The 121,814-nt window shown below is 45.9% G+C and overlaps 9 protein-coding genes, 1 long non-coding RNA gene and 3 pseudogenes across 12 annotated transcripts; 7 read left to right on the top strand and 6 right to left on the bottom strand.

Moving 5' to 3' along the window:
* Positions 1-6,992: 6,992 nt before the first annotated feature.
* LOC136469928 (BTB/POZ and MATH domain-containing protein 2-like) lies at positions 6,993-7,836 on the bottom strand (annotated as a pseudogene).
* A 5,680-nt stretch (positions 7,837-13,516) lies between these two features.
* LOC136469919 (uncharacterized) lies at positions 13,517-18,873 on the top strand. The gene is made up of 9 exons (XM_066467938.1): positions 13,517-13,535; positions 13,695-14,144; positions 15,602-15,799; positions 16,146-16,243; positions 16,315-16,356; positions 17,172-17,339; positions 17,419-17,595; positions 18,006-18,209; positions 18,295-18,873. The coding sequence occupies exons 1-6, from the start codon at positions 13,517-13,519 to the stop codon at positions 17,244-17,246; spliced, it is 882 nt and encodes a 293-aa protein (XP_066324035.1). The 3' UTR covers positions 17,247-17,339; positions 17,419-17,595; positions 18,006-18,209; positions 18,295-18,873.
* A 14,295-nt stretch (positions 18,874-33,168) lies between these two features.
* LOC136449947 (calcium-dependent protein kinase 7-like) lies at positions 33,169-38,512 on the top strand (annotated as a pseudogene).
* Positions 38,513-39,159: 647 nt separating this feature from the next.
* LOC136449956 (uncharacterized) lies at positions 39,160-41,919 on the bottom strand. Of its 2 annotated transcripts, none has more exons than XM_066450189.1 (4): positions 41,262-41,919; positions 39,914-40,587; positions 39,617-39,817; positions 39,160-39,514 (listed from the first exon to the last, which is right to left on the bottom strand). In XM_066450189.1, the coding sequence occupies exons 1-4, from the start codon at positions 41,473-41,475 to the stop codon at positions 39,470-39,472; spliced, it is 1,134 nt and encodes a 377-aa protein (XP_066306286.1). In that variant the 5' UTR covers positions 41,476-41,919; the 3' UTR covers positions 39,160-39,469. The 2 variants fall into 2 exon arrangements, with proteins under 2 accessions (XP_066306286.1, XP_066306295.1); XM_066450198.1 differs by having other exon boundaries at positions 39,914-40,563.
* Positions 41,920-42,107: 188 nt separating this feature from the next.
* On the bottom strand, positions 42,108-43,284 carry LOC136449967 (RING-H2 finger protein ATL80-like). Its single transcript, XM_066450209.1, has one exon. The coding sequence runs from the start codon at positions 43,119-43,121 to the stop codon at positions 42,534-42,536; it is 588 nt and encodes a 195-aa protein (XP_066306306.1). The 5' UTR covers positions 43,122-43,284; the 3' UTR covers positions 42,108-42,533.
* A 3,980-nt stretch (positions 43,285-47,264) lies between these two features.
* LOC136508859 (dolichyl-diphosphooligosaccharide--protein glycosyltransferase subunit 1A) lies at positions 47,265-51,933 on the bottom strand. The gene is made up of 10 exons (XM_066503639.1): positions 51,649-51,933; positions 51,491-51,535; positions 50,115-50,743; positions 49,862-50,009; positions 49,603-49,779; positions 49,307-49,375; positions 49,138-49,227; positions 48,729-48,887; positions 47,843-48,067; positions 47,265-47,699 (listed from the first exon to the last, which is right to left on the bottom strand). The coding sequence occupies exons 1-10, from the start codon at positions 51,763-51,765 to the stop codon at positions 47,508-47,510; spliced, it is 1,851 nt and encodes a 616-aa protein (XP_066359736.1). The 5' UTR covers positions 51,766-51,933; the 3' UTR covers positions 47,265-47,507.
* A 12,859-nt stretch (positions 51,934-64,792) lies between these two features.
* LOC136449937 (uncharacterized) lies at positions 64,793-67,334 on the top strand (annotated as a pseudogene).
* A 65-nt stretch (positions 67,335-67,399) lies between these two features.
* Positions 67,400-71,595, bottom strand: LOC136449923 (protein MLO-like). Of its 2 annotated transcripts, none has more exons than XM_066450155.1 (13): positions 71,322-71,595; positions 71,119-71,176; positions 70,327-70,589; positions 70,098-70,214; positions 69,699-69,759; positions 69,518-69,603; positions 69,357-69,431; positions 69,158-69,246; positions 68,868-68,917; positions 68,718-68,758; positions 68,339-68,548; positions 68,079-68,207; positions 67,400-67,948 (listed from the first exon to the last, which is right to left on the bottom strand). In XM_066450155.1, exons 1-13 carry the CDS (start codon positions 71,442-71,444, stop codon positions 67,547-67,549), a joined length of 1,704 nt encoding a protein of 567 aa, XP_066306252.1. In that variant the 5' UTR covers positions 71,445-71,595; the 3' UTR covers positions 67,400-67,546. The 2 variants fall into 2 exon arrangements, with proteins under 2 accessions (XP_066306252.1, XP_066306256.1); XM_066450159.1 differs by having other exon boundaries at positions 70,327-70,562.
* Positions 71,596-74,869: 3,274 nt separating this feature from the next.
* Positions 74,870-75,865, top strand: LOC136508851 (uncharacterized). The gene is made up of 3 exons (XR_010772131.1): positions 74,870-75,182; positions 75,503-75,594; positions 75,729-75,865. It is a non-coding gene; the product is annotated as an uncharacterized lncRNA (long non-coding RNA).
* Positions 75,866-78,729: 2,864 nt separating this feature from the next.
* On the top strand, positions 78,730-87,714 carry LOC136508841 (protein PIN-LIKES 7-like). The gene is made up of 11 exons (XM_066503625.1): positions 78,730-78,921; positions 79,011-79,090; positions 79,190-79,314; positions 79,430-79,505; positions 86,338-86,383; positions 86,474-86,671; positions 86,716-86,875; positions 86,963-87,050; positions 87,182-87,234; positions 87,323-87,508; positions 87,590-87,714. Exons 1-11 carry the CDS (start codon positions 78,787-78,789, stop codon positions 87,712-87,714), a joined length of 1,272 nt encoding a protein of 423 aa, XP_066359722.1. The 5' UTR covers positions 78,730-78,786.
* Positions 87,715-87,981: 267 nt separating this feature from the next.
* On the bottom strand, positions 87,982-97,218 carry LOC136449914 (exosome complex exonuclease RRP44 homolog A-like). The gene is made up of 24 exons (XM_066450144.1): positions 96,546-97,218; positions 96,326-96,466; positions 96,088-96,245; positions 95,242-95,297; positions 95,021-95,143; positions 94,785-94,915; positions 94,452-94,692; positions 94,216-94,369; positions 93,889-94,129; positions 93,626-93,782; positions 93,478-93,546; positions 92,645-92,770; positions 92,448-92,500; positions 91,713-91,819; positions 91,540-91,594; positions 91,344-91,443; positions 91,150-91,261; positions 90,279-90,399; positions 90,116-90,175; positions 89,930-90,035; positions 88,810-88,905; positions 88,646-88,727; positions 88,419-88,484; positions 87,982-88,339 (listed from the first exon to the last, which is right to left on the bottom strand). Exons 1-24 carry the CDS (start codon positions 96,597-96,599, stop codon positions 88,144-88,146), a joined length of 2,805 nt encoding a protein of 934 aa, XP_066306241.1. The 5' UTR covers positions 96,600-97,218; the 3' UTR covers positions 87,982-88,143.
* A 1,244-nt stretch (positions 97,219-98,462) lies between these two features.
* Positions 98,463-99,100, top strand: LOC136469911 (serine/threonine-protein kinase AGC1-7-like). The gene is made up of 2 exons (XM_066467929.1): positions 98,463-98,561; positions 98,654-99,100. The coding sequence occupies exons 1-2, from the start codon at positions 98,463-98,465 to the stop codon at positions 99,098-99,100; spliced, it is 546 nt and encodes a 181-aa protein (XP_066324026.1).
* A 4,407-nt stretch (positions 99,101-103,507) lies between these two features.
* On the top strand, positions 103,508-106,973 carry LOC136449908 (glyceraldehyde-3-phosphate dehydrogenase B, chloroplastic-like). The gene is made up of 7 exons (XM_066450139.1): positions 103,508-103,784; positions 103,899-104,009; positions 105,099-105,260; positions 105,380-105,547; positions 105,658-105,880; positions 105,987-106,443; positions 106,555-106,973. Exons 1-7 carry the CDS (start codon positions 103,707-103,709, stop codon positions 106,685-106,687), a joined length of 1,332 nt encoding a protein of 443 aa, XP_066306236.1. The 5' UTR covers positions 103,508-103,706; the 3' UTR covers positions 106,688-106,973.
* The last annotated feature ends 14,841 nt before the right edge of the window (positions 106,974-121,814 follow it).

The following is a 121,814-nucleotide window of genomic DNA, read 5'->3' as shown; positions in this document are numbered from 1 at the left end:
ATTTAGATTGGGAGATGGTTGTAGATCAAAAATTTGGCTTCCATTAAGTACCTGAAGAATATAGAGTTAGACTTGCTACTAGTGAGTTTACTAGTTTTGCTCTTTTCTGGTGGAATGATATTTGCAATAATGCTAATGCTAATGCTAATGCTAAAATACCTCAAACCTGGACTGTACTTAAACGATGAATGAAATCGAGATTTATTCCTCCATACTATCAGCGTGATCTGTGATTAAAACTGCAATGTTTAAATCAAGGTTGTAAAACTGTTGATGAATATTATCAAAAGCTTTTAATTGGTCTAGCACGTAGTAACATACAAGAGGATGATATGGATAAGTGTTCTAGATTTTTTGAAGGTTTGCGTCATGAAATACAGGACGTTCTTGACTATAAAGAATAGACTAGATTTTTCTAATTATATCATTATGCTATTAAAGCTAAAAGGGAAGTACAGGGATGACAACCTAGGCGATCCACGACTCCATCCATTCCTTCACGTCCAACCGAGGTGAGTAAATTTTCTAATGTGTAGACACCACCAGCACCTGTAAAGAAGAGTTCTCCTATCACACCTCCTTCCAGTGGATCTGCTACACCTTCCTCTAGCAGCTCTTCTAAAGTTGTGTGCCACCACTACAAGGGCATGGGACATATTGCTAAAGAATGCCCCAGCAAACGCGCATATATTGCTACTGATGATGGTGGGTATGCTAGTGCTAGTGATGAAGAGAATGAATTTGCACTTGTAACTGATCTTTATGCAGATAAATTTGCGGATAGTGCTGAAGATCCTGATGAGGTAATTAATAGTGTGGCATGCACTATAGACTACAAATCAATCCTTGTTCAGCGTATTTTGAGTACACAAGTTGAGTCAGTAGACAAGCTACAACACCATAATTTATTTCAAATATTCCTCATTGTCAATAATTTCCGTGTTCATGCTATAATTGATGGAGGGAGCAGCAATAACTTAGTAAGTTCTGAGTTTGTCAAAACTCTTAGTTTATCTACACGTGCTCTTCCACATTCATACCATGTTCAGTGGTTCAACAATAGTGATAAGGCAAAGGTAACACAGTCTGCTCGTGTGTATTTTTCTATCGGGCCATACCATGATTATACTGATTTTGATGTCATACCTATGCAAGATTGTTCACTTTTGTTAGGCCACCCCTGGCAATATGATAATAATGTTGTACATCATGGTAGGCAAAATAGATATACTTTTATGTTTAAAGGAAAGATCATTATTTTACTTCCTTTAACACCTGCTGAAATTGTGCAATATAAAAAGGAACTTGCTGAAAAGAAAAAGAAAGGCCTTGATAAAGACTCTAGCAAACCATTAAATGAACCTTCAAGTAACATAAAAGAAGTTTTATTTGCTCTTAAATCTGTTCTTGTTGTTCATGATGAACCATGTTATGCTCTAACTTGTACATCGCCTATATGTCCACTTGGTCCTACTCCTAGTGCTATGCCTCTTGTTGGTACTAACCTTTTGCAGGAGAAGGAGGATAAATTCCCAGTAGGGAAGCCACCATGGCAGCTGCCTTTGCGAAGGATTGGGCGCCAAGATGAACGTCTTCTTCTGGAGCCATCGTTGCTGTCATCCAATGGAGGAGACAATCTACTTTAGTCGAGGACGACTTCAATTCAAGAAAGGAAGGATGATGAGGACATTACTTCTTCATCACATACAAGCCAAGGAGAGGAGGAGGACCAGCATGGGCGTCCAATTTATCTTTCTCATGTTGGAGGCCCAGTCCAACTGAAGTTGGAGCCCATCTTGGGTTCTAGGACCAATTTGTCTTAAACTAGTCACCCAGGATGTATCTAGACTTTATTTTTGACGATCCACATATGGTTGGAAAGCTAATTTGATAAGGAAGCCAATCCAAGTGGTTTCACATCAAAAAGACTTTCGAAATCAACGGGAATCGTCGAAACAAGTCAGCGTCCAGAATCTACCAGGGTGCTGCGACACTGTCTTTTGGTTCGTTGGACCGTGTATCGTGTTTGGGCCCATTAGGGGGCGCATCCAAGGGGGTGACACCCAAGACTCTATAAATACCAGCCGTTGCTCTCCTTAGGGTTTGAGTTTTGTTTAGTTCTTGATTTCCTCATGAAACAAACGTCGTTTTGCTGCAACTGTCATCGCCAAGGCCGCTTGCTGTGAACCAGGGCCCTAGTTCTTGATCTTGTCTGCCTATGGCGATTAGTCCTTTTGAATAAAGACTTAAACTCTTTCTCATTATCATAAGCCTCATATTTATTTGCAATTTCATATTGCGTTTATCTTGTTCTTGCTTGTGTTCTTGATTCGCTTGCAGGAAAGCCTTCTCGGCGAGGTCAATCGCGTTTGCGTGGTTGATAACCAATGGAGCAGTGGTGTAACGGTTGCGGGGGTCTAAATTAGTCTTGGTTTGAAGCCTAGATCATGAACGTCGAGTCTCCACCAATCGATGCTATCATACCTTTCGGAAGATAGGGCCTAGTCTACATCAGAATTTGTCTCGAGTCAAGTGTGGGTTGCAATGCCAGGCATATGGCCCAAACAGTGTGCTACTTCTACAGGAGATGGAATTCCACTGGAGATTGATTAGGCCCTGACTGTTTTTATTTAGAACAGGTCCAGCCTGGTAAGCGTTGGAGTTGCACAACAGCCTGTTAGGACGTCGCGCTATGGTGACAGGAGAGCGACTGCTCGCCACTCGCACACACGCGCTACTCGTGCTCTGTTTTTAAAAATAGCATGAATGAAATGATTGTAGTGAAAAGTGCCAATGTCACGTACAAGTTCTTCCCATCCTTACCAGACCAGCAAACATATACATACACATACATCATAATGAAACCTATAATTTGTAACGGGACGTATAATTTATGATGCCCAATAGTAATGAGCTAGCTATAGTATTTTAAAGTCAGGTTTAGGCCAAGTCCAACCTTAAATCAAATGAATTTCAAAGTCTATAATAAACATTAGTGCAATAAAAGGTTTAGTCTTGTATGGAATAGGGGCGGAGCCAGCTATGTGGCAAGGCTTGGCAGCCGCCATACCTAGATTTTACATGGAAGACTAAGGACCCGTTCGGTTTTGTTGGATTGCACCAGGAATTATTTCAATTGATCAATGCTTATATAATTTTGCAAAGCAATCCAGGTAGGATTCATTCTAGGCAATGATTCCCTGCCCAACGAATGAGTCCTAAGTATATACGGTATATATATATACTCCATATATGTTAAATATGAGCTAGCCTGTTGGGTCTACTGGACGGGGCTGGTGGGCCTATGGTGATCGGCCTTCAAAGCAAAACCCACGAGAGGAAACTACATGTCAATTAGAATACTTGTGTCTCGTTCACTTGCGTCTCGTTCTATCGATCCGCTACTCCGCGCCTCCACCTGTTCGCATCCTAGTCAAGAACAACAGAAACCCTAACGGCCTTACGTCGTACGTCGGCCGACGGCCGTAGCGTGGCTGCACGAGAAGAGGTGGTGTCGTGACAATCGGCAACTTGGTGCGGTGGTCGGCGACAGCATGTCCCAGGCTCGCAACGATCCGCGGCTAGGCACAGTGGCTGGCAGATAGTCGCGGCTATCGGCGACTCGGTGCAATGGCCGTCGGACGGCGGCTGCAAGTTTGCACGTGGCCGAGTATAATTGCACAACGATCACGATGGCACCATCAAAGAACAAGAGCAAACATGTAATGAAAGGGTATTTTACAATTTAGAATTGTAAGTAGATTGCCTTTTATCCAGTTTGCATCTTCATCTAGTGAGGTATTTTAAGTGCTAATGTTTTACTTTTGTATTTCTCTTATGTTCATTAATCACAAGTAATATATATTTATATAGTGTAGCAGTGAGCTCTTGCATAGTTGTATTATACATATTTGATCTTTGATCTTTATAAACCGCGCCACACCTAAAATTTATTCTTGCCTCCGCCACTGGTATGGAAAGTCGATAGATGACACGAGATTAAGTCAGCTTCAACTTAAATTGGTGGTATTGTGTACATTTATTGTGAGTTTAAGAAAGATAAAAGACGAGCACCATGATGCAAATGGGTTTGGATGGCCAACCATGACATGAGTGATAATTGCGCAAACAACGGTTTTGTAACTCCAAACTTAAAGCAAGAAGAGCAAGGGATGATGGACCAAGGGATGAACAGGGGAGAGAGTGAGTGACAGAAACAAAATCATTGTTTTTAATATTAGGTATAGATATAGATTGTGGCTTACCCTTAGATATAGATTACGTGTTATCCTCATAAAATTTGTTCCGGAGATCTCATAATCTTATTACCCAAAGAAAAAGGTATAAAAGACACTTATTTGTCAGGGCACCTCCAATGGTTACTTGCGTTGTGAGGTAGCTCTAAGCATATTTTTATATTTTAATAGGAGAGAGAAGTTATCTCTTATCAAGAGTTGGTCTCGTACACATACTTTAAGACTATGTGAGATTATCATATATTTTTATTCATAGTATAAGTTATGTGCTAAATGTTAATATTATTGGGAAGGTTATTTTAGAGATAATAATTGTCTCGTGTGTCCTTGTTTACTTACTCCATCCAACCGTCCCACCATAACTGATGCTTGAAATTTAAAATTTGTTCAACATAGCCAATGTTTTAGGGTAGTTCAACACATGCATCTTTCATATTTTTATTCATAGTTTGAGTTTGCTCCCTAACTTTTGCACATGAGTACATATTTATATGCACTATGGACATCACTAAATTTTTATTTTTTTAAATGACTAAAATATGTTTTTTTTTGAATTAGTTTTAATTTCCACCTAGTTCGTGGTTTTCACTTGATGTTTCCCAGATCAAATGATCCTATGGTTATGATCAATTTTTAGAGGACTGTACAAGTATATATTTCTTATAGTAGAAGCATCCTCTGTCAAGAAAGACAATAGCTTCCATTTGCAACCTCACCAGGTCTCTCCTGCTACATCTTATTGTAGTGATAATATAAAGAAAGTATATGTAACGACCCAGCCCGGGAAGATGGCTAAGATCCACTCTACATGTTGAATGTACCACTCCCGCTAATTAACTCTCTTGCGCTTTAGCATGTGTGGTCCATTCAACGTGTAGAGTGGATCTTAGTCGTCTTTCCGGGCTGGGTCATTACAGTATAACACAGTGGTAGTAAATAAAAGTATAACACAGTTGAATCAGAGACAATCTTTGTCTAAGCTACAATCAAAATGATACAAAGTAATTGGATAAAACTAATTGCTAGAGATGTGCTCTTACTGCTACTGTTGCTACATGTAAGGAAACATGCAGTTGTGTCCTATTTGATTGTTTTCTGTTTCAGTCCGCAAAGAGTCAGCAAGCTGCTCATGTTCACCATTGTGGAATCTTTGTGGAATCATGCATACTATTCTAGCAATATTAAATTTGAGAACTGTAGGTACTTGACAAATTCACGGGATATCTGAACTCAAAGTAAAGATGAATTATTTGCATAAAAAGATGCCAACAAAATGTAAATTTGGGAGCCTATACAAGAGTCTAAGCAACCAAAAGATTGAATATTTGCATAGTAATCCAAAGAACATTGTTTATATCTCTCAAAAAGGTTAAACAAAAATATGCAAAATTGTCACACTACTTTTAGTATTTGTCTGTAAAGGAAACAATAGAACCTAGAACGCGCTGACTTAATACAAAAAGAATGCATCGGATCAGATATATTGAACCACCCCGCACATAGCTGCTAAGCAAACGGATCGACTCACCGATGAAATCATCCACAACATTCCACATGTATACCTTCCATGATTGATATTTTCATGTAGGAAGTAAGTATCGATTGTTATTAGTAATTAAGGATGTTTATTGACATTGTGGATTAATTAAACCACATATAAACTTCACTCGCTCCTCAACTAAAACTTTGGTCTGCCACACACATATAGAGCTCGATGTAAACAAGTAAAATACTTGCACCTACATTTAAAGAGAGAATGTTGTCTCCAACACTGTGTTAGATTGTGATAATGTACCAAATCTTTTCTTCTTAAAATAACTAAGTATTTTTCTATTGCAAGATAAGAGATACGTGTGTTATTTTACACTGAACACTGAATCATGGTAACATGTAATTTGAAGCCCACATATATACCAATGAGATATCACTGAATGTTTCTAACAAAAAAGAACAGAACCAGTGCAGCTCTGCATTTCACATTAAATATAGATCGTAGTGGACAGCAAAAGAGTACAGGTAAAGCATAAGCCTAAAACATTAAGTGGAATCAATATCATATATATCGAAAGGTAGAACAGTCAAACAAATAACATAATACAATAATAAAATAAAAGTGAAACAATTAGATTGACCGTACAAAATGGCATGTAAATTGCACAGGTTTCATTCTAAAGCTCAGTGTTTTATCAAAAAATGAGGCCCAAAGGTACAAAGGTTTTACTTACCTCCAAAACGTCAACAATAACATATGATACTAAAACTGTGAAATTTATGTATTCATATTCCAATAAAAGTGCAACAAGATCTTGTTACAGTAACATATGTTGTTCTCATTTGAAATATAATATATTTACAGCCTAAAAATAAACACGGATATGGTTGTTGAAGCGCATATAAAATGGTCACATTTATCCACAAATCACAGTGATGTGAATATGTGATATTTGCTAGTGTTTCATCACAACTTTAAATGGACTTGGTCAATAATCATGAAGGTACTGTTCATAGAAGCTAGACTAGGTAAGCACTTGCTTTCAAGAAATGGAAAAGGTACAAAAGGACAAAAAAGAATAACTGTAAACGGTGTTTTGCTTGCTTAGCTAGAATATACATGTAGTGAATGTTACTTCTAGCATAGATAATACATAGCATACCAGACGCATACTTTGCAAAATCCACACCCTCTTGCAAAAGATCTATGTTAAGGACTATCCACAAAGTTATACAACGATTAGACTAATGGATGCCAACCCAAGGTAGACACACTATTTTTTTAGATTTAGATGATTTCTCCCATATATCAATCAAGACACCTGGGCAAGCTCTTTGAGGTGCTCGTACACTCGGCTGGCCACCACGTCATCCATTCTTTCCGAAGAGCTCATAAATCCAATGCACACATCTTTGAGGTTGCTACAATAATACTTGTCAGCTAGAGCTAATGTCGATGCCACATTGGCAACATCAAGTTTCTAGCAAAGTATGCTCTCGCACACCAATTTCATCCTTTCCAAAGCATACTTATCTGCTGCCACAAGTAAATGCTTAACCATTTCATTGTTCTCCTCGCCAGCTACATCATCTATGGTAGGCAAATCTGTGTAGATGAAGTGAAGCAAGGCCTTGAAAACACCAGGCTGCATACCTCTACTATTATATTTCGCCTTCTGTTGTCCCTCATTGGCCCATAGAGCTCCACCTCGAAGACCAGCAACCGCATTGTGAGAACAAACTTATGGGCATGGAAAACCTCCCCTTCAAGCTTGAATGTCACATCGGCCCTCTTCTTAGACTCTAGCAACTTTCCAAGATCATCCGGCAAGTCTGAGGATGGGACCTCGATCTCACACATTGTATCGGATGCGGACACTAGCAACCCCAACACAATAGTGATGTCGCTCTCAATCACCAGACGGACATCCTTCAGGTATGGTGACATCTCCAGCTCATTGCTCTTCTTAAACTTTTGATTACCCCATGTCGAATTTGCATATTTGTACACCATCGGCTCCTTCACATTTATGAAAACCTTGGAAAGCCTGGTGGTTTGGTCGAGCACCCTCAAGTCAAAGCGTGCCATCACATCTATGGTCTTACTCATCATCTCAAGATAGATGGCGCAGTATCCTTTGCCTTCTTAAGTGGCTTCTCTGTTAGGGAAGAACTGGATGCACCAGTCATGGCTGCCGATAGAGAAGGTGGAGGACCAGATGAACTTGCCAACGTCTAGCCCCTTGAGTAGGCTATAGCCTGAGATGTCGAACATGAGTGTGCATCACAGCATCTGTGGGTCACACCACGACACCATCTTCTTCCCTCTCTGGGATGCCGCCACTGTCGGCGTTGAGGTGGAGAGACTAAGGACGGCGTTGGTGAGACTGGAGGTGGCGAAGAGAGGGGGTCGGGGGGTGTCTATACTTTTTGCTATACGAGGCTTGCACTGGGGAGAGCTTTGCTGGGGTGAGGAGAGACGCACGATTGTAGGGTCGAGATGGCGACTAGAGGGGGGTGAATAGTCGTTACTAAAATTAATCATGCCGACTAACCAAAACAAATGCGGAATTAAAATAATCGGTCTAGCCAAGACTACACCCCTCTATTGAAGTTCACAAACACCTTATAAAGATACTAATTAGTCAACAAAGGTGCCGGACTAGCTAGAGCTCACCTATTCAATTCTAGGAGCAAGGTCATACAAACCTATGCCACTAATATTTTACACACCGGAAAGCTCCTACACAATTCTAGTAAGTAAAAGCACAAAGCTCCTAAGCTCACTAGCAATGCTCAATAACAAGGCAACCAATGCCAAATTAGAGAGCGCAAATACTTAGCTACACAAACTAAGCAATGTGACTAACAAGGTTACACAAACTAAATTAGCCATGCAAGGGAGCTACTTCTATGCTACACAAGCAAGAAGGTAACTAGTGAGCTATACAAGCTAACTAATTACAAGAGCAACTACACAAGTACAATGTATATGAAAGTAATTACAAGCTTGTGTAAGGGGATTGCAAACCAACGGGAAGAACAATGTTGACATGGTGATTTTCTTTCGAACTTTACGTGCTTGCCAACATGCTACGTCCCCGTTGAGACAAGCTCCAAGGTTGCCGCCAGTCCTCTTGCTAGTGGTGACTCGTAAGTCATACTCTTCCACGTGGAGTGCCTACCACAAGCTCTAGTACTTGACCTGGCCGGACCACTTGTCGCCCTTCGTATCTCGCTCTACTAGAATTGCTCTTCGTGGCTCCCAAGGGGTGAGCACAATGTCCCTCACAAAGCTCTTCTCTAGAGCACCGCACAAGCTTCTTGCGGGCTCCGACGGACACCACCACCAAGCCATCTAGGAGGTGGCAACCTCCAAGAGTAACAAGCACCACCGGCTTGTAACTTGATCACCTAGTGCCACTCGATGCAACCTCATGATGCAATCGCACTAGAACCACTCTCTCACACAATTCGATGATCACTATCAAGCATGGACACAAAGTCCCTCAAAGTGCTCAACACCAGCCATGGCCGAGACCACCTTCTATTTATAGCCCCACGAGCTAAACTAGCCGTTACTCCTTCACTGGGCAAAACTCGGGACGACCGAACGCGTCTGGTGTGGCGACCGAACATCTGGTCACTACGTCTAGAGTCGCTCTGGGCCGACCGGATACGTCCGGTCACACCGTACCGGACGTGGGAGACATAGAGTCCGGTCGAGTCCAGAGAGCTTTCAAGCGTTCTGGGCCGACCGAACACGTCCGGTCACACCGTATCGAACGTGGGAGACGTAGAGTCCGGTTGAGTCTAGAGAGCTCCTAGAGCCGTTCTAGGCTGATTGGACACGTCCGGTCACAACAGACCGGATGCTCCCTGTATCACCGGGTCATCGTCGAGCGCTTAGTCATCCACGATGGTGGAGGCGCCAGAGAGGACGTGCCGACCACTCCAGCAACAGTGCCGAGGACTCCTGGGGCGGTGCCGAGCACTCCGGGAAGGGTGTCGACCACTCTAGGAGGGGTGACGAGCGGTCCAGGAGTAGTGCCAAGCACTGCAGCCAGGGTGCCGAGCACTCTAGGTCCTGTGCCGACCACTCCGGTGGAACAGGGGGATTCCATCGACGCCGATCGAATTTATCAAATGTGCCAACCACCAAGTGTATCATCTTGTGCACACGCGTTAGCATATTTTCACAAATATTTTCAAGGGATTAGCCACTCAACTTGCCACGCCACTCGATCCTAGTGACGATGCAAAGTTAGATCACTCGAGTGGCACTAGATGACCAATATACAAACAAGTTTGCTCCTCTTGATAGTACGGCCATCTATTCTAAACCCGGTCATCAACTTCTCTACACACTTATGACCGGTGAAATAAAATGCCCTAGCTTATACCTTTGCCTTGCGCATTCTATCCATCTCCTTCAATGTCTATGCAACACATGCACCAACACGATCAACAATGATATGATACACTTCATATCATCACGTGATCATATTGGTTCATTGATCTTGACTTCACTTGCTTTTCATCGTTGCCTTCGTCCATCGACACCAAATCTTGCTCAAGCTTCACCGCCACGCGGTCCATCGCTCCGAAGCCTCCGACTTGCCCTTCACTCTTGCAACCGGTCCATCAAGCCAAGTCATATCTTGATCTTCTCTACCTTGATCACATGACTCGATATCATGTCTCATGTACAATGAACTCCATCATCACATATGTGAGCTTTGCAACATCTCCGAGCCATTTCTACATTCATGGCATATGTTGCTCATACATATGTACTTGTAGACTAATCACTCGTGTATCTCACATAAACACAATTAGTCCACATAGGTTATCACTCAATTATCAAAACCATACAGGGACCTTTCAGCGACAACAGGGAGTCAAAGCCGAAGGGGTGGATTGGGGACTGGTTTTTTCGAACAAAATTCAACCAAATTTCACCGATAAAACTAGATTTTTTATAGCAATGATAAAATTAGATATCAGTCAAACTTTTTGGGTTTTTCTGCTCCCATGCAGATGGCCCAAATTCACCAGCATGACGGCCCAATAGCACATATACCTCTTCCCAGCCTATTAATATCCTATAAATCCAACTCTTATCCCAAACGTTCTTATTGCACAAGCCACATCCATGTTCATGACGGCGCCTCCGCCATGGCCACAATCCCCCGCTCATAATGTTTTATTCTTATTTTTTATTTGTGAACAGGTGATGTTTAATAGTTTAAGAATAGTTTCAAGTCATATTCTATGAATTTTTCGAAATAAATTATTTTTTAAATTTGGTACGATATATCCTGTTTATCCACCTCCGATAAAATTTTATTTCCGATAATGGAAACACTGATTATAGGGACGGTACTTACAGCTGACTTTGGTCTGTGTACTTATATTCCCAAGGAACAGACGTTTTTTTACGGTTCACAACCGAATTTCTGCCTCCGACTCCGAGACCTCCCCAACCCGAGAAAATCAGGATTTTGCCCTTATGGGGAGTGGGCTTCGCCCAAATGCCATCAATTTTGTGGGCTTCGCTGAAATGCCTTTATGAAACGAGGCAAACACGCTATAATGCCATTTATAGGTTTAAGTCGACTTTAAAAATTTTTGAGCCAAAGTTTTAGCCTTCAGTGACCATTTTGCCCCTGAGGTTGCTGACCTATTCCCTGCGCTGTCATCTCTCCCCCTCTCGCTGTTCTCTCGCTGGAGTAAAAGGCAGAGCGCCGCCCCCACCCCCGCGCCGCGCCCTCGGGCCGAGCCTCGCCGCCACCATCCGCCCCCAAGACGCTCCCTGCCCCAGGCGAAGGCTAGCCCGCAGGCGCCGCCTAGAGCAGGTCCCCGCTCTCCCCGTCGCTGGATCTGCGGTCGCTGCTCCTAGCCGTCCGGGTGCTCTTCCCCAGGCGAAGGCGGCCCCAGCCAAGCCGCCCGTCCACGCTAGGCCGCCGTCGCCCGACCGCACGTCACCAGGCCCGCCGCGCCTCCCTGCGTCTCGCCAGGCTATGGGTGAGGGTTCGTCTAGTTCGTCGTTCATCCCAACAGGTGCCCTTTCTCTGATTTTGGTTAGTTGAGCTATCAAGTAATGTCTCGCATTCTGATAAAGTGTTAATGCATGATTAGTTGACAAAATGTGTATGAGTTGTATAGTAACTGTGTATGAGTAGTTGACAGAATGCATGTCTCCGTTGTATGAGTGTATGAGCAGTTGACAGAATGCTGGTACTTTTTCCATAAGCAGTCCAAACTCTACATATTCTTAAGTCCTTTAACAATGACACGTGATTTGACACAATATATAACACCTGGAGTTGTTCAGGTTGAACTGGTACTATCTCAGCACCCAGGAGTAGCAGGAGTTGTGGTAGTTGGTGTACCAGATAGTCGTCTCGGGGAGAAAGTTATTGCTTGTGTTAGCATCAAGGATGGCTGGAAGTGGGTTGATGCAAGAACTAAGCACCAAGGCAAAGGCAAGGAAGTGTCTCCTCAGACCCTTCATGAGCACTGCTGGACGAAAAAACTGAGCAGGTGGTCTTCTGATGAAAACATATTAGCACAGTTCTCAAAATTTTCTTTTTGTGTAACAGATTTAAGGTGCCAAGGTCTTATTATCAGTGGAGGCAGCCATTTCCAGTGACTACGACAGGGAAAATCAAAAGAGAGGAGCTGAAGAGGGAAATTTTAGCAGCAATTCAACTACCCAGCAACTTGTAGCTTTTTTAGGTAAAGATCCATGATAATTCATATTGCAAAGAAAAAATTATCGATCTGACATTTTATTACCACAGCCAGGGCTTGTTTTGACAACAGGTACGACTAACTGCAAAAGCTAACTAATCAGTACTGATACAACATAGTTCTACAACACAATCTTGATTCACTTGCTAATAAGCACTACCACACCTAAAAGAACTACGACAGTCATGACTAAACAGAGCACCACCAACAGCTGGACCAGATCGATAAGCTTGTTCATCCTGAGATAGATCCTATCTTCATAAAAAAATCCTGCTTTTAAGCTTCATTTTAGTTTCACCATGACCTTCTAATGGCACTGCAGCTTGCAAACCTTCTTTAAGCTTCTTTGCGACTACTTTCTTGTACTCTTCCAACCACTTAAAGAATGGATATTTCTTCACTGCTTGTGTAAATGACAATAAATAACACAGTTTATTTATCCAAACCTTGACACAGTACCTAGTTCATCCAGTTCTATATGACAATAAACAACAAAGCAATATATACTCACAAATTCATTGTAGTTTACGCATTTGAAGAAAATTCTGTCGTTGTTCTTGCAGGATTTGCATTCCACTACTTTGTCACCATATTCTGGGCATGGAATCAGGGGGATCCCACTAGGGCCAAGTGGATACAGAGAAAGGGCACCTGTTGGGATGAACGACGAACTAGACGAACCCTCACCCATAGCCTGACGAGACGCAGGGAGGCGTGGCGGGCCTGGTGACGCGCGGTCGGGCGACGGCGGCCTGGCGTGGACGGGCGGCTTGGCTGGGGCCACCTTCGCCTGGGGAAGAGCACCCGGACGGCCAGGAGCAGCGGCCGCAGATCCAGCGACGAGGAGAGCGGGGACTTGCTCTAGGCGGCGCCGGCGGGCTAGCCTTCGCCTAGGGTAGGGAGCGTCTTGGGGGCGGATGATGGCGGCGAGGCTCGGCCCAGGGGCGTGGCGCGGGGGTGGGGGGCGGCGCTCTACCTTTCACTCCAGCGAGAGAACAGCGAGAGGGGGAGAGATGACAGCGCAGGGAATAGGTCAGCGACCTCAGAGGTAAAATGGTCACTGAAGGCTAAAACTTTGGCTCAAATTTTTTTAAAGTCGACTTAAACCTAGAAATGACATTATAGCATGTTGACCTCGTTTCATAAAGACATTTTAACGAAGTCCACAAAATTGATAGCATTTGAGCGAAGCCCGATCCCGTAAGGGCAAAATCCCGATTTTCTCCCCCCAACCCACGCACCAGCCCGAGCCCGACTCCCTCTACCGTCCCCAGAAAAGAAAAAAAAAAACACGACTCCACGCTTCCTTCGACTCGCCCCTCCGCCGCGCGCTCCAGACCGTGCCGCCGCCGACGACGACGACGAGCGCCCCGACTAAGCCGCAGCCGCCGAGGGCACCGGACGAGACCCTCCTGCTCGCCACGCCGCGAGCGACGCCGGTGAAGCCCGGCGCCCGGCCCAGCCATCGCGCGGCGCTGGTGAAGCCCGCCGCGCGGACCTTGGGCCTCGGCTGGAACCCTACGCGCAGCCCGTGCCGCTCGGCGGGAGCTCCAGGGGCGGCCGGCGAGAAGCGGTCGCAGCATGTTGAGCAGCAGCAGCTTCTTCAAGTCCTCATACACCCTCACTCGCTGCTGCCACCAGGTGTGCCAACCCCTTCTCTTCCCTTCTTGCTGTGTAAAACCGAGCACCCAACCCTAACTTAAGCTAATTGGCTATTTCTATTCCGATCTGATCTAATTACATGTGTGTACATGTATTATGCCTGCTATGTGTCCACAATGTCCAGTACCAGTAGATTGATTGGCAAAATGAAAATTCTTCAGCTAGGGCATATATCAAAGGAAACTATTGCTAGACAAATTGGTTGATAGTGTGCTCCCAGGTATATAAAACTACAAATTGGTTGATAGTGTGCTCCCAGGTATCAGACGAAGCAAACTCTGCTTCTTCCCTGTGTAATCAGGGGTGCTCCCAAGTATATGTTCTTCAATTGATTCTTCATCAATAAAGGGTCCTGTGTTTTAAATTTGCTCAGTAGTTTCTAGAAAGGGGGCGCGCACTGGGTTGAGAGAAAGGTGCGCACATTGGGTCTCTACGCTCTCATGGTGTTTGTTGAAAAGGGATTTTGGTTGTAGCGATTGGTGCTATTTAATTTGATTCAGTGAGCAACATGGGATAGTCGGTGCCAGTCATTTGCTCTTGTTCAGTGTTCAGTCATTTACTCTTGATTTGTTTTTGTTTGGTGATCGATGCTCAGATACATTAGTCGGACAGTGATTAGAGTGGCCCGGCCAAGGACCATCCAACCATGCATCAATTAATTATGCCCTGCACAGTACCACTGCTTTAGGGACAAAGAATTTATCATTTTCGGGTCCTGAACTCTATCATTAGTATAAATCAAGGCAGGTCTGCTGGCCATTATGAAAAGTGTATTCTTACTATGCTGAATTCTTACTATACAAATATTAAAAAGGCAAGTTGTCACACCCTCAGTAGTAAATTAATGAGTCCTCGCAACAAATGAAATTATGTAAGTATATAATGGTCCTTGCATTGAAATTATGATGTGCTTTACACTAAATAGAAATTTTATATTAGGTTTTCTTGAGCTGTAATTTTCAACGAAAAACCAGTAGCTGTTGCCTGTTAGTATACCTCAGCATGCTTAGAAGTTGTAGCCACCTCTAAAAAAATATATATATGCAGCAATTATCTTCAAACTGGTAGTGAGTTGGTGGTAATTGGTCACAGTGAACAGTGCAAATCAAGACGTATTGTATGACAAAATTTATATGCTGTGTATGGGATACGGTAAAGTTTTATCTGAAGCCAAATCTTTTTATGATTCCTGTATCCCTACGAGACTATCTAAGCCGACTTATTGATCATGCACTTATTTTGACATTGTTACTAAATTTGACGCTTATTTATTTGAATGTGGCTCGAAACAGTATGTTGCTAGGCCAAGTTCAAATTTATTTGTCTTGATTTCGACCAACTATTTTTTTATACTCTTACTGCTTTGAAAATTTGAGGCTCCTAACCGATTTTTTTTTTCTTACTTTTAATGTGTTGAATTGATTGAAATTTTTAAGGTTCCGTAGCAACACACGGTCATCTGCTAGTGATTCAGAAATCTGAACCCTCCGGCCGCTATCGTTGGCCACCCTCGCCGACAGGAAGGAGAATGACTTCGACCTCCAGGAAGAGGAAACGTGCTTCTCCTCCGGCAGGAACGACCTCGACCTCTTCCTCTTGGAAGAGGAAGCGTGCTTCTCCGGTGGGGCCAATCGGTTAGTCACCTGCGGTGTCTCTCTATCCCAATTCCCACCCCCGTGCAAGGATTAGAAAGTAAACCCTATATCGGACCCTAGTAGAAATGCATACATGCCAAATGCCATGGAGGATTGATCTGGCAAGGCGATTTCCGGCATGGTGCTCGAAGCCCATCCGGATTAGACCCCGCCTCTGTCCCTCCACTCCATCGTGATTTAGCGTTGCCGTGGCGGATTGGGCAGAGGCGTCAGGCAATGGCCTTTAGCTCAACAGATGGCGCCACGCTTGATATCTGAATTAACGATTGATCTTAGCACATTATTTATTTTATTTAATCCTGCTAAGTTTGCTATGTGTTCACAGGGAACCATGAACTGGTCTCGTTGCTGCTTGAAACTCCCTCCGGCTTTGCCATTTTCTCTATGTATGGGCATCACTTCAATGACCCAGATGCTCTGGAGGTACTTGCTTTATTATTCCCTTTATGTTTGCTGTTTCTTTGCCTAATTTTTCTGTTTTCTGTGTCCTGCAGAATATCTGGGCACACTTCGGCGAGGAGTATAGGACAAAAGATGTTAGTGCCCCCCTCTTCTCCCGCTGCACCTACTCACTTCTTTCTTTTCCTTCCTATCTGCTTATGTTGTTGTCTGCAATTATTTACAGAGTATTGATCCTAGAATATCTGCTACATTTATTATCTGCACCATTCATGATCTGCGTATTCATTTACGGTTTTTTTGTTGTTGTTTATAGGGGAGGAATATGATCACAGGCATGCCATTTGTTATTTATTTATTTATTATAATCAAATATTCTACACGTTTTTTTTTCCCAGTAAACCTAGATATGGTTGTTCTGCAACATGGTAGTACAACCAAAGAACACCAGGGTTTGTCTGTTTAGAAGGTGGGTCGAGATACCTTTTTAGCACAAAAATTTACTCTGGGGTGCATTGCAAAATCTCAAGGATATCAAGAAATATCTTTTGAAATTATGATTAGTGTTTCAAAAAGTGGTGCTAGGCATTATGTTTTGATAAGCGAGCGATGTGACTTACGATCAAATTGAACTATTCACAGCTTTTTTCCTAGCACCTAGGCGTTGCATAGCTGTTCTCCTGAGCTTGGTCTTTGTTGGGATGTGGGGAAAATTGGATGTGAATATGGTACGTGGTTATCAAATCATGGATAGATGTGATGTCATTTTCTCTGATTTCATCTGTTTAACATGTCACAAGTCAATGCCTTGAAAATAGTATGATTGCCTTGGCTTGCTTGGCGGAGATGACTACTTGGCGCCTAGACTGAATTTGCTTGCTCCATGATTAGGACATTAAGTGATCTTTGACTAATTGTCTCTTATTTGCTCCCTTATTCATTTCTTTATCAGATCGTTTGGCTGAAAGAGTTCAAAACTTTCAAGGACAAGTCCAGTGCCATTAATCAGGATACTGGTGGTAATTGAGAACTTGCTGATGTGATCATGAGATGTTGCTATCCTTCATGGACATTGGCTGTTGGAAATATGGAATATAAAAGAATAATTGAAAAGAGCTTGGTTAGTTAGAGCTCCCTCAATTGTTTATTACATGTTTGTGAACAAATTTGAGCACCAATTTTGCTGTCATTCATTTCAGCCTGTACGTTGTCTGTTCAATGAAACTGTGATGGAAGCGATGTGCGGCCTGAAGAATCTCATGCACGTTTTAGTACCCGGAGAAAAACTCAAGCTGACAAAGAAAGATTGCCTACCAGTGAGCCAAGGACTAAAATGGCTGATGGATCGTCATGGCTTCGGTGTGAAACCAGAGATGGTGAGTTCAGCAGTTGACTTGATGTATCGACATTCTGCTTTGTGGTTTACGTCTTCATTTATTGTGACACTATTATGAGGGTGTTTGGTTCCCTGCCGTGGTTTGCCACGACTAACATTCGGCACGCCACACAATACAAGCCTGCTCCGTGGTTTATGCAAAAGCTGTGGTAGCTACACTGCTCTTTTCAGCACAAAACTCTGCCACAGTTGTGTCGATTTTTGGCGCTGCAGCTGGGCGTGGCAGTCCATGGTCAGCAGTCAAACACGTCCTATATCATAGTTTGTGCAGTGCACTGGTGCACCCATAGAAATTCATAATTATCCCTGCCCAAAGCTTTTGGTGCTATATTTTAACCTTTTCGTTGTCTTTTTCCTATTAGTGACTGCACAATGCTCACCTGTACCCAGGTCTCTGAAGCAATGATTATGGTGGCATGTGTCTTGCATGATTCTGATATCTGTGAGAAGAATCTTTCTACCCCGCTGCGCGTAGGTGGTGACCTCCTTCAGGTGGTGTCTGGCGTTAACTGTAAGGGTTGGGATTTGATGAAACTTGCGACGGCTCTGAAGATCATATGTGACCCTCCAGGAGCAACTTTGGCTGAAAAAGAGGTACACAATACACAATAAATTTTGTAAATCTTTATTTGTGGAAATTTATCATTCATGTGAGGGACCAAAGCATGTTTTCTTTCAGTTGTTTACAGGAGACGAGCTATCAATGCTGTTGATGGATGCATAAATATAAAAATAAGCTTGCTAAGGGCACTTGGTTGGGAGTCCACAAAAGAATGATAATGGTCCGTGATTTTAGGGCTCAGGCCCAGAAATTAATGGTGTTGTTCGTTATGGATGCCAAAAGAACATTGCAAGCTAAAAGAAGGGTTATAAAGAAGCAGCTATCTGTGAAGCTTGGACTGTGGCCAAAAAAATATTGGTGGTTTAGGCTCAGTCCAAATAAGTCTCATGTTGCTACTGTGAATGGGCAACTGGTTGGTTTGCATTTGATCTTGGGTGGTATGGTTGCGTGAAACCACCATGAACCCAACTGTTAGCCATCTTGTCTTGTGTTTTGCCCTGTTCGTTTGGCTGATAAGTCATGACTGAAAGTACTGTTGGCTGATTTGTTGTGAGAGAAAAATATTATTCGTTGGCTGAAAAAGTATAGCTTATAAGCCAAACGAACAGGGTGTTTCGGTTACTGCACTGGGAACTTCTATTATGTAATAATATTGACCAGTGTCTTATTTACTCTATCGTGTTTTGAAACTTAACTTTACTCCTACCTCACAGAAACAGTGTTTCTATACCTGGATTGCTTGGCGCCCTGTTTCGAAATGCTTAACTGGGAGCAGAGAGGATTTGGTCTTAGAAACCTCACCAACTCTTCTAAGTGTTTGCTACAAAAAAAAGTCTGTTGGCAGTTGATCGACCAAAAGCAAATTCCGTGTGACAAGACTTGCCTCATATGGATATCAAGAATATTATTGTATTATTCTTAAGGCCACACAGTTATTAATAACGCATACTTATTTCTGTAGTTCCTTATCACTAATGGCAATGCGAATTTCACATGATTTGGTGATTGCTCTCCTTTCATTTCATTGAACCGAAGTGATGATCCATAATCTCTGTTTGCTATATCGCTAGCCTTTACCTCCACTAGCGGATCCGTTAGCCCATAATCATAACATGTGTTGCTAACACCAATGTTGATTTTGGTGCCAAGTCTCATGAATCCAAAATTCGTATCTAATAATCTACATGACCTACAACCATCCAGCTGTAATATTACCATGGCAACGTGTAATTTGTCTACCCTCACAGACGCTGAGACCCAACGCAACATCGCCTTTTGATACATTGCCTTTTCCTTTTGCTTTTGCTTTAGCACAAAACATGGTGATCAAATTGATAACCAGTAGTTTTTTTTTCACAAGGGGATTTTCCCCAGAGACGCGCCTGTTAACGAACTACCGCCCGAACTGCCACCACGACACGCCTGTTCTCTCTACCAATACATGCTTCTTGATGAACCTACTGCATTTGAAGATTGTGGTAGAGTATCTCACGGCAAGGTGTTCGAAGGGTGTTTGATGTTTTTAGTATACATGTGAACCAATCAGACGATTCTACCATCCGTGTTTTTACTTTATTTACGTAATAATGTCTACCGCTGCCTCTCTCTGTTTCATCTGTGATCTTGGCTCACAACATGCGCTTTTACGAATTAAATCTACATGTACTCGTGCGTCCAACGTTGGTACAGAGTTTGATTCCACGCCCGGTTCGCTTGACTTATAAGCCGTATTTTTTTAGTCAACGAATAATATTTTTATCTTATAACAAATCAGTCAACCGTACTTTCAATCATGGCTTATCAACCAAGCGAACAGAACACTAGTACATATTGAAGCAGATGACTCGACCAATATATAAATCTTCGAGTTACGAGTTATTTAAGTGACCATAAACAAGGCTTATGTTATGTACGACGCATTGACGGGAATTGGCTCGCCGCTCACGGCTCACCGCTCACCGCAGGCATTTCGGCGGGCGAGCACGACGGGTGAACAAATCGGGCTGCGGCGGTTGCTGTCAGGTCGCGCACCTTACAGACCGCTATGCCCAATGTCCAATGGGCGCGCTTCGGGCTCCGGCACGACGAGAAAGAAGAGGCGTCTCAGGCGTGAGCCAGCAAAGAACGCAAGTGCGATTCGGTCCTCTCGGGCCTCGGCGATCGCCCGTCTCGCTCGCGTGCTGCCGGCTGCCGCAACGCAGCTCGCAGCAGTGGGAGGCAGTCATGTTCACGTCACCGTATCGTGCGTGGGCCATGACGTAACGCGCGCTGCTAAAATTACTCGTGCTCAACTGCTCAAGAGGCGCAAATACTAGGCAATTCTTGGTGGTTGGCCTGCCTGGGTGGCTTTCTTGTGCATGACAGCACGTGTACGAACAGAACGAACGCTATGGGCCTATGGGAAGAAGAGAAAAGGCATATGCTGCCTCTATGCCTTTCGCGGTGCTGGCGCTTACGGAGGGAGTACGTGGATGGATAAGGGCAACGCCAGGAGAAGGAGATGTCACGTGTCTGGTTGACAAATCGGAGGAAGTGGTCGTGGCGCTTTTTTCTTGTCAGCCGGTTATATATGCGTACTACTCGTATATGGCTTCTTCACAGGCAAAACAAGACCGCAAACCAGCAAACACGGCACGTACGTACGCTCGCGGGGGTCTTTTTGGCCCGCGGTTTTTACCCCTGCCCCGGCTGCAAGACCTGCTCTGTGTCGTGCCTTCTGTATAGATGGCCAACGGGGTGCCAGGCCCAGTCCGATAGAGTCGGTCCGGCACGGCACGCCGTGCCTCCCGGGCCATGTCGAGCTGGGCTGTTTTTCGTGTCAGGCCGACCCGGTAAACACGGCTTGTGAAGCCTCTCGGGGCGGCCCAAGGCCCACTTGGCAGGGGGAGGCAGCGTCGCGGCGGTAGCAGGAACCCTCGCGGCCGGCGGGCCGGCGTCCCGCGATCGTTGCTCTCAAGGCCGGCGAGCCTGTGGCCGTGGACGAGAGGGAGGAAGAGAGGAGAGAAGGGGAAGGAGACGACGAGCGGCGTGCTCCACGCGGCCGCAGCCAGGTGCGAACGCGCGACATCCACGCGCAGGGCACGGTCGTTGCTGGTCTACCCAGCCAAGCCGCCGCCGCAACCGGTCGCTGTCGTGGAGGAGGAGCGAGATCTGGTGGATTCGGAGAGAGAGCGGGGGCCGCCGGCAGCGTGGAGGACGAAACGGACGGGGCCGGCGATGGCGTGGAGGACGACATGGACGGGGCCGCGTGGACAAGGCCAGCAGGCTGAGCGCGACACCTGCGCGGGGTGGGTGGGGGAGGGGGTTGCGCGTTGGTGAGCGTGAGCACAGAGAGCGAAGGGAGTGCGACGGCTGGGGGCTGAGGGGAGGGGGAAATGAAGTTAGGGTTGCTGCTGTGCTGCGGGCCTGTTGGGTGTTGCTGTTGCCGTCGTCCACGTGAGCGGGCCGTGTCGTGCCGGCCCACATGCCTGGGGTAAGGCCTAGGCACGGCCTGCTCCTCCGGGCCGTGCCAGGCCGGGCCCGCTCGCCACCGGCCCGGGCCGTGCTTGGGCCGGGCCAAAAAAAAAAGGACCCCGTGCTGGGCCGACGGGCTCAGGCTGCATGGTCATATATGTTAGAATTGATCTCATCCGTCTTGACCCAACGGTCGAGACGGACCCCTTGACCGACGTCCTGATCGGGGACGTCTAGCCATCTAGTGGCTAGTGGGCCCCCGTCGCACAGTGCCTATAAAGAGGAGGTGGGGCAAACGGCTCGGTCAACGAGGTTCACCGCCGCCACAGCCCCACTGTCCTAACCCTAATCCGATCCAGAGGATGGCACTGCCAGCGGCGGGAAGCGCCACTGCCTTCACCACCACCGCCGGTCTCCACCGCTACTCCGACCGTCGCTGCCTAGTGCAGAGCTTCACCAACGAACCAGTGAAAGCAGGGAGCTCCTCCGACGGTCAGATGCTCCTACTTCTCTCTCTCTCTGTCTCCTACCCCGAAGCAAACTCATGATTCAACAGGAAAGAACTAACCTACTGGATCCACTACTAGATGATCTAAAGTAAATAACAATGGTATCAGAGCCGGTTCTCTAATATGTGGATCCGGATCGGGGCAAAGAAAAGAAGAAGGGAAAGAAAAAGAAACGAACTTCGGTTCGGAGAAAATGAAACCCTAAACAAATTGGACGGTCCGGAGAAGTTTTCCCCACCGCCGTCATTACCGCCTCACGCGGGATGGAGCACCCGCCGCCGTTTTGCTGACGCGCGGGAAGAGATGAGTTAGATCCGGTTCGGATCGAAAGAAAAGAAATATAGAGGGTTCATCGAACCCTAAACCCTAATCGGGTGATAGAAAGAAAAGAAAGAAGGGGATTCAAATTCGATTCGGATTACCCTAAAGAACCCTAACCCTAAAGAACAGTGAATCGAATCGGCCCTAACCCTAACTTGCCGAAACCCTAACCCTAGAATCCCCAAATCCCAGAAAAGGTGAGAACGAACAAGGGTCCTACCTGGGCCGACCGCGTCGTCGGCCCTCGCCGGCATGCGGGAAGACGGCCGTGCCACGCCACCGCGCGGGCTCGGTCTGCAAAGGGCACCACCGTGGCTCTCCTCGACGGTGCCGCGCGCGGCTCTAGCCGCACGCGCGCGCCGGCGAGAGGTGCCGCGGCGGCGCCGCCACCTCCACTTCCTCCTCTGGACGCCAGCGGCGGCTGCTGTCTGCACTCGGCGCGGATGAGAGAGAAGGGGAGGGAGAGAATGAAGCTAGGGTTACAGGAGGCGGCGTCGGGCGGTGGTTTTGTTCGCCCAAGATGCGCGCTCGGCCGTCGGATGCGCACGGACGGCCGAGATCTAGCGGGCTGCTTCGTGGCCCAGGCGGGGCGCGCGGCCGCGGCGCTTTGCCGGCCCAGGCCCACGTTGCGGCCTGGGTGGCAGAGCACGAGCGCGAGGGAGCAAGGCCGGGCTGGATGCCGTTTTGGGCCGAGCCAGCCTCTGCTGTCTTGGGCCGAGAAAAGAAAAGAATGAGGCCGGACCATTTTGTTGGTTGGGCCACAATGCAGTAAAGTTTAAGCCATTTTCATTTTTCATTTTCCAGTAAAATTTTATTTCCTAGAAAATGAATAATGGCTCAAAGAAAATTAGAAAAGAGAATTTTACTGTGGGTAAAATTCACTCAATTAAGTTGATGTTTCCGCTGCAAAGTTAAAGGTTTATTGTCTTCTAATTTGAAGAGCAGTTATAGTTATTCAATAAATGATGAAAAGTTTATCCTCCAGTTAAAATTAGAATCAAAGAGAAGATTTTTTTTTTAATTGGAGGAATAGTCGGTTTATAGATAAGATGAATTATAATATTGTTATTTTCTGACCAACGTTGATGATAACAATATTATAAGTTCATTTACGAGTTTAAGCTTAAAGTTAAATTATGGTATTGTTATTTTCTGACCAACGTTGATGATAACAATATTATAATTCTATGAGTTTTATGTTTAAAGTTTAAATCTCTGATGAATTTTGCATCAAAGTGACCAATTTTTCAGAGAAAAGATAAAGATCAAGGAATGCTCTTAAACTAGAGAAATGTAATTTTATGTTTCCGCTGCAATGAAGTTGATTGTCTTCTAATTAAATTCGAACCAACGGGAGAATTTAATTTTGAGGAGCAGTTCTATGTTTTATTCCATTTCTGCCCAACGGTGATGTGGAATTAATGTAGAAGAATGATGTTTTATTCTATTTCTGCCCAACGGTGATATAGAATAGAACATAAAGTTTTTCAAAGTTTAATGAGCATTATTGTTGAATATTTTTCAGACAAAAGACCTCCATGCTTTCATTCTTGAAGGCAGAAAGAGAAATGAGCTGGGTACTTGTAACTCAGATGATGAAATGCCTAAGGGCAAGTTATGTATGAAAGAATGCCATTGGTTAAGGGACTGTGTTCTCTTTAAAGAATGGCTTCAAAAGAAAAGAATTCTAGGATATTGATCCAAGAAAAAAAAAGGATAGATCAATGAGAGTCTTCATTGAGAAATGTCTTTTATGTACTCTCTGTGGAGAAGAATTTATTTTCAGTTTCACTTATGAGAGTTGTAAAAGTCATATACATGTTTAATTTGACTAACATTGTACTAAACATGTGTGTTAAAAGAATATTCGGGTTTATTTCTGAATTTGATGATTGAACACCAGCCAATCCTGGCAATTATGTCCGTTCAAAGGAATATCTCGCATGGAGGGAAAAAGTTTGTGATAGTACCCGCATGGCGGGAAAAGTTTGAGAAAATACCCGCATGACGGGGTAAAGTTGGCATAGTACATATGTTAAACAATCCTGCATGGCGGGAGAGTTTGGCATAGTACTTATCCCACATGGCGGGAGGAGGATGTGATGATTCATATGCTCTAAAGAAATATCCCGCACATGGAGAGAAGTTTGGGATAGCTCTTATGCTTTTCTAGTATTTATCGTACACTCTGATTGTGTCATGGTCATAAGTACTCAATGAGTTTGAGAACAAAAGAAAGTTGCATGTGAACCAAGAGATAAGAATGATATGCAAGTGTGACTTGCAGAAGTATTGATAATAATAGACTATGTTGAGTTTTGAAGTGTAATGAGGAAAATGTACTCCCATACGAATTTTGTTTGCATGATGTAATCATGTGGATGAAGTAAGTAATCAAAGTTTCCTCATTCACAAGAGTTTTGAATGTTTCGAAATTGTGGTAGAAAAGTTCATACCACATTTCGAGGGGGAGAAATGTAAGATTAAGAAAGAAACTTCCCCATACTTTAGATAATACAATGCATACTATGCATTGAAGGTAAAAGTGATCTATAAAAGATGAATGTGATCGTTGATGGAGTAAGACGGTCATAATAATGATACCCCTAAAGTAAAGAAATAGCTAAATTCCTGGACTTTTTATAGTTCCGATGGGAAGATAGCATAGTCGGCTAGTATTCATACTGGACGAGTTCAAAGTCATCAAGGCGGTGCTAAACGCGCCGTATGAGTTTTTTGACAGATTAAACCCAAAATAAGAAATTTGAAGATACACCATCTTTACAAAAGATGGAGTAATCTGGGGGAGCATGGTATGTAGATACCTAAAGCTTGAATAGAAGTGGGATTACATATCCACTACAGTGTTTAGAGCAATAAATTGCTTAATACATGTTGATGTTGTATGACATATACAACACCTGATGTTAGCTCTTAAAGAGGATGAATAAGTAAACAAGGATCTTGTGATACAGGTGGCTATAGAACAATTGCCTTTTGGCAATGAAGAGTAACAATAGCCCAATATGAAAGAAGTGCCACGAGGATCTAGAAGATCTCAAAGAATAAGAAAATCAGATATTTCTGGTGACTAAGAAGTAAAAGTTAAGAAAGAAATTCAAATAGAGAGTGATTCCACCTCATTTGAAGAAGCCATGAGAGACGTTCACTCGTCTAAATGGCAAGAAGCAAAGGAACATGAAATGAAATCAATAAATACCAACGATGTTTGGGACTAGGAAGAAATTCCTAATGGAGCCAAAATAGTAGGCTATAATGGATCTACAAGACAAAGATGACTCCAAAGGGAATATAGAAAGATATCAAAAGGGAATATTGAAAGCTATAAAGCGTCACTTGTGGTGAAATGATTTACATAAAGAGAAGGAATAGATTATAATGAGTATGCAATGATTCTTTTAGAATCATAATGGTATTAGTGGCACATTACGATTTACAGTTACATCAGAAGGATGTAAAGACACATTCCTCAACGAGAATTTGTATGGAAATGTTTACATGGCATAACTCAAAAGGTTTTGTCGTGGAAGGAAAAGAACGTAAAGGGATGTTGCCTAAAGAAATCCATTTATGGATTAAAGCAAGCTTCAAGACAGTGGTTCTTGAAGTTTGACAGTACAATAAGAAAGTTTGGGTTTTAAAGAGAATGTAGAGGACAATTGTATTTATGCAAAGTTTAAACATGGGAAATTTATTTTCCTAATCCTACATGTGGGTAGCACCTTACTCGCTAGTAGTGGTGTTAATCTACTGTTGGAGAAAAAGCAGTTCTTGTCCTCAAGTTTCAATAAGAATGGTCTTGGTAAAGCATCATTCGTTCCAGGAATTGGAACTTACCGAGATAAAAGGAAAAGGGGTATTAGAACTATCTCAAGTGTATACTTAGAGAAGATTCTAAAGAAATAAAGTATATATATGAGTAAACTTGCGCCTGTTTCTATAGTAAAGGGTAATAGTTTTCGGAACTTTCAGTGTTCCAAGAATGAATATGAGATCGATCAAAAGGACGTCCTATATGCTTCAGCTGTTGGAAGCTTAATGAATGCTTATAAGCAAGAACTTACCCTGACATTGTTCATGTATCCGGGATATTTTGGCAGAAGTCCAGTCCAGATATAGATCACTGGAATGGAGATGAGAATGTTTTGCAATTGTGCAAAGATTTATAGGCCTCATGGTGAGTAAGAAAGAATAAGTACTCTCAAATAGTTGTGGGTACAAATGTTAAATTTTGGCGAGATGTTTAGTGAAACCCACATAGTAGCTAACACTCGCAGTTGGAGTTTTATTGTGGAAAAGCTCCAAAGAAACAGTTGTGGTGTCATCAAAGATGCATACCCACAGTATAGCTTGATATGAGGCTTAAAGGACAGGCGAAGTGGTTAAAAGAACTTACACCCGGAATTGATAATGGTATACAACAGCAATAACCATTTAAGTAGTTCGCTCCTATAACAACGGGTCAAGTGTGCTGCCAAACACATTGACGTTAAAGTTATACGTTGTGAAGGAGAAAGTCTGGAATCATACTAAAAGTATTGAACATAAAAGCAACAAGCAAGTGTTGCGGATCCGCGTACAAAAGGCTTACCACCCAGTGTGTTTAGAGAACACACAGTCGACATGGGTTTATGGTATAGCCTATGATTTCCGGACAATAAAGGGCCCAAAGTTAAAGAATCTGTTTCAGAAGAGAGATGTGTATTGTAGCTGTTAAGTCTATCGGCGATTGACCGTGACGATGAAGCATGCTCTATGCACTAATCTGTGATGGAACAAATAAAAGTAAAAGTGATTAAAGTCAAAGTTTAAATTTAAAGTATGAGTTGAGATCAAGGGGGAGAATGTTAGAATTGATCTCATCCGTCTTGACCCAACGGTCGAGACGGACCCCTTGACCGACGTCCTGATCGGGGACGTCTAGCCATCTAGTGGCTAGTGGGCCCCCGTCGCACAGTGCCTATAAAGAGGAGGTGGGGCAAACGGCTCGGTCAACGAGGTTCACCGCCGCCACAGCCCCACTGTCCTAACCCTAATCCGATCCAGAGGATGGCACTGCCAGCGGCGGGAAGCGCCACTGCCTTCACCACCACCGCCGGTCTCCACCGCTACTCCGACCGTCGCTGCCTAGTGCAGAGCTTCACCAACGAACCAGTGAAAGCAGGGAGCTCCTCCGACGGTCAGATGCTCCTACTTCTCTCTCTCTCTGTCTCCTACCCCGAAGCAAACTCATGATTCAACAGGAAAGAACTAACCTACTGGATCCACTACTAGATGATCTAAAGTAAATAACAATATATAGCCTTGTGGGCTAGGCTGTGGCAATGACGGGGAAGCTGCATGTCGATGGGCGGTTCACACTTCACACCGACGTCATGTCCGTTCCACGGCGCAGAGCCCAGGCCACGGCATCAGCACACCGGATCACCACCTTACGCCCTCACCAGCACACGGGGAGGGAGAGCCGGAGAGGGACTGGACTGCTCGCACACGCTCGGATCCTCGGGATGGCATGGCATGGAAGTACCGTATGCAGGTCTCGTTCGCTTCACTAAAAAAAAAGCTGAAATATTGTTCCGACTAATTTATTTTAAAAGAAAAATATAATTTTGACTAAAAAATTGAAAAGTATAGATTATAACACAATCGAAAAGACCTTGGTATGGAACACAGACGCCGGACGCCCCTGAGTATTTATCCCGCGAGGCCGCGACAGGCCGCGGAAAGCGACCCGCGACGCCACGCGCGCCGCGCAATCGCGTGGTCCGGGGTCCAGGACCCCGCAAATATCTCCATCTCCCCGGGGCCGGGGTAGCCCGCGCCAGAGCCGTCAGCTGATTTCGGTTCGGTAGCTGCGGTCTGGTGTCCGTGTCCCCCACCCCAGTGGCGACAGGAAGGGAGGCTTGTACCATCTAGAACGTCAGACCACCTAACTTGCATTCAACATTTTTCTCTTACAATAAAACAACGTCAACCAATTTATAAGCCATAGATTTGATCCAGCAAACAAGCTCAACTCTGTCGTCGGGGGGAAAAAAAAGGAGAGCTTCGTTCCGGTGTTAACGGCACATATGGAGAGCTCCGGATTCTGTCATTTTTTGAGAGAGAAATGAGATGTTTTTTTTTAGAGTGTCTGATCCGGAACCAACGGTCGGTGGGGGACTTCTTCTTCGGATAAGTAATCGTGCTCCCGAATTTAAGGCGCGGATAAGCAACAATACCCAGACATCTGTTCCTTCCTTCGTCTGTTCCTTCCTTCGTCTCAGCGTATCGTGCACGGTTGATATCCGGATAAGCGTATCATTCTCATCAGAAGAAAAAGAAAATAAAATAAAAAGAAATGGGTAGGCGTGTCGTTCCTGCACATACTGCCGTGCAGTCAGTTACTCTAGAGCTAGAGCCTAGAGGTAAATAAAACGTGCAAACCCACACATGTACAGACAAGTAAGTTACTCGGTGGAGGGCGACCTCTCGATTGCCGCTACACCTTCCTTTTGCTTTCGAGACGTCGTGGTCGATGGCTCCGCAAAGCAACCGCCGCAACTGCTGATCTGATCGATCGCGCCGTGAAAGCGAGGGCGGCCCGGCTGGTCCGTATGATTCACGCGCCATAATTCTACTGCATGCTTGTCTACTTCACTTCTGCCATCAACGTATAGCGGTGCACGTACAGTTCAGAACTGGAGTGAGCTGAGCCTGCCAAGCGTGCAAGGGGATAGCTTTTGGCTCTCGGCGAACTGAACAATCTGAGGGCTTTATCTGATTATCTCGTTGTCGACTTCTGCTGGTCGCTTTTGGCTCTCGACGAACCAATGTGGTATACTAGCTACTAGCTTTCCTTTGAGCGAGTATGACAGAATTAACTTTCTCCAGTATTTACTCTGCTCTGCCCCAGCGATTTTAGCTGAACGAATTCACTCGCTAATCCCGCACTATATGTTGCGCCGTAGTGTGTCTGTCTGCTCAAACACCTGTTCGCTTGATCGTATCAGTCGTGATATTGTGTTTTTCTCTCACAACAAAACAATATTAGTCGACTTATAAGCCACAGAAACGATCAAACGAATAGAGTGCTAACTACTGCGTCTGTATATATGTGTATTACCTATTAATTACGGGTTGGATAGTAGCAACAGCGTCACAGTCGAGTTACGTTGCCGCCACCCGTCACTCCGTCAGCGTGCCATGGTTCAAACGCTGATGGATGCAGACAACCCAAGTTGGCCGTGAGCGGACAAAGGACGTCAGTGCTTTGGTGGCTTGTAGTGTCGGCCATGTTTATTGTTGTGATGGGTAGTTTATATTGTTGTTTCCGTTGAGGGTGGTCTTTTTCTTAGTGCGTGGAGGTATCGCAAGTTGTTTATTTTCTCTCTCCATTACTACATGCCCAACAAATTTTCTGTATGAGGCTTTTCGAAAAAAGAAGAAGCTAGACTCTGATGAACACGTGGTAATTCTAGGCCAGTAATTATCTACTCCATCCGTTCTAAATTATAAGTCGCTTTTATTTTGTTGGTACGTCCAATTTGCTATGTCTAGATATAACAATATGTCTAGTTATATAGTAAAATTGAAGTAAAAAAGTTAAAATAACTTATAATTTGAAACGGTGGTAGAACCACTCGTTCAACGCTGCATGATGAAACTGGAATACTACTTATTGACGTCGTCTTAGAGATGAACGCGTTATTTCTTTTTTCCCCCTCTTTCGGAACGTGATGCAAATACAAATGGTTAAAGCACACAACCCCACTCCTATGAACGTCAACACATTATTACATATAGCTAGTTAGCTACGAGCACTTCATCATACAAACGGAGCTGACAGGTTTTCGGAGCGACAAAGCCATGACACCTGCCCGACCGTCGACGGACATAGGCTGCTACTTCCTATAACAATTTCTAAAAACAAAAAAAATCTACGATCACGCCACGCGTGGGCGTGGCAAGTTTATGACTTCAATCTACAAAGATAGATTTCACCGCAAATTCACGGACCAGCAGACACCTAGGCAGCGTTGTGATTATTTCAAACAGGAATGCTAAACACCGCACGGGTGTTTTAGCACCCATAAACACACGATTTTTTCTGTATCTCTGACATGAGGCTCCGACCAACTCCTCCCCTCCGCGTGCCCTCTCTCTCACCGGCGACAGGACCGGCGAGCTCCTCCCGGTGCCCGCGCCCCCTCGCGCCCAGGCGACGGCGCCGCGCGCAGCCCCCGGCCGGACCGGACCTCCGTCGCAGCCACCAGGCCAGACCTCCGCTGCCGCCCTCAGGCTAGACCTCCGCCGTTGCCTCCGCCGCCCCCGCGGCACGGCCGTGCCCGCTCCGTCGCGATTTGTTGCTTGTGATATGTGCCGACACAGCCACGATTTGTCCTTATCCTTTCATAGAAAAAAATTATTTCTTGTGATCTGTGCCAACGAAGAAGATGAACAGTACCACAGGTGGCGGCGGCGGCCGGCTCGAGGTAGAAGATGAATAGTGCCAGAAATTCAGGTGTAGAGTTAGGGTAAAACACCCAAGTGTCAAACACACAGACTCTATTTCAAAATAGTAGAACACTCTCTTAAAAGCTTCGTTTGACCCCGAATTAACATTCTGCAGCATGTTCGTTTGATCGTATTTGACTTATAAGCTATGATTTATCAATCAATAAACCATATTTTTCTCTCTCACAAAACCAGCCAACAATACTCCCGGTCATGGAACTCTCCGGCTCACCCTCCATTCCTTCTCCCATCACGCTGTGCTTCTGCCACGTGGGCCTCGAGGACCGCCCTGTGTGAGTGAACCCATGTGCCTCTCTGGCTCCGTGGCTCACCACTTGTCCCCCGCTCGACACACTACGGTCACGGCGCCAGGCCGCCAGCCAAATACGTGCACTTGACTTGGACCCGTTTTTTCTTTTTTCTTTTTCTCAATCATGTGACCGATCATGTGGCTGAGAACGCGTCAGCTCAAATCTCCCTCTCTCCTAATGCGGTTTATCCGAACAACACACTCCACGTTTTCTGAACAAAAAAACACGCGAGTCTGAACGGCACCGACCGTGCGTATTGTTTCATTCAGCGAGACGCTGCAGCGTCTGACTCTGCTAACCGACGATGACACGCGGGCCCCAGAACGTGTGGGACACACCTGTTTGTGGCCTGGATTGGATCTCAGGTTGGGCTTGTTTCCTTTTTTGTTTGGTGGCGTCTGGCGTGGACGACGCTGGTACTGTGACAGCAGGAGCAACCGAGCACCGAGCAAGCAAAGTTCTGCAGTCTGCACTCTTCCTTTCTGCACCCTGGGTAAAGCCGTAAATACAACTTGGCCCTCGACGCAGTGGAGAGCTTGCTCGCTGCTCGCGGTCGACAACTGTAATTCCAATGCAACACGCTGAAGAGCCTGAAAGCAAACTTGCTTACTTAAGAAAGAAGGATGCTTTTTTGTGACTGCGGATAATAATAAAAAATCTTCAGTGTAAACCTTGCAACAGGATTCTTTAGGCACTCCAAATACAATAGGATTCTCAAAAAAGTTGCACAAGATATCCCATACATATATACGTAAATTCTCAAAGTTGCACGAGAGATGTACCAGTAGAGCTAGCACCCGGACGTTTGACAGATGCCCGTGCCCGCTCCAATTCGCAGCTCAGTTTCCTGCGGAACGCGCCAAATTACAGCACGAGAAGGTGGTGGGAAAGGAAACCATCTCCGAGCGCACCGCACTGCGGCTGCATGCACGCGCATTTTACTCAACCGTCCATTCCCAGTCCTAGCCTGCGTGTGCGTACCGACTGCCGACTGCGCTGCCGAGGAAGAAGGCCATGCGGGGACAACCTGTGCCGCCTGCCCGCATGCGGGACTGCTCGTGCGTGCTCTGTTTCACACGCGCACACAGGAATCCATGCGCCCCGCCGAACATACCTCTGAAACATGAAACATGAAACACTCAACATAAAACAAATGCAATATACGTCTAAAAAAATTGAAACATGCACTTACAACATATATGTGAAACATATGCACACATATAGATGAAACACTTGCAATATACATCTGAAACATATGAAATATTTTTATATACGCATTGCAACATCGAGATGTATTTTTGCAACGTCCAGGTAAACAACTTGCAACATTCATCTAAAACAGTCAAAACATCTGGAATATACACTTACAACATGGGGTTGCAACACAATGTTACCTTGCTGCTTGGGCGGGTGGATACCCGTCGTTGCCGAGCTTGACGTCGACGCGGAGCTCATCGGTGCGGCAACGGCGCAGGCAAGTCACCAATGGGGCAGCGTCACACGAAGCTCCTCTCGCCTGCTTGCTGGAGCATCCATGGCAGAGGTTCGCTGGCGCTGCGTGGAGCTCGACGCCGTGCGGTGGATGGTAGAGTGTGCAAAGCTCGTCGCATGGCCGCCGCAACCTCTGCCTCGTTGTTCCGCATCGAAGTCATCGGCGGCGGGGCCTGGCGTGTAGCGCCCACACGATCTTTATCTTGCTCCCGCCTGCCCTACAGCTGGCACGTTGCTGGTTGTCTACACCACCGCTCCCTCGATTCGGGGGTGGGAGGTAGTGAGGTGAGGGCGTATCGAAGGGAGGGGGAGGAGCTGGTGCTGGCCTCAGAACAAATGGATAAAAACGATTCGGTCGGGCTCAGAACAAATAGATAAAAACGATTCGGTGGGAAGTGACGTCGGTTTGCACGCTCAGGCTATCATTGTCGTATACATACATATACACAGGCAAATACAAATACACTCAGCTAAAGTTTTGGCCATGTGCAGTCGCTGAGACCGAATTTTTTTTCTAAAAGAAAAACTCAACCTGAAGTTTGACTTTCTAGATTAAAGGTTGTCAAAATCAATTCCAAGGTGAGACACTTTAACTTCGATTTGTTCTAGATAAACAAACCATGACCTTTTTACAAGACTAACTGTACCTGTCGCTGAACACGAAAACAATCAGCACCAGAGCAAATCGTTTTTGACTCGTCGCCGTCGTCGGAGCCAGTTCGTCGTCAGCCGAGTCCCCAGACCGCTGCCGGCTTCTGTCGGCGTGAAATACTCCGGGACTCCGGGGTCCTCGCCGCAAAAACATCCCCACGCAGCTGCGTCGCACCTAACCCCCTCCCCGTCCGCCTATAAAAGCCGGCTCGCCCCCTCCCGATCCTCTCTTCTCCCCGTTTCCATTTTTTTCCTCCCATTGATTTTGCATTTTAGCCCCTCAGGAAGCTCCGATTTCGCGCCCAGTCCGCCGGCCCGGTTCCGCGCGTGCTCTGCTCCGATCGAGCGCGCCGCCCCGTGGGGGACTGCTGCGTGGCTTCTCGTTCGGCGGGTGTGGTTCTCGGCTCGGCTCTGTTTCTTCCCGCACAAATCTCGTCTTTTTTGGTTCAGATTTGGCTTCTGGGCGCCTGTCTGGGTGTTTCTCGTGCGTTTCGGCTTCGGTTTCGCCGATTTGGTGCCGGATTCGGTGTGTTCGGGCCGCGTAGCCTGGATCTCCGGCGCGGGTCTAGTGGTAGGAGCCCTCAGATTGGGGATTTCCTGCCGGAGGAAGCTTTTCAAGGGAGTTAGTAGCTGCCTTTGGGTTGCAGCTCTTCAAGTCTCTGAAGGTTTCACCGTACGAGGTGGAGAGGGATTAACTTGAGAAGTAGTCTGGCAGGCTTGTTTATTGCTTGGGGTTTTGGGTAGATTTCGTGTAGTGGTGAGCAAAGTTTAGGTGTCAAGTCTGGTGGTGGAAGCCCGCAGGCTGGAGATTTCCTCCCTGAGGACGCCGAAGGAGCACACCGGCTTTGGAAGGAATTTCCTGCCATCCCAGAGGTTTGCACTTCCTCTTCCTTTGGCATAGCTAGATTTTCCTTGCTAATTGTCTTGTACAGTTGTACTGAATAATATTGGTTGCTGATTGAGTCTTTGTTGTGAAATGTCAGGCTGCCGATTTCTTCCCTCACGGGAAGCAAGTAAGGGCTTTCTTGTAAAGGAGCTCTTCCAATTCTTTAAGTTTGTGGGCCGTGGCTATTTAACCTCCATCTGCATCCTAAGATATTCACAATTCTTTGAGACTGGGAACTCCAGAATTGTTTTGGATAAGGTGTTCTGGGAATGGGGAACCAATGCCCAAACGGGACCCTTGGGAGTGACTACTACAACCGCCCCGCGTCTAGGTTCGCTGATGGATGCCTCGAGGACGATCGCTACTCTGACTTGAAGAAGTTTGACAAGCCATGGTCTGAGGTGAACTCATTTAAGCCCACTGCTGCTGGTATTTTGAAGAGGGGATTGGATCCGACGTCTATCACTGTCCTTGAAAGGAAGACGGCGGACCTAAGGGAACATTATATCATTGGTCGGAGGCTTGGTCAAGGCCAGTTTGGCACAACGTACGTCTGCACCGAGATCAGTACAGGGTGTGAGTATGCATGCAAGACCATCCCAAAGCGCAAGCTCATCACGAAGGAGGATGTTGAGGATGTGCACCGTGAGATCCAGATAATGCACCATTTGTCAGGCCACAAGAATGTTGTTGCCATCAAGGATGTATATGAGGACGGGCAGGCGGTGCATATTGTGATGGAGCTCTGCGCCGGTGGGGAGCTCTTTGACCGAATTCAGGAGAAGGGGCATTACAGCGAACAGAAGGCTGCAGAGCTTATAAGAATCATTATTAGCATCGTGGCTATGTGCCATTCACTTGGGGTTATGCACCGTGATCTAAAGCCAGAGAACTTCCTCCTTTTGGATAAAGAAGATGATCTGTCAATAAAAGCAATTGATTTTGGTCTATCCGTGTTCTTCGAACCAGGTAGGACATCAAATTTGATGTGTAGCAAGACATTCTTTATTTATTGCTATTTTAAAGCTACGAGCCTACGATTAATGCCATAGTGTTTACATGTCTACTTTGCTTACAAGATATTGTAGCTAGTAGTAGTGATGCCTAATATTATCGTCTGCAAGCATGCTTGAACCTGACCTTATGAGCAACAAACTAGCCTACAACACTAAGCCATGACCTATGCATTGTACTGTCTCACTGATCCGAAATTGATACAATTCTTTATTTTCTGCTTGTTATATGGAATATGATAGACCAATAAGTTACGGCGTGCTATGTGCCCATGCCCCTGTTCGTCAAGGCTTATTGTTGTTTATCAGGCTCAGTTCATATCAATCAGTTTTGTGTTCTATGTGTGATTTCTGATGGGTTTATGGATTAAACCTTAATTTATTTTTCATATTCAAAACTGCAGGTCAGGTTTTCACTGAGTTGGTTGGAAGTCCATACTATGTTGCTCCTGAGGTATTACACAAGCGGTACGGACCGGAAGCTGATGTGTGGTCAGCTGGAGTGATACTCTATGTTTTGCTTAGTGGGGTGCCACCTTTTTGGGCAGGTTACTTCTATTCTCAGGTGTTATATCCAGCCATTTAGGGCAACTACATTTCTGAATTGCTAATGAACATGATTTGTTTTACCAGAGACACAACAAGGTATATTTGATGCTGTCCTGAAGGGACACATTGATTTTGACTCGGACCCATGGCCTAAGATATCTGAAAGTGCAAAGAATCTCATAAGAAAGATGCTCTGCCCTTGTCCTTCAGAGCGTCTGAAAGCCTATGAAGTACTACGTAAGTATATCTTAAATCTCGCCTGCATCTTCAGTCAATTCAGTTGCTGCTGTCTAGCTGTTAGCTCTGTTTTGCAGCATAGGTTATTGCTCCTCGCATTGTTTTAGGAATTACCAAATTCATAGTTCTCTACTGGTGAAACTGAAATATATGCTTGCCAGATCATCCTTGGATCTGTGAAAATGGAGTGGCCACTGATCAGGCTCTTGATCCCAGTGTTCTCTCTCGGCTCAAACAATTCTCTGCAATGAACAAGTTAAAGAAGTTGGCTCTGAGAGTGAGTATTTTATTCACTTCACTACTTTCATCTTTATATTGCAATCATGACCATGCATGTTTGATTGAACTTTGTATGAGTTTTTTTTTGTGCCTTATCATTTGTCCCTTTTGGATCTGGAAATGTTTTAAACTTTTGGCTGCATATGTATTTGGCATCTTCTGGAAGACAATTGCCTTAATCTCATTTGGACTCTACCTTACAAATATTAGAGTCGAACCTACATACATATTCCAATTAACACAGTAACTCATACATGATAATAACTGGTCATGGATGCAGTTAGTTGCCTCCATATGAGCTACAGCATTTTCAGGCTGACCACCCTTATACTTTTCACTCTACGTGGGGATACAATGCACTAATTATTCTAGGGTTTGGGATTGAGTTCAAAATACTGGAATATGCATTATAACACGTTGGATTCAATTTTGTTTTGCCTTTGATTATGCATTCTGCAATTTTCAGTTATGTCAATATTAGATGTTAGTTTTTCTGACTCTTTATGTACCTCCAGGTGATAGCTGAGCGACTTTCTGAGGAAGAGATTGCTGGGTTAAGACAAATGTTCAAGGCAGTGGATGTTCAAAATAGAGGTGTAATTACTTTTGGTGAACTTAGACAAGGTTTAAGAAGATATGGTACTGAATTGGAGGATAGAGAAATTAGTGATATAATGGAAGCGGTAAGTGTAATTAGTTGCCTTTAATTTAAATTTCAGTAACCAAACCATGCATTTGTGTTACATAACCTGCTGTTAGCCCGTCACAATGCATTTTTTCAACACCTAAGGAAAAGTACCTAAACAATGCATTTTTTACATAATAGCAACTCTCCTCTATTCTTGTATGCCATGCATCTGTTTTTAGATAATATCTGCTCCACTGAAGATCAGCTAAAATTCTTGAATCTTTCGCAGGCTGATAATGACAATAATGTGACCATCAATTATGAAGAATTTATCGCTGCAACTTTGCCTCTTAACAAAATAGAACGTGAGGAGCACTTGATGGCAGCTTTTACTTACTTTGACAAAGATGGAAGTGGTTATATCACAGTTGACAAGCTTCAACGAGCTTGTGGAGAACATAACATGGAGGACACATTCCTTGAAGAGATAATTTTAGAAGTTGACCAAAACAATGTAAGTTGGTTGTCTTACTTTAACCACCATACTAATGCCAAAAGAATTTTAGCACTAATGTCCATCACTTGGGGGTACCTAAACATGTCGACCTCATTCTAGACCTTTGAGTCACAGTGGGTTCGCATTGTAGGAAAACATTGCAATGGTTCCTTAATCCTTATCCTGAATGATATTTTACTTATAGAATATATAAACACCTTTGGTGGCTGGCCATCAAACGTCACACCTAACTCACAGCTGTCGATTTCAGCTACCATAAAGGATAGAAAAAAAAGTAAATATACTTGGTGACAGCAGTCATTGCCAATCCAGTGACAGAGCATTCACCTTTTGATCTTGAATTTACTTGTGAGAATTCTCCTACCCGATAAGTTTCCTATGGTTGTCTGTTTTTTAGCAATTTACCTGAGAAATAGGCAGTATATTACAGAATTATAAGACATGGATAATATATGGTGAAAACCACGCTACAGTTGTTAGGACTACCACGTACCAACAATGCCTCTGCTGAGTTTTATTGTACTGTTTAACTGATGCATGTGCTAATGTTCCATGTATCTGCTTTTCAGGACGGTCAGATTGACTACGCCGAATTCGTAGCCATGATGCAAGGCAACAAAGTTGGACATTGGGTGGCAACCAATGGAAACCACTTTGAATGTAACCTTGAGAGATGCACCTCAAGTACAGTGTCACTGATGCACTCGCCATGTACAGATTTTGTTCTCTTCTCTTATTCATCGTTTCTCCATGACCCAAATTCGGGTTGTAGTGATATGTACGAGAAGGGAGCGAATCAATGAATTCATTTAGTAGTATTTATCCCAAATAAGTGTGGGCTGGCAAGAATATAGTTTGTCATGAGAGACACTAGTAGATATATAGACATATAGTAGTGGTATATATTGGTTTATGTAGCTGGTGATCCTGTCAAGCGATTCAATCAAAATACTAAAAGAAGTGCATTCAGTTTGTTCGTTTTGTTACAGGTTGCATGTAGATTAAGGAAATTATGTTTTCTGATGTTATGCCGCTTCGAAATGTGCTAACGCAACTCTGCGACAGATTTATCATTCTGTTTTACCGGTCAATGCCGTATAAGTGATCATTTTGTGCTTACGCGCTACGCCTGCAGGCGCATGTTCTGCCAGCTTGTGTCTTTGGGATCCATGAGCCAAACCAGTTGGCAGTTGCTAGGCACGCTGCGGGAAACCAGTTGCTAAGCAGCCAGAATAGCGAAAGGCAGTCGGCAGAGCCGGATGTACGAGATGCTTCGGCCTACCAGCGGATGAAGTCTGAACGAAACCGTGGGTGAGGTGGTAAACAGCGGACGCTGCTAGGCTGCGCAGGCGCCCCTGCTGCTCCAAAGGCACGTTTTGGTCTGAAGCCTGAACAATTTACTGTGCGGTTCTAGAAATTCAGAGTCAATGTTTTGCTAAACGCTAAACAATTTAGTGTTTAATCACTGTTTGAACTAAACCTCCATTTAAACGGGATAAACAGCCAAATAAATAGAAATGGTGTAAGCATTTAAACTATTGTTACAAGATAGTTCGCTTGAACTTGTTAGCCTTGTTTATCAGTCATGGTACAATTTGTTTCTCTCACAATAAATCAAAATCAACGAACAATACTTTTCAGCGAAACGAACATATGTCAATTTAAACAGAATAAACGGCCAAATAAACTGGTGTAATCGTCTAAATGATTGTTCAGACGAAGAGTGTTGAGATTAGACAGCCAAGCAGGCAGTGTGCCTTCGAAGATACCAATTTCATTTGGCTCGTCAAGCAGCGCGTTTTGTTCTTGTTGTATGATTTCTTGTTGTATGATGACAGTGTATGGGTTATGGCCAATTCGCCCTTTCTATTTATCTACTTACTCTACATAGAATCTGGCAGAACCTGGGTGAAGTCAATTGACCCCGAAGTCAAGTGGTCTCCGACACCCGGCGCTCGTGGGCGGCAGTGATCTCCTGCGAGACAAGAGCAAGCTGTGCAGGGTTAGTCTCTGAACTCACTCTGGAGCTGAACTGAACCACTCTGTGTGTTGATCGATCGATCGCTGGAATCCTTGCCTTGACGTCTCCGTCCGTGGACAGAACACACCGCGACGTGACAGCGCTGCCGCCGCCCAGAACCCAGCCGACCTCGCACAGGAACTCGCCATTGCCGAGCTCCTTGAACGCGCTCCACAGCTGCTTCGGCAGCGTCACGACGCCATCCGCGTCCCTCAGCACCTTCCTCGGCTCGTCCGGCGACAGCTCCGCGAACTTTCCCTGATCATCGATCAGACACAACCCATGCATTCGTCAGTGAAATTCTAGCTCACCAACGCGCTGATCAATCATCAGCGAGAGGTCTACTCTGCTCACCGTCTCGGGGTCCAGCTCGCCGGAGAACCTCGCGGCGGCGGCGTCCGTGGTCTCCCACTGCCCCATCACCTCGGCGACGTCGAGCTTCTCCCCCGCCGCGAACGCGGTTTCCCCGACGGCGCAGCCGCCGAGCTGCTCGCCGTCGCGGAACGGGCCGTACCACTGCTCGGCGAAGACCTTGACGCCGCGGAGCCGCGCCTCCCTGCCCAGCGCCACAGTCTGCACCACCCGGACCCTGCCGGCCGCCTCGGCGGGCGCGTCCGAGCGCACGACGCAGTGCTCCACCTCGACCACGGGTGCGGGGCCCCTGGGCCACGCGGCGACGTAGGACCCCGCGGCGGCGTACGCGAAGGCGGCGGCGGAGGCGGCGTGGCGCTGGTGGGAGGTGTGCACGGTGGCAGCGTCAGCCTCGCACCCCACCGTGGGGAGCAGGCGGACCAGGCGGTAGTGCAGCGCGCACGGCGCGGCCGGGTCCGCCAGCGTCGGGCACTGCGTCTGCCAGTCCACCACCTGCACGCCCCACTCCCGGTACGCCTCCGGGACCACGTTCTCCGGCAGCTCCACGGGGTCGCCGGACGCCGTGAAGTCCGCGCCGAAGCCGTCCCACTCGCCGGACACCCGCGACGCGAATTCTGCCCACTTGCTGTTGTCTGCGCGCCCGCACGTGGGTTGTTCTTGTCCACGATCAATGCATCAAGTTAGTTACATATATAATATTATGCAGAGAGATTATATTCACTGACCAGCTATAAAATAAATTATTTTATAATCACTTTTATTTACAATAATTTTATATACTAATTTACGATAATATTAATATATATTTACGATAGTTAGATTACTATAACATGTGAGAAAATTTACCATAACATTATAGTAAACCACATAGTAAAAAGTTACTATAATCTCTTAAATTAATATAGTAATTATCGTAACTCAAAGTGGCTACAGAATGTTTGTTTCGACTGGACTAGCTTATAAGCTCATAGATGAAGTACTGCTCACTGCTTTAATGTGAGAGTAAAACATTGGTCGACTCATACAAGCTGTCGAACATGCTGTAAGTTATTTTGTAGCCCGTTATAGGGTGTATATATATATCCAGCAGAATCTGTCTTTCGCACCGCATTGGAGGGTGTGCCGTTATGGCAGTGATGTTTTACTCTGCTTTTCTTTCGGTGCAATGTGCTCCTGCGTGTGGACTAGCATCATCTTACGAATAATTCGAAGTAAAAAAAGCATGCGGACAGAACATTCGATGAACATGCTCCCAGCTTGTGCGGCGTTCCACAATCCACACTTCCACTAACAAAGAGCCAGTAGTTAATAACTGGAAAGAGCGTGTAACCTGGCGGCGCGCCGGCGGTCGTCGCAGCGTCGGTGGCAACGGTGCTGGAGGTCTCGGGAGAGACGACTCGCAGTCCCATTCTCGCCGGCCGCCTCCCTGATCGAATCCCGGACGGCGATGGCAATAAGGACGCTGCGGCCGACGGCGGGAGGAGGGCGCGGTGGTGGTGGTGGGCGTCGGGGAGGGGACGGGGTTGCGCAGAGAGAAGCGGCATTATTGGAGAGCGGGATGGATCGATGGCCTTGGCTTTTCTACGGTCTTGGGGTCTTGGCTTCGATTCCTTTCCTCTTCTGGTGGCGGCGTGGCGCGTGCGAATTACACAATCCAAACTCAGGTAGCTGTGTCGCTGTATGTGAAGGCGGATAGAGATAAAACATGTGTGGGCGTGGTTGGCACCGAGCTAGTGGTCACCGCGAATTGGGCCTCTCGCTTTGATGCGCTCGGAGGCCACTGAGCTTATCGCCGCTGACCGCTCCAGATGCCCCAAGGTGCTCTGCTCACGTCCATGTCCGCTCCGGCCCCGACCCCCATCCCGCTGACCTCCATCGCCGTGCTGCGGCAACACCACTCGCAGCTCATCCGTCTCGGCGTCGCCTCCCACCCCGCCCACGCGCGCCGCCTCCTCTCCTTCCTCGCCCGCGACGCCGACTCCCACAGTCCCACTAGTTGTATGCGTAGGTTAATTGAGTCAATTACCCATATAACAACGAGATGTCAAATAAATGTAGGTACCATGGTCATTTGGGTTCATAAATAATTTATCTGAAACTTTATACAGTAGAATGATGAGTTTGGACGGAGTGATTTTTTTTTTAGAAATTGGGTCCCCACTAATTAAACAGGCCCTTTCATATCTGAATAGTCAATAGTGATTTACAAGTGAACTATATTAAGAACACAGACACACACACAAAAAAAAAATTTGCTGCCGGCAAGATTATAAGAAGGAAACTGAGTTGCAAAGAAAAATTCCTCGTGGAGTGTTCTTTCTGAGTTTCTCATTCACACGATATCTTAACATGTTTCTGATTCTGAAAAGAATATGTACATAATCGACCAACCTACATTTTACAACATCAACGCTCGAATCCTTAGATTGAATTCGAGTGGAGCTAAAGATTGCTAACCAGCTGGACACGGGTGGCGCCTGACGAGGAGAGAGTTCGAGCGGAGCTAAGATTGCCGGCCCAGTTGCCAGAAGCCGGCGGCGGCGTCTGATGAGGATGAGAGGTCTCCTCCACGACGGCGTGGCGGTGGCACTCGTCAGAACGGTCAGGAACCGGCAGCCATGTCGCCGCCGGAACCGGACGAGGAGGAGGCCTCCTCGTCCATGGCCGCGTCGCACTTGCGGCAGCGCTTGGGCTGGGGCGGCCGCTTATTGGCAGCGTCGGCGACGACGAGGACTCGTCGGCACGAGGGGCAGGAGGAGTGGGCGGCGAGCCAGGTGTCGATGCACGCGACGTGGAAGGCGTGGCCGCACTGCGGCAGCACGCGCACCTCCTCCCTGGGCGCGAACTCCGACAGGCAGATGGCGCACTCCGCCAGGACCTTCGCCTCCCCGGCCCCGGCCGCGGCGGCCGCCACGGCGTCCTCGTAGGCGAGGCTCGGCAGCGCCCTGAGCGCCTTCTTCTTGAGGCCCCTCCTGGCGGCGGCCTGGGCGGCGGACGGCGCGGCGGCGCGGGAGCGCGCGCACCGCGCGACGGCGGCCAGCCCCACGACGCAGATGAGCGCGCAGAGGAGCGCCGCGAGGATGACGACCACGTCGGAGTCCACGGCCAGCGGGCTCGGCGGCTCGGCCGCGGGGAGCGTAGGGTACTCGGCGGAGTTGGTCTGCAGGAGGCGCCGCGCCGGCGACGCCATTGGCCGGATCAAGGCGGACGGCGGATGGGGTCGGGGGACGGACGGGGGCAGACTGGAGTTTTGTCGTGCCTTGCGCGCAGTGGCAGCGGTGGTGGTGGTTAAATGGGAGAGGAGAGAAGCTTTTTTTTTTCTATTTTGAGTGGAAGGAGAGAAGTGTTTTTTTCTTGGCTCGTGAGATGGGCCGTTGGCAGCTGGGACTTGGGACTTGGTGCTCGAGCTCGAGTGCTGGTGTCCTCGTGACATGGCGCCAAGGCAGCAGGCAGGCATCACGCACCCCCACCGCGCAACCTGCCCTTGCCCCGCCACGGCACCGGCGGCCAAGGCCGTGGCCCATGACCGCGCCCACGCGACGCCACGCAACGCCTGGGGGCTGGGGGACCCCGTGCGGCAGGCGGCAGCAGCCAGCAGCGACTAGCGAGCGCGCGCATCGGGGAGTCCGCCGTGTCGCTCGTTTGGGATTTGCCTCCAGCTGCCGCGTGCCGGTGCGTCGGGGGAAAAAATCACGCTCTCTTTGAAACGTACGATTCTCAAAATATAGAAATAGGAAAACACAAGATTATAAAATGCCCATACAATTTGGATTCTATACGAAAGTTTATATCCTAAGATACAAAGCAAAGCAAAACAAGTGGTCAGACCTCATGCGTGTTTTCCTACAAAATTTGTATAGGACAACTCATTTCATAGAAATTTCAAAGAAATTTGTAAAATTCAACCCTTTGTTCTAAAGACTCTTATAGAAAAAGTGGTTATAGAAATTCAATCTCCTAAAATATTTGTTCATTTTTTTCTCCATTCCAAAGAAGGTGGAATGGTTCTTAACTTCCAAAATTCCTTTAGAGCTTGTTTGGTTAGCTAGGAATTTACCCAGGAATTATTCTAGCCCATCAAAGATCATATAAATTAGCCAAGCATTTATGATAGGAATTGTTTCAAGACATGGTTCCTGAAAAACCGAACGATGTATTATTTTTCTCGATTCCAAGAGGACCTCAGTCGGAATGGTTCTTAACTTCTTATGGAAGAGGTGTCGGGAGGTCCACGGTGCGCATGGATAAAGTCACGTGAGGGGAGTCTGCGGTGCAACGTACATCCCATTGCCTTTCAAATTTACGAGTTGAAAACAACATAATCTATGATTTAGGAGATGGTTGCTCTAACAGATTGGGAAAAAAACATGCATCGTCTTTTCCTTTGATATGTCAGACCCACGTATCAGTGGATCAATTGTTTCCTTCATTTCATGTCAACTAGTCTTCCTCCCTCTCAAGACCTTGCAAAGTCTTTCATCCTAGTCTCTCTCTCTCTCCTCTCTTTCTTGGTGGCCAAATCTCCCTTCGGTTCGGTTCTCGACGGCAGCGCCCCTCCACCCCACGTGTAGTGATTGACGGCAGGGAGAAAAACTACCATAGGGAAGGAATTAGATGGTTGGGAAAAAATAGTAAGTGGATGGGAAAGAGAAATTATTAGAGTTTTTTTTTTCACTTATTCCCGTGTACCACAGTCTATGGATAAAAATGATTTCTTTCCTCAATCTAGTAAATGTTACTAGGTCGTTAGCGCTGGAAAAGATTTATCGGGGATGGTCCTTAAAGGAGCAAGAGCAACTATGGGCATCCACTTTGGATTCGCTAAGTGTATCTATGCATATGTATCTAATCATGTAATTGCTGCTTAAATTTAGAAGAAATAATTTAAAAAGAAAACTATAACTCTCCCGGACACGCAAACACGTACTCCCTCTGTCCCAAGCCGAGCGTACAAGTTAGTGAGAAATTACATATATGCTCCAATAAAGATGTAATTATTGCACCTTAGAAAAAGACCAATGAAGTTAGTTTATCTTATATCTAAAGATGTATTTATTTTAGAATAAATTTTGAACTCGGAGAGAGTATCTTGAATCCACGATGAAATAACCATGATTGCTTTATAAAAAACGTCCTTACTGACTTTTTTTCCATTTGACGCTCGACGAGGAGGTGGTGGCCTAATGGCTCGATGGATACACGGACCGGGGGTTTGCAATCATGACGCGTTCGTTCGCCTCGCGTGCGGCGTCTGCTCGGCCCGTAGCTCGTACCTGGCGTCTTTCCCGTGCCCGTGAGCCGTACCGTAGTGACGTGGTGGTGGTGGTGGCCCTGGCGGCCGCTGTTGTGCCCTTCAATCAATCAATCAATCAATCAACGGAACAGGATGCTTCCCATCATCGCGTCGTCGTACGTAGGGGTGTCTTAATGGCTCCTAAAATTCATATCACATCAAATATTTAAATACTAATAAAAAATATTAAATATAGATTAATTATAAAATCAATTACAAGACTAATTTTGGAGATAATTTTTTTAAGTCTAATTAAGCTGTCATTAACACATGTTTACTGTAGCGCCATGTTGTCAAATCGTTGACTAATTAGGCTTAAAAGATTTGTCTCGTAAATTAGGGCCTGTTTGGTTTCTTCCCCTCCTCTGAAATTCCTGTCATATCAAATGTTTGGACACATGCATGGAGTATTAAATATAAACTAATTGCACAACTTGCGACTAATTTGCGAGACGAATCTTTTAAGCCTAATTTGTCCATGATTTGACAACGTGGTGCTACAGTAAACATGTGCTAATGATAGGTTAATTAGGCTTAAAAAATTCATCTCGAAAATTAGCCTCCATCTATGTAATTAGTTTTGTAATTAATTTATATTTAATGCTTCTTATTAGCCTCTAAATATTTGATGTGACATAAATTTTAGGAGCGACTAAAGAACCAAACACCCTCTTAGTCGTAAATTATACAATTAGTTTCATAATTAGTCTATATTTAATACTATATGTATGTGTCTAAATATTCGATGTGATAGAAATCGTAGACGTTAATGGAGGAACCCAACAGCCCCGTGGTACTAGGATCAGAGCAGGCGTGGAAGGAAGCATGTAAACTCGTTGCATTGGGAGGAAGACCGGAAGGGGAAGAAATGGCCTCGGAAACACTGTTGGGTTTGCATCCGAGGCAGAGGAGAAACGTTTTGAGGAGAAGCAAAGGCGGTCGTTGCTCGTTGGCGGGCACGTCACTTCGACGGATGGAGCTGTTTTTTTTTCCGACTGAGGGAGTGAGAGGCTAAGAGCACCAGAGAGGAGCCAAGTCGATAGGGAAGGGGGTCTTCATCAGGGTTAGGCGGCTAGCATTGTCGTATAATCATGTGGGCCGTGGGCGTACGTAAAGAAGTTCGGAGCATCCCGTAACCTGCACTGCTTTTTTCTCGGCTAACAGTGATCGTCGTCACGACTTGATCACTGATGGACAGGCACTACTTGGCTAATCCTTTGCGAACTTTCCTGAAAGCTTTTCATGGGACGAATGATTATGCTACGCAAGGTACAGATGCTGGTGCAGCAGTAAATGCGTAGGATCATGTATTCATGTCCCATGGGGGATAGGATTAAAAAAAAAACGCATGAATTGGACATGAACGCATATGCAAATCAGAGAAATAAAAAAACATATGAATTTTGTAGGAATATGCGTTTGTATGAACCGTAGCAAAAACACAAAGAGGCAGAAAAAAATGAGGTTGGAATGTATTAAATCAAACCCAAGAGCAGTTTTCTATTTTTTTTCCCTGCAAGTGATTCCTGTGAACCAAAGATACAAAGGACGCCACGATTCCTACATAAACCGAAAGGCACTACAGTACTCAATCATAGAGTTGTAACTCGTACATTTTTCCTTTATTTTTTCCTAAATCTGAGTGGAGGGTTAAAATTAAAACCTAGTACCATGCACTCGGTAAAGCAAAGGGTAGGTCTCCAAAAAAGTGAAGGAAAGCAAATATTCTTCTCTTCACCAAATCAAGATCCCACATCACAGGGTTTCGTTGTAGGTTACGAAAAGAGAACCAACAAACCGCTTATCGTTGCTCTTGAGATGTGGTCCCAAAGATTCGTGAGTGCAAGCAGTTTGATCCTGCCAAAAGGCCAACCATGTCCAGTCATGTGAAGCAAGCACGCCTTTAGCATTAAACCTTACCGGGCTTCACAGACAAGTATTACTCACTATCTTAGCGATAGTTACATGTGCAAATGCACCACTAAACAGGGTATCGAAAGCAATTCCCAACTAAAACTTTTCCAACAATGGATTCACACATTCAATCCAAAAGATGAAGGTTTCCTGTGATACTGCTATCAAATGCAAAATTTAGTCAGCTCAGAAGGGTTACAGTGATTATCATTTTACATGGTCATTGCAACTTCCAGTCCTCAACTGGGAAACTAGATGGTTACCGACACAATCTCTGTGTAGTAGATTTCAATATTGGGGTAAACCATAAACCCAGCAAAGACAGTCTAATCGATAAAGATGTATCACGCCACAGCAGCACTCATTTGTTCAAATCTCACTAATGTACTCTAAAAGAGATTCAACCTCCTGCCTCAGAGCAGCAATTTTCTGCTGCTGCAAAGCAATCCTGTTCTCTACATCTTGCCCACGCAGCTTCTTCTCAAAGCTGTCGACAACGGTGGAATGCCTTGTTATGAGCTTCTCCTGCATCTCTCGCTCCTTTGTGATCAAGTCCTCTACCTGCATCACCCCAAAGCACAGTAACCAAATTGGAAAATTAGTAATTAATGTGAATGCAGAAAAGAAGTTCAGAACGAGTTTCTCAACTTGCTTTCTTCGTATGCCTGGCATGAGATAGTGTTTGGATAATAATAATAACTAACCTTTGGCCATATCTGATACGACTGGGGAGATGAATGTAGAGTCGTCAACAGCGACTTCAGATCTTTCGATAGCTCCTTAAACTGTGCGTCAGCAGCTTTACGAGCTGCCTTGCAAGACTGAATGTCTCCTGTCCTAGACAAATCACGCAACGAGGCCTCCAGTTTATCATGAACTGCTAAGCATTGCTCAAAGATACCCTGGATTTTCTGAACAGTGGCTTGCACCTATACCATAAAGAGTAAAATAGCCAACAAAATATTAGCACTGCAGAAAATAACAGGTAGTTGCCACAATATCAAAACAACAAGCTTGTACAGCAATTCAAGATTTGTTTTTCAAAACTCAGGCCAAACATGGCTTCCTTAGCAAGGCATGCTTACTCTAAAATGAATTCATATTTACAATGAGTTGCAATGGTTAACTTAAGCCTTCACTTATGCAAATTCTCTTGTTAGTTTTTAACCAAACTCTGCATCATGAGCTCCAATGCAGCACTCAAAACGCGTTAGTGCAAGTAGAATAGACAGAATTATTATTTGAGGACATCCAAGGTTTTCCTAGTTCGAATATCCTTCCATAAGTAATTTCAGTCCCAATTGACATATAAAGCAACAAAGGAAAAATGATTCATCAGTTCATGTTACATAGTACATCCGCAGATCTACTCCTGCCAACAAATATCTATTTAAAACCCTGTGTGTAATTAGGTGCCAAAACTAATCATCAGTATTATATGCCCAGGGCCCCACAGTCAATGCGACACATCATATAAGAAAAATATGATAGTAAAAGATAACAAAAAGGGAAATATTTGCAGGCTTGTAAAACAGTTTTCAGCAAGCCCATTAAGTCATGATGTGTGTGTGTGTTCAAGTAATCACGTACCTCATCCCATTGCAGCTTGGCCAAGTAGGAAGGAGAGCTCTTGGATATTGACATATCAGTGCGCATGTAAACAATACAGGCCACAAACAGGAGGAAGAAACCACTAATCAGCATCAACGGCTCTCTGAGCAAGGATATGTTGTTGAATTTGTAGTAAACCTGCATATTGCAAATAATTCATCAAATAAGTTTGCTCCAGTTCATATGTATCTATAAACAAACAATTTAACTCACTAGAAGTAGCTCAAGTAAGCATTTCATACTGCAGCTTTTAGTGCTGTTATGTGTGTTGGGAACCTATACTTCATCAAATGATTATTTGGTCCGACCAACAGTTGAAGCACAAATTACCCTTTTTCATAGAACCGTTATCCAAACAAATTACCCGAAAATGAATCTGGTGACAAACCTGGAAATATAAATTATGCTCTGGAATAACATCAGGTTTCTCCAAGACAACAACTGGCCTTCCAACAATGTCAAGGTGTGAATACTTAACCTGCAGCAAAAATCACTGCTTTTAGAAACAATGAATAGGATAACTATTTAGCTCACTACACCATACAGTGAGAAATAACCTCTTGCCACTGCTGTGTTGGAAAGGGAGCTGAAACTTCGATATCCTTTGACCCTTCAGGTAGAACAACCTGTTCAACAAAGATACTTATACAAAGGCATGGAATATGAAAAATTAATAGTACATAATACCCTGTCATTATTCTTGCTATCCACATTCCTATGATCACAACAGAAATAAAGATGGCAGTTTATAATGAATACCAAACACATAATGGCCACATAATCTGCAAATTATGCCATGTAGGCTTAAACTAATGAAATATAATTTATTTGTTCGATGCACATTCACACGTACCTTTACAATAAGCTTTTCAATGAGAATTTCCTCCAATGGAGAACCAAATGTGATATTGAGAAATCTCTTTCCATCAGAATAGAAAACAAAGTCTTTAAGTGGCAAACCATAACCAACAGTGAAGGTTGTTTGCCACCCACCAAACAATGGAAACCTTGGTTCAATTTCCAGTTGGGTCTGAAATAAGAAAGCTTGATCTTTGAAACTGTTTTGAAACTGGTGTTGAAACCTTGATGACTGAGATAGCTAACAAGATTACCTTCATAGAATCACTCCATAAATGTGATGTTGAAATATTACCAATCTCATCTCTGTAATAAATAGAGTGTGCCCTTGGAGGCAGTTTTGCAATAAGATGCCTAAAAGATGAAACACCCCTTACGTAAGGTCTAGATTGATAATCGATCCTGCAAAGGAGGCAAATAATTAGTTACTTCTGAACATAACTTATCTGTCCAGTTACAAGTTTAGCTACTTAACAATTGCAATCAAAACTCAGAAAGGAGAATAACCTGGAAAATTCACCCTTGAGTCTGGCACCACCATGGGCAATGTTGTAGTGTTCTGTAATCTGTACATTTCCCCAGTGAGATATTTCAATCTCCCTTATAACTTCCTTTGCGACTGCAAAAGGATTGTTGTTCTCAAAATGCACAATCACAGGTAAGTAGGAAAACGGGGGAAGATCATGAAATGGTCCATATTTCAGTTCTGAATCCACCAGTTTTGCGTTTGGATGCCTTGTGTACGATTCAACCCTCCCGCCAGGCAATCTGATAGCAAGTGTCTGTGCCTTAACAGGGTAAGGTGACAGATAGTGAGCACTATCCTGATAGACAACAAGCTGTGCTTCGGCTTGAGTGATTTCTTCTGGGAATGGTTGAAGAGAGTGCGTGAACACAGTCAGGACATCCAAGTACAGAGTCTTTCCCTTTTCCAAAGGTTTGGGCAACAATGCTGAAAAGAACGTCAGCTCCGGGGGAGCACCAGAAGGTTGAACAACTTGAATTGGCAGAACAGTACTTTGACCCTTCACTTTTCCTTCACTGCCAAATGCTCTAATAGCTGCCAAGTTCTTGGCTTGGATATTGGGAAAAGCCAGTAAAACTTGAGAGACAGGGTCTGGTCCAACATTTTCAACCTAAACAAAGGGGGAACCATGTAACTTTTAGAGCAATAAAGCCAGGCTATATTCCACCTAGAGTCCTAGACGTGATCACTTTCAAGAGAGATGTTATTCTATAACAAAAACAAAAAAGTTTCAAAGAATGTTAAGGATGTCAGAGCTGACACATACACTAAAAAGAATAAAGATGATTAAAATATGGAAATATAGATGCCTATACATAAAACAGAACTCAACAAGCATCACTAGAAACTGGTTTAGAAAGCATATATGGCTGATTCGTGGGGCAGAGAATTGGGCATATCGAAATTTTGACAGTAGTAATTTCGGCAGTGGTGACTGGTGAATAGATCAGCAGTCAGACATTGCAACTGGATTTCAGGACTGATAGTAAGCAGTGCTGATACAGTGAAACAGGCCAACCCGCTTCATTATGTAAGATGGGTGCCAAATGCAAAAATCTGAGTTGAACAAGCATCATCCACTAGAAATTGGTTCAAACAATGCTGAGCAGATTTCACGGGACAGATAATTAGGCGTATTTAAATTTTTGGGAGCAGCAATTTGACGGAGGTGAATAGACCTGTAGCCATGAATTTATTACAGAAGAATTCACTCTATGAAACTGCTAGCTTCATCGACACATGGCAGCGTTCTAATTAAGCTGACGACGCAACAGTGACATTTCAAACTACTACGAAACGCGGAGTTGGACAGGCAGGAACGATTCATAAAAACACGAGACAAAGCCAGGCAGCGAACCTTGAGGGAAGCGAGGACGCGAACGATATGCGAGGTCAGATCAACCTGCGAGGAGAGAGAGGGGAAAAAAACGGACACCGTTAGATCCGAGAGGGCCGAGAGGCGGGAGAGAGGGTGGAGCTGGGCTCCGAGATCTGGGCAGCGAGGACTGTACTGACCCTCCGATCTGCCTTGGAGATGACGAGATCGGCGCGGGCGGTGGACGCGAGGACGCCGGCGAGGACGACGAGGAGGAGCGCGGCGGCTCGGCGGAGGGGCGGCGGCGTAGTCGCCATCTTCCCGCGGCCAGATCGCGTCGGGAGCCTGGCTTCGCGGCGGAGATGTGAGGAGTTGGGCTTTAAACCCTCGGGGCCGTTCGGGCGTGTGCGCCTGCCTGCGAAGAGGAGACGCTGCGCTGTCGCTGCGGCCGGACGGGTCAGTCGTTTCGGGGTTTTTGGTGCGACCTGGACTTGTTCCTCCAGTCTTTGCGTCGTGCATTCCGCATTTGGGCAAGTTTTTGGTAGGTTTTGCCAGGTGTTTTTTTTTTTCCGATAGCCAGATGGTTATTTTTTAGAGAGAATTTCTTATTTGACACTGCGAAAATGAGTCGTTTCTTTCTTGGCCTTGAAATTTTATTCGTTCCCTATTTGACACTCACTTTAACTTTCATTCCTAATTTGATACTACCGTCAAATCCGTTAGCTAATGGTGTTAACTGGATGTTAAAAAGACGTTTTTGCCTCTAGAAAAAAAAGCGGCGAAGCAAATTTGAGAGGAAAAAAAACCTGCGCCCGCCTCTGATGCATGTGCCCAGCTGCAAAAAAAGGTGCATGTTTTTTTCCCTCTCAAATTTGCTTCGCCGCTTTTTTTATAGAGGCAAAAACGTCTTTTTAACAGTCAGTTAACACCGTTAGCTAACAGATTTGACGGTAGTGTCAAATTAGGGATGAAAGTTGAAGTGAGTGTCAAATAGGGAACGAAGAAAATTTCGAGGCCAAAAAAGGAACGACTCATTTTCCCAGTGTCAAATAAGGAATTCTCTCTTATTTTTAAGAGAACCATGAGGTTAATTTTGATGATAAAGTGTAGACGTGTAGTGTCATTTAGAGAAGTCGATCAGTCCTTTTGGCTAGCATGATTTCGGTTATTAGTAAGGCGTATCTTGTTTTAATATAATTGAACTACATGTGTCCTTTAGATAATTATGCACATGCTTTTGATGTTTTTGTTTTGTTATAGAAGTGATACATACTTGTTTGAAGAGCAGTAACAATATTTTTGACTGTTGTGCTCTTTTTGGGTGTAGGTTATTCACTTTCTTCATTGGGTATTTAAATGTTGTACTTTATTTGCAGTAAGACATTATGATATGTGTGAGTTTTCTATAGACTTGCTCGCAAAAAAGAGAGTTTTCTATAGACATTATGATATTATTGCTCTCTCCCACGAGCCATGGCGCTCGAGTCGAGTCAATAGACGGACACTTCCTATGATCTCGTCACCCATCTCCTCCTCTTCCACTGTCACATGTAGCAATGGCGATATCCTCCTAAATTCCTTTATGTTCTGGTCCCGCTCACCGCGTCGCCCAAGATGGTCGTGACCGCCACTATGAGGGATGGTGGTGGTTGTCCTTAAGTCAGGCATTTCGAACTTTGCGTCTGGCTAGAGGTCAGGTCATTTACAGTCCTCGTAAATTGATAATAGCAAAATTCTAAATTTTTCTCTTGAAATCCTACAAATAGCATAGTTGTATGACATGTTTAGAGAAGTAAGCTCAAGTTAGGTAAGGTTAGCTAGCTATGGCTAACAACTAGGTGATGGTTTGGCTAAAAAATCAACCCACCTATTAGCCCTTCTATTTGGAAGCACTAGAGCTAATTTTTAGTTAGTTAGTAATTAGTTCTTATATCAAATAGGTCCATAGTCAAACATAAAATTAGTTGATTTCTCAAAATGTGAGGACTGCGCTTCGGATCTGTTTGGATTTTGAGATCCAAAGTTTAGCTAACTAAAGTTGAGGAAAAATTTTAGACCACTTTAGCTTACTTATGTGGTATAAAGTTTTGTGGGATGATCTAAACTTTAGACAACTATTAAACATCATAGCTTTAGACTATGGATCTAAGGGCCTGTTTGGGATAGCTCCATCAGTTTCAGATCCACCAAATTCAAATCCAGATTAAAAAAGTTTGTCAAACACCTCCAGGTCTAGCAGCTCCACTAGTGGATCTGCCCACCAGATCCAACTTTGATGGAGTTGGAAAAAATTACCCACAATACCACTAGTTACACAAAGAAAACGATTCGTTTTGTTTTCTTTCGCTTCTTCCTAGTCCGTCGTCTCCATTGTGACCGCCCTCGCCTCCATCGTGACCGGCGAGCAAGCAATCGGCGAGCTTCCCCCAACCACCCCTGCCCACCACCGCGTCCACCAGGGCCGCGCCACAGCCACCGTGCGCGTTGTCCACCCCCAGCATGGTCGTATCCGTCGTCGCCACGCCTGGCCGTATCCACCGGCGCCGCCACCGTTGTAGGGTTGAGATGGCGGACTAGAGGGGGGTGAATAGTTCTTTCTAAAAATAATTGCTACGGCTAACCGAAATAAATACATAATTAAAGCTATCGGTCTAGCCAAGACTACACCCCTCCATCTAAGTTCTTAAGCACCTTAAAAAGATCATAATTAGGCAACAAATGTGTCGGGCTAGCTAGAGCTCACCTAATCAATTCTAGTAGCAAGGTCACACAAACCTATGCAACTAGTACTTCAAGCACGAGGGAGCTCCTACACCAACTAGTATGCAAAAGCACAAAGCCTAAGCTCACTAGCAATGCTCAATAACAAGGCTACTCAAGCTAAATTAGAGAGCTCAAATTACTTAGCTATACAAACTATGTGACTAACAAGGCTACTCAAGCCAATTAGTCACGCAAGAAAGCTACTTCTATGCTACACAAGCAAGAAGGTAATTAACTAGCAAGCTACATAAGCTAACTAATTATAAGAGCAACTACATAAGCACAATATATGAATAAGTAAATACAAACTTGTATAAGAGGATTGCAAACCAACAGGATGAACAAGATTGATGTTGACGGTCACTGACACTTATTTTGGCCATCAACATTTCACACAAAAGCGAGATAAAGTTAGGAAAATCATCATCACATGTGTAGGATTTGCTTTATAATTCACCTAGTTCCACTTGTACTTGTAAAATTATTTGTATGCAGGAATTATAGCAAAATTCGTGCAAAATGGTAAAGAAAATGGACAAATGAGGCAAGTGGACGTGGCAGGGGGCCTTGGGCCCACTTGGCCACTTCGACCGGCCCCACAAGGGCGCCGCCTGGTGCCCCACCTGCTCCTACCACATCACTCATCTATGGGAGAGGTCCTCCAAGGCTTCTCCACCACTGATCTCAAGTCGGTTCAACATCAAAAGCTCGAATGAAGCATCACACGGATCGCTGACGTTTCATGGCAACATAACCAACGTGACAAACATCTACAACCATCCACACCCACTCATGACATGTGGGCCAAGCTTCTAGAAGGAGGAGGGAGGCCCCACCTGTCATAGGGGGGGCGGTGCCACCTCCCACCACTCGGCGCCCCTCAGTGGCTCCACCGCCATTTGCATGCCTCCATGCAAAGAAGCACATGCTCAATTATCTTCCACCCTTGATTATATGACGGTTTGATCCAATGGAGGAGGATGGAGAGTACGTGGATCGCTCACGTGGCGATGGAGTAGCCCCTACTCCACCTCAAGCTATAAATAGAACCCCTCTCCCTCGTTTCTAATTGCATCATCTCATTCCATCACTCCAAGTGAGAGTAGTAGCTAGGCAAAGATCTATAGCTCTACTACTTAGAAGTAGAAGATAGGGAGAGAGTAAGGAGAAGCTTGGAGAAGGGCCGGGGTTGTCGGCATCCTCTCCACTTGTGCTTCGCTGGATGAAGCTCTTCTTCGAGTGAAGTTGTAGGATCTTTGGTTGCCCTAGAGGGGGGTGAATAGGCCTGTCAAAACAAATACTCAAACTTTTATCAAATTCACTCTGTGGCACTGCCGCTCTAGAGGGCGGCACTGCCAGACCAGAACAGTGGCACTGCCGCACCTGTAGATAACTTCGAGTCACAGTTTAAAATCAGTGAACGAAAACTTAGATCGAAGAAATTTCTCAGCTTTCTGCAGGTATTATAGTCACAGATCAAGAGCTAGATCGACTAGTAGATCGACTAGAAACCCTAGAAATCACCTTAAACAACAATATGAAATACAAGTAATGTAAATCAAGCACAAGTGACACAATAATTTATCCCGTGGTTTGGCTCACCACCAAGGCTTGCCTACCTCCACGTTATTGAGGTTAGCCACTAAGGCTTAGGGCTTTCTAACCATTTCTCGTTCTCAAGTCAAGAGACTTAACTCTTGAGATGAGGGGTGAGTATACTAGCTTCAAGAGATGGTTACAAACCTCCCGGGGTTGCCACACAAGTTGGCAAGCTCCACGGGCGACGCTCTAGCCGGCTAGGAGCTAAGCTCTAAGAGTAACAAACACAACCACTGGCCAAAACGTGAACCAAGTGCTCTTTTGAGTTGGGGAATCAACAGAGCTGCTCTCTAATCAAGTTTTGGACCCTTTTCTCTCAAGGATTGATGGGTAAATCAGTGGATTTGCTTGAGGGCTCAAGGTCAATAATGGAGAGAGAGAGAGAGAGCTCCTTTTCTATTTGGGCATGCTGGAATGAGCAGGAGAAAGAAGAGAGACGTTGGGGGGGAAGAGGATGGGTATAAATACCCCCCTCAGCACCAACAATCACTTATGTCACGGCAGTGCGCCGTGACTTAAGTGCGGCAGTGCCACACTACGGTAGTGTCTCTCTTCAAGTGCGGCAGTGCCGCACCACACAAAACAGCAAGGGTAAGAGTGAAGTGTAGATTGTCTTGGTTGTAAATCTAAGGATGCATGTGTATGTTTGAGCACTTGATAGCACATATTAACATAAGCATTGTGTCCTCCTTTATAGTACGGCTTTTCCTATACTAAATTTAAAATATAAAAGAATTTAAACCTCCTTTGAGCTTGAAGCCATCTATATTTGTAATTGGGGGCTCCTCCGTTTCGTATAGTATCCTCGAACATGAATTCCCTGCTTGTCATCTCGATAAATCTCATCAGTTCTCTAATTATGTGGTCATTATCACCAAAACCCATAATTTGGGCTTGATTGCACTTTTAATCTCATCCTTTTTGGTGATTGATGATAATCCAATTAGAGCTTACAAAAGTTATGAAATAAATACTAAGATTTTCAAGCCATGGGTGTAGAGCCTCCCCCTAAATATGTGAATGAGGATTTAAATTCCCATTTTGGCATTTAGAGGCCAAAATTCACATTTTTAGTTAAGGTGTTGGGGCTGCCCCTACTTCCATGCCTCCTGTGGGGTGCTGCACACTGTGTCACAGATATAATCGTGATGCAAATGGCATTTTATGCATAGCAAAGTTTGCAGCAGCAGCAAGGTGCGACACTGCCGCACTGGGAGTGTGGTACCGCCGCACTTATTGCAATAGCACAAGTTAACCAAGCACCACACAACAGATTATGATTGAAAAGATAAACAATCTAGCACAAATTATGATGACAGCTAAGCACACAAAAGATACATGTCCATGTCCGATACAAATAGAGTCAAATAGGTAGCATTATTACATAAATTAGAGTTTTGAGCGACTCTCAAACTCTCTACCTAACAAAGACTACTCTCAACGGATATGACATGAAGCTCCAGCTGCAAACACATGACGTCACAAAGTTGTTGATCCCTCTAATTTTCTCCCCCTTTGGCATAAAGCACCAAAAAGAGAAGAAAAAAAGAAAGACCAACAAACTCACTCCTCTTCTTGGATGCCCTCCCAACCAACATCATCACCTCCAGCAACCCTGCTACCTTCTGCAGTAGTCCCGACGTCGCCATCATCATCATCCTCATCGTCAGAATCAATACGGGCATGACCCTGTCGGTGAGTGGTGGCGGTGAAGTGGCTAGAACGTCTCACCCCCTGTCTCTGAGAATACTCAGCCAGGGTCTCCTGCCAGCCCATGTCACGTCCCTGCTCCTCCTCCTCCTCATCATCATCATCTGAGTCTATGTCTAAAAAACTAGGAAGGTGAAGGGTCGAGATGGCGGACTAGAGGGGGGGTGAATAGTCTTTTCTAAAATTAATTATGTCGGCTAACCGATACAAATGCAGAATTAAAACTATCGGTCTAGTCAAGACTATACCCCACTATATATGTTCACTAGCATCTTGCAAAGATAACAATTATGCAACAAAGGTGCTGGGCTAGTTAGAGCTCTCCTAAACAATTCTAGGAGCAAGGTTACACAAACCTATGTCACTAATACTTTAAGCAACAAGGGAGCTCCTACATATGCTAGTAAGCAAAAGCACAAAGCTAACTAAGCTTACTAGCAATGCTCAATAACAAGGCAACCAATGCCTAATTAGAGAGCGCAAATACTTAGCTACACAAACTAAGCAATGTGACTAACAAGGTTACTAAAACCAAATTAGCCACGCAAGGGAGCTACTTCTATGCTACACAAGCAAGAAGGTAATTAGCAAGCTACACAAGCTATCTAATTATAAAAGCAACAACACAAGCGTAATGTATATGAAAGTAAACGCAAGCTTGTGTAACGGAGATGCAAACCAACGGGAAGAACAAGGTTGACACGATGATTTTTCTCCCGAGGTTCACGTGTTTGCCAACACGCTAGTCCCCATTGTGTCGACCGCTCACTTGGTGGTTCGACGGCTAATTGGCATCACTCGCCAAGCCTGCACGTCGGGCGCCGTAAGAACCTACCCCTTGAGTGAGGGTAGCTCAATAACACGCTTTACTAATGTTGCTCTTCGCGACTCCCGCGGGGCGAGCACAAGTGCCCCTCACAAGCACTTCTCCGGAGCGCCGCACAAGCTTCTTGCGCGCTTCGACGGAGACCACCACCAAGCCGTCTAGGAGGTGGCAACCTCCAAGAGTAACAAGCACCACCGGCTTGCAACTCGATCACCTAGTGCCACTCGATGCAACCTCACGATGCAATCGCACTAGAATCGCTCACTCACACAATCGAATGATCACTATCAAGTATATATGTGATGGAGGGCTCCCAAGCACTCACAAGCATGGACACTAAGTCCCTTGAGGTGCTCCATACCAGCCATGGCCGAGGGCCACTTCTATTTATAGCCCCAAGGGCTAAACTAGCCGTTACCCCTTCACTGGGCAACGATCGGGCCGACCGGACGCTCCGGTTGTGTTGACCGGATGCTGGACCTCAGCGTCCGGTCGCCCACAGATGGCCACATGTCCCAGTTCCAACGGTCACTTGACCTGACCGGACACAGCAGCTTCAACTGACCGGACGCTGAACCCCCAGCGTCTGGTCATTTCCAGTAAGGTACCGACCTCGACCGGACGCGTCCGGTCACACTTGATCGGACGCAGCCAGCGTCCGGTCACACTCCAGCTTCAGCGTCATCATACATCAGCCTGATCGGACGCAGCCTACCAGCGTCCGGTGCATTCAGATCCAGCGTCCGGTCAGTTGACCGACGCCAGCATCTTCGCGACTAACTCGTTCTTACTTCTAACTTCTTCATCCTTGCTCCAAAGAGCCAACCACCAAGAATTTGCATCCGGCGCAATAGAAAATAGGCATACCATTTTCCCGAAAGCGAGGGACCCAAAACCCATCTCACCCCTATAAACACCACCTCCTTTGTAAATGTGCCAACACCACCAAGTGTACACCATCATGTGTATGTGTGTTAGCATTTTCACAATCATTTCCCAAAGGATGTTAGCCACTCAACTTGCCACGCCACTCGATCCTAGCGACAATGCAAAGTTAGATCACTCGAGTGGCACTAGATGACCGATATGCAAACAAGTTTGCCCCTCTTGATAGTACGGCCATCTATCCTAAACCCGGTCATAAACTTCTCTACACACCTATGACCGGTGGAATGAAATGCCCTAGGTTATACCTTTGCCTTGCGCATTCCATTCCATCTCCTTCAATGTCGATGCAACACATGCACCAACACGATCAACAATGATATGATCCACTTCATATCATCACATGATCATATTGGTTCATCGATCTTGACTCTACTTGCTCTTCACCATTGCCATCGTCCATCGGCGCCAAGTCTTGCTTAAGCTTCACCGCCATGCGGTCCATCACTCCAAAGCCTTCGACTTTCCCTTCACGCTTGCAACCGGTCCATCAAGCCAAGTCTTGTCTTAATCTTCTCCACCTTGATCACATGACTCAATGTCATGTCTCATGTGCATTTAAGCTCCTTCATCATCACATGTGTGAGCTTTGCAACATCTCCAAGCCATTTTCACCTTCATGGCATATGTTGCTCATACACATGTACCTGTGGACTAATCACCTATGTATCTCACATAAACACAATTAGTCCACCTAGGTTATTACTCAATTATCAAAACCAACAAGGACCTTTCAGAAGGTCATACTATGGAGGGGGTGGTGGTGGTGGAAGTGGTGGAAGGTGATCTCCACGCAGCTCTCGCTGCTCCAGCTGTGTCTCATAGGCTTGCTCAGCTGCATAGGTGCATTTGATAAATATTGCCTTGAGCCACTTTCCAAATTTCTTCATCTTGTTGTCCTTGCGAGACCTAGAGCGAGAGGACTCGAGAATGTCCTCATGAGCATAGGAGACTCCCGCGGCCTGGCTAGCTGCTGCAGGCTGGGTCTTCTCAATCTTGTAGATGGTGTGCATCCTGTCTTTTGGAAAGCTAATCCATGTGACCCTCTCAATCAAGAACATAAGGTAAGGAGCATAGGGTAGCCCTTTCCTCCCATCCTCCATAACAAGCCTCAGCTCATGCCAAATAAACTAAGGGATATTGAACTTATCCCCTCTTGGAGCAAAGCGAGCTAGCACATTCCTCACATATCCCTTTATGTTCGAGGCTGCTCCATCCTTGGGATTGATAGTGTTCCTAATGAGGTTGTTTAGGATGTAATAGTAACTATGCAGCCCACTCCATTTGCCATCAGCATCCCTACTGTCTCTCCACATGTATCTAATGTCACGGATCTCTGCTCTGGGCTCATCATGAATATGAGTGTAAGTCCGATGCTCTTCCCCAAAACCCAGAATCCGACTGAAGGTGACAAAATCAACACGGTAGTGTCGACCATCCGTCATCCAATATATCTCATCAGTGGACTAATCATAGAAGTAGGTGCCGTGGAACTGTGCAAGTACCTCTTCATTCCAGTTATATGGGAAACCCATGATATTGGAGAGCTCAAAGCGGTCACAGACCTTGATCACCTTGTTAAACTCAGGCTCCTCCTTTTTCTGTATCTCATCCTAGTCAACATACTACATCTTCCTTATCTTGGTCTTCCTCGCACCAAGGATAGCAGTGGCATAGAAGTTGGAATGAAACTCATTCCAAAACTTGTAGTCGATGCCCAAATCCTTGCGCACTGCATAGGGATTTACCTGTCTCGCCTCTTCGACCAACTTCCAACTCTTGAAATAGTCGATGACTAGACGCTGACGCGAGTCATCTGGTACTTTCATAAGCATCTCCCCATCAACCTCTCTGATGTAGGATCTGTCAAACTCGATCAAGTGAAGGGGAGTGTTTGGACATGCATCCATAGTGCGGCCAGTCATCTCCAACCATTCCTTATCTTCGATGTACTGCTCACACCTCCCCCTGTCACCATGACCCCTCAGAGCTATACCACTGCTAGCTGCTGCTAATCTTCCACGACCATGGCGAGGGGGATCCTTGTCTCTTGACTCAACCATCTTCCTCTTTCCTCTACGGTCATCATCTTCGTGCTCCATCTATGCATTATAATTAAACTAGATAAGGAACTGTATGAATGGGAGACAGAAAAACACCTATAAAATAGTCTTGATAAGAAAAATGATTTAGATCATGAACTTGGGAGACCACTTCGGCAGTGCCGCTTAGGCAGTGCGGCACTGCTGCACCCTGAGAGCGGCACTGCCGCACTCGGCATCTCCACGAGCTCATGACCTCCTCCTTCTTTCTTACCAAATCCATTCTTCAAATGTTTTCCCACATTATCACACGATCTCATAGCTCATAGTTCAAGATAAAACACATGATGTCATGCAATGAATGGGAGTAGCAATAATAATTTGAGTGGGAGAGAGCATGTGGTGAGCAAATTCAATCAATACATCGAGTCATCTTGTGGAAAGTCACAGCCAGGTGCAGATTCAAGCTGCAGGGTGCGGCACTACCGCACCTAAGTACGGCACTGCCGCATATGCTGTGCGCCCCTCACTAATGAATCAGCATATTGATTCAATTTGTCCATCAAATCTCCCTCCGACTCGATCATACTACCACTAAGAACCTGAATCCATCACAAATAACCTCACATTGCATAGATCGAGTTGGATTAGGGTTATACCTTCTTAAATGAGGATTGGAGAGGGAAGAAGAGGAACTGCTCGGGCTAAGAGCAGTAGCAGTCACCGGTGGCGTTGGAAGATGGTCGGCAACCACCACGGCATTGCTAGAGACTGGCAGCACGCGGCCAGGCGATGGCGACGCGCGGGCATGAGAGGAAGAGAAGGTGCGTGCGTTGATGTCAGTTGAGAATGAGGGAGAGAGGGAGTTATCGTGGGCCTAGGTAAAGAGATAAGGTAGATAGGCCCCTCAATAAAACCGTTGTGGGCCGAATCTTAATAGAGATTCGAAGTGCGGCACTACCACACCCCTAGCCCGGCACTGCCGTGCTCTCCAAAACAGTGGGAGTTAGCTACTATCTAAGAGACTCACTCTACATACGATATGGACACATATCACTTATATATCATGACCAGCAACAGATGAACAATACAGACCAAGACCATGATACATAGGTTGCCTTTTCTAAACCATTTTGAAGCACAATGTAAAATTTCGTAACTCTTTTGCCTAGATACTAGTTGATCAATCAGAGGCATGCTAAATTTCAAATCATGTTACGAGAATCAAGTATATTTAGCACACTACACAAAGCACAAAACCTTGACTCATCAAGAGGCTTAGTGAAGATATCGGCTAGTTGTTTTCCGGTGCTCACATAGCGAATTTCGATATCTCCTTTGGCTTCGTGGTCTCTCAAGAAATGATGTTGGATGTCTATGTGCTTAGTTCTTGAGTGGCTTACAGGATTGTTGGCTAACTTTATGGCACTTTCGTTGTCACACAAGAGTAAGATTTTAGTGAAGTAACATCCGAAATCTTGAAGGGTTTGCCTCATCCAAAGTAATCGAGCATAACATGCACTGGCTGCAACATACTCAGCCTCGGCGGTGAAAAGAGCTACATAATTTTGCTTCTTAGAACTCCAAGACACTAGGGACCCTCCAAGGAATTGACTTGTCCTGAGGTGTTTTTTATCTACTTTGCAACCGACGTAATCGAAATATGAATACCCAAGTAGATCAAACTTAGAGCCCTTAGGATACCACAAGCCAAGGTTATGAGTGTGTACTAAATATATCAAGATTCTCTTAATGGCCACTAAGTGACACTCTTTTGGGTTAGCTTGAAATCTAGCACACATGCACACACTAAGCATAATATCAGGCCTACATGCGCATAAATAAAGTAGAGAGCCGATCATGGAGCAATATACCTTAGTATCCATGACTTTCCCTTCTTTATTAAGATCTAGATGTCCATTGGTTGGCATGGGAGTTTTGATAGGCTTGGCATTCACCATGTCAAACTTCTTGAGCATATCATGGGTGTACTTCATTTAGCTAATGAAAGTTTCATCCTTCGCTTGCTTGATTTGAAATCCAAGGAAGAACTTTGATTCACCCATCATGGATATCTCAAATCTCTTGGTCATGATCCTACTAAATTCCTCACAAAAAGAATGATTAGTACTACCAAATATTATATCATCGACATATATTTGGCACATAATATATCTTTACCAACTTTGTGAGTGAAAAGGGTAGGATCGGCTTTGCCTATTTCAAAGCCTTGTTTAAACAAGAATTCCTTAAGGCATTCATACCATGCTCTTGGTGCTTGCTTAAGCCCATAGAGCGCCTTTTGGAGTTTGTAGACATGGTTGGAAAACTTGTGATCTTCAAAGCCCGGTGGTTGCTCAACTAGATAAGTTCTTGAATAGGGCCGTTGAGAAATGCACTCTTCAAATTCATTTGATATAGCTTGAAGTTGTGATGAGCGGCATAGGCTTGAAGCATTCGAATTGCTTCAAGTCTTGCCACCGGTGCATACGTTTATTCAAAGTCCAAGCCCTCTACTTGAGTGAAACTTTGAGCAACCAACCTTGCCTTGTTTCTTGTCACAACTCCATTCTCATCTTGCTTGTTGCGGAAGACCCACCGATGCCAACGACATTGGTATTGGGTCATTCCACCAAGTCCGTACTTGGTTTATTTTGAAGTTGTTTAGCTCTTCTTGCATGGCCATCACCCAATCTGGGTCTCTAAGTGCTTGTTCTACCTTAAGAGGCTCCAAAGAGGAAACAAACGAGTAAAATTGACAAAAATTTGCTAAATATGAATGAGTTGTTACCTCTTTTCAAAGACTCCTAAGGATGTTGTCAACGGGATGATCTCATTATATGGTTTGCCTTAGCCTTAGATGCTCAATAGCCTCTTGTTCATCTCCTAGATCTTCATCATCATCTTGCTCAAATATGGGTTGTAGGTTTTGTCCTCGAGCTGGAGTCGAATCAGCTGCTGCTGACTATGTAGGTGCGGCACTGCCACCCTCAAGTACGCCACCGCCGCATCCACTCGGCCTCCCAACGTCCGGTCACCACGCCACCTGCGCTCGGCAACTGCGTCGCTTTAGGCCACGTCGCCCGCCCTGTTCGGCTTCTGCCTCCCTTCGCTGCCCGTACCCGACGGCCACGCCGCGCCGCCCCACCCCGCCGCAGCCAACGGCGGCCATGCCCAGCCGCCGCACTCGCTCCGGGCTATGCGGAGGTGCCTTTGGAAAAGAGGAGAGAGAAACACATGGGGAAGCAATGAACGGATGAGATTATTTTTGTATTTTTATTTGCCTCCCACTTGCATGAACCAGGTCCGTCCAATGGCCCCACGTACAAGATGGTCATAGATAAAATGTGCAATTAACATATTATCATTTTATTAAACACTAATAGTGGTCATTTATCATTCACATGTCAGAACTGTAAAACGGTTATAAAAAAAAAACCGTAAAACGGTCGCCGTTGTTTTCCTTAAAAAACTTGGTGGGAGGATCTGCATCCGACCCAAACCGGCTGCATCAAGCTCCACCAGTGGAGACAGGCCCGCCGGCGGCCGCGAACGCGCGACTACACCACCGCGGTTTCCACCTCAGGGCGCCTGCCCGTAACCTACCCAAGCGCGGCCCCGCCATGCGCGCGGAGGCCACCCAGATCAGCGCCTTAACCGCCGGGGCCGCGCACCTGCTCTGCTTTGCGGGCCTCGCTGCCGCCCACGCCCTCGCTGGCCGCGGCGCGCTCGTCTCCGACCCCGTGCTCGCCCTCCGCCTTCTCGTGGTATTTTCACTCACCTCGCCGCCGCGGGCCGGTGTAAACGTATCCCCCCCCCCCCCCCCCCCCCCCCCCCCCCCCCCCCCGCCCCCTCTCTCTTCCGATCCGAACTGAGCATTTTTCTCCTTCACTTAGGTCTGTGAAGCGCCCATAGTCATCGCAGTGTTCAGCTACCTCCGGCGTGATGCCAAAAGCTGCTCGGTATGGCGCGCTTGCAACCTGTTCGATCAATTGTCGCTTTAAATTTTTGGGTCAGCAATGGGGTCATCGGGTTCTCCTTACTTTCAGTTTTTCAAGGCTGTTGCGAGAGGATTGATCGGCTTGCCCGTGGGTTGGTTCTATACCTTGATTTGGATTGCATTCTTACTTTGATACATTGCTGTATGAATATGAAGCCCAAAACGAACAGCTCCATGCTGCAGATCTGAACCAGTAGTTAGTATTATCAGCCCGTTGGACTAACAGCAAAAGTGTTAGTTCGGTTTCATGGAACAAGAACAACAGTCAAACTGTTAGTTATGAGTTATCTAGGATCTGTTTATTTTCCTCGTTTCATTTCTTTGATCTTACTACACATCTTTTCCTCACCCGTGCCAGGTGCGTTCCTTAATGCATTTGGAGCAATCGTTCTTGGTGCACCTGTTGGAATCAAGTAAGTTAGATTCAGAAAGGATTTAGCCTGACTTTTACTTGATGAGTAGGAATCATGACTAGGATTGGTGTCTGTAGTGCTCTGCTCTTTATTCTATCTTGCATCTGATTTTAGTAAAGTAAACCATGATATTTCAATTTACAGGTACTAACAGTTCTTTATTTGACTGAATTATGCATTTGCAGATACTGGATAGCTACTATTTATTGGTCGCTTGTCATGTCCCTGTTCACGGTAAGTGCCATTTTCGTTGATTTTCTGGTACAAAACTGAGCAACTGAGCACTTGACACTCGAGTACAACGAGACGAGACTGGCAACAGCCAGTACTGTCTTGTGCTGATAATCCTGTACTTAGTATTTACTGCATCACTTCAGCAATTGAGGCAGGTGAGACTAATTTTATTATCTTTCAGTTTGTTCCAGCAGCATGTGTCTTTGGAGCATCCAAGATTGATTGGCAGAATGTGCTTTCTCACTCCATGTATGTTCCGGACTCGTAAACTTTTGAACGTAGAGGTTCATCCAGTGGACATATTTCTTTTTGTATTTTACAGCAACTGTGGCATGATATCTCACTGTGTCTTTGTACATGTCAGTTATTTCACGCCAACTGATGTTGAGAACTACATGATCTCTGCCACCTTGTCATGGAGCTGTGCTAGGAGCATGGCTCGGTGCTTGGCCTATGCCCCTTGATTGGGAGAGACCCTGGCAGGTAGACATACCATCTTTGAATCTCAAGCAGTATGTTGCCAATTTCTAGGCATGGGAAAGCTGGATCATATGGATATGTTTGTGCACACTTGGTGGTTAACATGACACTAAATAGCTCTATGGAACATACTTATGTTTGTGGTCTAACTGGGGTGAACATATGTGGATCACAGACATGGCCAGACATTAAAATAGGAGAAGTACCTGCCACAATTCGTTTATTCCCATGGGAGTTGGGTGATTTATGATCCTCATTTCTGACTGAATTTTTCGAGAGCTACAAGGCCACCACATGAAATTCATTGGTTTGCCTGACGTTCTGTTGAGTGTTTTTGCTTTTGAAACTCTCAATATCCTGATGCCCCTTTTATCCCATCTCATATGCTTAATGATAGATCTTACCTTCAAGTGTCACATTAATGATGATTCCTTTGCTGGGCCTTATGACTGATTACTATTATTCTGTTTCTTTGATCTTCCGTAGGAATGGCCAATCTGTGTCACTTACGGTGCACTTGCTGGGTGTATGGTTGGAATGGTGGTGTCATTGGTCCTAATGACTGTTCACAAGAGAAGGGTTCGTGCAAAAGTTGACTAGCCTGTGGATGATGAGTGCACCAGTGATTTTTTTCCTCTCCATTTTTTCCTGGTTAGATATGAGCATTGACTAATCCATGAGTCCTGTAGTGTCCAACTGTTCTTCCCACAAAGCAATGTATTTGCTGATAACCTTTCTTGTTAGTGTGAGTACAGAGTACAGACTGCTTTCAATAGCTTCATCCAGGTTCACTGTTGTTTTCTTCTTTTGAAGCCTTTTTGCAGCTGACATTGTTTTCTTGAATGTAATGAGAATGATTGCAGTTCAGTTTTTTTCCACAGGTAAGAGGGAGGTTTATTATCATTGTGAGAAGCTCGTTTGCACGTTTGTTCAGAGGGGTTATGTTGCACAAAGTTACCCACTTTATTGCGTATTCTATTTTATGATGAATAAACGAAACTTCCCTAAAATGTCATTATGTTGTTCATCTATGTTTTCCCTATACAAAATTAAATACAAAACATGCTGCACAAAATTCGTTCAGAATCACCGCATGCTAAACGAAAAATCGGCATCAGCGATGTCGATGTCGATGGCGGTGGACGAGGCGGCCCTCTTCCTCTCCGGGTCGAGCCTGTGCAGCCGCTGCTGGTCGGGCACCGGGTACATGTCCCCGAGCTCCTGCCCCCGACCCCGCCCCGGAGACGACGGGGCGCTCTGCGGCTCCTCCGACCGGCCCTTGTACTTGTGGAGCAGGTGCACCGGCGAGTTGCCCCGGCTCGGCGACGTCGCGCGGCTGTGGCTCGGCGTCGTGTCGGCGCTCATCAGCCCGTCGAGGTAGCCTCCCGCCTCCCGCTGCTTCACCTTGTCCTTGGCCGCCTTGCGCCACTTCATCACCGCCTTGGCCGTCTGCTCCTCGAAGATGGTCTTCTTCATGTGAGACCCCATCTGCAAACGCGAGGTTGGGTTTGGGCGACGTCACCCCATTGTCCATGCATGGAGGTTTTTCTTTCAACGAAACGAGTTCATGGAAGTTTTCTTTTTCTTCTTCATATATATGGTTCTCTTTAGTACGTACCTGTGTGACGAGCGCGTAGAGCGGGAAGGTGATGTAGCTGCAGAGGAACTGAAGAGCCACTCCCACTACAACTTTCATGATGGTCAGGCCCATCCGCTCGTGGTAGCATTTCTTCAAGTCTGGGGTGAGCTGTGCGTGCAACAGCCAAAAGGAGTTGTTAGACAGTTAGCCTCTGCTCATTCTGCTGCAGTGACTGGATGAACAAAACACTCGAGGATCTTTAAACAAAGGAAAGGAAAGGCAAGGCAAGGCAACCCTACCAGTGTCCAAACGAAATGCGCCATCTGGAAGGCGTTCTGGAAGAGCGTGAGGTGGATGAGGAAGAGGACCCAGCCAGGGCGGTTGAACCAGAAGAACCTGTCACTTGGCTCCACCGCAGGCGCCCCCTTGATCACCGTCGCCTTGTCCCGTATCTCGTTGGCCATCTCCATGATGACAACCTCCAGCTTGGTCCCAACCAACAAGAGTATCTGAAACAGCGACGTCTTCGCTTATATACTGTACGTAGTATATTCCAAGGCAGTTCGAGTTGGCTCTTTGTATATTTTTTGGAATGACCAAGTGGCTCTTTGTTGCTCCAACTGAAAGGGAGGGAATTTGCTCTAAAAAAACAACAACGGAGAGGGGGTCAACACTTACAACGAGCGGGACAAAAGAGATCCAGATAAGCGTGTTGATTCCTGCGCATATGACAAGAGGTTTTAAATTTGCAGAATGATGGTGGTTATTACAAGACCAGATCAAAGCCTGTGGTTTGAACATAACAACTATGATTAGGATGACAAGTACCGTCGATATCGAGGAAGAGTATGAAGATGGCGACGAACCACAGCGGGAGACTGCACATAGAGGAAGCCAGCCAAATGTCAAGGTCACCCAAGGACGAACATCATAACATGCAGAAGCAGAACCCTACACGAATTAGGTAGTATTCCCTCGTTCTAAATTGTAAGTTCATTGCTTTGGCTTTTCTAAAAGTATAGTTATGTATCTAGACATACAAACTACTCTATGTAACTAAAAAAAGCCAAAACGACTTGTAATTTGGAACAGGGAGAATACCAAAGAGGCATGCATACCTGATGCCAACGACGACTTTGAAGTCGTCCTCCAAGGACCGCTTGATGTACTTCTGGAAATTGAACTTAGCGTTGGCAGACAGATGATACTGCAGACAAGGAAACATCACCATGTCAAAGAATAACTCTAACATCAAAAGCTTACAACACTAACAAATCACCACGTAGCAGCAGCTGCAATGGGGGAGATGTTCAGTACATTGATGAATCCTTGCCGCATGGTCAGGTAATCCACCTTGGTCACCGACGCGAAGAACTGCCTGAAGAATCCCACCTGCAGCGAAGAATATTCAGGTCAAACCTGCTGCAATGCAAGGAACTGACAATCCGGAGCTCAGGTGCGCGATCCATCGAACTCACAATCCATCTGACTCCGGGAGTGCTGGAGAGGCCCAGGTGCCGCTTCACGAACGATGTCTGGTGCGTGAATCGGAATCGCGAAGGATCTGCAATGAAAGAACCTCATCAGCTTCACTCTGCTCACACACGCATGCTTCAATCATCCGAGGAAGAGAAACACACAGATGGTTCTTCTTCTTACCGTTTGCGAATTGATATTCCACCGAATTGGTCTCCTCTTCCCATCTCTTCCATTTCCTCATCTGCACGCGAGAAGATGTGATTAGTATCTTCTAGCTGCAATATAAATGCCTATTTTTGACTGCAATGGAGTTAGATGGTTGATAAACATGCTTCCTTTTTTTGAACGAAAATGTCTGTCATAAATACTTGACACCGTTGATTTTTTATGGTCTAGCAATAAGTTTGACTTATCCGAAATATAGTCATAATATCTAATAAGTAGGAGTATGTGATTATGGAACTACTTCTAGAGAGAGAAGAAAAAAAATCAGATTTTGATTAAAGGGCAAGTATGTGTGACCAGATCGATGGGAGGGAGTAGCAATGAACATGGTTTACATGCTTGGCCTGTGCTTACTTTGAGACGCGCTAAAGCCATGGTGGCGACGCTGTAAGCGACATGGAACACGGCGAGCACAAAGATGAAGATGTGCAGCTGGTGGACGCCGTTCGTGGAGATGAGGGACACCTTTCCCTGCATGTGTGGAAACAAGAAGCGTTACTCATCTCATCTCATGGCTCCATCACCAAGCAGCTTAATTAGCTTGTTGCATGCGTTGCAATTGCAATGGTGACTGGGCCCTCACTTGTTTGGTACAGTAGTCGTCGCCCGTAGCCGCGCCGGCCAAGAACCGACGGTGGCCGTATTCTTCTCCAGGGTACGACGGGTACCAGAGGAGCCTCCGGCGGCTATCGCCGCCGTAGTCTTTCTGCGCCTTGCACGGCAGCATGATGCTGCCGGCCTTGGTGGGGATACATATCTTGGAGATGGGCGTCTGCCCCACGGCGAGGAGCAGCGAGATGAAGCCCATCAGCATCAACTCTGCACGCAACGCAACCAAACCATTTTCTTTTTTTAGGAAAAAAAAAAGAATCGGGTGCCGGCAGCCCGGCACAGGAACTAAACTAAGAACCTACTAAGGTTGTGTGTTCTGATTTTTTTTATCTGTTTGGCAGGGCTCCTGACTCCGGCTCTAGAGCCCTGCCAAACAGTTTAGTTGGAGGAGCTGTTTTGAGCATTTTTTTTATTAGTGGAAAAATGAGTAGTCGGAGCCGTTTTGGAGGAGCCACAAATTTCAGTTCCTTCAAAGAAGCCCATAGAGAGGAGCCCTCCCAAACACACTCTAAATTTTATTGCCATATAAGGCTAATACTAGTAGCATTATTGCACTACTCATATAAAAGGTCTTTGTTTATGCATGCGCAGGCAGGTACCATCTGAATTCTGTAAGTCGGATATGGAAAACTGGTAAGGAATGTATGTAACGAATTCTGGTGACGACCGACCATGACCATGAAGGCAATCATGCATGTTCCGCAACATGGCAATAATAGAGTGGTGTGGACTTTCTCTGTGGGTGATGATGGGAGCAGCTCACCTGCTTTGATCTTCTCCAGCGCCTCCCGCATGGCCTTCTTCTGCCTCGTGTGGAACCACTGCACGCATGCAAGGCGACAGGCAGCAGTCAGACACCCAAATCAAAGCTCAGCTCCTGCTCAAGCTCAACCTTAAGCACGCACGCATGCGAAATGAACGGGGTCGGTGGGTCGGCCAGCAGGCAGGGCACGATGATGTACGTACGTGGCCGAGCTTGTGGAGGCCTTGCTCCATGGCGACGGAGACGAGCACGATGACGGCGCACACAACCGCCACCGCCCACGTCGGCGTCGACGGCAGGTCCCGGCCGCCCCCGCCCCCCGCCATGCCCCGTCCCTAGCTTCTCCTGGAGCGAAGCGAAGCGAACCGACCAGCTAGCAGGCCGCGGAGGAGCTCCAGTAGCTGGCTGCTACTGGTGCCTGGTGCGCTCGCGCCAGGCACGCACGCACGTATCGTCTCTCGGTGGCGGGCAAGCGAGGACGAGGAGCGAGCGGCGGAACAAACGAGTGGGCGCTGCAGGCGGTGTTATCGGGGCGCGCGCCAGGGGGTGGGGCGGCCGAGTCAAAGCGCGTGACCGGCCGGCAACGTCCCGACAACAGAGTGAAATATTTGTATTTTGATTCCTTTTAAAAATATTTTTTTACAAAAAGATCTATGTCAAAACGTTTGCTGAAAATAGATAATTTTTAGGCGTCTTAGAACATGACGCCAATGTATGAGGGTGCGTCGACTGACACGACGCCGAGGTCTTGCCACGTCACGGACGACCCCGGTCGACGGCGACACGGTGGCGCATGGGGCCCACTATGTCGGCGTCGTGTTAGCCAATGCCACAGGCCTAAATTCGGCGCTGTGGGGAGTCACGCCGAGCTATTGCCACCATCCGGCACGCGGCCCAGGCGGCCCAACAACGCTTCGTGGCCCAATAGCTCGGCGTGCGATTAGATGACGCCGAGACGCTAACCTCGGCGTGGCCCGACTCAACGCCAAGGTTCGGTCAGAACCCCACCCCACGCATCACGATTCATGAGATCAGAGAAGCATGCATGCAGCTCGATCGGTTTCATTCCACTAGTGATGGAGACATGGCATGTTCGTCTGCGGGTGTCGGGAGACCATTCAGAGCGGCAGAGACGATGCTACCGGAGGTAGTGCATGCTCGCTGCCTAGCCTGTTGCGGGATTACGGCAAGCCAAGGTAACGTCTCGGCGCCATAGGTCATGGCACCGACCACTAAATTTAACCTAACACCCTAGTTTTATCGTGAGATGGATATATAAAATACACCCTTTTATATATCCATCTCACGGGTAAAACTAGGGTGTTAGGTTAAATTTAGAGGTCGGCGCCATGACCTATGACGCCGAGACGTTACCTCGGCTTGCCGCATCCCGCAACAGGCTAGGCAGCGGGCATGCACTACCTCCGGTAGCATCGTCTCCGCCGCTCTGAATGGTCTCCCGGCACCCGCAGACGAACATGCCATGTCTCCATCACTAGTGGAATGAAACCGATCGAGCTGCATCCATGCTTCTCTGATCTCATGAATCGTAATGCGTGGGGTGGGGTTCTGACCGAACCTCGGCGTTGAGTCGGGCCACGCCGAGGTTGGCGTCTCGGCGTCATCTGATCGCACGCCGACCTCTTGGCCCACGAAGCGTTGTTGGGTCGTCTGGGCCGCGCGCCGGATGGTGCCAAGAGCTTGGCGTGACTCCCCACAGTGCCGAATTTAGGCCTGTGGCGTTGGCTGACACGATGCCGACGTAGTAGGCCCCATGCGCCACCGTGTCGCCGTCGACCAGGGTCGTCCGTGACATGGCAAGACCTCGGCGTCGTGTCAGTCGACGCCGACCCTCATACCTTGGCGTCATGTTCTAAGACGCCTAAAAATGGTCTATTTTCATCAAACGTTTTGACATGGGTCTTTTTGTAAAAAATATTTTCAAAAGGGACCCAAATACAAAAATTTCACGACAACGGACGGGGAGGATCAGGACTCAGGAGTGGAGCGTGCGCGCGCGAGGCCTCGGAGGATTTTGGGCATTTGGCTCGGGAGCACCGGAGGAACCCTGCGCCCGTTGTGGGCTCGGCAGTGGACTGCGGGGCTGGTTGGTTGGTCGGCTGGCCTGGAGCCTGGGCCGTACGCGACGCGAGCTATGTTGTTGTGATTATTTGCGAGTGCTCGGCCGGCAGGCACACGGGGGTCCCAACTGCCCTTCCTTAGCGATAATTCTTAGCTTGTTGCAGCCTCGTGGGCAGCGGCGACCAGCTAGCTTAGCAGGACAAAAATAACGAGAAAATGGCGAGGGCCGGCCGGGACGTACGCCAACGTCGACGAGGTAAATTAAACGACGGAGTTCGTTTTTTTCGTTTGCTAGGTGACGTGACGCGATGGCCGCGATGGCGACTGATGGGCGGTGTCCAATAGCATGTTCGTTTGGCTTATAAGCCGTACTTTTTTAATTAATAAACAGTATTTTTCTCTCACAATAAATTAGCCAAAAGTACTTTCAACCATGATTTATTAGCCAAGCAAACAGAATAATTAATGTGAGTGATCCATCGCGACTAATCAGATCGATGGATCCACGTCTCCGTGTGCGTCGTCCACGGTACGCCTCGGTCTCTAGCACGCGCGTTCAGGTACTTTTGTGCCCTGCACGATAAAATTAAATAACCATGCACCACTCCCCTCGACCGGGAGAAACAGTAGCATGAGGAGAGGCACAACGAGTCTCCACTCTCCACGCGTGGTGGAATTAGTCCGTCCGTGTAAAAAAAAACTCAACAGCATACTAGTAGTTCCGTTTTACATACAGTTCAAAAAAGTAGTAATATAAACCGCATGCTTTCTAGCATGCTCTCATTCGCAAAATTTAATGCTTGTAGTAATATAAACCGCTAACACTAGGAAACAAACACCCGTATAGCAACGAATAAATCGGAACGGAAGACAAATGCGTTGGCGGGCGTGTACGTAGTCCGCTCATGGAGTCACAGGGCCCGTTTCGGAGAGCTCCTCATCCCACGTATAATAACTGTTCACCCTACGCATACTGAATATGATCCGATCTCAGGAAAAAATGTCTAGAGGGCGATTTAGGGTTCATTCTTTTGGTGGAGCCGATCTCAAAAATTGCCTAGAGGGCGATTTAGTGTTTATTCTCGTGGTGGAGCCGATCTCAGGAAAAATACCTAGAGGGCGATTTAGGGTTCATTCTCGTGGTGGTGGCTCCACCGCTCCAGTACGTAGGGGCAAGAAAGCGGTGGAGGTTTTGGTTCTCACACGGTGCCCTTGCATTGGGATGGATCTACTATCTGTCCTTGATGATTTCTTCTGTTGATTCATAATTAAATGGTGTTTTCTCCTAGATGTGAGTCTTCCTGAAGTCGCTGGACTCGCGGAAAGAAGGCTCGGTTCTTCTGAACCTTTCCACTCGTGGAAATAAGGAACGGATCTCCTGAACTTTTGCACTCTATGAATATTTTCCAAATCACTTAATTACAGTAAATGTAATTTCTGTGTTCTAAGAAAAAATTGAATACATCTCATTTTGTCTACAATATACATGGTTTATAATATATACTTTCTGCAAAGGTTCATGAAAATATAGAGACTAGAGATGATGCAAGTACTAGCAGACTACTTAACTGAATAGCAAAATGAATTCGTATAGATTTTTTTTCCTCAAGTGCATGGACCGGAAAATTCCGCCTGCAAGAGGTGTTGCTTGATCTATTACATCTTTGAGAAGTCTATTTTTTATTATTAGGTATTCCTTTTGGCCTCCCATTATTTTAGTACAAGTGCAAATTAGACCTTTACTTGCAGAAGGGATAGTTGTTCATTAAGAAGATGACCATGGGCACTATTATGGATCTACTACTTGCTTGAACTATGTCCTATTTACAATAATTGGACTACTTACAATCTGCTCTATCAATTTCCGCAGGAGGTCCCTGCCCTCTGTGGTGATCATACCAGGGCATCTTGGACTGAAATTTTTGCTTTTCAGGCAAATAGGATGAAACTGATTCCAATCTCAACATTAATCATCACCATCAGTTAAGATAAGAAAACTTTTTATATATCCTATATTCTGAACTTGTAGTTTTGCATGTGATACTTGGTTTTACTATTAATTATACCTAAGTCTGCTACATTTCATTTCATACTTTTTGCGAGAATTTAATTTCATACTTTAACTCACTTTACTTTGGATTACAACCCATAATTGTTGATTTAATGAAGGTATCTCTAGTATGTCCTCTATCTGGTTGTATTTTTTATTTATGTTGTAGTCACTAAATGTGATAACCATTCTTGTCGGTCTAGATAAAAATTTCTGGAGGGTTTCTTTTTTGATCATGTTGCATCTTATCAGTTGCCTGGCATCTGGACGATTAGTATTGTTGCAGATTATCTAGTCACGTCACTTTGGACTAATATGGTGAGATGACATGCCAATTTAATGAGGTAGGACCTATCTGAATTTTTATATGGGCACCATAAAAAATGATTTTATATTTTGTGCTGTTGTAGTCACCAGATTTGAGCTCCTATCTTAAATTTGTGTTGTCATATTAAAGTAATCCAACATTTATCTGTAGGTTGAGAAGATAAATCGATGATCACATCAGTGGAACACTAGCCTAACGGAAGGAAGGAGAAAGGAGGGCTGGCATTCTAAGAGGGATCCTTTATGTTTTATATTTCAATCCCATAGGAATTTGTACTCGGAACAAAAATTATGTCATAAATTATGTAGACGATTTTCATTGTAATGAAATAAATTCCTTATATTATATGGCTGAGTGTGCTTATTTTCTATCGGATGGTCTTGTATTTTACATTAAATTGTACTAGAATTATCCCTATATTTGTCTAAAAAATTAAATATTTATGATATTAATGACTTAATGGTTTATTCCTTGCAACACATATAAGTGTGGCAACAAAGTAAATCAATATGTTGCAACAAACCATAGAAGTAGTTCGCCGATGGTTTGTACAATGCATGTAAACGTTGACATAACCCGTAATTATGCGTTGCAACTTTGCAACGGTTATTGGTATGTGTTACCAACAGATAAATAAGTGTTGCTAAAAATCCTTGGAACGCCACTTTAAACAACGCATATTATATATGTTAGTATAGACCCTGCCAACGCATATATGGACTTTTAGCAACGCATATTTACATTGCAAAAGGAGGTGTCATGTTGTAGTGTAATATCACGTACTACGTAGTTGGATATAAAATCTAGGAGTTAAATGAACCATCGGCCCTCAAATCTTTAAATGTGTGTTGTATAGTTCAACGTACTTTGAAAATGTATTTATGAGTCCCTAAACTTGTTAAGTGGTAGACCACATGTTCATGCGAACCACGTCGGCATCTTTTGATGACCTGAGATACTAGTGTGGCATGCAATTTTACATTTGACCCTTCATCTCCCTTAGAAAATAGACCATGGGCAGCAACAAATGCAACTCCAGGAACCATAGGAACTTCTGTAGCAGTAGCAGTGAAGAGAGGAGCAGGAAGGAGAAAGCAGTGTCTATTTTCAAAGGTTAAATAAAACAAGAGGGGTCAAATTCAAAATATACACGTGCCACTCTAGCATGCCAAAAGTCACTTAACAATTTTAGAGGTCTAGAAATGCATTTTAAAAATTCGTGGATCTATATGACACACCTTAAAAGTTCGAGGGTTATTGGTGTATTTAACTTTAAATCTAAGCTTCCAGGGGTTGTTGTTAACAGCTTGTTATCCTCTTAATAAAAAATGGGTTTGTGAAAAAAATATCAATATTTATGATATCAACTATGTTTTCTTCGCTGAATATATTTAAATATATCATACTGAGTAAACTTTAAATAATCTAACTAAGAAGAGCATTAGAATCGTGCTGTAACATTTTGAGGACGGAGACGGTAGTCAGTAGTCACCAGACCTCTCGCATCGCCCGCTGACTGCCGAAGCCGACTCAGTAATAAACGCGATATAAAAAATCAGACGAGTTACCACGTCTCTCGAACGTTGACTGCCCTAGGCGACTCTGTGTGTGATCCGGACGATGATACGCATGCGTGTGTGCGCGCTGTGCTGTGATTGTGAAGGAACCAGGACCAGGAGGAAAGCATCCACACGGGGAAAAAAACATACTAGCAGCACTGCAGCACGACACAAGGGCCGCCAAGACCCGATCGACGGCCCGATGTTGCGGTCCAGTGGGCTCCAAGGACAAGGAGAGATGCTGCCGAGTACGGATGGCGAACGGCGCTCCAGACTCCGGTGCCTGCCCCCCCGACCGCGTACACGCCGGTACGCGACGGGGAGCTCCACGTCGTGCGCCTGTTTGCACTAACCTAGCTGACGACCAAGTGGAGGGGAGGTGGAGCCCTCAATAGCTGCGCCCGGCGGATGCGCCCGTGGTGCTCGTTCGTTCGTGAACGCGGCGGGTTGCCGGCAGGACCACACACGCCGGCGGCGAGCTCTGACCCGTTCCAGGTCGCCGATGACGAGGAGTCGTCGCGCGAGATATTTCGCAAGTGATAAGTCAATGGCGGGCTGCACTGCATGTGCACGTCCGTCCGTCCAGCTCTGCCGGGGCCGGGCCGCCAAAGTCGCCGCACGTACGCACCGGCATCGTCCTCGCTGTCCTTTTTTACTTCTCAACGGAGCGGCTTTCGGTATCAACACTCTCCGTGCTTGCTTATCCCAGCGGCGGATCGAGGAAAAATTTTAGGGGCTGAATAACACATATCTTTGACCGCGGCTCGATCTTGAACAACATTATAAAACTTTATCTAAAAATTCATGTGAGCTCCAGAAGGTCCCACTGCTCCGATATGAGTAGAGGAGCTCGAGCCCCTCCCCCGCCCCACCGTTGGATCCGCCCCTGCTTATCCCCTACCTCTCTCTACCTCTGGCGTGCGGATTACTACCTGATTGGGAAAGCTAAGCACCGCCCGTAACCGTAATGGGGAGCTAGGGACTCGCCGCCTGCTCTGAAGGCGAGGCCAGTCGGCAGGCTTACTTGCAGTTGTAGGGTGGTGCACAGGTGCCAAGAAAAAGAAATAAAATAAAATAAAACAAAGCATGATGAATGTGACCCAGTGGCCACAACTATCACTCCCTCTGTCTTAAAAACTCTGTCTTAAAAAGAAATGTAAATCTGGCTTCACGAGGAGTTAAATAATTTTAAATTTAACTAAATTTATATAAGATATTATCTATATTTAGTTTTCCAATTAGGTTTGTTATAAAAATACATTTCATGATTAACCTAATAATACTTACTACGCATCATAAACATCAACACATTTCATGGCTGATGCAGAAGCCCAACCACAATGGAAAAAATTGCAAAAATGATACTCGAAAGATTGATTATTGATTATGATGGCACTCGGGGTGGATGAGAAGTGGGTCCATCTATGTCTATGAATGTGGATCCAATGTCAAATCTGCAAAAGACCGATGTTTCAAGTCTCATTTTTGCAAATCGCCCCCCGTTGGAGACAATACAGACTACTAGAAGATACTACTAGGTTTCGCCATCCTCTTCCGCTTCGTTGGAGTGCCTTCACTGCGATCCTGAATTTCAGGGAATTCCGAATGTTTTTGGCAGGCGAAGTCTGAGGCTGCCAGCCATAGCCAAGATGAGGTTCTGGTCTCTGCTCGTCGTAGCATGGATTCCGGTTCTGCAGGTCCTCCTCGTAGGATTGCTCGGAGCTCTTCTCGCATCCAGCCGTCTCGACGTTCTCACGGCCGATGCTCGGAGGAACATCAATAAGGTAACATTCAGTCGTTTTAGCTGCATATATAATACTACGATGAACGACGGAATGTGTGTGCTTCTGGCTGCATTTTTACTGATTCGCAGGTTGTTTATATTGTCTTCGTTCCGTCGCTCGTCTTCTCCAGCTTGTCGAGTACTGTCACGCTCAAGGACATCGTTTCCTGGTTCGAGTTCGCTTGCAGGGCTTTAGTTTACACGCTTTGATTCGATGAATGTTTTGGGATTTGATCGGTTGTTGCTGAACCTGAACGTGGTGGTTTAAGGTGGTTCATGCCAGTGAACATGGGCATCGTGTTCCTGATCGGAGCAGTTCTAGGGTGGGTGTCTGTCAAGGCCTTCAGACCGGAAGAACATCTCCAGGGACTTGTCATTGCTTGCTGCTCATCAGGCAAGACATACATGTCACAAGGAGAAGAAGTTTCTCTTGCGAGGATGTAGAGTTTTTGTTTGTCATTACTGCTCTTCAGATAGGGTTTACTATGTGTTTACATGCATATTTTCAGGTAACTGGGGAGCAATTCCTCTGATGATTGTTCCAGAGATTTGCAATGAGGAGGGCAGCCCTTTCGGAGACGCCAGCACCTGCTGTTAGGTTTGATCTCCCACGCCATTAGGCCCAACGGCCTTTGGGCCTGGTTCTCGCGCCCTGATCGGGGGCGCCCAACCCTACATGGTTGGTGGGCCCCCGTCGTACAGCGCTATAAAGGAAAGGTGGGAGCCGGGGCTCGCAGTACGAGGTTAACCGCGCCGCCAGTCACCCCACCGACATCCTAACCCCAGACCCGATCTTGAGAAGGGGCGCTGCCAGCGACGGGAAGCACCACCGACGCCGGCAACGTCACCACGACGCACACGTCGCCGCCGAGGACGCCACAGCGCCGACTCCCTCTCCACCGAACGTCGCTGCCGGCGCGCAGATGGCGTCCGTCAACGAAACCCCGGCCGGAGCTTCGACCACTACGGCTTTCGATGGTTTGCTACCTATCACCCCCTTTCTCTCTGTCTCTCTGTGAATCCCGAACACATATTCTACTACTATGTATCCCGATCTGATGAATATGTCTAAATCGAACTCTAACAATGGTACCGGAGCCACGGTTCGACAAGAAATCAGATCGGGGAAGTGAAACCGACCGATCTGATGCGGATCGGGAAAGAAAATAGAAAACCGAACCCTAAGACCTAACCCTAATTCCCCAAATCAAATCAGAAGAAGGGAAAAGGGGAGGGTCGGATTCCAAGAACCCTAGACACAAATCCGAAAGAGGGAAAAGGGGAAGAAGAAAGAAAGAAGGGTCGAAACCCTAACCCTAACCCCAGTTTTCCCATTCGGATGAACAAAAAAAAGGGAAGAAATCAAATCGGTCAACCTAACCATAACCCTAACATGAATCAAGAATGGGGTCCTACCTGGGCCCTCATACCGCCGGCGGCATCGCCACCGCGCGGGACAAAGAACGAGCGGTCGGCCCTCGCCGAGAGGAAGAGACCGCCGCCGTGCGGTACTTCCCCGTACCCGCACCGGCGTGCGGGATGAAGCCGAGGCCACCCTCGTGGCGCGGGAGAAGAAGCCGAGCCGGGGGCGCTGGCTCGCCGGGCTCGGCCAAGGAAGCGCCGCGGCTAGGCCGCTCGACGGCGGCGTGCTCACCCGTTGGGGAGCACGCGCGCCGGCGAGGGGGCCGGCGACGGCGCAAAGGCCCGCTCGCTCGTCGCTCCTTCGCTCTCGGTTGCGGCTCGCTGCTGCGGCTGAAGAGAGTTGAGAGAGAGCGGCGAAGAAGAGAGAGAAAGGGAAGGGACGAATGCGCTAGGGTTTCCAGGGCGCCGGCCGCGGCGACGTTTTTGATCCGCGCGAAACGGACGCTCGGCCGTCGGATCAGAACGAACGGTCGAGATTCGCTGGGCCAACTCGAGGCCCAGGCGGGAGTGCGCTGCCGAGGCGCTTTGCCGGCCCAGGCCCAGGTTGCGGCCTGGGTGCGGCCTGGGCGAGCGCGCGGACACTGGGCCGTCATGGGCCGCTACAGCGCGCTGCTGGCCGGGCCGCGCTGCTGGGCGAGCTGGGCCGCGCCGGGCTGAAATGAAAGAAGGAAGAAATAAATTTTTCTTATTATTTTCCAGGAGCAATTTTAATGCATATTTTTTGATGAATTTGAATGATTTTGACACAATTTTCTGTGCAAATTTTATCCAACGATATTTTGCTCAGAAAACAGTGAATTTTTTTTAGTGCTTCTGGAAAATAATAATATGAAAAGATTATTAATGTTTCCGCTGTGCATGATAATTATTGTTCTCTTTGATTAAATTTGAACCAACGGGATAATTTAATTTTAAGAGAAATGAATTTCTGATAATTTTGATGCGATTATGATATTGTTATTTTCTGACCAACGTTGTTAATAACAATATTATAGTTTTTTTTTATCCATGAGAAATTGTGCATTAATTTTACTTCTGTCCAACGGTGATGTAAAATGTTTGCATGGATGAATTATAAGTTTTAATTTGACCAACGTTGAGTTAAAGCATAAAATTTTATGTATAAATGTTCTTACTTACTCTGGTGTGATTTCAGGAGGCAAATGCATTGTGAACATTGCCAACATCCCGACACTCAACGGAACCAATCACCGTGTGTGGCGGGAGAAGTATGAATTGGAATTTGCGTTGGGAGAGGTCGATTTTGCCATCACCTCACCGTGTCCTACTGAGCCAGAGGACCCGGTGAGAGGTGACAATGAATCTGACGCTGATTTCGCTGCTCGAAAGCGTGATCATGCTGAAATAAGAATAAAATATGACCTTGAACATAGGCAATGGACTCTCTCCAACCGTAAGTGCCTGTTGGTAGCCAAAGCCACCATAGAAGAACAGATAAGGGGCTCAATCCCTGAATGTGCTACTGCCAAAGAATATCTTGAGAAAATCAAAAGTCAGTTTACTGGGTCTACCAAGGCCACAGCAAGTTCACTGATTAAGAAGCTTGTGAATGAGAAATTCACTGGTGGTAGCATAAGAGAGCACATTTTGAAGATGAACACTACGGCATCTAAGCTAAAAGAAATGAATTTGAAGGAGGAGGATTTCCTGATTCATTTGATTTTTGCTTCTTTGCCAAAAGAATATGACACTTTCATTGTGAACTACAATATGCAGCCTGAAAGATGAGGCATAGAAAGACTCATCTCAATGTGTGCTCAAGAAGAGGAGAGGATAAAGTCCTCACAAGGTGAATCTGCTCATTTTGTGAAGGATAACAAAAGAAAGAACTTTAATGGCAAGAATTCTAAACCACAAGGGAAACCTAAGTGGGATAAGTCCTCTTCTTTTAGTTTACAGGGAAAGAAACCTCAGGATTCTGAGAATCAGCAGTATGGTGGAGCTGAAAAAGATCAGTGCAAGCACTGCTTCAAGAAGGGACACTACAAGAGGGATTGTCCAGACTTCCTGAAATCTCTGCTAAAGAAAGGTGATGAATTTATTATATTTGTAGATGAATCCCTGTATTTATGTTATGACAAATCCACTTGGTGGGTTGATTCAGGAGCAACTACTCATGTTACAAATTCCTTACAGGGGTTAAGTGGGACGAGAACCTTGCAAAGAGGAGAAAGAACGATTAAAGTTGCAAATGGAGTGCAAGCCAATGTTGAAGCCATTGGAGATTTTTCTTTAGAATTGAATAATGGTTTTGTACTTAGACTTAAAGAAGTACTTTATGTTCCCTCTTTGCGTAGAAATTTGATAAGTGTTTCGAAACTTGATGATGATGGAATTGATTGCCATTTTGGTGATGGCAAGTGTAAGATACTGGTTAATAATAAATGTGTTGGTCTTGCCTTCCGACAAGACAAGCTTTATTTATTATCTCTTGCTGAGAATGCGAACAATGTATGTGATGAGAATGTGAATGATTCCCCATCTGCGGATGTAACTAAGAAGCGGAAGAGAATTGATACTGTCTCTTCGAAATTATGGCATTGTCGCTTGGGCCATATTTCGAGGGGGAGAATGGAACGATTGGTTAAGGAATCAATTCTCCTGCACTTAGAATTTTTAGATTTAGAACAATGTATTGATTGCATCAAAGAAAAGTATGTCAAGAAAATTAAGAAAGATACCAAACGAAGCACAGGAATTTTAGAAAAAATCCACACAGATATATGTGGTCCTTTTCCTGTGAAAAGTGTGGATGGTTATGACTCGTTTATAACATTCACAGATGACTACTCTCGTTATGGCAATATTTATCCAATTAAAGAAAGATCGGAAGCATTGGATAAATTCAAAATATTTAAAGCTAAAGTTGAAAATCAGCATAATAAGAAAATCAAGATAGTACGATCAGACCGAGGTAGAGAGTACTATGGGCGACATACCCCATATGGCCAAATTCCTGGACCATTCGCAAGGTACCTACAGGAAAATGGCATAGTTGCTCAGTACTCCACACCGGGGGAGCCTCAGCAGAATGGAGTGGCTGAAAGACGTAACCGTACCTTAATGAATATGGTAAGAAGCATGATGAGTTACTCCACATTACCGATTAGTTTATGGATGGAGGCACTGAAAACCGCCATTCACATACTTAATCGAGTACCAAGTAAATCGGTGCCTAAAACACCGTATGAATTATGGACAGAAAGGGAACCCTCACTTAACCATTTGCGTGTGTGGGGCTGTCCGGCTAAGGCAAAAGTGTTTAACCCAAACATAGGAAAGTTAGACTCTAAGACAGTCAGCTGCCATTTTATTGGCTATCCAGAAAGATCGAAAGGATATCGCTTCTATTGTCCTGACAGACATACGAAGATTGTAGAAACAAGACACGCTGTGTTCTTGGAGGATAACATGATCAGGGGGAGCATGGTAGCACGAGAAATCAGCCTACAGGAAAAGCGGGTACATGTACCCACTCCGATGGTTGAAGAACCATTCTTCACGCTACCTGCTGCTGTTGCACCGACAGTGTAGGACACTGTAGTGCCAACACCTGTTGCAAGTTCTCCCGTGGCGACAATGAATGAACATGAGAAACCTGTCCTTGAGGAACCTATCCTTGAGGAACCTATAGAACCAAATGTTGCACATGAGGAAGAACAACAACAGCCCAATGTGGAACAAGTGCCGGAGGCACCTAGAAGGTCTCAAAGAATAAGAAGATCAGCTATTACTGATGACTATGAAGTTTATGAAACAGAAGAATGTCAGATGGGGGATAATCCCACCTCATTTGAAGAAGCCATAAGAAGCGACCACTCATCAAAGTGGCTTAAGGCCATGGAAGATGAATTGAAATCAATGAGTACCAATAAAGTTTGGGACTTAGAAAATATTCCTAAAGGAGCCAAAACAGTAGGTTGTAAATGGGTCTACAAAATGAAATATGATTCCCAAGGGAATATAGAAAGATTTAAAGCGCGACTTGTGGCGAAAGGCTTCACGCAAAGAGAAGGGATTGATTACAATGAGACGTTTTCTCCAGTCTCATGTAAAGATTCCTTCAGAATTATAATGGCACTTGTAGCCCACTATGATTTGGAGTTACATCAAATGGATGTAAAGACGGCTTTCCTAAATGGGGATTTGGAAGAAAATATTTATATGGCACAACCGAAAGGTTTTGTCGTAAAAGAAAAGGAAAATATGGGATGCCGCCTAAAGAAATCAATCTACGGATTGAAGCAAGCTTCAAGACAGTGGTATTTGAAGTTTGATAGAACGATAAAAGATTTTGGGTTTGAAAAAATGTTGAGGACAATTGCGTTTATGCAAAGTTCAAGAATGGAAAGTACATATTCCTAATTTTGTATGTGGATGATATCTTGCTTGCTAGTAGTGATATCAATCTACTGATGGAAACGAAGAAATTCTTGTCCTCAAACTTTGATATGAAAGATCTCGGTGAGGCCTCGTTTGTTTTAGGAATAGAGATTCACCGAGACAGGAGAAAAGGGGTTCTAGGATTATCGCAAAAGGCATACATAGAAAAGGTCCTGAAGAAATTTAGTATGCATGCGTGCAGTCCTTCACCTGCTCCTATAGTCAAGGGCGATAGATTTGGGGAACATCAGTGTCCCAAGAACCAATATGAAATTGACCGAATGAAAGCGGTAACGTATGCTTCAGCTGTTAGAAGTTTACAATATGCTCAAGTGTGTACACGCCCTGACTTAGCTTTTGTTACCGGGTTACTTGGCAGATATCAAAAGAATCCAGGAATTGAACATTGGAAATTAGTGAAGAAAGTCTTGCGTTATTTGCAGGGTACGAAAGGCCTCATGCTTACATATAGAAGATCTGATACCCTGCAGATAGAGGGGTATTCAGATTCTGATTATGCGGGAGATGAAAGAAAATCCACGTCATGATATGTATTTACTCTCGCAGGAGGGGCTATATCGTGGAAAAGCTCCAAACAAACCGTAACTACATCCTCGACAATGTATGCCGAGTTTGTAGCATGCTATGAGGCAACGGGGTATGTGAATTGGCTGAAGAAATTCATACCCGGATTGAAAGTGATTGATAATGTAAATGAACCACTGAGATTGTATTGTGATAACAATCCAGCGGTACAGTATGCTCACAACAATAGGTCAAGTGGTGCTGCCAAACACATTGACATAAAGTACTATGTTGTGAAAGATAAAGTTCAGGATCATATAATAAATCTTGAGCATATAAGTACAGAGAAAATGCTCGCGGATCCGCTCACAAAGGGCTTACCACCCAACGTGTTCAGAGAACACGTAGCCGGCATGGGTTTAAGGGAAAGCCTATGATTCCCGAACATACGAAGGGCCCAAAGAAAATTTACATTTCAAAACGGAGAAGCGTATTGTGGCTGTTAGTCTAACGGCACTAATTGCTGTGACGATGGGACAGTTTTATGCACTAATCTGTGATGAAATAGGATGGAAGCAAGGAAAATATGAATTGAAAGTTTTGAGTATGAAATTAAAGAACGAAGAATAGATGAGAGATCGGGGGCGCCCAACCCTACATGGTTGGTGGGCCCCCGTCGCACAGCGCTATAAAGGAAAGGTGGGGGCCGGGGCTCGCAGTACGAGGTTAACCGCGCCGCCAGTCACCCCACCGACATCCTAACCCCAGACCCGATCTTGAGAAGGGGCGCTGCCAGCGACGGGAAGCACCACCGACGCCGGCAACGCCACCCCGACGCACACGTCGCCGCCGAGGACGCCACAGCGCCGACTCGCTCTCCACCGAACGTCGCTGCCGGCGCGTAGATGGCGTCCGTCAACGAAACCCCGGCCGGAGCTTCGACCACTACGGCTTTCGATGGTTTGCTACCTATCACCCCCTTTCTTTCTGTCTCTCTGTGAATCCCGAACACCTATTCTACTACTATGTAACCCGATCTGATGAATATGCCTAAATCGAACTCTAACACCTGCAACTCTCTTGGTCTCTCTTATGTGTCCTTGTCAATGGCGGTGAGCCCATGTTCTACTTAGTTATTAGTATATCTTTCAAAGACCAAGAAGGGTTGGTTGGATTCAGAATGTTAGCTGTTCCTCACGCAGCTCGGCAACTTCTATATACGGACGCACAGCTACAGTGTCATGGAGAGATCCGCTACGCTGTGCAAGGCAAAAATGCGTAAGGAAGACGCTCTAACTGGCACGAGCAAAGAACATTTTGGACAGGATGCAGGTGGTGATTATGTCGCTTTTCTTCCATTGTCCTCTGAAGATTTATCCGATGATGTTGGAAGCAACTCGGTGAGTGAAATATTCTACTGAGATCAGTGATGTACAAACTCTAGTTTATTTTTTGGATTAGTCAGCAGGTTAGTTCTCCCTTGCTTCCAAATGATCCTAGGGCTAGCTTCTGGGGTTACTACTTGAGAAGAGCAGAGGAGTTGGTGGTGGAGATACTGAAAGAACTACGGTCACCGCCAAGTGTAGCTGCGGTATGCCATATATAAGCTTTTCACTACTTTAGTATGATGCCAATACAGAAAGTGGACAGTAGAACTCAAAACTAACTGCTACTATCATCGTGTGATGTTACTGTGGGTGCAGTAGACAAGGTGAAATCACTTGTTACTGAAGAAGGTTCTCCTCTCCGAGTAATCCAGGATTCTACCAAATTATTAGGGTGAGTGTGTGATCGTCAGCACTACATTTCCTACACTCCGTAGAAATCAACCTCAAATATATATGTACTCTTATCTTTTTTTTAAAAAAAAACTATGAACCGATTAGATGACATGTCAAACTTTGGAGCAGGGACGCTACAATTCCATGCACGGTGCTGATTCTCGGTGGAAATCTAACAAAAGGTACATCTCATGCATCTCATCGCCATGACCTCATGCAGTATCATGCCATCCATTGTTTATGTTTCTAAATGGATTGCTGAGCGACCAGGTATCGGCAAGACGGTGGTGAAGCCCATTGTGGTCATATCAATAATTGTCATACGTTTTGTTCTCCTCCCAGTCTGCGGAATCGGCATCGTCACAGCAGCCACCAAACTTGGGTTGCTACCGAAATCTCCCCTGTACCGCTACGTGCTCCTGCTGCAATCCACAGTTCCTCCAGCCATGAGCGTCGGTAATGGAAATTCTATTCACACAATTCAGCATCAGAGATGCCCTTGTGTCTCACCTGTGATCATTTGTTTCTCTACTTCAGGCACAATAGCTCAGCTGTTTGATGTGGGGGAAGAGGAGTGCTCTATCATCTTCGTGTGGACGCACCTAGTTGCAGCCCTTGCTCTCACGCTTTGGTCGACGGTGTTCATGTCACTCGTACTGTGAGCTACCAGTACTGAATCTAGCTGAATGGGGGAGATGATATAGCATAGACAAATGAGGAACATAAAATGTACCAGCACCATTTTAAGTAATGGTAAACATTAGCAAGATTTGGCCATGCAAAATAATGTTTTCTTTCATGTAAATCAATAGTTCGTATAATAACAAGCCTGTCACATTAACATACAATATCTCTTATCACATTAACAGAATACAACGTTGTATATTTTCTCTGCTGTGAGTACCATTCAGAAACTAAGCTTCCATGCATAGAGACCACCCATGTATTGAGAAAAACTATCTGACACTACAAAATCCTGACCATGTGGTTAGTGTTACAAATCGAAAATCACACCAATGTTGAATTAAAGAATGGGCTGGAGGTGTAAGAGGATGGGAAAACACTAATGTTACAATTCAGCTGTACATTTTTCATATGAGGGTGAGTTGCAGCTTTGGGCGATGAGGCTGAGGTTCAACTACTTCCATATGAATCCTGACAGTATGGAGGACAGCATAGCTGATGTTTGTTCCGGGCTTGGTTACTCTCTGGTGCACCTCGTCGACTACCCAATCACCACCTTTATCTCCCTTTGGAGTAAGGTAGATGGGCCCTTCTATGCCGAACCTGATTAGAGAAAGGAGTAAAAACAACGAAGGGCATAACATTGAGTCCACAGAGAAGGTTGGAAGGGAGAGAACCATACTTTGGGACAAATACTATGAAACCATTTGCCTTGATTTTTACTATCCTAGCTTCAGTGTCAGTTGGCCTGCACGGTAAAGAGTTAGGCAGTCAGAAAACAATGTACACAATCCTTAAGGCTTGAACAGACTTGATGTCGTTACTTTTTGCCACCATCCTTGTCACATTTCAATATTATCTACTTCTAACCTACCACACACTTATGTCATCTACAATCAAGATATGTACCTTGTCTTGAAATATATGTGGGTGTGAAGTTCCACTGATGCTCTGCTTGCCATCTGGGCATTTCGATGTCTGTAATTCAGGTCTGGCACAATAACAGTATCAGTAAAAAATAGTGACACATAAAATAAATGCTCAAGTACTGGATTTGATTTCTCATTTCTTACTGTCAGCGATTCCTGTAAGTTGTGGACCATCCTGAAAGATTGGTGGGAGCTTTGCAATACCTAGAGCTGCAGCTAGCAGTCTATGAACAACAACATCTGCAACAAAAGGATGTAGAATCAGGATCATCCTCACAATTTAATATGTGCTGCAATACTTTTACAGGCTACATTTCTTTCAAAAACTTCTACAGGCTGCCTAGGACTGCATGATCAACTATGCTATGAAATATCAAAGGGTGTATGCTACCGATCTCATCTGCAGGACTACACTATCACTGTGTGATGGCACTCCACACAACGCTACAACACTATCTTTGTCATATACATGCGAAAGGTCAATTGATCGGATTCACTGTCCCAAGGTATATCTTATACTAACAAAAAAGCGGATTTAATAGCAGGCTATCATGCTATCAACTACAGGGCCAAAGCTAATATGCCCCTTTGCCAGTAGTTCTATTTCCTTACAGCACTTAGAAACACAAAGTAAGCCCACTGGCATGTATTATCGATTCTTATTCCAGGCATACACCAATAGCAACAAAGGATGATGTAAAGATACATAAACTACACCAACTTGCTATTTTCTGTCAATATTATTAATTACTCCCTCCGTTCCAAATTAGCCGCTTTGACTTTTTTGGTACATCCATTTTACTATGAATCTAGATAAATAATATGTCTAGATACATAGCAAAATGGATGAACCAAAAAAGTCAAAGCGACTTATAATTTGGAATGGAGGGAGTACTATTTGTACTGCAGGATCCAGCTAATGCTTATTATCCCTGGGGTTATTATGTAAGTAAAATAAATTCTCGTCAAAGGGAAAAGTAGTATCATCAATGGCAAACATCACTGTCTTTGTGGTCAGTCAGCTAATAGGTAGAAAATCACAGTAACCTTTTTCTAACAGTTTCACTCATGCTATGCGCAGGTAACAAAAAGAAAGGTTAGATTAGGTTCAGACACAATCATCGAGAAAGGCTAATTAGCTAGAAAGGCCAGGTGAAGAAAATAGCCAAGTAAATGGCTTGAATGGCTTCAGGTTCTCAATTACATTCGACCCATCAAAGATATTATTTTCATGCATCAGAGCATCTAAGGATGGAAAACAAACCTGCATATCTGCGAATGGGAGAGGTGAAATGAGTGTAAAGAGAAGTTGCAAGCCCGTAATGGTAATACTCAGAAAAGGTCAAATCTCCACTGCAGAAATAAACTGCCTGTGTGTTGCAACAGGGAAAGTTATATGGATTCTTTGAAATCAGTAAATTAGAATAGGGACTTCATTTCCTAATCTTACCTGTGTCATGCATTTAGTCGCCAAAATTCTAATAAGCTTGTTGAAGTATGGGTCATTGCTCTGCATGTCATGCAGTAATAAAGGGTCAGCATAAGAGTCTATTATCATATATAATGATATTAATGAAGCATCCAAAGAGTAAAATAATACATAACGGTCTCACCTTTGCGTTGTCAAGTGATTCAGCTAATGCCTTTGAGGATGATACATCCAGATTGAGGCCAACAGAAAAGGCGGTACGGAGTAATGGCTCAAGCATCTCTTTTGTTGGGCTAGGATGACGCCTGTTACCAACAAAATGAAAATTTGCAGGCTTAGAAAAGATCAAGAAGTAAAAATGGTAATGTTCAATGAGAACACAGTTATTAAAGATTGATTTGCATGATAACAGACATCAACAGATTAGCAGAAGCAGCATGCAGACAAACAGTGTGAAACAGCCAACAATCGACAAACTTTCAATTTAGAAACACAAATTTGCATGATATTGAATACACTTTTTAGACCGGAATGATGATATTAGATTGATGTGTTCTTAGGTAGTACCTTCTAGCCTAGTCACAAATGAACTTTTGAACTGGTGGTTTTAACCTTTAAGAAACAAGAGTGGTACACAAACTTGAATCAGTTTACGTGATTGCCAAAATATCGGTATTGGTACTGCGTGCAAAAGTGATCATATTTATGCGATATGTTTAGAAGCAGCACAATAATTTTACAGCTCATTTCAGTGTGTAACAAGACTCTTCAGAGATATACAGCCTTAAGGTCTGTTATGACAGTCATGATAATTTTGGAATTCTACCTCAGGTTTAGACCAACTTGTGATATTAAGTATAGTATGGTTACATATAACTTTAAAGGGTTGAAAAGAAAGGTCACAAATAAGTTGGCAAATGGTTGGCAGATCCTCACTGACTCTATTCATTTTAATGGACACAGTGTGGTTCCATGGGCTTTTCCAATATCTTTGGATGTGCACAACTTCAACCTGATCTGGAATGTGACAAGATAAAAAATTGAACAATATGTACCTTAGCAACGAACATAAGGGGAAGTGTTTCAAAATCTTCTCAGCAACAGAAACATTCGCAGCCAACATAAACTCTTCAATCATTTGATTTGCCTCGCGGATTTGATAAATTCCTATTGAATTTGATGTAACTATGTAAGTACTTTATGGCGAATTCTGAAATATAACACCGATAAGCATTACAGGACCTCATACCTATGTCAAGAGGATCATGAGTTTCACTATCGATCTCAAATTTTACTTCTGCAGAAGCAAGAGTCAGAGCTCCTCTTTCACAACGTCGTTGTCGCATGATCTGCATAAGCAATCAGAGCATGAATATATAAGGTGATGTTATTGGCATTAAATACTAGATGGTATAGTGTGATAAGAGTGAAACACGATAGCTGACCTTTGCCAATGAATTTAAGTTCCGCAAGTCTACAGTAAGTGGATCAACTAAACGGCTGAAAAATAAACAAAAGAAAGCAATCAGTTCACTGGTGCATTCTTGACTAATTAGACCAACTTAAAGTTGACTTAAATGTATAGTAATATTCTGTGAAAGTGCAATGCAGAAGGCACCTGTCATCCATTCTTGCCTGGGCTTCGACATAAGACATTGCAGCACAAGATTTGATAACACTCTTTGTATATCTTGTGGATATGACATCAGCATCAGGAGTCATTTCCTGCAAACATAATGTTCCAAATACCAAACGTCAATATCAGTACGCTTATTTAAATGCCTGACAGATGAAAATAATTGCTCTCCTCATATAGCAGAACAATACTGTGGGGGAAAGCCATAAAAGGTAATGTTATTAATAAATCATGGTTCAGAACAGTAGACATGGGGCAGCAAGTGCAACAAGTAATATCATGTCGCAAAACCAAAAGGTGAAAGCACCATTTTTGCAAGCAGTATTGTTCTGCTATATGAGGGGAAACCATGTGGTGGTCGGTATAATATGGAATACCAGGGGAGGATCCAAGATCAAGCTAGGCCACAGGCTGAGATACACATGAAATTGCTACAAATAGACTACTAGAGCCTAATAATCCTTCATTGTTTAGGTGATTTACCATGATTTGCTTGGCCAAGGACCCGGGCTGCAGCACAGCCAGCCTGGGGCCTGTGTCCTCCACTGTGGACTACCTGAGTTCATAGTTCTAGGAGGAGGGCACTGTGGACTTGCTCCATATGCCAAACATATATAGATAACAGTTGAAAAGGTAACACCTCAATCAAAATATCCTATGCAACACATATCTAACTAGTGCTAATCGAAATAACAAGTTGTCATGAACTAGACTTACCCAAATGACAGAGAATGCCAACCTTTCAACATCAGCACGAAGTGAACAAACATCTGGAAACCAAAATAAGAGAAATCGATAGTCAATCCAGATACTACAAACTGGCAGTCTTTTCTTCAAATAAAACAGCAACATTTAATTTCAGATTTTGGTTAATTCAATAATCCATATGCATGCCATGTAAGAAGCATCAGCACCTTCAGTCAGGGGCTTCGGAAGCATATCAATCCGCTGCCCAACAAGATAAACAGAAGTGCCCCTCTGCGCAGCTTCCTCGTCAAGAGGGGTACCAGGGTGAACAAAATTAGTGACATCAGCAATATCTGGTCAGCTCAAGTCAAGAAATGCAGTCTGTATCAGTAACGCAGAGTGAATGACCATGATAAATCGCATATCCAGGACAGAGAGGTTGTGACCGAGACGAAGTAAACTGGTTGAATATAACAAATTTCAAGAACCAAATGTACAACATAGATAATCACATATTTGCAAAAGTCTGTTTGAACCCACTTTTAATATGTCAATTTAATTCATTTTTATGTCATTATACATTTTATGTCCTGGAAGATGGGCATTCCAATTGAAAACCAGTAGTGCCCAATCAGATGAGGCAAAACGATTTTATCCCACATGCAGAAAATGGATTTTATCAAGAAAAAGGATTTCTAAACAGAGTCTACACCAAGTAGAGACCGTGAGTTAACTTAAAACCTCTTGCATAGCACTTCTTTTCCGATGACACAGACTCATGCAGATGTGTATTTTAGGAGAATAAAATTGCATTATTTGCATAATAACCAATTCCATTTAATACTAGACAATCAATTTTATGTGATACACTCCAAGCCAAGTAGAATGGTAGATGCAAAAGAGCATAGTCACAATTTGCAAAATGAACTATCATCAACTCAAACAAAGTTAAGTAGGTAAATATTAACTCAAAGATCACCAAGGAAGAAAACATGATATAAATTTGCTCATAAATTTGAACTAAACAGAAGAATTTACAGCAGAAATTGTTTAAGGATACGGACTCCAACTTCAAAATTCCCATTTGGAAGTAGCGTGCAATGTAGTGCATCATCAATGTCTCGACAACCTATAAAGCAGCTGAAGCATAAGGGCTTGACCCAGATACATAAAATAGCAATATATTGCTGGTATCCTGATTAAATTACCTGGTGGATCCACACTAAAGACTCTCACTTGGCGCAAGTCTTGTCTATTAGGATTAGCCAGATCCTCTGGTGATAATGTCCAAGGTAAAGGTGGCAAACAAGCAAGGACTTGAGTAGAGAAAGGCCTGGTGTTGATATCATTCTCTATTAAGACAACCTGCTTCATGCATAAACACCATTAACATATACCATCAAGAATATGCCCTTACATGCAAGTATTTTTAAGATGCACTTGATGCAACTCCAAATTTAAGTACACTTGCCTCTGTTTCAGTTTCTTTGTCACCAATATCTCCAATGGTGCGTACATAGTGTCCTGATGGATATCGAGACAAAACATCCCATGAATCAACCGCAACAACAATTCTTTTGTTCACGAGATTCTCAAGCTGCCTAGTTTGAATTCGGATCTTAGGAACTCTTCGATCTTTTGAAACAAATAAAGCATGAGCAACGCCCCCACTACCAGCAGGCATAGCCATCGGCTCCAAAGACCCACAGTACCTGCAGAACACCAGCACTTTATCATATGATCCCGAGATCAGGAGTATACACATTAGAAATCTCACTAAGAACATATAGAAACTCACGAATTCCAATTTCGCTTGATTATACCCACAACACGTCCAACTGGACGACTAGAGACAGAAGGAGCTGACGATCCAACTGTTGATTGTGTGGAACTGGTGTTCCGAGGAGCATCATCAGCACTATTGGGGACCAGATGGACATCTTCTTCTTCTTCTGAAAAAACAGCAACATTCACCAAATAAGAAAATAAAATGGGATGTGTTTCATCTTTGTTATTTCAGCACTAAGAAAATACCATCATCATCTGCTATAAAAGACTTCGACTCATGCCATTGATCTTGTGGCAAGAGCTCAACAGCAACTATATCACCATCAAAGGCCCTGTTCATATTTGAGCGGCCACGGATAACAATCTCGTCGCCAATGCTCTCGCTCCCAACATAAGCTTCAAATGGATTGTAACGATTAACTCGAAGCTTCCCTTGATGATAGATTCCACACCGCAAACCAGATGTAATTTCTGACATTGGTTTGTGCTGTAATAATATCAAGTAAACAGTGGAGTACATTTCACGCAAGAGCATATATGTCAGCAACACAACAAAGCACTACTGTATAATTAGCATACCTCATTATAGATTACTTTCTTCTTGAATGGTCTATGATCTTCTACATCTTCCATGGCAACATCTCCACTAGATGGAACAACCACCAAATCAAGCAAACCAGGCTGCGCAAGCGATCTTACATATGACTCAACTGGAACAAGAAATTTTATATTGAGATTGTGGCTACCATAATATCATTTCGCAGTATTAAAAAAATATTGAGCTATATATAAATCAGTGGGAGTATGCTATCCACCTGTCTCAGCGTTAAGGCCTTCTTCAATAGCTTTCCTTTTGTTATCTCTGTCATTTGTAATCAGTAGAACCTTCACGCTCTCACCAAGATGGCTTTGGTACCAACGAGCAGCAACACGAATTGCTGAATAAGAAAACAATCAGTGGCACAACTGTCCTATATATGATAGGAAATGAATGTGTGTGGAATCAGATAACCAGGTTAACAAAATCATTCCATACCTCTGTCATTACGATCATTAGAGCTCTCCCCAACCATGTCTTTGACATAAGTATCCCTGGTTTTTGAGTAAATGAGAAACATATAATGGCAAATGAAAGAGAAGGCTGCCATCAAGACGCAAGTCTTGATATAAACAGCTTACACAATTTACAGCGGTACACAACTAGAAGCTGAAGAGCATGCAATTAGATTTCAAAATTCCCCATTGATAGGCAATTGCATCATAAAAGGCACTGAGAACATTTTCAATACCAACATAGATTGCTGTGATTAACCTAGTTCTGTAGAAAGTGGACTTTCATTGCCTTTTTTATCATGCAGTTCATCCACTATATCACTTCGAAAGATGCAATGCCAGGAAGAGTCTAGGCTTGTAAGAGACTGACACACACATTGACAATTTTCCATTATGAAAGCTGTAGCCCTCTCAGACCATGGGCGTCTACTGATAGCTGTGATATCGCTTAGAAAGATGCAATGACAATTTTATATAATATATGCAGTACATCCACTTCGATATCGCTTCGAAAAATGCAATGTCAGGAAGAGCCTAGGTTTGTAAGAGATTGATACACACATTGACAATTTTGCATTATGAAAGCTGTAGCCCTCTCAGACCATGGGCATCTACCAACAGCTATTAATTCTTCCCATGAAACTATTTGATAAGTAACGGTGCAGTTATGGCGCTTGCATAAAGACATTTCATCAATACAATCATGCTGAAACGGTGAAAAATGGGGTCCAATACTCAGGCTGCATGTTAAATGAGTGTGTGGCTTCGAGCAAACATCATTTGAACAATTTTTTTAAAATGAGGACATCATGGTAGAATAGGAACCCACCTATGCTGCTCGTTGGCGAAAACATAGAACCTCCGTGCTTTGTTGGTACACAGTGCCTTGATCCTGTTGAAAACCGAAAGGTTCTTATTCTTCACCTCGTCCAGCACCACTGACAGTAGGACGACATCCTCAATCGCCGGGTTCTCCAGCAAATCGATCTGCCGCAACATCTCAACTCATCATCCCAGCGCACCCTCAACCCTAGGACAAGCGGGAGATGGAGGAACGCTTTCGTTACCTGGTGGAGCACGACGTTGGTGTCGACGACGAGGATGGCAGCGGCGGCGGCGGCGAGCTTGTGCTCCGCGGCGGCGGCGCAGGCGGAGCAGGGGACGAAGCCGCAGTAGACGTCGTCGCGGAGGTAGTGCTCCCTGACGACCTGCGGAGAGGTGACGGCGGCGTCAGGTAGGGTTTGGGGGAGCACCTCGAGAGATGGTGGCGTTTGCCCGAGCAGTGACCTTTTGGATGCGGCCTTGCTTCGTCTTCTTCACGAATGACTTGCTCTGCAGCATGGTGGTGAGTTAGACAGCGCGCCGCGAGGCGGCTCCGGCGGCGGCGAGGAGCGCGGAGGAGATGTGTACCAGCCGGCGGCGGCAAAGGGGGCAACGGGGTTTAATTTGGTTCGATGCGTGCGTGTTGGGTCGGTTGAGCTAGCTTGAGTTCTGTGGCCTTCGGTTCCGGGTGTAGGTTCGACCACCTCCAGGGCCATCGCGTCAGACGTGTTAGTCGTGAGACGTGACTGGGTGAGCCCAAGAGGCCACCTCGAACACCATTTTTCAGTGGAGTGACGAACATCAAACCATCAAGGCCATCGGCACGGTAGAACACTACTTTCAGTCGACACACACCTTATCAAACGCATGCGTTCACTTTATTGGAATTTAGTTACTACTGAAAAATAGTTAGCTGAAAATATGAACATCCGTGTGAATTGGAGATTCGAACGTGGATAAGCTACAATTTACACCACGGAGAATAATAAATTAAGCTATGCTCGGTTCGTATTTAGGGTCCGTTTGGTTGGGCTTTTGGCCTCAAAAGCCAAAAGTCCAACCAAAAGGGCTGTTTTTTCAGGTGGTTTTTTTAGAAGCAGTTGTTTCTACAGTTTTGAAAGCTGGTTTGACCCTGCTTTTAGCTTTTGACTTTCTGCTTTTCGAAATTGGTGAAATAAAAAGCTCTTCTATAGTTGTTTCAAGAGAGATAAAGATAGAAGGTACAGCTCTTCTATAGCTGCTTCAAGAGAGATAAAAAGCTCTTCTATAGTTGTTTCAAGAGAGATAAAGCTCTTCTATAGCTCTTCTATATTTTATACTTGTTTAACCAAACAACTTTCAGCTTTTCTACAGCTCACAGCCCACAGCAGCTTTCTCATAGCTCACAACCCACAGCAGCTTTTTCCCACAGTCACAGCTCAACTAAACACACCCTTAGTGGTTATTTTAGTTCTTACGACAAATATAATTACAATGTCTATTATAGCAGTGAGCTTAAAAATACAAAATGTATGTATAATTGCATTAATTTTAAGTTACAACATAAGCCCTTGTTTAGTTGGGTGAATTTGGATTTTGGGGTTACCGTAGCACGTTCGTTTTTATTTGGTAAATAGTGTTCAAACATGGACTAATTAGGCTCAAAATGTTCGTCTCGCAATTTCCCACCAAACTGTGCAATTAATTTTTCTTTTCGTCTACATTTAATGCTCCATGCACGAGCCGCAAACATTCGATGCGACAGATACTGTAGCAACTTTTTAGAAGTTGAGGTAGAACTAAACAAAGCCTAAATACATATTATAGAGATCATGAGATAAGGTTAGTGTAAATACACATAATGCTCTATGGTTAACTATAACTACACAACAAAGAAAAAGCATAAAAAAATATTAAGACATTACGCCTACTATATGTCGATCTTAAGAGCATCCCACCAAATAACATACGGCAACGGTTCCGGTACTCCCTTTTTTAAAAAATAGCACGAATCTCAAAGCAGACAATTAAATAAATTAATTATTTTCTATTATGTTGCCCCTAGGTCCCGCCTGGGCCCAGCCCGTCCAAGACCAGCCTGAGCCCAGCCCTCATCCAGAAGGGAACTAACGTCTGTGGAAGTCTCCCTGAGACCGTGACTCCGTATTGACGCCGCCGTTTCACTCGTCGCCATCGCTCGCTACTCCTCCCTCGATCCCATTTGTTCGTGGTTTGCAGCAAGAGCTACGGCGGCGCCGATGAGGCCTTTGAGGAAGAAGACGCCATGCCACCGGCCACCGCACCCCCATCGCCCCCACCGCGCCTCCTTCCCCCTCCGTCCGCACCCCCACCGCACCGCGGCGCAGGGCACACCGGCCGGGGGAGGCGGCCGTCCGCGCCCCCATGGCCCCCACGCGCCACCGGCCGGGGGAGGCGCCCGCCCGCGCCCCGTCCGCGCTCCATGGCCTGCCCGCGCCCCGCCGCGCCACCGGCGCTCGCTCTGTGTTCTTGATTCAAGCGTTCTAGTCTGATTTCTTCTTTTCTTAGGTTAGCCACTGATCAAAGGGGCGTGATTGTGTTCTTGAGGCCAACAGTGGGCACGCACGTACCTGGCGCCCGAGATCGTGTCCGGGGACGGGCACGGCAGCGCGGTGGACTGGTGGACGCTGGGCATCTTCGTCTTCGAGCTCCTGTACGGGGCCACGACGACGAGGCCACGGTCGCCAACATCGTGGCGCGCGCGCTCGAGTTCCCCCGGGACCGGGACCCCGGCGCCGCCGTGTCAGTGTCACCGGCCGCCAGGGACCTCGTTGCCGCGCTGCTCGTCAAGGACCCCGCGCGTCGCCTCGGCCATCAAGCGGCACCCGTTCTTTGGCGGCATCAACTGGGCGCTGCTCCGGTGCACTAAGCCCCCCTACGTGCCGCCGTCGTTCAGCGTGCGTAACGGTAAGGCTGGCGGCGGCGGCGGCAGTGGGAGTGGAGATGCCGGTGCCAACGACGGTGAATACGAGGAGGACTTGTCGGACGGCAGTTGTCTGTAATTCACTGATATTGCAAGTCCTCGACTACTTCAAATAGATGATTTCAAAAACCGGTCTCGTATAGTGCTATTGCTGCCAATAAATCTGAAATCATTTTTTCTTGTTCGTTGTGGCACTTTGTAATTTTTTTCTGGGGACGAGATAACTACTGCTGCAGGTTTATATTTTTCGTCTGATTCTAATGGATCTTCGCACTTTGTAAAATCTTTCAGGTTCAACATCGTTGCGCAGGTAGACTATTCTGATTATTCATTTTCTTTATAGTGGATTTTGTGAGGACGAGCATAAGCAGATCAGATGGGCTATCACTGACAGTAGCCTGAGCAACAGATTAGCTAGCCCCTGTAGTATGCAAACTGCAATTGCAGTCTCTTTCTTGCCTTTTCAGATTGTTGACTGGCTCAGAACTGACCATACACTAGTCAGTTCAGTAGCCTGAAACTGCAGTTACATTGGACACATACTGTACTTACAGTATAGTACATCCTACTAGTAATCAGGTTGATGACTGAAAAGTGGCAAATGACAATCATCTACCTGCTTCAATTCCATTCCTGATTAAACAAAAACCGTTGTTCCACTTCCACAATGGACTGGAAGAAAATCGCAGTTTGCAGTCAAATTTCGCCTATAAATGTTGATGTTACAGCAGTGACATCAGGGCTAAGGAAGGTGTGCATGCTTTTCTGAATGAAAGCGTGCTTCGGAATTCTGCGTCGATAGGATTGATGCTGCTGCATTCACCGAGTTGCCGTCCAAAATTTGCACTGAATTTGTGTCGACTTCAGGGTAATCAATCACGTATTTTGATACGACACCACATATTATAACAAAAGTAAACGATACTCCTGCTCATAGTATACCAAGCTACTCCCTCCCTCCTCCCAAAAAGAAAGCATGTCACCCGGATCCGGCCTAAGATTCAAAATCTGTCCCATATATGCATATATCTTTCCTGATCTGGAGACAGTGATGTACATGATCTGCTAATCACCTACTCCTACTCCTACTAGTACTAAAATCTGAATATACTTTGTCAGGTAAATGGTACCATGCATGAACGAGGATAGCATGGTACTGTATCTTTTTCTCATGGCAGTACCAGTACCTTACGTAAAAAGGAATCATCTTTCTGTATGGGAAACATCAGTAGGATGGATGGCCAATCATGATCATAGATAGATCATACTGGTATCTACACTCTCCGTAGATTATTTTCTGCGGCGGGGCGCGGGCGGGCGCCTTCCCCGGCCGGTGGCGCGTGGGGGCCATGGGAGCGCGGACTGCCGCCTCCCCCGGCTGGTGTGCCCTGCGCCGCGGCGACCGGTGGCGGGTGGTGCGGTGGGGGCGCGGACGGAGGGGGAAGGACGCGCGATGGGGGCGATGGGGTGCGGTGGCCGGTGGCATGGGGCTTAGGCGGCGCCGCCGTACTCCTTGCCGCAAAGCACGAACAATTGGATCGGGGGAGGAGTAGCGATCCTCGCTGGAAACGGCGCGGCGTGAATACGGAGTCACGACGTTAGTTCCCATCTGGAAAAGGGCTGGGCTCGGGCTAGTCTTGGACAGGCTGGGCCCAGGCGGGACCCAGATGCAAAATAATATAAAATAATTAATTTCTTTAATTGCCTGCTTTGAGATTCGTGCTATTTAAAAAAAAGAGTGCTGGTGCAGTTGGCATAACCTATTCCATCTTCTATTTCTCAATACTACTCACTCCGTTCTAAATTATAAGACGTTTTAGCTTTTCTATATACGTTGCATTTACTACTCACATAAACATACACTAAGTCTAGATACATAGCAAAAAACAATGTATCTAGAAAAGACAAAACGTCTTATAATTTGGAATGAATTTAGTAGCATTTTAGGAGAAAAATTTGTTGCGTCGGATCTCCTATCATATACTTATGATTATAGATCTCCTAAACACAAGCTCATCTCTCCGAAATAAAAGGAGAGACCATATTTTCCATATTCGTAAACAAAGAGTAACTCCACTGTATCTATTATATTACATTTTCTACGAGTTATTATAGATTATAGAAGATAAAACCATTTCAACATATAGAAGAGGTGTAACCACTAATTTTTTCATCCTATTGTGTTCATCGCTTTAGCAAACACCCTCATTCCTTCAACCTATTTCTATGATGCACACCAACAAAATTCAGCCTTGCTCTACTCCTTTTTTTAGACATTACTTATACCCTTTTCCCCTAGTAAAGGAGGCTCCATTAACTAGATAGAGGTCAGTCTAGTTTATATGAGATAAAAAATGAACATCGGCGCCTATCTCGACCGCACTGTTGAATGCGTTGTACATATAGAATGAATCTCTTGTGCAATTGAACACATGTAGTTGAGTCACTAGATCCTTTGCTAGACTTGTAGCATAGACTCTCGTAAAGTTCAGAAGATGCATAGTCTGAGATGCTTACTGGCTAAGGTTATAGGTGAGGTTATATTGTGGAATGTGGATTGTCCAGGCTCTCGAGAACACTAATATAATTAAGTTTGGTAGCTCTTATGTGCACATTTACCTTAGCCACCCAACATCATAGCCGAAGAAAATGGTATAGAGATTATCAATGGTGTATGTAGTGCTTCTCCTCTCCTCCTAATTCCAATACGTCCATTTATTCTAACTTTAAAGTGTTGCAACTAGGAGAAATGAAAAATGAGGGGTTTTTTTTTAAATGATTAGGCATGAGACAATGTCTATTTCATTGATAAAGGAGATTTTATAAGCCAGAAAGCCGGGAAAGCAACAAAAGAGGTTATTATCACGCTATTAGGGCCGCTAAGTTTTTGCACCTATTGTCACCCACTTTGGGGTCTCATCCTTGTTTATCGCTTTCAAATCTATCATTATTGCCCTTTAGGTTGTATCACTCTCACATTCCTTTCTTTCTACAACTCTCATGTAACGAACAAAGTTAGACTATTGATGGATTTTTGTGGAGCAAACCTTGTGGAGATGAGGTTTGTCCACCATTCATGCACCCCTGTGCAAGGGTACCATTTTTTATGGCTGGAGTTTTAGTTAGGCAAGCTAGGTCACAAAAAGGCTCCACATCCTCTTTGTGTACTGGCATTCAACAAGTTAGGTGGTGCAATGATTTCATCACTTGGTGACATAGATTGCATGACAGGCTATATCACCATCCGCTGGGTAAGCCTATCGATTATCGAAAGACGTTATTGTAGGATTATCCATGCAAATAATTTGCACTTCAGCGCTGCCCAAGCCTTCGAAATGTCATTTGAGTGATTTTGCTTTGGGAGCATGTAAATTGGGACTTGTATACAAAGGTTGATGTGTATATGCTATCTGCAGTTAGCTTCCAAACAATGTCATCATAGTGGCCTAGATGAAGGTTGACAAACTTTTTGAGGTAGTTTTTTATGCCATTTTGGATATTGAGGTTCTTGGGTCTGGTCGTCGTTTAAGGCATCAGGCATAGTACATTTGTTCGACCTTTAAAATTACATAAAAGCGCAACATGAAGTGCTTCGGTCGTTACCCTGTAGCCTGTTACTAGAAATAGGTATGTGATGGTGGAGCAGTTTATCTGGTTTATTTCTTCGGTGAATTAAGCTCTATGCGGAGTAATTCCTCCGTAGGTTGCTTCTTAGAGGGACCACTGACCTTGGCCAACAAGTTAGGTAAGCTTTGGGGAGGGTGGATGAGGTTTCAAATATAATAAAAGTAAAATGGAGAAAGATAATAGCCTCCATCATTATATTATATGGGAGAAAACTCGAGCCACGGGGGAGAGACGTCTCCACGGCGTTTCATTAAGAAGATGAATTTCTCACGTAGCTCGAGAAAATCTCCGATTACAACAGCACCTGCATCTCCGTGAGACGGGACAACATCTGCATCTCCGTGAGACGGGACGGCCACAGATCTGTACTTTGGTGTGGTACAAACGAGGGGATTTTTTTACCCTCAAGCTTGAAATTCATCCACATAGAAAATCGAACTCAGGACCTTAAGGTGCCGCCGGAGCCAACTAATAAGTTAGGCTAGAGGACCTTTGGCAAAGAGTTCAAACGGCACTGAAGAAAGGAGGGTTATGACCAATCATCCAAGATGGGTAAAGTACAATTTTCACCCTCAAAGAATATCAGGAGGGTTGTGAGCAATGACACAAACTAGTCCCTGCCTCTCATGTACAAATATTGATCACTCGATCGAACATATCTGCGTACTGATGGCCCCAGAATTACAGATCACACAGGTCACACAAAAAAGAGAGGCGTACATCGTTCCGATCAATCAACATGGCAAAAAAGACAAGAAACTATGAACCAGGAACAGCGACGCACAGTGAGGACATTTGCCCGCTCTCCTACCGCCGGGCAGGCCGCGACACATCGGATATCGCCCCGCCCGAACGGGTGGCTGCGGCGCATGCAATCGCCTTATCCCCCCGCCGCCCCGAGGCCACAAGCGCAAGCAGTGATCACGGGCTCACGGCGCCTCCTCCGCGGCCACGACGCTCCGGCAGGCAGGCAGGCAGGTAGCACATAAATACGGAGCACCACCGCCCGGTTCGGTTCCGTCTGGCTACCATCCCTCGGCATCCGGCAGCAGCGCGCCATGGCCACCCACGCAGCTCTCGCCGCCTCGCGCATCCCCACCAGCGCCCGGCTGCACAGCAGGGCGGCGTCCAGGCAGGTACGTCGTGCGCGCGCGCGTTCTAGCTTGCTATGCCGTACGTGGACCGTGGTAATAAGCGGCCGGAGATGACCATTTTTTGGCTTCCTGATGATGGGTAATGTTGGTGTGCAGAGGCTGGACTTCGCCGACTTCTCCGGGCTCAGGCCGGGATCTTGCTCCGTGAGCACGGCCGCGAGGGAGGCGTCTTTCTCCGACGTCCTTGGCGCGCAGCTCGTCGCCAAGGTACCTTATACATACGCAGCTAAGACATCCTGCAGTTTCTGTGTGCCTAGAGCGCGTTCATGTAGAACTCAAAAAAAAGAAAAAGAAAAAGAAAAAGGAGCGCGTTTATGTAGCAGTACTACGTGCTTTGCAGCTGCAGCGTATATAGTAGTATCTGCTTACGGTAAAAACGTAGTGTACACAGATCATGGAACCGCTGAATATCTGACCGTCAATGCGCACTCACCAAAAATACATCAGACAGGCAGATAGTTTTGTTATATATGGCTGGTTTATCTGACTCATCTGTTCTGTCGATGGTAAGGAAGAGTAGATCCGGGCAAAGTAGTAGTGCTATTCACCAATCATCATGGATTCATGGATATGCTAATAATCTTCTACTCTTGTTCATATGTACAGCTTACTATCGAAATTACTAGCGCGAGCTCCTAATATACACTAATACACCATGTTTGAGTTCTTGATATGCTGGAATAGTGGCGGATCCAGGATGAGATCAAGGAGGGGGCTAAGTAATGGACATGTTGATTAATAATGAAGATTTAATAATAATTTATGCTTGACGCTACAGTAATTCAACAAGTAATTAAGGCTCACGGGGGGGGGGGGGGGGGGGGGGGGGGCTGCAGCCCCCCCAGCCCCCCCCCCCTGGATCCGCCAATGGCTGGATGCATGATAGTTTGATCTGTTCATCTGTTAAAGATTCACGTAATAACATCGTGCCAATGGATTCAAACAAGAACGGAGTCTATTTTGTGATATCATGACTCCAAGACTCCAACCGTGGCCTTCAAGGCCTTATAATGACCACGAAAAAGACGACACACTTGTCATGCTAATTGGGTACTTCAATCAATTAACCAACAGTTAGTATTAAAAAAACAAGCAACACTAATTGGACAACCAACGCGTACTCCTATATTTTCACTGCAGTATTGTACAGTCAAGATACACCCTCCCAGAGTCCCAGTTTTGATTTGTGCAAGATTTGGCTTCATTCAGCTTATACAAGCATGCGACTGTACAGTGTACACGCTGGCTATGGAAATGGTCCTGAATGATTCCTGCTTGCTGGTTACCCTGTGACAGGCCACCGGAGAGAACGCCGTGAGGGCGCCCGCTGAGGCAAAGCTGAAGGTCGCCATCAACGGCTTTGGCCGCATTGGCCGGAACTTCCTCCGGTGCTGGCACGGCCGTGAGGACTCCCCGCTCGACGTCGTCGTTGTGAACGACAGCGGAGGCGTCAGGAACGTACGTGAAGATCGATGCCAACTGAAGCTGCCGCACTCGTATTCAGAATTTCAGACGCTTGCCACGAATTCTGACAGAAATTTGCATTATATTGGTGCGTTTCTTTTTCTTGATTTCAGGCGTCTCACCTTCTCAAGTACGACTCGATGCTCGGCACCTTCAAGGCTGACGTCAAGATCCTCGACGACACGACCATCAGCGTCGACGGCAAGCCCATCACTGTCGTCTCCAGCAGGGACCCTCTCAAGCTTCCATGGGCTGAGCTCGGCATTGACATTGTCATCGAGGTACAGAAACACAGGATCCCCACTCCCCAGTGCAAAAATGTGCGTCCATGCATGCTCCAGTCGCTGCCGACGCAGAAAGACTGACAGTGTTTTAAAACTGTGTCGTGAAGGGCACCGGAGTCTTCGTCGACGGCCCCGGCGCCGGCAAGCACATCCAGGCCGGCGCAAAGAAGGTCATCATCACTGCTCCGGCCAAGGGCGCCGACATCCCGACCTATGTCGTCGGTGTTAACGAGGGCGACTACGACCACGGCGTGGCCGACATCATCAGCAACGCTTCCTGCACGACCAACTGCCTCGCGCCATTCGTCAAGGTCTTGGACGAGGAGTTCGGTGAGAGCTTGGTTCCCTGGTCACCACAGTCGTCTGGTGTACATGTGCCGGAGGGAGAGAGACAGAGAGTCAGCTGACTGTTTTTTTTTATACGAATACGATGCAGGAATCGTGAAGGGGACCATGACGACAACTCACTCGTACACCGGCGACCAGAGGCTGCTGGACGCGTCCCACCGTGACCTCCGGAGGGCCCGCGCGGCGGCGCTGAACATCGTGCCGACGAGCACGGGCGCCGCCAAGGCCGTGGCGCTGGTGCTGCCCCAGCTGAAGGGGAAGCTAAACGGCATCGCGCTCCGTGTGCCGACCCCGAACGTGTCCGTGGTGGACCTGGTGATCAACACCGTGAAGACGGGCATCACGGCGGACGACGTGAACGCGGCGTTCCGCAAGGCCGCCGACGGCCCGCTGAAGGGCGTGCTGTCGGTCTGCGACGTGCCGCTCGTGTCCGTGGACTTCAGGTGCTCCGACGTGTCCTCCACCATCGACGCGTCGCTCACCATGGTCATGGGCGACGACATGGTCAAGGTCGTCGCCTGGTACGACAACGAATGGGGCTACAGGTAAGAAGAAGCGATTGATTGCCGCACGATCCTAGTCTACACAGCTGAACATATATATGCATGCATGGATGGCACATTGTTGCTGACGCCGGGCTTGTTGGGTACGTGCAGCCAACGCGTGGTGGATCTGGCGCACCTGGTGGCGGCCAAGTGGCCCGGCGCGGCGGTGGGCAGCGGCGACCCTCTGGAGGACTTCTGCAAGGACAACCCCGAGACCGACGAGTGCAAGGTGTACGAAGCATGAGGCCCCGTTGTTGTAGGCCAGGGGCCGCCGTGTGCTCAGAATTTCACTAGCTTGCCCCGTGTTCTTCGATAGAGAATATACAGATTTATTCGCCGAAAGAGACTAGTAGAAGAAAAATGTGGCGTTTTCTGTGAGGTGTATGTAATCACTGAACTCGTACAGGCTTCCGCTTTTTCATTTCCTGTTGGGACTCCTGTAATTCTGGAGTGTGTATTTATTTCATCAATCATGCCGACTTGATCCATCATACTTACTAGTAATAAGTATATGTAAAGATTTCGTGTCACCAGCATTTTTTTTGTTATAATCGCTTTGCTTGCAATTGCAACCAGCACTCCCTTAAAAAAGAGATGGAGTTCCATGGTACCCTGATTGCCGTGACTGGAACCGCAATCACAAGTCAACTCGACAGAAAAGCCGCGAACAAACGCATGCAGATAGGCGATAGCCCAGCCAAGAAACCAATCGAACCGGATGCAATGCAACGGGAGGTTGCGTCGGCGCGGCACCGATCTCTACTGGAACATCGATAAAACCTCGAAAAAACCGGCAGAAAAGCCCGGTGTCTGTCCTGGTAACCGCGGCACGACCCCAGCGGCCACAATCCGCGCACCGCGGCCGAAAGAGAGTGAAGCCGAGGCGTCACGAGTTGCGCGCCCCTGCTCTTGGGCCACAATCCCCCGTGCCTTGGTCGCGGCTCGCGTCCGCAGTTCCGCACCGCACGTCCCGCGCGGCCGGCCCCACACCACACACCAGAAAGGCGAGCCGTCTCCCCGGTGCCGCGTCCCCCACCGTTACACGTCTGCATCCACGAAGACGACCCGTTTGTCCCCTTCGCTCCTTGCTCTCTTGCCCCGTTGGAGAGCAAAGCGGCGTCCTTCCCCAACCACCGTGCGGCGGCGACGGTTCCCCGGTAAGTCGGCCCGGCGGCGGTGTTTGTAAATACATCTTTAGTTTTTTTTTCTGAAGCTTGGAAAACTTCTTGTTTAGTTCCGTTCATATGGTTCTTCAGCGAGCTTAATCCATGTTTCTGTGATGCAGGACCCTGTTTGTTGCGAATCTAACTGTTGATGCAGTGGAACTATCAAGAGACCATAAACCAAATTGCAAGAGTGACAAGATTAGAATTGAAAAACTAGGCGGTACTGTTTTTTATGGCTATCTTAACGGTCAGCAACTCTCAGCCTGTTCGTTTGGCTGGGCTGGTTCGTTGCTGGTTCGTGAAGAAGTACTGCTGGCTGATTTGTGTGAGAGAAAAATACTGTTTTGGCTGGAAATTTATGGTCGTTTACGACGTTTCACCCCAGCCGAACAGGCTGTCTGCAAGCAGTAGCAAGGGCACTTGGAGACTAGCACATGAAAGGCCCCAAAAGGCTCAATCAGCCCTCTGACTGCAGAACCTGAGCTACAGGAGACTGTACTTTCTAAAGAACATGAGTTCTTAGGGCTTCCCCGAAGCAGCAGTTGAAGTTCGCGTTGCGGAGAAGAGAGACACCAATAGTTGCTTAGGATCACATCTAGTTGAGAATAAAGAAAGTTGTGATGGAAAAGACTTTGCTTTTTGGTTGAGGCTAACAACGCTGTCAGCCTGCGTTTCTAGTGCCATTAGGGCACGACCAAGGCGGGCCAATACTTCTCTTAGCCTCAACTTAAAGCCGCAGTCTACGTAGATGAGGAGAATGTGAGGCAAAATACCATGGCGCAAGTAATAGAAGAAGCTATTTTTTTTTTGGCTCCATAGGCACGCATGTTGCAGCTTTCTCTCTTTACCTTAGGCCTCGTTTAGTTCGCGAAAATTTTAGGAAATAGTACTGTAGCACTTTCGTTGTTATTTGATAATTAGTGTCCAATCATAATTTAAATAGGCTTAAAAGATTTGTCTCGTAAATTTCGTCTAAACTATGTAATTAGTTTTATTTTTTATTTATATTTAATGCTTCATACATGGATCAAAGATTCAATATGATGAGAAATCTTAAAAATTTTTACAAAATGAAGTGTAACTAAACAGCACCTTATTGCTTTTCTCTCCTCGACCTGCTGGTTTCTGTGCGTGTCAGAGGCATCGTTCGCTTCAAAACGCTCGCTCCGCTTGGTGCTCGACCTTTTTGTCAGATGCTGCAGGTTACTCTGGCGTACTGCGAGACTACCATCCGACGTGATGTGAAGAGCAAGTGAATACGTGTTGATTGAGGCTACAAGACACGGTGTAGCGTTGGGGCTGGCCTTAATAATAGACCGTGGTGGCCTTTGGGATGTGATGACCAGCCAGTGCGCTGTGACGATGGTGAGGAAAGAGCTGATGCAACATAATGACCCAGAAGGCCTCCTTTGGGAGACCTAATCCATGGGGTTTCCCCGCCCTTTCCTTGGGCTAGGCCCCCGCGCGGATTTCGGTCACGGGGAGATGCCCCCTTGCATTTGGAAGCCCATCACGCGGGAGAGGGCGACCCGAGCCCCGTACTTTCCACGGGGCGGCTCGTCCCGCACCCAGGGGTCTGGGCGGCTCTTCCCCGACCCGAGCGAGGGCGACGAAGAGGAAGCACCGCTGCCGCCGTCCTCCCGCCACCGCCGCCTTCGTCGTCACCCCCATCGCCGCCACCAAGCTAGCCCCTCCCCCACCCCTCCGCCAGCTTCTTCCTTATCTTCGTCGCCGGCCTCGCGACTGCCACCACCACCGTCCGAGCTTAAAGATCTACTCAGGTTAGCTCCAAGAACCCGTCCAAGTTCCTCACCTAGATCTAATTCGTATTGAAGTGTGCACGATGGATGCACTAGCCAGATCCAAAGCACAATACCATTTAAATTGCATACTATTTCTGGATCATCGTTTCTACGTGCAATCTGCAGTTAATAACGAGTAAACGAGGCTAGGCTAGCTAGACTCAAAGTGGAGCTGAATCTGGATCTGTTAAATTATCCTAGAAAAATCAAGGATCTGCCATTTTTTGCTATAACGTACTGGTTGACCAATGAATGAATGTTGTTCTATTTATTGCTGTAATACCAACAGATTTACCTATAGTTGAAATTAGATATTTGCTTGTCATCTTAGTTTGCTTCATCTACAATTCTCAGTTGACAGATTGTTTTCAGGGTGAAGACAAGAAGTGACCCAGCATGCAAGTTCCGCTTCCTTGCTTAGCAGCTTAGGTAGTCTTGTTTGTCTCTGTTACTGATTCCTCTTCCTTGTTCATTTGAGTTGTGATTCCATGAATTTGCTGCTTTGGTTATATGTTTCAATTTTGGTAATATTTGGACGACATCTGGCAATATTTGTCAACAAAGCAGAGGATCTGGTAATATTTTGATGACATCTATGAATTATGGTTAAAAGAAAAACATTGGCAAAGACTTGTTGCTAGTTGCTAGAAGGCATAATGCACTCATACACCCGTCTTGAGTGTATAAAAAATGTACTGTTTAGGATTGTATTTGTATTTTGATGTTGCACAAAGCAAAACAGTTAATTGTTAGATTATGTTTGGTGAGTTGCAAAAGCCTAGTAAGTATTTTTTAAAGACAAATTGTGACATTCTTTAGTTGCCCAAAATATATCTTGATATCTAGATAGGTTTCTAAATAGTTGAGTGAAAGCTAAAATAGAAGACTACATGCAGTTTTCTAATCCTACTAGGAGTATGTAGTAGATGCCGGATCCATCTCAATTAGCTATTTGCCGTAGAAGAGAGATGCATTTCCTGATACATTTTGGAATTAGCAGTATTCTCTTTTTTCTGTAAACTTCTGTATCGGAGGTGACATGCACATATGAAAAATAAATCTTGGTTACTAACTTACTATACTCACTGAGTTGGACTAACCTAGCTAAGACCTTACATATTTGCCCCATTTAATTAACTGGAGTAAGATCAGCCTAGATCCTGAACCTTAGGAGTTGACTGAGTAATAGGTTCTTGCAAATCTCGTTTCGATCTACTTGAAAATTGTATTGCAGTTCAGAGAACTCTTCTGTTATGCTTGGCAGTTCAGGGAACTCTTCTTTTATGTATTGCAGTTCATAGAACTCTTCTTTTATGTTTGGCACATCAGTTATAATTCTTGTTTTTAGTTATATTATATCCTATTTAATAATATTATCCCTATATAATAGATAATGGGTTCTTGGGAGGAGGATGTTAGGCAGTTCATGTTTGATATAATTCCAACATTGACTCATAGATTCATCAAGCTTCCAAATCCAAACCAAACACATGCCAAGATTATCAAACCCTCGGTTCATGCCGTTCTTCCAGGTTAGTCATATAGGCTGCTTGCCCTTGTATCATTCCAAACACACTATTCCAACAATCTTAGGTTCCTTTTTACGTGCAGAACTGCATTGGCGCCATCAATGGGACACATATCCCTATTACTATCAATGAAGATAAGGCCCCTCCTTTTAGAAACAGAAAAGGGACATTGTCCTAGAATGTTATGTTCGCTTGTGACTTTGATCTCAAATTCACTTTCAACTCTTGTGGGTGGGAAGGATCTGTGTCTGATGCAGGAGTCCTACGTTCTGCTCTTACGGAGGGGTTTCATGTACCGCCAGGGAAATTCTACCTTGTAGATGGCGGATATGCTAACACTCCATCATTCATAGCACCGTACCGAGGAGTTAGGTACCACCTTGGTGAGTTTAGAAGGCGTGGATCATCGCAGAGAAATGAGTATGCAAGCTACAAGGAGTTGTTTAATCATGAAGGAGTTGTTTAATCATCGTCATGCACAACTTCGGAATCATATTGAAAGAGCATTTGGGGTGTTGAAAAACGGTTTCCAATTCTGAAAGTGGGAACACACTATCCAATTGAGACTCATATCAAGATTCCTGCAGTAGCAGCGGTATTTGAATTTTCTAAATTAACAGATTTTTTATCTTTCTTACGTTCTTTGAATTTTCAATTTTTTTCTTTCTTGATTTTGGCATTTTTCTATGTGTATTTTTTAAGTCCATGACAATGCATTATTAACCTTCTATCACCAGATAGTAGAAACGCACTGTATATCGATGCTTTATCCCCTCTGTCTTTTGGAGTTTTGGTTGCACAATATAACATCTTTCCTGGGTTCAAATAGCAGCAACGCGGTGATCTCCCCTGCCCTGCTTCCAAACAGCAACAGGCGACAGGGTTCACCTCCCCTGGCGTGGAGGGTGATGTGACTGTCCACGAAAATCCCCCTACGCGTTGCTATTCCCTGGGTTGAGCTGCCCCGTGCTCCCAAAGGAAGCCGAAAGGTGTATGTTCAAGCAAGCTAGTCCAGGAAGCGCTGAAACGGGATAGTTGTCACAATCTAACTGTTGTGGTTATTTGTTTCTCGTCCAATCCACCCCCTCAAAATGAGACGCCAAGACCCCGGATGCATAGAAGCATTTCCTTGGAAGGGATGCATTTACGGGAAAAAAAAAATTGGATGCGCGATGGGCTCATTGACCCGGCCATGCGCCCCTGCGCTCGATCTCTGACGCGTGGCGAGGAAACAAATCAACGCTCGCGGGAGGTGTGGCTCGTACGAAGCGCTCCCGGACGTCAGGCTCTGGCTGGCAACGCTCTCGTTCGCGGCTCGGCTCGCAGCACCACGCCGAGTGCCTGCCTGATTCGAGCGGAGTCCATGACGTGGGGCGGTTGCCGGGCCGATACGGGACACGGGAGTCGCAACAGATCGAGTTCCTACGAGGGCACTGAAGTTCTTTGCCGCAAGGGCGGCGCGCCCTGCTTCCTGCGAGGACGACGCCATGGACGGCATTGGCACGTCCTCCTCCTGCTCGTGGACGCATTCGACGACCTGCTGGTGTGCTGCACGGCGGCGGAACCACTGCTGTCGCCGCCGCCTTCGCCTCCTCCGACGAAAAGATGCGTGCAGTCTCCACCGCGGCAGGCCAGGTCGGTGCTGCACGACGGTGAATGATCTGCTGCTGGTTGGCGTGGCCGCGAGCCCGCCGTCGCCTCCACCGTGGGCCGCGGCCTCCACCTATGAGCGTCGGGTAGCCTGTACCCGAGGAGAAGCCGCGCTCATGCCTGAGCCTCGTGTGTGTGTACACGAGGAGCCGAGGGGAGCCAGACAGCCAGCGACGTGCGCCTCACGTGCTGACCCTTTGATTACAACCGGTGACACGCGGCGTCATCAGCCGGGGGGCGCACCCGAGACGGAATGAGCCCATCGCGCATCCAATTTTTTTCCGCATTTACTCAGATGAGCTCTGGACAGTAATGCCTGATCTCATACCATTCTTTTACTGGCCATTTCTCTTCTTCGTCAAATTTTGATAGAGTAAGTCCGGTAGGTTTACAAGAAATTTTTGTCAGAGAGGCTTCAGTCAGGCTAATTATTTGCAGAGTTGAGGTATATTTGTTTTTGTTTGGGCAAGCAAGATTTAAATTGTCAAGAATGTAACTATTAACACTCATTTTTTTTCCTGGTGCATACAAAAGCTGCACTTGTTGTGTAGTTGATCAGATTCCCTGTACTTCTTTACATCTCTTCGTGCCTTCAGAGAGCAGGTAGCACCGTAGCATTGGCTTCGTACATACCTCAGCTGGTAATACTACATACTGGAGGCAAGTTACTCATCCAGTTACTGTTCATTCCTGCTATTCAGAGGCCGTTGGCAAAGGCTTTGCCGAGTGTAGCACTCGGTAAAGTCCGCTCGACAAAATTTTTCTCGGCAAAAGGTCTTTGCCGAGTGCTTTTTATCCGGGCACTCAGCAAAATAAAAAAAAAATTGCCGAGTGCTTGTGGCGGTACTCGGCAAAATATTTTCGGCCGTTGCGGCGCCGGCCGTTAACGGTTATTTTGCCGAGTGCCCGACCCGGCACTCGGCAAAAAAAAAATTATTTTTTTTTAAATTACTTTGCCGAGTGCCCCAGGCCAGGCACTCGGCAAAGTTTTTTTATTTTGTTTAAAAAAGTACTTTGCCGAGTGCCCCTTCCCAGACACTCGGCAAAGTTTTTTTTTAAATTATTTTCCCTAGTGCCCCTTCCCAGGCACTCGGCAAAGTTTTTTTTATTTTTTTCTAATAATTTCTTTGCCGAGTGCCCCTGTTTAGGCACTCGGCAAAGAATTTCTGAATCTTTTTTAAAAAAAATACTTTGCCGAGTGCCGCGGCACGACACTCGGCAAAGAAATTATATATTTTTTTAAAAATCTTTGCCGAGCGTCTTGCCCATGGCACTCGGCAAAGACCCTGAGAATTGTAATTTTTTTACATTCCATTGTAACAGACAATATATATATATATATATATATATATATATATATATATATATATATACAAAGTTCAACATCCCTACTGCGGCGACGGAGACTGCAGGTGTGGCCCCCTGGACTGCGGTGAAGGACCGAACTGCGGCGAAGGGTTGACGCGATCAGCCGCCGGTGACACGGTAGCGGGATTGTTTGAACCCGCCGACGGAGGCTGCACAAAAGAGAAGAGATTGCATGTGTTAGACTCAAAATTGAAAATTTCGGCAGCACCTCCTCTGCACGGGGAGGTTTCCAACCTGCAAGAAACAACAGCACGAAGGCCGACAATTACATCAGCACGAAGGCAGACAATCCCAACGGCACGAAGGCCGAAAATCACAATGGCACGAAGGCCGACAATCCCAACGACACGAACGCATTAAACTTTCATACTCGCAGGAGTGAAGTGTCGAACCGGAGCTGGAGCTGGCAACTGCACTTGGACACCCGATGCTTGCCCGATGGTTTGCATGATCTGATACATGTCCGCCATCTGCTTCTTCGTGGCCTCCAGCTCTGCGGTCAGGTGCGCTTGCGTCTCCCTTGTCTCTGACAGCTCGGCTTGCAGTGTTTCAATCACATGTTTCAGTATTGAAAATCTGATCAATGTGTGTAACGTTCAATGTACGACGAGTGAAACCGGAATTACCTGAAGTTTGTCGACCCACGACATTGTTGGAGTAGGCCGTGCACGTATGGGAAGGCTTCTGGCCGTGCTTCGTGCCCTCACGGCGGAGAGAGAGGGTGCAAAGCTCGAGGAGTCGGCACCGTCTGCAATCCACAACCGCCCGTGCTTCCTGCCTTGCCCCAGCCTCACGATCACCTCTGTCTCAAGGGGCTCAGTGCTTAGATTGTGATCTGAGCCACGGAGCGCCCTAACTGCCTCCGCGTAGTCTCTGACCTTAGCGTGGACGCTCGGGTCAGAGTAAGCCTGGGCAGTGGCATCCGGGTTGAAGACGACACCGAATTTCACCAGGCCCATGTGGGACACAGCCCATGCCCCAAACTCCGACACCAGCACGTCTGGGTGTGTAGCCTCCTGCGAGAAAGACGGCAAGATGATTAGAAATCAGGCAAAATTGAGCGTTAGAATAGATAAATGACATCTCGGACAAGTGCCCGCTTGAATGCAGGGAGGTTGCGGCTGCCTTGGTGGTGAGTTGGACCGGTCCTCAGTGCTCGCTTCTGCTTGCCTTGCTCGTGCTTTGCGATGTACGCCGGGTCAAGGTACCTATCCACGATCCTCGACCATGCCGATCTATGCGACATGCACCACGAGGCCGGCACCTACACACAATCAAGTGTTTGACATATAAGATCAATTCTGGACCTACTAAATCTCAAAACGAATCAATATTATTCACCTACCTGAAGGTACTGCTCCTTGGTCAGCGCCACATTTCTTGCATCGGTTTTGTTGAGGGGCTCTTTCTTGATGGACCTATAGTAGTCGACGTGGGCCTGGAGTCGCACCTCGTGAATCATGTCGCCGATGTACTTCTTACAGGCTCTGTGTGCCGTCTGATCTGCCAGGGTCTCTCGACCTTCTTCGGCCTTGAAGTACCTCTGCATACAAACACGATGTATCCGTTCATTATTTCAATAAAAGACTTAACCAATGGAGAAGATGTATTGAGCTATGTTGTGAGACACTTACCCAAAAGTCCGCCAAAACCCGCTCCTGCTTGTTGTCCTGCTCGTCATCCGAGCTGAGCTTGTACCTATCCCACAACCAGGCCGGCTCCCACCTCACCTCTTTCAAGTCCACAAGGTCGGGGAAGTGTTTCCTGCACAGACATCCTAGGACGGTAGCAGGGGTGCGTGGGGGGTCAAGAGCACCCGACAGAACTAGCCAGCCCCTGCATAAGTGATTAAGAAAAATTATCAGTTTCTCTTTTGATTTTCAACGTATCATATGAAGTACTAGTGATAACATCTATAGTTACTTACCTTCTTCCCACAGGACGAACCAGTGGGCATCGGTCAGGAAGCGGAACCGGAGGAAGGCTTGTGGGACCTCGCAGGTAGGGAGCCGACTGAGCAGAACTGTCCTCCGTCTGCTGAGTCCCCTCGTCCCCCGACGGAGTGTCTGTGGTCGTGCCCGTGGCCGCCACGTGGTCCTCCGGGGTAGGAGATGGGTCCTCCGGCTGGTCGAGAGCCAGGGGAGGAGGCGGGTCCCTTCTGGGGCGACCCCGACCCCTCCCCCTCCCCCTCCCCGTGCTGGGGCGACCCGGGCCTGCTCTCGCCGCTGGGGGCGAAGACGTCCCCTCGCCTCCATTAGGAGGGCGTAGCCTCTGGTACACCGAGAGCACCTGCCTCGGTGAACGGTTGCCCACCATCTTTGTTCTGTCACCTGCAATGTACAAAGAATGAACAACAAGCGTTAGTACATACATGTCAAATAGTTCAAAATGAATAAACATAACAAAATTTAATAAAAAATATAGTATTACATGGTTTAGGAATAATCTTCATGATTGGGGTCATAGGTCTCATCATCACCGTCAAAATTGTCCAAATGGGCAACACTATCCGAAGGTTTTGTGTCTTCTTCATTGTCTTTGCCTAAATGGAATCGCTCAAGCATTTGAATGTCCTTCGGATTTAGCACTACATCTCCAAGGTCCTCGTCATCAACCGTTTCATTGTCTACTTCCATGGCGGTCGTCACACTGGGTAAGACTATCTCAAAGCTCCCTTGTAGCCCATCTGCTTGATAGAACTCTCCATCATATGTGTTTGTGTCGAAGGTGTAATCTTCATCGTTTGGAACAGGTAGTTTACCGTGCGAAGATACCTGGTGTAGAATAGACCAACCCTTAAGATGGTCTTTGTCTTGGCACACGTATGGCGTATGATACACCTACACGGCCTGTTGAGCCACAATATAGACATCTTTTCCTTTATAGACGGAATCATGCCTAATATCGACTAGCCCAAGATGAGGGGTCTGTCTCGTTCGTCCAGGATCAAACCAGTGGCACTTGAATATGACAGGAGTAAGAGGTACCCGGCCCTCATATTCAAGTTTATAGATCTCCTCAATTATTCTGTAGTATTCGACGCCATTAGTGCCCGGCGTAAAAACTTGTCTGTTGGTGGTTTTCCGACCAGGCCGAGTCTGCTCGTGTCTTGACGTGTGGAAGCGATATCCGTTCACGTCATAACCGGTATATGACTTCACCCTTAACTTGAAGCCGTTTGCAACCTGTCTCAACTCGTCACTCATGGACGCATTGGTTTGCGCCTGCAAGCTCAAGCATGATACATCGTTATACTATTGGAACGTACGAGCTACTAAGGAATATCGACGAACGTACGGCCTTTTGTTTGAACCAAGAAATGAAATCAGGCCTCCCAGCTCCCGCACCCTCTGAAAGAAGGGTATCATGTTCGTGCGGGGTAGGATCCCTTGATTGATGCCACTCTTGACGAACAAATTCCCTGTACCAAAGAGAATCAATGGGGTTCGATACAGAATAGTGACGTCGTATTGAAACAAGTTCGTTGAGAACTTACTTAATGAATGGCGCAACCTCGATAAGGTTGGTGAACACATATAGCGTGATTCTGCGCCACTCTTCTAGATCCAATCTCTTGGGGGTCGATCCACTTATGCTGCTTAGTTGGCATTTGAAAAGGCTGAGGGTCGATTCAACTTTGCCAGTATTGTAACGAGGGGGTGGATTATGCTTACTAGGAAGGTTTGGCTTGTAGTAGGATGTCGTGAAGTTTGCAACCTCCTCCTGAATGCTTGCCTCTGTAATGGAAGACTCAATTCTGGCTTTATTTGTACATTTCTTGCGAAGAGTCTTTAGACATCGCTCGATTGGATAGCACCAACGGGCCTGCACGGACCCCCCAACTGTGCCTCGGTCAGGAGGTGCATAATCAGATGCTGCATCGGCAAGAAGAAGCCGGGTGGAAAGATCTTCTCAAGCTCACAGACCAACTCAGGTGTCATAGTTTCCAATTCTATAATGACGGTCGAAGATAGCTCCTTGGCACAAAGCTGGCGAAAGAAGTAGCTCAACTTTGCTAGCACTAGCCAGACATGCTCAGGGACATAGCCTCGAACCATCAACGGAAGTATCCGCTCAATCCATATGTGGTAGTCATGACTCTTCATCCCGTTGACTCGTAGAGTCTCTAAGTTCACTCCCCTGCTCAGATTCGCTGCATACCCATCAGGGTACATTAAATTCTTGATCCATCGAAGTACTTCCCTCCTTTGATCGATTTTTAAGACTTAGGGGGCCCTAGGCCTTCTCCATTGCTTTCCTATTGCAGGAGGTCGCATCTCTAGGTTTGGCCTATTGAACAACGTCGCCAGGTCCACTCTAGCCTTAGGGTTGTCCTTAGACTTGTCAGTGTCCATGAGCGTTGCCCAAAGTGCCTCGGCAATATTCTTTTTAGTGTGCATGACATCAATGTTATGGGGCAGTAGGAGGTCATCGAAATAGGGGAGCCTCGTCAAGCCAGACTTATGAGTCCACATATGTTGCTCACCATATCCCATGAAACCACCATCTTCGTTGGGCACGAGAGCATCTATCTGAGCACGAACCTCTGCCCCAGTCCTCAAGCGCGGTCTAGGGCCCGTCACTTTGACACCTTTCATAAAAGCTCTTGACGTCTTCTCTGAATGGATGGTCAAGAGGGAGGAATTGACGATGTTTGTCGAACGATGAATACTTGCCACCCTTCTTCAACCATATGAACCTCACAGCTTCCTTGCATATTGGGCATGGGAACTTCCCTTGAACACACCAGGCGCACATTAACCCATACGTCAGGAAGTCGTGCAGGGAGTAGTGGTACCAGACGTGCATTTTGAAGCTAGTCTTCGTAGCTCGGTCATATGTCCACACCCCTTTGACCCAAGCATCGATCAACTCATCTATCACAGGCTCCATGAAGACACCCATATTACTCCCCGGGTGTCCAGGGATTATCAACGATAGGAACACGGTATGCCGTTGAAAGGAGACGCCGAGGGGGGGAGATTCAGGGGGATGATGAACACGGGCCAACATGTGTATGGTGCAGCCATCATGCCATATGGATTGAACCCATCTGTTGCCAGCGCGACACGTACATTATGAGCCTCCTCTGCTTTGAGAGGATGCCGCGAATTGAAGTACTTCCATGCATCAGCATCGGATGGATGTACCATCTTCTTAGGATTGTACCGTGTGCCGTTTTTGTGCCATGTCATCTGTTTCGTGGATTCCTTAGTCATGAATAGCCGTTGGAGCCTCGGTAGGAACAGAAGGTGTCATAGGACTCTCATGGGGATCTTAAGCTGCCCCTTCTGGTCATCGTCTGAGTCTACCTCCACATACCTGGAGGATTTACACTTCGGGCAGTACTTTGCATCCGCATGTTCTTTCCTAAATAGGACGCACCCCTTCGGACACACATGTATCTTGTCATACGGCATCTTAAGTGCAAGAAGGAGCTTCTCTGACTCGTACAAGTTCTTTGGCATAATATGTGTCTTCGGTAGCATATCGCTCCACACGGCCACCATCTTGTCGAAGCCTTCTCGACTTAGGTTTCACTCGGCCTTCAACCCCATTATGCGACCAATGGCATCCAGCTGAGAAACATTAGTATGATCATGAAGGGGTCTCTGTGCTGAGTCCAACATCAGGTAGAAGGCATCTGCGACAGCCTCCATCTCCTCCTTGTCACGTCCTTCAGCGAACTGAGCTTGGTGCGTGTCATCCAGCATGTCTGCTACCCCGGCATCATCATTGAAAGCCTCAAGCCGTGGTCTCACCACCTCCTCCCTGATACGATCGGCTTCACCATGGTGGATCCATCGGTGGTAGCCTAGAGTAAATCCAAACTTCACAATATGTTTACCCATGGTTAACCTATCTTTCCTTCTTCTGTTGTCACAGCCGCTGCACGGACAAACCACTAGAGAATGGCCTCCAGCACTCTCGCCAAATGCATGCTGTAAGAATTCTTCGACCTTGACTATAAACAGCAAGTCGTAATCGTGCTCATCTCTCCAGAGCGTGTACATCCACTCACGGTCCTCCATCCTTTAACAAACGTATCAGCACATATGAGTCACCATCAATTGCATCTACGCGGTGTCCCTACTCTCTAATAGGTGAGGATAGGTCCTAATCCCACCCGTGGATCCTTAGATGAGGTTAGTTTCCATGCTCCGCTCCTATTCAAGACAGAATTTCGGCAGCACCTCCCCGCTGTTCTCCCGATACACGTCCTGCAAGGGAGAGTGTGTATCCAGAGAACAACAGGGGGTGATGTCGAAACACCGTCTTGGACCGGAGCAGACCATGGAAACTAACCTATCTACGCATCCGTGGGCTGTCCAAAAAACGTGGACAATCCGAAACAGAAACACTCGCAGATATGCAAAGACCTGCATAACTCTGACCGTATCTCTTTCGGACGAGAGACGCCTAACTGGGATCAGCGACCTAAGACCATGATATGGATAGAGGGGTTATACCTAGGGTGCCGGTGAGGTCAGGCTAGCGGGGCTGTGGCGAGTTGGTGCAGTGGCGCCGCGACGCGGTGTAGGCAGACCCGCAACACTGACGAAGACAATCGGGGTCACCGAGGTCCCTCCGCCGGAGCCTCCTCCCGCATAAAATGGCAATACATTAGTGACAATTGAAAATTTCGGCAGAACCTCCCCTGCACGGGGAGGTTTCAAAAACCTGCAAAAAAGATCGGCACGAAGGCCAACATCCACAAACAACGGCTCGATGGCCTAAAACCACATACAACAACTATTACTACTAACAAGGGCTCGATGGCCGACATCCATTGCACGATTTGAATAGAAAGGGAAGGGCGAACCTAGTGTGCTCGTCGACGGTGGGCGGAGTCGGGAGCGGGGCACCGAGGGCACGGCACCGCCGCTAACAAGGCGTGGACAGCGGCCGAGGCTCCTCCTCCCTTCTTCCTCTTCCCTTCTCCTCTCCACCTCCCTTCTTCTTCCTCCTCCCTTCTCCTCTCCTCCCTCCCTTCTTCCTTCTTCCTTCTTCCTCCTCCCTTCTCCCTTCTTCCTCCTCTTCTCTTCCTCCTCTTCTCCCCTTCCCTTCTCTCCCTCCTCCCCTGCTCCTCCTACCTCCCCTGCTCCTACGGGCGGCGCGGCCAGGGAAGGGATTGTAACATCCCGGCCCAGGGCTTAACAGGATTAATAGGATACTCATACTAATAAGTTGCAACTTCTTTTCCGAAAGCCCATCTGCAAATAACTCCGAGGTTAAGCGTGCTTGGCCTAGAGCGATGGGTGACCGATCGGGAAGTTCTTCTCGAGTGCACACGAGTGAGGACAAAGTGCGCAGAAAAGACCTGTGTTGGTCTGTGAGGGTAGTCTATATCCTAGAGAAGTTGTCAGATGTAAGCGGGCCCAGCCTCGGAGAGGCGGGACATTACAGAATGGTATCAAAGCCGACTCTCGCGGTTTCACGGGCGCGTGTGTCGCAGTTGCACAGGCATGGTGCGCATGGCTGGTGTGGATCCGGCGTGGTCACACAGCATGGCACATGCGCTGGCTCTGGACACACGGACGTGGCCAAGAGAGGACGCTCCTGGCTTGGGATTGATCGACGAGGACGTCGATCTCTTAAGGGGGTGAGGATGTAACATCCCGGCCTAGGGCTTAACAGGATTAATAGGATACTCATACTAATAAGTTGTAACTTCTTTTCTGGAAGTCCATCTGCAAATAACTCCAAGGTTAAGCGTGCTTGGCCTGGAGCGATGGGTGACCGATCGGGAAGTTCTTCCCGGGTGCACACGAGTGAGGACAAAGTGCGCAGAAAAGACCTGTGTTGGTCTGTGAGGGCAGTCTATATCCTAGAGAAGCTGTCAGATGTAAGCGGGC

Source organism: Miscanthus floridulus, chromosome 1, assembly GCF_019320115.1.
Source record: "Miscanthus floridulus cultivar M001 chromosome 1, ASM1932011v1, whole genome shotgun sequence".
NCBI classification, from domain to species: Eukaryota; Viridiplantae; Streptophyta; class Magnoliopsida; order Poales; family Poaceae; genus Miscanthus; species Miscanthus floridulus.
This window is presented reverse-complemented; position numbering and strand designations above follow the sequence as displayed.

Excerpts from the sequence above, each read along its gene's own strand:
- LOC136449908 (XM_066450139.1), top strand. The coding sequence starts at position 103,707 with ATGGCCACCCACGCAGCTCTCGCCGCCTCGCGCATCCCCACCAGCGCC. Across the intron at positions 105,261-105,379 it reads ACAGCGGAGGCGTCAGGAAC|GCGTCTCACCTTCTCAAGTA; the intron begins GTACGTGAAGAT and ends TCTTGATTTCAG. Across the intron at positions 106,444-106,554 it reads GACAACGAATGGGGCTACAG|CCAACGCGTGGTGGATCTGG; the intron begins GTAAGAAGAAGC and ends GGGTACGTGCAG.
- LOC136449923 (XM_066450155.1), bottom strand. The coding sequence starts at position 71,444 with ATGGCGGGGGGCGGGGGCGGCCGGGACCTGCCGTCGACGCCGACGTGG. Across the intron at positions 69,604-69,698 it reads GGAATATCAATTCGCAAACG|ATCCTTCGCGATTCCGATTC; the intron begins GTAAGAAGAAGA and ends CTTTCATTGCAG. Across the intron at positions 68,549-68,717 it reads TCTCTTTTGTCCCGCTCGTT|ATACTCTTGTTGGTTGGGAC; the intron begins GTAAGTGTTGAC and ends TCGCTGTTTCAG.
- LOC136508859 (XM_066503639.1), bottom strand. The coding sequence starts at position 51,765 with ATGGCGACTACGCCGCCGCCCCTCCGCCGAGCCGCCGCGCTCCTCCTC. Across the intron at positions 49,376-49,602 it reads TTGAAAAGCTTATTGTAAAG|GTTGTTCTACCTGAAGGGTC; the intron begins GTACGTGTGAAT and ends TTTGTTGAACAG. Across the intron at positions 49,228-49,306 it reads CAACACAGCAGTGGCAAGAG|GTTAAGTATTCACACCTTGA; the intron begins GTTATTTCTCAC and ends TTTTTGCTGCAG.
- LOC136508841 (XM_066503625.1), top strand. The coding sequence starts at position 78,787 with ATGAGGTTCTGGTCTCTGCTCGTCGTAGCATGGATTCCGGTTCTGCAG. Across the intron at positions 79,091-79,189 it reads CTCAAGGACATCGTTTCCTG|GTGGTTCATGCCAGTGAACA; the intron begins GTTCGAGTTCGC and ends TGGTGGTTTAAG. Across the intron at positions 86,876-86,962 it reads AGCTGCGGTATGCCATATAT|CTGTGGGTGCAGTAGACAAG; the intron begins AAGCTTTTCACT and ends CGTGTGATGTTA.
- LOC136449914 (XM_066450144.1), bottom strand. The coding sequence starts at position 96,599 with ATGCTGCAGAGCAAGTCATTCGTGAAGAAGACGAAGCAAGGCCGCATC. Across the intron at positions 94,130-94,215 it reads ATCAAGCGAAATTGGAATTC|GTACTGTGGGTCTTTGGAGC; the intron begins GTGAGTTTCTAT and ends GGTGTTCTGCAG. Across the intron at positions 88,485-88,645 it reads CACATATATTTCAAGACAAG|GCCAACTGACACTGAAGCTA; the intron begins GTACATATCTTG and ends TTTACCGTGCAG.
- LOC136469911 (XM_066467929.1), top strand. The coding sequence starts at position 98,463 with ATGGCCCCCACGCGCCACCGGCCGGGGGAGGCGCCCGCCCGCGCCCCG. Across the intron at positions 98,562-98,653 it reads GCGCCACCGGCGCTCGCTCT|TGGGCACGCACGTACCTGGC; the intron begins GTGTTCTTGATT and ends TGAGGCCAACAG.
- LOC136449967 (XM_066450209.1), bottom strand. The coding sequence starts at position 43,121 with ATGGCGTCGCCGGCGCGGCGCCTCCTGCAGACCAACTCCGCCGAGTAC.
- LOC136449956 (XM_066450189.1), bottom strand. The coding sequence starts at position 41,475 with ATGCCGCTTCTCTCTGCGCAACCCCGTCCCCTCCCCGACGCCCACCAC. Across the intron at positions 40,588-41,261 it reads GACCGCCGGCGCGCCGCCAG|AACAACCCACGTGCGGGCGC; the intron begins GTTACACGCTCT and ends ATCGTGGACAAG. Across the intron at positions 39,818-39,913 it reads GCGAGCTGGACCCCGAGACG|GGAAAGTTCGCGGAGCTGTC; the intron begins GTGAGCAGAGTA and ends ATCGATGATCAG.
- LOC136469919 (XM_066467938.1), top strand. Across the intron at positions 15,800-16,145 it reads TTCTCCGGTGGGGCCAATCG|GGAACCATGAACTGGTCTCG; the intron begins GTTAGTCACCTG and ends ATGTGTTCACAG. Across the intron at positions 16,244-16,314 it reads ATGACCCAGATGCTCTGGAG|AATATCTGGGCACACTTCGG; the intron begins GTACTTGCTTTA and ends TGTGTCCTGCAG.